The 144,179-nt window shown below is 41.3% G+C and overlaps 1 protein-coding gene across 1 annotated transcript; it reads right to left on the reverse strand.

The window, feature by feature from the left end:
- Positions 1 to 10,470: 10,470 nt before the first annotated feature.
- On the reverse strand, positions 10,471 to 109,801 carry FOXJ3 (forkhead box J3). The gene is made up of 12 exons (XM_081085585.1): positions 109,743 to 109,801; positions 86,799 to 87,123; positions 72,643 to 72,717; positions 51,255 to 51,338; positions 39,138 to 39,239; positions 34,142 to 34,270; positions 30,234 to 30,408; positions 26,662 to 27,126; positions 23,556 to 23,657; positions 22,978 to 23,169; positions 15,978 to 16,085; positions 10,471 to 13,401 (listed from the first exon to the last, which is right to left on the reverse strand). Exons 1-12 carry the CDS (start codon positions 109,784 to 109,786, stop codon positions 13,286 to 13,288), a joined length of 1,917 nt encoding a protein of 638 aa, XP_080941711.1. The 5' UTR covers positions 109,787 to 109,801; the 3' UTR covers positions 10,471 to 13,285.
- Positions 109,802 to 144,179: the final 34,378 nt, after the last annotated feature.

Raw genomic sequence — 144,179 nt, forward strand, 5'->3', positions numbered from 1 at the left:
TGCACGAAATTCGTGCACATTAAAAAGGGAATTAATTAAAGGAAATATTTTAATATTGCTATTTGCCCTTTCTCTATAATAGAAGTGTCTGAGATGAAAGAAAATTAGTAAAATGTATATGGAAATCTTCCTCCTGTCAGAGTCTGGGGCACGCCATGGGACCCAGAGTCAAGTCCCCACCCACCCACATGCACCTCGAAATTGCGTGAGACCCAGACCCGGCTGGCCCCACTCCCATTGGACAAAATCCAGACCCAGCTGGCCCCAACCCCGTCTAGCCCCACCAGGTAGGGGGCGCAGCCTCAGGTCCCCTGTCAAGCCCCACCAGGTGGGGGGCACAGCCTCAGGGCCCCCGTCAAGCCCCATGGGGGGGTGCAGCTCAGGTCCCTGCTGATAGCTTGTTACAGGAACCCCCGCCTCCACTGTGGATGCAGCCATCTTGTGAGGGCATGACAGAGTGAGGGTCAATTTGCATATTACCTCTTTATTCTATAGGATGAGCTCCTTCCCTCTCCCTCCCAATTCCCTTTCCCCCTGATTCCCCAACCTCCTCCCCCATCCTGCTGTTTCTACCTGCTGACCATCCCCCATGTTGCCCTCCCATTCTGCTCCACCTCCCCCAACTAGCCCAGCCTAACCTCTCCAGCCTGGCCTTTCCTGAGCATGCTTCCCTGCTGTGGAACACGCTGTTCCGTCTGCCTGGAAGATTTTTCCTTTCTTGTTCCCAGGTGAACTCCTACTCAAACTATAAGGCCCAGGTCAAATAATCCCCATTGCATCCTCAGCCAAACTACCTCTCTCTGTCCCCATAGGACCAAGTACATTACCCTACAGGGGATCTTGCTGAGTGAGAGTACCTGGCTATGTGTGTCTGCCCCTGTAGACTCTGACCCCCATGAAGACTAGTATAGTGTGTGTTCATTGTGTTCTATTGGGAGCAGGGCCCCAGGACAGGGAGGAAGGGAGGTCCTGGGAGCTCCATGGCTCTTATCTACAAACAAACCTGTCCAGAAGCCAGAAAGGGGCCCTGAGCGGGGGCTGGGGGGGGGGGGGCGGAAATCCCTGGGTGTGGAGAGTCAATATTGAAGGAGGAATTGGAGGGGGCATATCCTGACCAGAAGGGAACTACAAAGGGATAGGAAACACCTGTTCTAACTGCCTTCCTAGGTCCCTCTCAGAGCTAAACTGGCCTTCCTCCCCGTTCTGGTGTGTGTGTGTGTGTGTGTGTGTGTGTGTGCACCCATGTGGTGGCTGGTGCTAGCTGAGAGCTGGTGGGAATGAGCCCTGGGGGAGCCAGAGGTAGAGACCATCAGGGTTGTGGATGGAATTTAGGTTGAAGGTGAGGCTAGAGATACGCCTACAGGTAGCATTTACTTCCATTGGGATGGAGGTAAACACCAGGCACAGACCAGGAGTGCAGCTGAGGGTGCTGCTGGGGCTGGGGGTGGGGTGGGTGGGGTTGAGCAGGTGAAAGCTGGGTTAGATCAGCCTGAGGTTACAGGTTAGGGAAGATGTCGTAGCAATGGGTGATAGGAGTTCAAGTTAGGATTCAAGTCCAGGTGTGGGTTAGGGTCAGGTTTGGGATGACGCGGAGGTTGGGGTGGCGAAGTGTCAGGGTTAGGTTTGGAATCAGGGAGGTGGTCAGGATTGGGTTGCCGTGGGGATAATAATGAACATGGAGCTTTGGGTTTAGGCTAGGTCCGTGGTCCGGTTGAGGCTGAGCTGTGTGCAGATGAAGTGGGCAGTGTGGTTGGGTTGAGTGTATGGTGAGGGTTGGATCTGGGGCTAAGTGTGGGCTCGAGCAGAGTTGGGACTGGGTTTTGCATGAAGGGCGGGGCTGAAGGAGCCTGTTCCTGGCTGGCTTGATTTGTCTGTCTTGCCCCTCCTAAGGCGGCAGGTTGTGGATACAAGCAGGGGCTTTGGTGTCTGAAGCCTCTTCTTCCCCAGTGCCTGGCCAGGGCTGACCTGGAGCAAGGCAGGGGTGGAGTGGGTGCCACGGGAATCCACACCGTGGGAAAGAGGAAGTAGCACCTGGGCCTCAGCCCTTTGGGGCCCACCCTACCCAACCCCAGCCCTGACTTCCACCAGGGAAACGGGAACAACTCCCCTTCCCTTGCTCCCTAAACCCCGGCCTGGCCTGTGCCCAGGTGTGAATTCAGGCCCTCTCCCTCCTCCTCTGCAATGAAGCTGCTAGGCACTAGACTTGGGGTCCTCCAGTACCCCAGGCTTCCTGCCCCTTTCCCCTTCCCCCTCCCACCACCCCTCTCTCCCAACCCTTCCCCCCCCCCCCCCCACACACACCTGAATTCTGAGGCATTGGTCCCCAGCACTCCCCCACCCACCTTCATTCCCTATTGGTAGCAGGTGGGTCTGTGTCATTTGGGCTTCCCACATCCAAGGCCACCTCTTCTGGCAAACTCTTACTCCTCCATAGCCTTCTGGCTGTGCTACCCCTGCCACCTGCCTCCCCATCCTGCTGCCGGAACCTTCAGGAGAAACCTGGATTCCAGGCCCTTCATGATCAGGCCCCTGCTCATCCTCAACCAGGACTCCCAGGAGGGAGCCAGGAAGAAGAGCCGAGACCGGGGGTGCAGGGAAGGGGGGCAGTTCTTTTGGAGCCAGGCAGCCCTGGGTTCGAGTCCAGCTTCATCAATGAACAGCTGTGTGACCTTTCCACGCTTCAGTTTCTGCATCTGAAAAATGGAGCAGTAACAACTCAGTGTGGACTTCAGATTGTCCAGAAAACCTTCCTCACTGAGGCCCAGAGAAAGGCTAGGAAACCATGGTTTTCCCCAGTGCGCACACGGAGGGGCCCTGCACAGTCGCGTTGGGGGAACAGGGCACCCAGCCAGCAGGAGGGTAAACGTGGACACCAGCATGGGACTGCCTTCGCCGAGGGGGAGGCACAACTTTCAGACTCATTGCCTGGGGCGCTTGGTGGCAGCTGAGGTCTCAAAGCTGTGAATCCAGAACAGAAGCGATTTCTCACAAACGTCACAGAAAAGCTTCCCCTCAGCCCACACCCCCGGCACGGTCTCCAGGGCCCAGCTCCCAGCGTTAGGGAAGGGGAAGAGGAGAGGAGTAGCACTGGTCAGTGATGCCCACGACACAGGAGGGAACCCGGCCTCTGCGTAGGGTGCCAATGTCACGCAGAAAGCAAGCGGCTGAGTTAGAATCGGAAGCCTCTGGCATGGGCCCGGCTGGGGTGCAGGGCTCCCCCACCTCCCGGGGCCCTGGGGTGAGCGGGCTCTTTCCCCTGACGCTCCCAGGACAGTTGGGGAGTGGACCGAGGGTGTGTCCCGTTGTTTGCTCGGCAGTGTCATCTCACGTGGCCTGGCCGGGACGAAGCTGTGGGGAGCTCCATTTGCCATCTGCTCCCCACCTCCCCACCCCATCCTGCTCTGGGCATTGGCCAGAGACAACCTCCCACACCTGGAGGCTGGCAGGGAAGGAAAGAGACACAGCTGAGCTCCCGCCACGCGCCCCAGAGCCCATAGAGAGCAGTGGTTCTCAACCTTGGCTGCACATTAGAATCACCTGGGAATCTTTTCAGAAATCAGGATTTTAAAAAGATTCCCGTGATTCTAATGTGCAGCCAAGGTTGAGAACCACTGCTCTAGAGCAGGGGTTGGCAAATCGCGGCTCCTGAGCCACATGCGGCTCTTTGACCCCTTCAGTGTGGCTCTTCCACAAAATACTGACTTCTGCGCATGGGCCACGAAGTTTCAATCGCACTGTACATGCGTGCCCGCATGTGGTATTTTGTGGAAGAGCCACACTGAAGGGGCCAAAGAGCTGCATGCGGCTCTCGAGCCACAGTTTGCCAACCACGGCTCTAGAGGAAGGAGGGTAGATCATGGGCAGAGTCCATGGGGCTCCATGGGGAGTTTGCTGGGAGCCAAGAGAGGGTCCCTCTGCAGCCAGTTTCAAGAACGTTTGATAGATGAGGTGGGGGTAGCGTTTGAACTGGTCCTCAAATGATGGGAAGATTTGGATCCACAGAGACGGGCCTGTAGGGCCAAGGCCTGGCCGCAGGAAGCACAGAGGAAGGGAGGCTGGGCGGGCTGAAGAAGAGAGTGTGCCAAGAGGTGCTGTGGTGAGTGACAGAGAGCAGCTTTGCATGCCAGGCTCAGGTGTTTGCCCCTAACCAGGGGCAGCAGGAAGCCATGGGACTTTCAGAGCAGGGAGATGGGGCGAAGGGCTGTGATTTAGAAAGAGCACCACCCACGTGGTGTGGAGAGTGACTGTGTGTGTATGGCTGCTGCCCAGGGAGAGGGGGTGCTCTGCCCCTGACAGTGCACTGGGAGGGGGCGATTGGAAGGATGGTGTGCAAGAGAATCAGCTGGTCTTAGCAACAGGGCAGCAGGTGGCAGGTGGGAGAAAAGGAGGGAGGCGGACAGAGCCGGAAGACCAGTCCTTGGGGCCTAAGCAGTGCGGGGCCCTGGCTGCGGTCTGGCTGACCGCTGACCCCCTCATGGAGGCTCTCATCAGCACTTTGACATAAGGCATCTCATCCCACCTACAAATGAGGAAGCAGAGGCTCCAGAGGGCAATGTCTTGCCCAGATGAAATTCTAGGTCAATGGTTCTCAACCTTCTGGCCCTTTACATACAGTTCCTCATGTTGTGACCCAACCATAAAATTATTTTCGTTGCTACTTCATAACTGTAATGTTGCCACTGTTATGAATCGTAATGTAAATATTTGATATGCAGGATGGTCTTAGGCGACCCCTGTGAAAGGGTCGTTCGACCGCCAAAGGGATCGCGACCCACAGGTTGAGAACCGCTGCTGGGTTCTTCTGACTGCAGTCTGTGTTCTTTCAGTGCCTCGTGTATTATTCTGGCCTTTGGGGCCTGCAGGGCACATGCTCACCCACAGGCCGGCAGCTCACAATGGACCAGCTGCTGGCCTGGCCGAGGAGTTTGGGTGGACAGAGTAGGAGCTGCCTGGGGGTTAGGAGCCGTTGTAGATAGATCAGTATCCAGCTCAAAGGGCTACAGTGGCGGGGACAGAAGCAAGGCAGGGATGTGGTGGAAAAGGAGCATGCATCTGTACGGTTCTCACTCGCAGGGCCTAACCCTGACCGCGCCTAGAAACCCAGCTCTATCCCAGCAAGTGTCTCAGGAGCCTGGGCCCCTGGGAGGTCGGAATGGCGAATAGGAGCAGAGGGGAGGAGGAAGCCTGGGTTTAAGTGAGGAGTCATCTTGCTCCCTTGGGCAGCATACTTGTCTCCTGTGTGTAGCTTATGAACACACAGATACACGAAAGCACACAGCCACATACCAGACACAGACACATGATCGCACAAGCACACACATGCAAGGACTCACACATATGTACACCATGCCTCATGGACACAATCAGACAGTCACACAACCACGGGCAGTGACCCTGACTTACAAAGACACACCAGTCACAGCGCATGCACTCACTCTCACACGGAACCCGAGGGCTGTTCCCAGGAGGCCTCCGCCTGTGAGCGTCACTCAGGCAGGGCAGGGTGGGAAGTGTCCTCACGTGTCTTTATTGCCATTGTCTGGAAGAGGAAGTTGTCTCTTCAGCCTCGTGGGAGCGGCGTTGTGAGGGGTGCCATTCACCCACAGTGACGTCAGCTCAGGCCCGTGCTGGGGTAGGGTGGGGTGGATGGGCTGTGGTAACTGGCCCTGAGGGAGGTCAAGGGCAGCCGGGGAGTGTTGTAGAAGAAGGGGTATGCCTCAGTAGGTCGGCGGGAGGCAGACCTGGGTGCCTGCCCTCTTGGCAACCTCTCAATGGCTGTCACCTTGGGCCAATGACTTTACCTCTTTGAATGGTAACGGCCAGCAGTAAAGGGCAAATAATAACACCCGTCTCACAGGACAGTTAAGAGTGCTGAGATAATGACCGTGCAGAGGGCCTGGCCAGTAGCGGCAACAGTCACAATGTGGGTGATGGCTGCAGGAGTCAGTGTGCGTGTGTGGGACGCCAAGGCCCGCTGAGGCTGAGGCTGAGTCCGAGTCCGAGTCCGAGTCCGAGTCCGAGTCCGAGTCCGAGTCCGAGTCCGAGGCTGAGGCCGAGGCCGAGGCCGAGGCCGAGTCCGAGGCTGAGTCCGAGGCTGAGGCTGAGTCCGAGGCTGAGGCTAAGGCTGAGGCTGAGGCTGAGGCTGAGGCTGAGTCCGAGGCTGAGGCTGAGGCTGAGGCTGAGTCCGAGGCCGAGGCTGAGGCTGAGGCTGAGGCTGAGTCCGAGGCTGAGTCCGAGGCTGAGTCCGAGGCTGAGGCTGAGGCTGAGTCCGAGGCTGAGGCTGAGGCTGAGGCTGAGGCTGAGTCCGAGGCTGAGGCTGAGTCCGAGGCTGAGGCTGAGGCTGAGGCTGAGTCCGAGTCCGAGTCCGAGGCCGAGGCTGAGTCCGAGGCTGAGGCTGAGGCTGAGGCTGAGGTTGAGGCTGAGTCCGAGGCTGAGTCCGAGGCTGAGGCTGAGGCTGAGTCCGAGGCTGAGTCCGAGGCTGAGGCTGAGGCTGAGGCTGAGTCCGAGGCTGAGGCTGAGGCTGAGTCCGAGGCTGAGGCAGGGCTGGGAGGGCAAGGGTAAGCAAGGCCAGTCCCAGAATCAACTGGTGCCAGAACAGCAGCACCTCCGGAGACTCAGAATTTGGGGTTGATGTGGGGTGACCTTCCCCACCCTAATCTTGCAGTCGGGGGGCAGTGGGCATCAGGGCAGTGGGCTGGGCAGCAGGCTCAGACTTAGCTCTGAAGCGGGCCCCACCAATATGTTTATTGCTGAGATCAGAGGGGCTCCTTGGAGCTCTCCAGCAAGCTCTGATCCGTAAGAAGATTCTGAGGGCTGGCCACTGCGGTCCCTACCACCCAACCCCTGCTGCAGAGAGAGGGAGCATGGCCCCAAGGATAAAGGAAACAGGAAAGGTACACAGCTGGCCCAGCAGCTCTTCGCCCTCTGGTGGCCTCCAGTGCTCACTGCAGTCTCATTGCTTTGGTCAAGGCAGCGATTTTCAACCTTTTTCATCTCACAACACATATAAACTAATTATTAAAGTCCTGTGACTCACTGCCGGGAACCAATTCCAGCATGTCATAATTTCAAGAGTTTCATCAAAAGGTTGATGAGACTTGGGGAATCAACAGGGTTGAGTCACACATGTAGTGACCTGTTGGGAATGGCTAAAGGCATTTCCCCAGACCTGAATAGGAAACTGATTGTGGTTGCCAGACAGTTAAAGGGCATCTTAATCTACATGTTATTGCCTCCTACTGGCCAAACACCTGAACAGCCGGAGGCTATTCCCCAAACTGACAATGCTTCTGTACCCTTTGAAACCTTACCCTTTGAAGTGTATTATCTCCACCTTGCCTTAGGACACATTGTGTTAATAAAAGCAAGGGTCCAGGACAAGGAGGGAGTCTTCAGTTCCATTAGCTGAAGGTCCTCTGATCGCCAGTGCCTTTCAAAATTATATCTCGTCTCCGGATTCTTTATTAGTTTCTGGATTCCTATATCATCTACGCACAGCGCCTTCTCCAGATTCCTGAACCCTTCTTGATGCTGGGACAAGAACCCCAGCAACACACCAAAAATATATTTTTTTGAAGATCTGACAAAAAACAGGTATAATTTTGATTCACTCACACCAGATGGCTATTGCTGTGTTGGCTGTTGTCATTTTTTTTTGACAATGTAAAGGAAAAGAGGTCAGTGCCCCTTAAGTCAGGTATTGCATACTTTAAAAATTCTTGCAGCACAGGTTGAAAATCGCTGGTCTAAGGCCCTACTTTGGCCCAGTAGCTGAGGTAATAGCGCCAAGGAACTGCCAACATAGCGTGGAGAATAGTGTAGACACTGATGCTGGAAGGCCAGGGTGTGAAATCCCCGTTCTACTGCTGCTACTGTTACTTCTACCACTTACGAGCGGGGTGACCCTGGGCAAGTGACTTCATCTCTTTGTAGCTCAGACTCCTCATTTGCAAAACGAGGTTGATAATAATAGTATCTACTACACAGTTGTTTTGATGAGTAAATGTGATCATCCACATGAAGGGCTTGGAATATGTAAATTAAGTAACAAGTAATAAACGGTAGTGAGCTGTCCTTTTCTGTACTCCTGGGCTCAGCATGGCTGAGGGGCGCTGCTTGAGTTGGGAGTCAGAAACAGCCCTGATCTGGGGCTGAACTGAATTCTGGCCCTGGTGCAGCCACTTATCAAGTTTGCGCTTTGCATGTTGACTGGTCACACGCCACATGGAAGGAGAGACCCGGGAGGTAAGTTAAAAAGCACTCCTGAAAATTCTTTAGGAAGCACCATGTTGGGGATAAACCTGCCATGTTTCAAAGCCCGGCATGGCCAGTTTTTCTAATTCTTGGTTATAGTCTGTCTTTCAAGGAGCTGGCTTGCATGCAAGGGTGGTGCACAGAGCACGTGTACCTTTGCTCACTGCACATACTCAGTGGTGAGGTGCTCAACAGAAAGGTACATGCAAGCAGTACCTGTTAGGGTCTCAGGTTCAAATCTCCCTTCTCACATTCGCTGAGGGGAACATGTTCATCACAGGCCGGTACTCACTAAAACATTACTTAAGATTTCCATTCTCTCTCTGTTTGGCCAAGTGTGTGTAACTGAAGTTGTGTGCTTTAAGTGAATGCATTCAGGACGCAGCTGCATTGAGACTTGCCTCCCTGAAGTGTTTCCTCTTCTGTAAAATTGGGTAATAACAGTATACTACAGTGTCAGGTTCTTGTGTACATCAAGTACGACACTGTGTGTAAGAACTTTAAATGCTTTTCAGGTAAATGACGTCTCCACTCCTCCCCTTCCCTCAGTGTCCCCCTAATTGGCTGTCTGACTTTGAGCTAGTCATTCCTTCTCTGGGTCTCAAGACTCTTAGCAGCAAAATGTGGGGGTTGTATTAGATGGTTTCCAGAGCCCTTTCTAGCTTGAAACTTTCAAGATAGTCTTGTGATTCTAAGGCATTTAGATAGCAGTCAACCTAAATGCTGAGGTTTACATGGTTTTTCCAGGGCTGCTTTATCAAAGTGGTAAGGATTCATCTAAATATAGCAGCCCTTCGCACACTGTCACATGCTAAAGCCTTGAGAATGAAACATGCATCTTCATGATCGGTCAGTCCACAGCGGCCACATTTACCTATGCCCTTACAGTCCTTCAGACGCACTGCTCATGACCACGATTCACCTGCGATGGGAGAACACAGGGCTCCCTCCTGCAAGAGACACACACTGGGCAGGGAGGCACTCTCCCTGGCTTTGGGAAAATTCCATTTTGGAGGGAAGCAGGGGAAAGGCCCCTGTATGTAAAATTGCAGTAGATAACTTTCCTGGCAGCATTGTCTGGGTTCCGTTAGAAGTAACACGCAGCCTTGGGCAGGATCATGGGTTGGCGGGAAGCACTCACTGTGAGACAGACAGCAGCTTCAAGTCCACTGCCACCGTGTGAGTCTCCCCACTGCTTAGCCTATTTCCACATTGATCAGGGGATTTGGATCCCACTTCTCATGGGATTTCTGTGATGGTTGTTTACTAGCAATCCATCACTTCTCCCGCTTCAACCCCTTGCCCCCACCCACCCTGCTCATCTAGCTTCCATGCCTGGCTCAGAGCAGCGGGATTCGTGGGAACACCTTCTCCCTTTTGTCTGGAACCCTTTGAAGATTCAACTTAAATTGCCCGTGTCCACACTGAGGCTCTCCTAAACCACTGCCCCAGCCCTGCATGGCCTGAGTCCTCATCACCAAAGCCTTGCCTTGCCAGGGCATACCTCCAGAGTAATCTTCCTTGGGTTGGCATTTGCTACCTGAATGGGTCTGTATCCCCTAAAGACAGAATGGTCTCATCTCTGAATTTCTCATGGGAAGGTCTGGTGTAGTATGTGCTCCACTTTCAACCTTTGGAAATAACTCGCTGGAAAGGCTGTGCTGGGGGCAAGACTGAGGACGAGGGGAAGACTAGGGATGCGGAGTGACCTTGGATGTAACAGGACGGTGTAAAAGAAAATGACAATGGAGTCAAATGACCTGGATTCAAACCTCAACCCTGCCGCTTTCCAACAAAGAATCTGGGTAAGCCACCAGACCACTGAGTGTCCCCCACACGATAGGGTGAGGATAACAGTATCTACTTAGCACAGCACCTGGCACATACTAGTACTTTTTTATGTCCCAGGTGCTGCTCCAAATATTTAAATGTGTTAAATTAATTTCACTACAACTCTAGGAGGCATTATTCTCTTTTATAGGCACTGTAAATGAGGAATATGAAGACAGTGAAGGTCAGAGAAATTAAATAACTTCCTCAAGTTCACAGAGCAAGTGAGATGTTCAGTAAATGGCAGCAATGACTGTTCTGAGGCAGCAATACATGGGACAGAGTCTCCGAGACACCAATTATGGACTGAGGGGTTTCTGCATCTGGACTAGCTCCAACCTTATCCCCGTAATTGTAGCAAATTACATAGACGAGTCAGTGTTATAGAGTTAACATTATATATTTATTTTAAGTGCCATTCATGCATATCAATTCTGGCAGCAACAATTCTAATGACACTTGGGATATTTCTTTACAGCACTAAACAGTTACAAAGAATGGGGTGCCGTTCATCATACGGGCAAAATATGAAATCGTGCAATAGCAAAACTGTAGAAACATTAAAACACTGACTGTCCAACAGCAGTACAGAGAGCAGATTGTGTTTGCACAAAAAGCCAATGCATTTTCATCACATATATACAATATAGATATGTACACATCACCCTCTGAATGAACAATATCAAAATACTCTATTCCATTTGAAATAATCCCGATTGATTCCCTCCCACTTCAAAGGACATCTGAGAGACACATATTTACAAGTACACACATGAATACATTTACATTTCAAGAACTACCACAAATGCCAGTCGGATTATTCTCCTGGACAGAGTACTCCCATTTGATTATATGCATTTATTATTCTTTCCCCCAAAAGTCTTCAGTCAATTTAAGCCCAAGACAGAACTTACTCTGAATTAATAACTACCAACTGAAATGGCCACTAGAGGGATGCTCTGCACCTCACCAGGTAGCCCTGCAAGGCCTGGAGCTCGCTGAGGCCTGTCCTGGGCTCCCAGGTTACTGAATCACAAGAGTGGGATGGGTCTGGATGGAGGCTCTGCCTCCAGTGCCATTCTTGGTAAGTTTAAATTCTTATAAAAATATTGATCACTGCAAATCAGACTGCCAAATAGGAAATTAGCTTCACACGATTTGAAAAAAATCTTCATTAGTGGTTTCTACTCAAATCATTCAATATAAGAGACTGCATTCCAATACCCAAATTGTTTAAAGTGCATTTTGATCCCCAAGCAATTAGAAGTTTCAAAACAGTCATTTTGGTATCTAGAAAACAGTGACTTGAACAGACTATTTAAAATCTCTCACACACACCCTTTTATCAAGCGTTTACTCTGCAGGCTGCTATCTCATCTTGCCTCAGATCTATCTAAGAGGGGCCTGTTGGCTGCCTTGCCAGAATCCTCTGATTTCCACTAATCCAAGGGGCTAGAACTGAGCTTCCTTTTTCATGCCAAGTAGGGTCCAAAAAACAGGAACATAAAGGCCTTCCTTTCTCCCCAACCTCACCAGCCTTTACCATGGCTGGCTTCCCAGTGATTCACTCAAGGCAACACTCCATAAAAAAACATACACACACACACACAAAACCCCATACTTTGTTCAAATACTCTCACATACACACATATAGAAACAAAAATGTATGTTCAGTTCAAGTAGAGATTACTCATCACAGAATCACTAAGCTAATTAAAGTGATTTAAGCATGGCTGACAGAGATTATAGATGTTAAAAAGCAACCAGTGAGCAGTTATTACTCCTTGATTTGATGGAACACATTTTCCCATTAGAACTGAAAGAAATTCTGCATTTTTTGGTCTAAGGAACCAATCAAAACCTATTCATTTTTAAAAATCTCATTTCTTTTAGAAAACTAAGACAATCCATGCAAAGTAATTGTGATATATGAATCAAAACAATAAACAAACAACAACTAAGAAAAACCGCTAAGAGGCAGGTTGCATTTCAAAGACAGTATCCAAATGCCATGCAACCTCAGAAACACAGGACAGCAGACACAGCAGGCCACTAACAATAAGTGTCTCTCCATCCTCCTGTCAGTGTTTCCTAAATGGAAAGAGTGAATGGGAACACTTGCTTTATAAACAATGCCCTGCCGTTTGTTGCCCAAATGAATGGATTCAAATTCTAGAAAGAATCCTATTTAGCTAATAAGTTTCAATCAGCAGGAATGCTAAGACAGAGAAATATACCCACATGGTATGAGGAGTGATGGTCACAAGAATAACACAATCTCTCTGATTGTCTTATCTGTAAACCCTTATCAAGAAAAATATTTCTGTGCTTTCAGATACCCCATTTCTCCTTAATAAATCCAATTAGAGCTGAGCATTCACAGAAGGTAGCAATAAATATTAAAATAACACTTTTGAATAATAAATAAGTGGAGATAGCGATCTGTTTAAAGAGCCAAGCAATGACCAGCTTCTAATCAATCAAATAAATTTTAGAGCTATTATAATGCAGACTTAGGAAAACAGACACTGACAAGGTACAACATAAACTCTACAATCCCCAAGCATCAAAACAAATTTGGTCAGTTCTCAACGTGCCCCTCTGGACTGTCAGAGTATCAAACTCTGGGTTTTTTACTTACTGGGCAGAACTCAATACCCACATTTCTGAAAAGATTAAATAAAGGGAACTGGGCTTTAAAAAAACTTATTTCCTTTCAGTTGCCCACATCAGTTAAAAGCATCCTGCAGAAAATAGCCTAACAAGGAATAAAAACTCACAGTAACTTTCTTTTCAAGATCTAATAATCCAATTAGAAAAATTGAAGCCTTTCAGTAAATTTTGTACATATATTTACACATATGTATCTATAAACTGCTTGCAGCAAAACAGGCTCTGTCTGAAAAATCAGTCTGGCACTTGTGGTCAACATCAAATTGACACAAATATGCAAAAGCTGTTTAAATCACACAACAGTTAGGAGCTACACAGGAGAGCTGGCAGGAGACAAACATGTAGTACTTGTTTGGGTCAGATAAAAGCAAAGTTATCCAGCTAAAATCTTTTTGATTGTCTTCAAAAGAAATTTTTATAACATTGGTAAAGTGATTAGCAACTTTGTTTTCTCAACTGGATTCTTTTAAACCTTTCCCTTCACTGCACAAAAAGGTGACGCTGGGGTGCGGTCTTGCAGAAACAAGCTCTACACAATTGAATCCCAATCAAAGTCATCCTGGATGTCATCTGGAGGCAGAGAGCGCCGCATCTGAAAGGCTTGGGAAGGCATCATGTGCTGCTGGTTCATAGCTCCGTGGTGGCCTGGAAGGAAGCAGGCAAGGTCAGCAGTGACACAGTACTGAAGAAAGGAAGAAGTAAGCGAAAACCTACCGAGCACTTCCCATATGCCAGGTGCTCAGACACATTATCTCACTAAAACACCCAGAAGCCTTCTACGAGGTGTCTCTTATAATTCCATTTTATAGATAAAAGAGACTGGGTTTAGGAGAATGAGCAAGTCACCCAAAGTCATACAACTAGTGAGGAGAAGAAACAGGATCTGAACTCAGTTCACTTGACTCCAAAACCAACACTCTTCCCATCACACCGGGCTGCAGCAGGAAGGCATGAAAGGAATGGTGAGTGCTCAGTGACACAGCCACTTCCCTCACGGTCTGTTCTGGTCTGGTAAGTTTCAGTAAGAGGAGCTGGCTCACTTGGGAATGGTAAATAGGAGAATAATGTCAGCACACCACCGAAGTCACACTGTGTCCGTGTATTTCCTCAGCAAGTTAACTTTTGTGCCACCAAGTAACAGCAGGCGAACACAGAGGGCACGGCACGCACACGGCTGGGTGCGGCGAGCCCGGAGGGCACCGCGGATACACATGCCCATTCTCCCCAGGCCCCTCCTCTTGGATCCGTGTGGCCATGCACTATCTGTGCTCCCCAATTTGGTGCATTCTGCCTTTATCTCCACAGCTTTGACAAACCGCCTTCCAAACCAGATTCTTTCTTTAAAAATAATTTTTATTTATTTGTAGAATTTATTCTTTTACTAGGAGTTAAACATGTTCTTTAACTGTTGTGGAATTTTTTAAAATATATTTTTTATTGACTTCAGAGAAGAAGGGAGAGGGAGAGAGAGAGAAACATCAATGATGAGAGAGAATCATTGACTGGCTGCCTCCTGCACACCCTCTACTGGAATCGACCCCATAGCCTGGTATGTGCCTTTGACCAGAATCGAACCCCTCAGTCCCCAGGCCAACACTCTAACCACTGAGACAAATCAGCTAGGGCTGTTGTGGAATTTGTACCGATTATAGTTTTTGTTAGTATTCTGAATACAAAGTTTCAAGAAATCTGCTGCTAATCTTATTTTTCTCTTAAGCCCTGTAACTTTTAATGTACAATTTCATAAAATGCTAAAGTTTTCAGTATATCACAGGAGAGCAGAAATGCCTGTATTTATTTATTTTTAATGTATAAATTTCTTACTATCTGCCAGGTACTAATGTAAGTGATTTACATACAATCCTCATTTAATTCTCTTAACAAGGCTAGGAGTTAGGTAGTGTTATTAGCCCCCTTTTACAGATAGGGAAGCTGAGAGAGGAGAGTTAGGCAGCTATCAAGTGTCAAAGCACCAGGGACTCAAACCCTGGGGATCTAGCTCCAGAGTCTTAACTACCTTGTCTTACCACCTACAAGTTACTGGTGAGCACTGAGGACAGGGAACACATGTCACTTAGTCCCAATTCCTCCTTCACTGTTGCCTGGCACACAGTCCTTTTGGGGTTTGAAACCCACTCCTCCACATTACCATTTATCTTTTCCTCAAGTAGTCTAAGTAAAGGGGTGTGTGGCATATAAGAAAAATCATGAACTCTGAATCCAGACATCAAAGCTTGAGTCTTGGTTTGGCCATTTGCCAAACTGGTGGCTCTAGGCAAGGTATTTCCCCTTCTGAGCTTCCATTTCTCCATCTAGATAATTCTTAAGACCCTTTCTACCTCTAAAATTGTGCCTCTACTGCCCTGCTAAACATAACATCCTACATTCAGGAACTTAGGGGAAAAAATTTATGGACTAGTAACTTCCGAAACTTACGTCCTCTGTAAGGTACTTCCCTGGAAACTACAGCTGGAGGAACTTCAAATGAATATAGTTCAGAATGAATATATAGGAGGTAATCAAAGTAGGTTCTTAAAACTTGAAGTCTATCAAAGTCAAATAGCTTCAAAGAGACTTAACACATTTCGTACCGCTCAGGAGTTCTCTCGTGTTTCGCGCGCCATCTGTTAGGGACCGCTCACGAGTGTTCTCGTTTTTCACGCCCATGGAAAAAGGAGCGAATCTAGATACTTATGTAAATTATGTTTGGTCCCTCTTCATAGAGGAAAATGTTTTACACAGTACCATACGTTAAAAAAGTACTAGGAACTTTGTTTAATTGTTTTTGTAAACAAAAATGTTATAATTATTGAAAAACAACACCTAAAGTGCATTATGATGATTTAAATAACGTGCAGTTTGCCCAAAAACGTGCGGTCCCTGGCGTATGTCTTAAGAGATTATTCTATGCGGTATGCAATGAGTTAAGACACCAGGACACACTTTATGCCCCAACCTCTTAGAGAGACAGGACAATACTAGAATCATAGATAGCATCATGGGCTAAACGAGACTTCAGGTCATATGGTCCAAACACCGAACGACACCTAAATCCTTTCACCAGCACTGGAGCCAAGTAGCTCTCCAGATTTGTGCACCCCGCCCACTTTAGCACAGAGTTCATTCCCTCTAAAGGCAGCCTCACTCACTGTTAGGACAGGCTCAAGCTTTTCAATATTAAATTATGAGTACTAATTGCAATACACCGCATCCCAAAGTACCTGTAATCGTTGTTCCTGGAGTGCTGAGTGCCTGTGGGATATGAGGATAACCAGGAGGTGGCATCACTGAAGGAGGGAGATTTTGCCTGGAGTCTATGTACAAATTTCCTAATCAGATTTTAAAAAAGAAAAAAAAATATTACCGTAAGTAAAACAAATCAAGCATTAAAATTTTAATAGAACTGCTACCTAAAACTAAATTAAGCTGGTAAGGTGAGGAAGAAAAGGGAAGAAAAACTTACTCCTTTCAGATGCTAAACCTGCTAGGGTGGTGCTGGCTTTTTTAACACAATGCCAGGGCTGGGTGTGAGTCCACTGGTACTAATTCTGGCACTACATCTAATTCTCTGTAGCTTGTAGACAAGTTATACTTATTATTGTTGTTACATACCTCATTACAGTACAAAGGCATTTTCATCACTTCATCTTAGCGTCCCACTAAGCCCACACGAGGGTAAGTGGAGACAGGAATTATCTCCATTTTATGGATGAGGCAACTGAGGCTCAGAAAGGCTAAGCTGACTTGCCCAAAGACACATCAGTCTGGCAAGGCTGGGCTAGAATCCAGTTCTCCTGACTCACGGGCTCTTTCCATGAATAGTTGTCTCTATATTGCCCCGATTTTCTCACCCTCAAAACAGACCTATGGGTGCCCTCGCTGCTTAACAAAGTTACTGGAGGCACAAAGTTACAGGAAAGATTTGCACAAAGTAGAAGAGCTATAACAGGCAAACATGATTAAAAATGTATTATTTAGGTGTGTGGAGATGGGAAACATAGACCTCATTTAAGTGGCATTTCAGAAGGTTCTTACTATATTGTTTTTGACAGGAACTATCAAGTATAATAGCTCTAAAATGTCAATTATGTTGCATCCTAATGCAAAATAGAAAGGGAGGGGAACAACGTCATGTGCCCTCCCCCATTAACTCCTGGGGAAGAAAACCATACACTGCTCACATTGTGCAGAGCATCTGGAATTCCGGAAAAGCAGTTTCCCCACTGTATTCTAGTGTTTCACACAAATTACATGTGTATTCTAGCAATGCTGTGGTCAACTAGAAAAGAGCAACCATTTCCCAGAGGAAACTAAAAGGGAAAGAAAAATTTTCCTTTTGTATTCAAGGTAGGGCACACTATTTGGCCACTCACAAGTATTTGCCTGCCCCTGGAAAGTCAGACTGACCAAGCTTGAGGTGGTAGCCTCAGAGATAATATAATCCAGTCCTATCTCTGTTCTTGTGGATGAGGAAATGAGCCCAGAGAAAAATGACAGAACCAGGAACAGAACACAAGACTTGACTTCTAGCCATTCCCTCCTAAGATGACATGCTTTTTTTATAGTAAAGTTTAGAGTCAGAACTGAGCTCTCTCACCAATTTGAACATGCTGAAGATTTAGGAATAAAAAAGAGGAGAAAGTTATACTATATTGCAGCTCTAGTAAATTCTTATGGGGGGTTGGGGGGCTGATCAGTCTTCACATGCATGGCTGGTACACCTTCTAAAGGATGCACCAGGCTGCAAGGCTAAGGGGCCAAAGCACTCTGAATAATACAGTCACTCATTTACCAATGACTTAGCCTCTGTCCTGAAAAATCTCACCTCTCTTTTACTCTTCCTTAGGAGCTCAAATCACAATCAACACAGAAATTCTGATTTTTATTTTTAAGATCAATCTATTTTTATATTTCATTTTTACATTTCTTTTTTGGCTTAGTAGTTCTTACCTTAAAATGGGAATGATGGTGGGAATTAAGAGAGGAATTATGGCAATAAACAAGGATTATGGAATAGATAGATACCCACATTAAACAAATAGACTTAACTTGCTGAAATTAATACATTCCTAACACTTTAACTTTCAGAGAGAAATTTTCATTACTCCTCATATTCCCCATGTTCTCATTACAGTGTGAACAACTTCCTAAGCAAGAAATTAACTTCCAATGCAGTTTCCAAAAATTTGAGATCCTTTAACATTTAGAATGTAGTTATGAGAATTTAAAAAAATCTAATCACACAATATATTTATTTATTGAAAGCAGACATCTGTTGAATGACCAGTCATTCTAGAAATATTATGTGCCAGGCCCTGCTTTAGCTACTAAAGATACAGAAATGAAAAAACAAACTCCGCCTTTTTGGAGCTTATTCTTGGTGGAGGTGGAGAGGGAGGCAAACAAAGTTAAATTAAATAGTATGCTACAGAGAAAAATAAAGCAGGGAAGAGTGGACATGGATTGATGAACAGGAGCTGTCATTTAAATAGGATGGTCAGGGAAGACATCAATTAAGTAGGTACTCTTTGAGAAGAAACGTGAATAACATGAGGACATGACTCAGGGGTCTACTGGGGCAAGACCACTCCAGACAGATCAAAGAGCAAGTACAAAGGCCCTGAGAGTATGTTCAAAGAACAGCAGGGAGTCTAGTGAGGGTGGGGAGGTGAGAGTAATGGGGAACCAGATTTTGTAGGGCGATGCAAGCTATAGTAAAGACTTTGTTTTTTACTGAAGAAAAAGAAAATGTATACCAATGGAAGGTTTTGAGCAGAGAAGTTAAGTGATCAGATTTCTCTGTCTGATAAAATCCCACTTATCCTGCGAAGTCCAGCTTAAATATACCTTCTTCTATAAAGCTTTTCTATCTGCCAAAGACAGTTAAGCAAGCCCCTCTGTCATTCCCACTGCCCTATGGTAGAAGTATAGTCCTCATCATACTGTTTTTATTATTATTTATTTATTTTTATTTTATTATTAATATATCTTTATTGATTTCTGAGAGGAAGGGAGAGGGAAAGAGAGATAGAAACATCAATGATGAGAGTGAATCACTGATTGACTGCCTCCTACACAACTCCTACTGGGGATCAAGCCCGCAACCCAGGCATGTGCCCTTGACCAGAATTGAAACTGGAACCCTTCAGTCCACAGGCTGATGCCAAACCAACTACGACTGAGCCAAACCAACTACGACAGTTTTTTTTTTGTTTTTTTTTTTAATAAACCTGTCTCACCTATCAGGCTGGGAGCTCCTTGAGATTAAGGCCTATTTTAAAGTCACTTCTTTATTCATAGTGCCCAATAGATAGGTACAGGAAATTATAAATAAACTAGTGGCCCGGTGCACAGAATTTGTGCACGGGGGCGGGGGATTTCCCTCAGCCCAGCCTGTACCCTCTCCAATCGGGGACCCTCTGGACAGACATCCTTCTCGAAATCTGGGACAGCTGGCTCCTAACCGCTCACCTGCCTGTCTGTCTGATTGCCCCTAACTGCCTCTGCCTGTCTGCCTGATTGCCCCTAACTGCCCCCCCTGCTGGCCTGATCTCACCCCCAACTGCTTTCCCCTGCTGATCTGATCTCACCCCCAAATGTCCTCCCCTGCCAGCCTGGTTGCCCCCAACTGCCCTCCCCTGCTGGCCTGATCTCGCCTACCAACTGCTCTCCCCTGCCGGCATCATCGCCCCTAACTGCCTCTGCCTGCCTCATTGCCCCCAACTGCCCTCCCCTGCCGGCCTGATCTCGCCCCCAACTGCCCTCTCTGCCTCGGCCCCCACCACCATGGCTTTGTCTGGAAGGAAGTTGGACATCCAGAAGATGGCCAGTCAACCCGGTTTAATTAGCATATTACCCTTTTATTAGTATAGATAGATTATATAGGATAGGATTGCTTAAATGGGGGGGGGGAGAGCCTTTTTCAGCAGAAGGAGATGCTCTTGGCAGACAAAATTACATAATCCCTATATCTGGACTGATAGCCACCCACATGCACTATACTGCCAATCCGATCTTTAAGAAATTGAACCGCTTTCTTACACCTTACACCAAACAGCTTTTGCCCTTAAAACCCCTCCTCAGCCCCCATCTTAGGTTCTGCCTTTGCAGTTCACCCAGATTAGGTTCTGGGTGGTTGGTTTATATGCCAGTGTCAAAAGCTCCGCCTCCTAGGCAGCCATTGGCTCCTCGCACTTCACCCAGATTTGGTTCTGATTGGTTGGTTTCTATGCCAGTCAGCATCTCCAGGCCTATCTCTGGGCCTGATCAGAGAGGCAGGGCTGATCAGCAGCCCCCGCAGAGGCCCAGAGAGAAACAGAGGCGCTGTTGCTGGTAAAGCCCGGAGAGAAAGAGAGAGGCAATGGCTGATCAACAGCTGCCACGGAGGCTGCGGATCAGACCTTGCCTCTCTCCAGGCCTGATCTGCAGCCCTCTCGACTGCAGGACTGACATCCGTTCGGTCAAGCCTTTGGTCATTACGGACCCTCGGTTTTCATATATTAGGATATTAGCAAATGAATTCAATACCATATTAGAGGATTATATACTATGACTAAGAGAGATTTATTCCTGGAATGCAAGGAGATTCAACATATGAAAATTAATATAATACACCACATTAATAGAAGGGAAAAAACCACATGATCATCCCAATTGATGCAGCAAAAGTATTTGACAAAAGTCAATACCCTTTCAAGAATAAAGTAGGAATTGAAGGAAACTACTTAAACATTATAAAAGCTACATATAAAAATCCCATAATGAATATCATATTCAATGGTGAAAGACTGAAAGCTTTTCCTCTAAGATCAGGAACAAGCAATGATCTACTTCTGGGTATATATCCAAAAGAAATGAAAGCAGGGTCTCTTTTTTTTTTTAATACATATTTTTTTTATTTCAGAGAGGAAGAGAGAGGGAGGCAGAGAGAGAAACATCAATGATGAGAGAGAATTATTGATTGGCTGCCTTCTGCATGCCCCACACTGGGGACCAAGACTACAACCCAGGCATGTGCCCTGACAGGAATCAAACTGTGACCTCCTGGTTCATAGGTCAACAACACTCAACCACTGAGCCACGCCAGCTGGGCTGAAAGCAGCGTCTTAAAGAGATATTCGTAGACCCATGTATTATCCACAATATCTAACACATGAGAGCAACCCAAACTGTTCAATGACAAATGAATAGATAAGCAAAATGTGGTAGATACATACAATGGAATATTACCTAGCCCTAAAAACGAATAAGTCAGTCACAAAAAGACAAATACTATATGGTTCCACTCATATAAGGTACTACTTAGTCAAAAATCAGAGGCAGAAAATAGAATGGTAGTTGCCAGAGGTTTGGCAGAGGATAGAACAGGGGAAATGGTGGGGATATTGTTTAATGAGTATAGAGCAATGGTCAGCAAACTCATTAGTCAACAGAGCCAAATATCAACAGTACAACGATTGAAATTTCTTTTGAGAGCCAAATTTTTTAAACTTAAACTATATAGGTAGGTACACTGTTATTAACTTAATTAGGGTACTCATAAGGTTTAGGAATAGCCACACTCAAGGGGCCAAAGAGCTGCATGTGGCTCGCGAGCCGCAGTTTGCCAACTATGGGTATAGAGGGTTTATAAGATGAAAAGAGTTTTGAAAAATGAGTTGTGGTGATGGTTGCATAACATTATGAATGTATTTAATATCAATACACTATATATACTTAAGGATGATTAGGATGGTGAATTTTACGTTGTGTGTATTTTACTACAATAAAACATTTTTAGCCCTACCCGATTTGGCTCAGTGGATAGAGTATCAGCCCACAGACTGAAGGGTCGCGGGTTCGATTCCGTTCAAGGGCATATACCTCGGTTGCAGCTTCACCCTGCTCAGGGCACATGTGGCAGGCAACCAATCGATGTGTCTCTCTCACATCAATGTCTCTGTCTCTCCCCATCCTTTCCACTCTCTCTAAAAATCAATGGAAAAATATCCTCAGGTGAGAATTAACAATATATATATAATTTTAAGAATATTAGGAAGATATATACATATTAAAAAAAAAAAAGACAAAAGGGGGGGGGGGACTAAAGAGTTATCAAAAAATGAAGTTTGTGCCTGGCACATAGAGGACACTCCATAAAGAATAAAGGTTAAAAAGGAAGAAAGTGAGATGAAAAATACAGTGCACAAATTTTGAGTCCAGAGTGAAACATCAATGGCACTACATACCATTTTGTCTACTCTTAAAGCAAACTTTCAAGTTTAATTTTCTTCAACATTCTTAGAAGATATATAAAAGTAAGATTTTCATTGCAAGAATATACAAATTTAAGTTGATCTATCTTCATAACTATATTCTTATAAAATGTACATATCTTGCCCCAGCTGGTTTGGCTCAGTGGATAGAGCGTTGGCCTGTGGACCAAAAGGTCCTGTGTTCGATTCCAGTCAAGGGCACATACCTGTGTTGCGGGCTTGATCCCCTGTAGGGGACATGCAAGAGGCAGCTGATCAATGATTCTCTCTCATCATTGATATTTCTATCTCTCCCTCTCCCTTCCTCTCTGAAATAAATAAAAAATATATTTTTAAAAAATGTACATATCTTGAAGACATTTTAATTCTTGTTTGACAAATTAAAAGATCACAAAGGAATGTACATTGTAAACAATAATCATATAAATCTTGACCAAAAAATAATTTATCTTAGTTTTTCTAAGCTATACCTTAAATACATAATTTGATTTCATTCACTTCTTAGAAATTAAAAGATATAAATGGATCACCGTCACCATTAACAATGTAACATGTTGCCTCAGTCACTAAATTTCATATGAATGAGAAAAAGAAAATCCAAAGAAAGATAAACATCACATGATCTCACTCATTTGTGGAATATAATGAACAAAAATAGATCCAGGGACATAGAAGCATTGAACAGACTGTCAAACCTCAGAGGGAAGGCAGGAGAGGGTGGGAGGGGGGAAGGGTAAGAGATCAACCAAGGACTTGTATGCATGCATATAAGCATAACCAATGGACATAGACAGTAGGAAGGTAAGGGCATGTGCTGGGGAGTGGGAGCAGCTGGGGAGAGGTCAATGGGAGGAAAAGGAGACATATGTAATACTTTAAACAATAAAGAATTTAAATTTTAAAAAAAGGAGATGAAGTTTAAAAAATAAATAAAAAGAGAAAATCAAGAAGATAACGAAACCCATACCTGTTCCAATGTGTTGGGAGGGTTTTGTTGGATGCATGGCACCATGACAGACATTTTGCTGAACATTACTCTGTGAGTGGATAAGGCCAGTTTGTGTAAAGAATTGATTAAGAGAAGAACAGAGATCAGCAAATTGAACCTGATCCAAAGACCAGTTCTTGAGATCTGCCTGTCTCATACTCTCCATCAAACCTATGAGAAAAACATTGGAAATAAAGTTAGTACAGTTCTGTAAATATTGCAAGGAAAATAGCAAGACAATTTTTTTTCAGCCCTCAAAATTTCCACTGATAGTGATTTTCCCATGCAATGAAGAATGACATTATAAAATTATTCAAAGTCTGATTCTTTTAGATGTGGCCAAATTGTTTTCAGAACTCTTATCTGTGACCCTCTATTTCAACTGGCCAAAAGACAATTATAAATTTTACAAAGTGTTGTTTATAAGCATACTACCAACAGAAAATAAATAAAACACTATGTAAGGAGATATTTATTTATATTATAAAGAAACTTATAATCTACTAGAGAAAACAGGATGTTTATTTGGTTATATGTCAAAAAGAACTAACACTCACCTTGGAACTGTGAAAGGTCTACATCTGACCAATTAACACTGCTAGCAATTCGACAGCTTTCTTTTAGCATATCAAGTGTGGCATACCAATCATTTGAAACACCTATAAAAATAATATTAACAATATTATGAATCTTGGATAGTGAAAGTTTGAAGTATATGGTAAGGGGAGACAATGAGTTGACCTTATTCCTGACATTGGCAGATCGATATCCAGTTTTACAAACAAATTACATCATGTATTGGGGCAATCTGCTCTGTGAGACAGGTAGGAAGGCTATCATTTCTCTCCATTTTACAAATGGAAACAAAAAACTGAAACCAGAGTGGTCAAGGTCACTATAATAAATCGAAGACTTGAACCCAGGGCTTATAAGCTCTAGAAAGCAACCCATGATGGCATTTGAAAACTGTCAATCTTGGTAACTGCTCTTTACATTTGTACAGTACAAATGATGACCAGGCAAGACAAGTCATACAAATAAGTATTTCCCCCAATATAAAGTTCATTTTCCTGTCTTGTTGTGACCTTCAGAGGTACGTTCTTTATAACTTAAAGGCAGGTACACATTTAGAAGCAATGTGCAGTTCAACTTAAAAAGCACTGACTAAGGGAGGTAAATTAGATTGTACAGCAAGAGATGTTTCTTACAAAGCAACCTTAAGAGTGAGAAATCCCTCAACACAGTTCTCCTGTCAAGGTAGCAAATTCTGTGCTTGCTGTCCAAATTACCCTGTTTTCAGGATCACCCCTGGATAGAAGAACGAACGAATAAAAAGAAATTTTTGCTACTTCACAGATAACTGTATCAACTACTGGCTACTTGTTTACAAAATTCTGCCAATTATGGATTAATAAAATAAACAATGAACCAGAGACAACATGACCCTACCCTCAGGCAACTCATAAGTCAGAAAGAAATTTGTTGGGGGGGGGGGGATTAAATTAATGCCTCAAGTGAGCCACAAACATTCAAGTCTATCCGACTTTCAGATCCTATAATAAATGCTGACTTGGCAACACAAAATAAAGCAATCTCTGCAGAGAGAGTGGCTGAGCAAACCCCTACCCACTCAGTAAATGTTTATTTTAATCCTTTTAGAATAACTGGTATTACAGGCTCTGAACTCTGATGAGCCAGGATATAAATTCCAGATCCACTACTTATTAGCAGTATGATCTTGAGCAAATTGATTAACTTCTTTGACTTACACTTCTCCTATCGAATGTGGTAATCTACCCTTGTTTTAAGAGAATATGAGATAATGTATCTAACTTGCCTTGCACATAACAAGCATTCAAACAACTAAGTTCCCTCCATTCCTTCCCTGTAAAAGACAACGTGCTTATTATTCCCATCTTATAAATGAGAAATTTATAATTCAAAGAGACTATTATCACAGCCACAATCTTTCCTAGCTCACAAGGTAGAAGTCTATTTTCATCCTCTGGTAAGCTACCACTGGGATAACAGGCCATTAAGGGCACATCATAGGTTGCTTTCAGCTATAATTGTACTTTTTTCTCCCCTGGCAATCATTAGACTTAAAGATCTCAAAATAACTTCAAGATGTTTTATAAGATAGACTATCAAAGCAGGAACTATACCCAATTTTCAATTTTATTCTAGATTTTATTCTACTTAGAATTAGTAATAGAAAACAAAATAAATTGTTAAAGGAAACTCACTAAATTCCAAATACTCTGGTATGCATTTTTTACCTTATATCATTTAACACCCCTCAAAAAACATATTATTTTTCCACACTGTAAATAACAAGACGGTTTTAGAAAAATTTAAGATATAAAGCAAAATCAGAATATAAGAGACCATATGCACTACCCAGCTCATTTCCCTGACAATAGTTTAACTGCCTGAAACAATGGTCAATTTTTAATTGGTGAATAAGAACTACACTGTCTAGCACTTAGCAATTGTCCCGCCAGGATAAAAAAATCTCATCAGTGATATGATTGGTAATTGAACAACCAGGCAAGACAAGAGAAGGACTGTACTTTGCACAACTCCCAGGGCCCCATTCACCTTATAGTCTATATCTGTGGCACCCCTTGGAGTTCTTCAGTGCAAAGACTGCTTGGTCTATAAGCAATGTCATGTCAGTTAAGCATCTCACCAGAAACCATCAAGACTATCTGAAAAGTAACGAATTTTCAAAAACATCAGGATATGAAAAATGCTTTCTTCCTTTGCAAAATACCATTTCAAAATGAGCTACCCGGCAGGAATTAAGCAAAGGAAGAAATAGTGGAGATATTCACTGAATACTTAAATATAAGGACTAGGCATTTCTTATTTGTATTCTCAATATGATGCTTATAACAACACTGTATGGCAGTGTACTTTATTTTTATAGATGAGAAAACATGACTAAAAGAAGTTAAGAAATGCACCTGAAGTCCTAAGAGTCATAATGAGGATTCAAATCTATGTATGTTCTCTCTTCTGTATCACTGAATCCTAAGAGATTGCAGACTGTGCATTCCATTCTTCTTTCAAATACAGCTGACCCTTGAACAACACAGGTTTAAACTGTGTGGGTCTGCTCACATGCTGATTATTTTCAATAAACATACGATCGATAGTATTTTCAATCCCTAGTTGGGAATCTGCAGTCATGGAGAGCCAACTGTATATACTGTTCTACACCATTTTATATAAGGGACTTAAGCATCCATGGATTGTGGTATACCAAGGGGGTCCTGGAACCAACCCCCTAGGCAGACTGAGGGATGATTGGGAAGTCAAAAGTCATACACATATTTTCAACTGGTTAAAGCTCCTAACCCTTGCACTGTTAAAGGGTCAATTATACTCACAAAAACACTTATTTTCCAAAAGAACAAGAGATAAAACCATGAAACCTGCAAGAGTTGCTGAATTTGTCTATATTGCCACAATACATTTTAATCAAGAAAATCTCCAGTTCAATCTATGGACTAAATGAGTTACAAATACAGGATTAGAGCAAGGAAACACAGAAGGAGACAGATGAAGAGAGAGTTGGTCGTAAATACAGGTAAGTCCCAGATAACAAAGAACAGATCTTAATTCACAATTAGCCAGAGTCAGGAGACAAAAACTTACCAGAATTACAGGATACTTGTTGTGGGGTTGGGGGTGCCTGATGTGTTAACGTCTGATGCTGATGGTTCGAATGATGCTGCATGTGTTGATGTGGAGAGGGGTGTTGGGGATGAGGGGACTGGAGCTGGCTGTGTTGTTGTGGAGAAGGGTGCTGGGGATGAGGGGACTGGAGCTGGCTGTGTTGTTGTGGGTGCGATGCTGGATGCTGGGGACGCTGCGGATGCTGTGGTAAACCATGTGGTCGATGGGGTGGATGTGGAGACGGCTGTGTGTGTATCTGGGGGTGGGACAGCGAGACCTGTGCAACCGAATTACTGCCTGTGGTATTGAGGCCACTGCCATGACTGTTGGAAAGGTTGCTTTGGTTGCCGTGTGGGTGAGAGCTCACTGTACTGCTAGGAGAGTGCTGATAGGAACACGAAGTATGGGACTGCTGGGAAGATTCAGAAGGGATGTTCATCAAACCTAAAAAGTCAGAAAAAGCAAGCTCACTTATGGTCAGATTGTAGTTATATTTTAGAACAAAGGTTTGCAACATTAGAGAGCAAAGGCATAAGTTGTCAAAAGGCAACTATGTTTCATTTTAACACATGTTGATGGTTTTGAAAGCCAATAAAAAGCCCCTTGGTGGGAGAAAAAGATGTGTTGATAGAACATCCACCATCCACTGGGCTCTATAACTGAGAATAGTAAGAAACATCATTCCTTGCCCTTGAGTAGCTTATGCTCTAGTTACCATGCTCTAGTTATTTATGCTCTTCTACTAGAGCAGTGGCTCTCAACCTTCCTAATGCCGCGACCCTTTCATACAGCTCCTCATGTGTGGTGACCCCCAACCATAAACTTATTTCCGTTGCTACTTCATAACTGTAATTTTGCTACTGTTATGAATCGTCATGTAAATATCTGATATGCAGGATGTATTTAGGCAACCCCTGTGAAAGGGCCGTTCGACCCCCAAGGGGCTCGCGACCCACAGGTTGAGAACCGCTGTACTAGCGTCTAGTAGAAGAGAAACACTTCAAGAGATTATGTCCATGTCTAGTCCGTGTGGCTCAGTGATTGAGTGTTGACCCATGAACCAGGAGAACATTCCGGATCAGGGAACATGCCCAGGTTTAGGCCCGATAGGGGGCATGCAAGAGGCAGGCAATTGAAGATTTTCTCTCATCACTGATGTTTCTATCTCTTTTTCCCCTCTCCCACTTCCTCGCTCTAGAATCAATCAAAACATAATTTTTAAAATAAGCGATTATGTCCAATAACATTAGTGGGGATACAGGAACTTTGTTTCTTGCCTATTCAGGTAGAAAGGAGCTGGAGATATAGAGAAGTCTTCCCTGAAAAGGCGGTATCTGAGCTGAGTCTTAAAAGACAAATAAAGACTAAGCAAAACAAAACAGCCATCTCCATTATTCTTTTTGATTACTTTTATGGAACATTCTTGAGACACAGTTTAGGGGTTAAGACTACATATTTTATAGCACCAGAAAGTAAAGTCTCTGCACTGCACTTGGAAACTCTGGGAAGTTATTAACCGTTCCAACTCACAATTACCTCAACTATAAATGGCATGGTAATAGCATCTACTTCATAGAGTTGTGAGGATAAAATGCCATAATGCAAGTGCAGGCTGCAGGTTGAGCTCAGTAAATGCTAGCTTTTATGATGATGATAATGCCAGAAGTGCCTAATGTTAAACAAAATGTATGTTTGGTATGCAAGTGGACACACATTTTAATAAATCTATTGCAAGTATGGCTAATACCATGTCTTGCTGAACCAAACACAAAAAAAAGTTACTAAATTTAAAATAGAATACTGCAACATAGTGTCAGTCAATAAAAGCTTTTTAAGCAAAATAAAAGTATTCTCACTTACTTTTTACAAAATAAAAGTATTCATACTTAATAGTCAATAGTATTAATGGTAAAATTGTATTAGAGTACATGGTAAGATAATCTTAAAACTTAGTACATTAAGGTTTTAGAGGTACAAGAGTTAAAGTTCTTGCCTTGGCCTGGAAAACTGTCATTTATATGGAATCTATAGCATTACAGTAAAATGAAAGAAAGCAGTGATTTCATTATCTATGTCCATAAAGGCCTAGCATTTTAAGTGACAATCCAGATATGATCCATACCAACATTTTCAATCCCAAATTATTTTTAAATCAAATGAAACAAAGTATCTTTCAAAAGCCCAATATGTAAAACTGATAAATGTAAAGTTTCCTTTTTTGAGGTCAGGGAAGGTCTCCCTCTTCATCTGCACACTTTAACTCCCCAAGACCTTCACAAAAGCCAAGGACTCCAAAGAGAACAATTTAAAAACCAATCATGTAACCTAGTCTTACTTGTTTTACATATAGGGATGCTGAGTTCTAGAGAGGTGGCATTAAGTCAGTTGACTTTATGGTAGAACCAGGACTAGAACCCAGAATTCCTATCAATGCTCTTTTGTTTGTTTGATTGAAATAGCATTATGGGCTTCAGAAACCTTCACCATTGTTATTTCAAAGTTAGTAATTTTCTATTATGACCACCAAGGTCGGGTCTGCTTAGCAAAATCTTACATTAGTTCTTTTTGTACTTTTATAGATAGAGAATATAAGACAAAATTTAAAAGAATACACAATTCTTCCTTTAGCCAGAAAAACAAATTTCCTATACAAGCTATTGATATTCATTGATATATGTAATACTTGTATATAACATTAACTTTCGCCATAATATCTGACAATCACATGTATTAAAATGTAAACTCTATAGAGATCGGGATTTTTGTCTAAAGGATTTTGTTCACTGCTGTAAATAGGTAAAATCTCTGAGTTATAAATAATCTGTCAAATAAACTAGGAAATATTTCTACAGTAGAGTTCCCAACAATGTGTGACTAGTGTCAACGTCTGACTAGTGTTCTTTGGGGAAAAGACAATGTGTCATCTTGATCCTATCACATGACTGACTAAAATTAAACCAGCAACTAAAGGCAGAGTAACACATAATAGCAGCTTTTAGTTGATATAATACTGAATCTCAACCAAAATCACTTTTGGCGTTTAAATCTGATTTAAATATGTTGTATAAAACAAGGACCCAGAGCATAACACTAAGCAATGTGTTGACTTGTAAGTGCCATACGTGAAAGTACAAATTTGGTGCTAATACTTATCTTTTTGCTAATACCAGTCAGAACAGAAAGGCAAGGCACATCTACTCTGTGGTACAACATTTACCACTAAAATGATTCCCATGGCAGACATCACTAATTAGCCATGGTAGTCTTTCCCAGATGGCACAGATGTAGTACCAGATTCAACAGAGCTCTAGGACACCACTAGATCAAGTGAAGTAGGCAGGCAAAATGAAATTTATCTGCCATTCTTGTGCTACGATATAAATATACACAGAGCATAGTAAAGGCACAAAGAGCATTCAATCCTGATCATGATGATAATGTTCTAAGATCAAGGAAATATAACAGCTGCTATGTGAAAACAATTCTTAAGAGAACATTTTATAATAAAAATTTACTTTACAAAAAGTATTAAAAAAAAACAAAAAACTCACCTTGCTGACTAAGTGACTGCTCAAAAACTGACTTATAAAGGCTCCGAAATGAGGCACTGAGATCTTCAAAATTATATTCTGAGAAATGTAGTTGTTTGTCTCGTTCTGGAAGGTTGTACTGTGGCTGCTGCTGGGGAGTTAATGACTGAGAGACTGGTTCTGGATGATTTGTCACCTATCATTAAAAGAGAATACTACTAATTTAGTAGCTCTATATCAGAATTGATTTGTTATGTAAAATACATCACTGAAAATATTAAAAGTTTTCAGAATCCAAAGGAAATATTTATTTCCCCATCTGTGGCTTTTCCATCCTCTGTTTAAGTTGGGGGTGTACATGAAGTACAGACCACAAAATTGTTAACCTGGATCTTGAAGAACCATAGGTATTTAATCCAACCTCCATATTTCACAGAAGAGGAGAAAGTTCAAAGAAGATAAATGACTTTCTCAATACAAGTATGTGATGAACTAATAAGCCTGGACAGTTTCTGTAGCATCTTCATTTGATTTCTATAAAAATAATTTCATCTCAAACACTATATTATGAAACTACTAACATTTCTTATTCATTTATTCAATTAATCTTTAAACATTTACATTCAAATACTATGAGTACTTTGATCAGTTTTTGTGGCACTGCCCAAAACAGCAAGAAACTTTAACACATCTAAGTCATCATTTCTAGGGAAAAGTTTTTTATTAAATGAAATGAAACTGAGGGGAAATGAAAAATGAAGGATAAATGACAAAGGAGATTCTGAGAAAAACAAAATACAGCTTGTGGCAAAGGTAGATTTACAGTTGTTCGTATGGAAAATAATACAATAATCTATTCTCTCTATATAAAACCCTAATATGCAAATAGACCAAATGGGGGAACTAAACAACTTGTTGCTATGACATGTGCTGACCACCAGAGAGTGCGCGCAGAACATGGCAGGCGTCAGCAAACCGCGGTACATGGTGGGAACCGGCAAAGGTGGGATGGTGGAGCAGGTGAGCAGGGGCACCAGACCAAGGCAGGGCTCTGGTCGCTGTCATCAGGGCAAACCTCTGGTGGCTACTGAAAATTCTTTGCTCCAGTGCACCAGTCCCGCCTGGTGCGAGCACCTGCTGCCAACGCCAGAGCCACTGCTCGTACCCACTGCTGGCTCCCGATGCCGGCCCAGATTGCCCCCCAGGGCTTCTCCACTTCCCCCTGCTCCTAAGGGTAATCGGGGCAGCAGCCACCACTCGCACCTGCTGCTGGCATCAGCCCCAATAGCTGCGCTCCATCAGTGGATGCAAGCGGGCCGGCGCCATCAGCGCGTGTCAGCGGCAGGAGCAGGGCTACCGGCAGACACGGGACAGGGGGCTGCGGCGGGAGGGGCCAGACAGGGGCGTGGAGGATGGGCCGAGACTGCCCCTGTGCCCCCCGCAGCCTTGCAGCCCACAGTTCCTTTCAAGGTGCACGAATTCATGTACTGGGCCCCTAGTTAATAAATAATAATACAAGTATAAACTGTCTCGTATATTCACAACTATAAACCTACTTTTGCCCCAACCTGTATGTAGATCAAGGGCTTGCGCTATGCAAGAGGTTGAAAAAGCACCAGAAACATGTACAAAATAAAAATTATCTTTGAAGGTAGCACAACTAGAAAAGAAAAAGAAAAAAGATCAGCTGCATCTCTTAAAGACTATATCAAGGAGTGGTAAACCACCATTTATTTAGTGAACAATGTGATTATCCTGAAACAGGGGATGATGACTGGTCTTATGAGGAGCAAATTCTCATCAACCATCCTATCTTGCCGGAGGCAGCTATGGGGGCAGTTTCTTGTCGACCTTGCCATCTTGCAGCAAGTTGCTGAGACAGTTTCTCATCTGTCTCCCTGTTTCCAGTGAGACAGGGGACTTTCCACTTTATTCCTGTAGGGCATAGCTACAAGTTATACAACTGCTTAGCTGCAGTACAAAATTTGTTCTTCCACTTATAGTGACCCACCATATATGTAGTCTGTCATCTGGCTCCTCTAATTAGGGGTTGTCCAATGGGATGTGACACCATACTGATGCAGCTTATACTGTCTGTATGAAGAATGAAACTGTCTCAACGCATCTGGGATCTCTATGTCCTTATAAGCTCAATCTATGGATATGTGATAACTCAACCAGCAGCTGACAATGTACTGTTGTTTAAGGAGTGCTTGATAACCAGCTTGATATCTTGTTGTTAAATGAAAAAAAGCCGTCTACAATGTCTTTCTTTTAACAGAGAAGTTAATCCTTCTTAGGCGTACTGTTATAACAGACATGTCTGTTCTTACTTCTCTCTTAGTTCTACAAATGTTTTTAACTTTTTTCCTTATTATATTTTTTGATATAATATAGGCACTCTGTGCTCTTTAATTTCTTTTGGTTTCAAGATTTTTTATATTTAAATTATTTTCAAAGCTACTTAAAATCATTAAATCTTTGCACAGTTTGCTTCAATACTATTCAAATAGTCCTTTAATATCATGACTTTCTCATTACTGAGTGTTTTAATTCACCTCTTGATCAGCTATAAAAAAAAATTTTTTTCTTCTTCAGTAAGAGCACATGAAAGGATAGAATGTTTTGTAAGCTCTCTATGTCTTTCTTTTAGCGTCACATATGAATGAGAATTTGGCTGGACATTAATATTTATAATCCCAAACCTATTAACTAAAATTCTGCATAAAGTATTCCATTATCTTCTGGCATTTAGTATTAGGAAAAGAAGTATGATTTGTGTTTCTTTGAATGTACCCTATTTCTGTTCTCACAGAGTATTTATATGAATGATTACTTCTGAAATTTTAAAATCTGTCATGATGTGTTAAGGTTATAGGCTTTTTTCCCCATTAACTTTTCCAAGAACTCAGAAGCCCTTTTAATCTCTGTTTCTTCTAAAGATTGCTTCTGTACCAACTATTCTAGTATCTTCTTCAGGGATACTTATAATTCTCAGTTCTCCATATCTATTCTCTTCTTTCACATAACTATTCTTTCTCTATCTGCTTCTTCTGCATTATGGGAGAATACTATTTTAATTCCCCTTTTCCCCAGAGCATTGATAACAGTTTTACAGAATCACGTTTCTTTTTACCTACATTCAATAGAATTTTAATTCTGCTCTGAGTTGTTTTCCTTGTGTTATTTTCTTACTTCAGTCACCACCCCCATCCCCATTTTACATCTTTGTCCTGTATAAGTTTTTACGTATTTACTCATACTCATGAGTGATCTGGTACCATCAAATTTATACCAAGAAAGTGTGGTGGATGGCTCTTAGACTCTGTTCTGTCTACTGGTGAGGATAGTTGCCAGATGATTAGAAAAGAAGTATCAGATAACTCAAGGGCCATGTACTCATATAATAGGTAACCAAATCAGCACAGGAGCAAGAACACTCACACAGGTCCCTTAATTGCATAGCTTTGTTTTCCAGACAAAAATTGAAATACAAGACTGGTTACGAATTTGGTGCCAGGTTCATTCTAACCTTTGAGGTTTATAGAATCCTCTTCTCAAATCTGCAGCTGTAAAATAAGGTGATATACACAAACATCCTCTAGGCTTTTACCAAGGACTCAAATATAGCTATGCTAGACTGAGGTATAATCTTTCTTCTATTCCAACTGCTCATCACTTGGACATAGAACACATAAACCAAAATATGTAACATAGTACACAATCATATACTTGTATCTAACTTGGTAAAATACAAGTACCCAATTAAAACACTATCAAGGTAGAAATCTGCTCGACTTATCTAAGCTAATGAATTGATCAGTGAAAAATATACATCTTCATTTTTTATTAGCATTTCAATTACGTTTGGTTTAGTGTTAAGCATTAAATGAGTACTCAACGAAGAATTTAACTTCATCAAGACTTACCGGTGTATAACTATGCACACTTCCAACACTATTCAAATTAACAGATGCCAAACTCTGGTCTGAGAGACTGTTGTTAAGGCTACTGCGTGGACTATCACTACCATCCTGATCAGTGTTGTACAATGTTACCTAGATTGCAAAGAAAAGCAACATTTGAGTAAGTAGTTCCTACTATAAAGAGTACTTTTTAAGCAACTCTACAAAAGTACAACTAGCTGGAATATGGAATAAAAATAAAATGTTAGTGGTCTTTTCTTTGGTGCCTACCTACCCCAATTCCATGCCCTTCACTGCTAACTCTATGCTCACTATGAAATAATTTACTCTCAAACTATAGGACATATACTATCCAGAGATACATAAATTCAATTTACTATCAGGTACAATTAGTTCATCAACTTTTGGTAAGGGGATTACAGTAGACTTTAAATATTCCTACAATGCATAAATTTATTTTTATTCAAGCTTTAGCAAAACTCCTGTTCTCTATCATAATTTTAGGCATCAAAAAAAGAACACAAAAAATAGAATTTAAAAAAATCAGATATCAGTGTTTATAATACTGAAAATTGGACACTCTACTATCTAACACATTTGTAAAATCATAGGTATATAATCTAATATTTTAAAGTAATAATAATAATATGCTAATATATAGTGGGCAAAAGTAGGTTTATAGTTGTCCATATGGAAAATTATACAATAATTAATAAGTAATAATACAAGAATAAACTGTTTCATATACTCAGAACTGTAAACCTACTATTTCCCACCCTGTATATATGCATTAGACATTGTTAACATTGTTATCACACTGTTAACAATGGTTAACTAGTAGGAGCTGGGTATTCCTGAAGACTTTATCACAGATAGTATGTATTTTTACAATGTTCAAGTTTGTTAATAATAAGCATAATTTTTAACTAGAAATAAACAAAAAAGATTTTAAAAGTAACCTAACTATTCTTCCTTCAAGGTTCTATTCAGATGCCACTACTAACTTTCCTTTCTATGGTCTCACTTCTGTGGGAAAAATTAATACACTGGCTTTACAGTCTCACTAATTTTTATCATTTTTTTTATCTATTACTAGACTGTTAGCTCCTTGAGTCACCAATAAGTAATCATACACAATATAGTGCTTTCTGCTCAGTATACAATTATAAATATTTGCTGAATTTAATACCCAATTGGGCTATACTTTCTGTCTGTGCAAAAAGCAGTCATGCTCAATGCTCACAAACATTTGCCAAAAAAGGCTGAATATGTTGAAAACTACTAGGCGTATATGCTTCTACACTTAAGGCAAAACGAAACTGTCCCATATTCAAATTCATATCAGTAGGGAACAATTATGTGTCTAGAAACTAATAAAGAAGAAGAGTACAGTAGTCCCCCCTTAACCAGTTTCAGTAACCCACAATCAACCACAGCCCAAAAATATTAAATGGAGAATTCCAGAAGTAAACAATTCATGAGTTTTAAATTGCGCATTGTTGTGAGTAGCATGATGAAACCTTGAGCTGTCCTGCTCTGTCCCATCTGGGAGGTGAATCATCCCTTTGTCCAACATACCCACATGGTGCATACAGTACAGTAGGACATTTTGAGAGATCACATTTCTATAACTCTATTCCAGTATCCTATATAATAAAAGGCTAAGATACAAATAGACCTAACAGCGGAACAACTGAACAACTGGTCACTATGACGTGCGCTGACCACCAGGGGATGCGCGGAACATGGCTGGCGTCAGCTGCGGCGTGATGGTGGAGCAGGTGAGTGGGAGCACCAGACCAAAGTGGGGCACTGGTCACTGTCATAGATGCGAGCCTCTGGTGGATACTGAAAATTCTTTGCTCCCACGCGCAGGGGTCCCGCCTGGCACTCACACCCACTGCCAGCACCAGCCCCGATCACCCCTCAGGGTTTCTCTACCTCCCTCTGTTCCTGAGGGGTGATTGGGCCGGCCACGCTTGTACCCGTTGCCGGTGCACGGCGCCAGTCCCATCACTGGGCACTGTCAGCTGGTGCGAGTAGCAGCTGCTGCCCCAATCACCCCTGTGGACTTCTCCACCTCCCCCTGCTCCTAAGGGGCGACTGGGGCAGCAGCTGCCACTCGCACCCAATGACAGTGCCAGCCCCGCTCACACCTGCTGTTGGCGCCGGCCCCAATTGCTCCATGCCTGCCCCAATCCAATCGCTCTGCACCGTCAGTGGGTGCGAGCAGGGCCGGGGACAGCGCCATCAGCACATATGAGCAGCGGGAAAGGGTCTGCCAGCAGACAGAGGATTGGGGGCTGCGGTGTGAGGGGCCGAATGGGGGCGCAGAGGATGGGCTGAGACCACCCGTGCCCACCATAGCCTCGTGGCCCACAGTTCCTTTCAAGGTGCATCAATTCATGCACTGGGCCCCTAGTTTTAAATAAAAATCCGAAGTGTGTGGCAGTGAAGAATACCCAGTAGTTAAAAGGCACTGCCTTGATTTGTGCTCCTTTGAAGTTACCTAGTTTTTTTTTTCCTCTGATTTTCTAAAAATATTTTTTTATTGATTTCAGAGAGGAAAGGAGAGGGAGAGAGAGAGAGAGAGAAACATCAACGAAGGAAGAGAATCACTGATCAGCTGCCTCCCACATGCCCCCTACTGGGGACCTGGGCATGCGCCCTGACTAGGAATCAAACCATGATCTCCTGCTTCTTAGGTCCACGCCCAACCACTGAGCAATGCCAGCGGGCTCAGTTATTATTTCATTTTAGCTCTATAGTTTCCTCTTCATGGTTCCATACTGATTGCAATTCTCTAATAAATTTTCTGTAATTCATCTATATTCTTGGACATATTAGTTATTTAAAAATCATTACCTAGATCACTTGTGGATGTTTACATTGTTCCCCCCTCTCTTGGTATTGAATTATTTGGTCCTTTATCCTGAAGTGTCTAGAAATTTTGATTGAAGGTGAGACCTTACTTATGAAAACTTGCAAAAGCTAGGGTGATGTCATCTTACAAAAAGATTTTTTTTTTTGGCAAGTAGAAGAAGAATAGCATACCATCCTAATAACAAATTTGAGCCTGGTCTATTTTGATTTGCTCTTACTCATAGAACATAACCCTTCTGAAGTATCAACTTGGAAGCCTGGGTGTTTACGATGGCCCACTCCATTTTAAAGGTCCACAAACTATAATTTTTGTCTACCCTTTCTCTCTAAGGTTGCTGAATTCTGGTTAGTGAAAAAATCTATTTGTCTGAGCCCAAGCACATGCAGGTTAGGAGTTAGCAAATGCCTTAAGTGGATGTTGCTTGCAAAAACATTAGCTTACTTCTGAGATTTCTCAGGATCTTAGCCTCAAACCCTGACTGTTTGGTAGCCCCAAACTTGTTTTTCTCTCCCTAGCTCAATGACTGCTCTAGGCTGCTTTCTATTTAGCCTCTATGTCATACACTGAGAATTGGGAAATGTCTCAAGGGAAAATTTGCAGGACTAATCTCAATGTGTTTCCTTTTTTTCTGGAATCCTGGATGATGAAGTCTTGGTTGTTTTGTTCTCCAATGCCTCCCCCCTCTTTTTGGTGGGGGTGGTATTTTATATAGACAGGCAGAACTGATTATAGTTATTTATAGAGACAGGTTAGACTGATTATAGTTATTCCATCATATCTGGAAGCCAAAGTCCAAAAACTGCAGCTCCTTTGATTCCCATATTTAGTCATGAAGACCTAGAATTACTATTTCCTAATTGTTTCCTAGTAGCCACAACTATCTATGTTTAGGCCTCACTATCTCCTACTTGGACTACTGCAAAGACCAGTATTGGATATTTCTGATTCCAACCCATCTGCTTTACCAGAAATTCTCAAGTCTAGCTGGGTACCATTAGGGATGATTTTTGAAAGTACAGTTTCCTGGGCCCTATCCACAAGGATAGTAATTTATTTGATAGGCATATAATGGAATCTGGGAATCCCATCCTCCCCGCCCCACCCCCACACACCTCTCCTAAGTGATTCTGATGAAATTATTCCATAGATTGATATTTGGGGAAAAATCATTACTTTACATCTCATCTGCTAGTTTCCTTTCTAAGTTGGAAATCTGATTAGTCTCTCTGATTATATAATGTCTTCTGTTTATTCATCTTTCTACAAATAAAAATTCCTATGTATACTAAATTAGTGCGATGTGTACATGTACTATATGTGTTTATGCATGTCATGAGTGAGTGGAAGAGTGAGAGACAGAGATAAAGAAAGAACAAGTGCAGCACCAGAGAGAAGATGGTGATAGCAAGACTAAAAGAATATGAGCATGAGTGTGAGAAATGTATGGCTTCAAGGTGCTTATGGTCTAATAAGGGAGGAAACAGATGCACACATATGACTGAGTTACTTCATGAACCTCCAGAGCCTATTCAGGGTTTTGAGATACAAGATTTAATAATTACCTTGTAAAGAAGAGACATCTGTATCCCACTACGTAGCTAATGAGTTGGCACAAAGTTTTTACTCTTTGTTTCAAAAAAAAAAGGAAAAAGAAAAATGCAGCAAACTACCACATACTATTTTCTGGGTATGTTAGTAAACTCAAACATCTTAAAACAGGTTGATCACCATTCCAATGAACTTTATGAGTTTGTCTAAATTATTTATTTTGATTTGTTGACTCTCTGGGAATTTGACAATCTTTTTTACATATATTTAGAGGGGTAGTCAATGATTTTGAAACAAATTGACACAATAAAATGTTGACTCAAAAATTCTACCAATGAGAACTGGCAGTATCAAGAATTTCATATAGAACTTCCCAATAAGCATCTTCCAATTTCTCCAGAGAAATATTTTCTTCTCACTGTAGAAGAACACTGTAGATTCAGCTTTCAAGCTGACAAATTTATATCATCTTTAAATTCAACCATATAAAATTCTATTGTTATTATAAAGGCAAATTAAATGTATTACTCAATGACATTTCAAAAGTGGTTTTTAAAATGTAATTACTTTGTTAGTCACAGTGTTGATTGCCAGAGTTGGAGAGGCACTTCCCGAAATAATACACTCCATTCCCAAAGAATCTGAATCTATGCTATATGGAGTTGAGGCCTAAAATACAAGAACAAAATAAATAATTATTAGCTTATATATCCAGCAACTTTAATACAATTTGAAGGTATGTCATCAAATTCTCCAGCATTCAGTTTTGTACTTTCTGAAAATTAACTTAAACAACTAAGCAACAATGGAAAGACAAGAGTAGAAGAAACATGGACATCCAAATTATCTTGTGGAACAGAGATGGTTATCCATCTGATCCACTATCAGCTTGGACTTTTACCTGAGAGAAATAAAACCTCTCTGGTTTAAGCCTCTCCGGGTTTTTTTCTTCCTTTGTTAGTGCAATCGAACAATATCCTAAATATCGCAACTTCATATACACTGTTTATGAAACCAGGATGAATGTGAAAATCAATATAGATGGTTTTCTACATTTAAAATTTTGGATATTGTGACAACTCCTCTCTCCCTCCCCGCCCCCTCTAATTCCTCTCTCCCTCCACCCCTCTCTATCTCTCCTTTTCTCTCTCACTTCTCTCCCTTCTCCTTCTCCCTCCATTCCCCTCCCCTCTCTCTTTCTCTCTCTCAATAGACAGTTTTTACTGCTTTGGTGAGCCCTCAAGAGTTTTCAACTTCAATGCTGAAAGTTAAAGAAGGACAGATATTAACAATTTGTGGCTATGATGTTAGTTCTATGCACATTCCCTCTCTGGCAAAAAAATATCTGTCCCACACATGACCCAATCAAACATTTATTTTTAAAATATATTGGATGAGAAAGAGCAACTTCACTGAGACACATTTCTAAGATTAATCTACTCATCACTTAATTCCTCAGCATAAATTTTTTTCATCTGATAATCTACAAAGGTAGGGAACAGGCTTCTTGAATGAAATGAGAAAGGGAAAGACAAAGGTTACCCTAGAACAGCCGTGGGCAACCGAAATGAATAAAACTAAAAAAAAAAAAAAAAAGACCGTACCCTTTTATGTAATGATGTTTACTTTGAATTTATATTAGCTCACACAAACACTCCATCCATGCTTTTGTTCCGGCCCTCCGGTCCAGTTTAAGAACCCATTGTGGCCCTCGAGTCAAAAAGTTTGCCCACCCCTGCCATAGAAGGTAGAATCTAGCACTTACTACTAGTAGGTGCTGGGTACACATTGAGAGTGAGATGAAAATTGAAAAGGGCTTCAAAAATACCAGTAGAAGAACTACAAATATGCCTCAATTTTGGTGCCAGCCAACTTAGCTATACCTAAATTAACGTAACATTACTTTAGAAAGTTACAAATCTCATGTTCCTCTACATCAACTGAATTATCGCAGTCCAGACTACTGTTTCACTATTTAATTCTCACTAATCCCTACTGGTAGGAGGAAACAAACCTATGTTGTGTGATTTCGTGCAAACTGCTCAACCTTTACATATTTATTAAGACTGGTTTTGTAGCTCAACATGTGCTATATCTTGGTGAATGTCTGTGTGTACTTGAAAAAAAAATAGGTATTTTATAGTTGTTTGGTATAGTGTTCTCTAATATCAATTAGACCAAGGCATTTGATAATGTATTCCAATGTTCTTTAATTTTTTTAAATTGATTTTAGAAAGAGGAAGGGAAAGGGAGAGAGCTATAGAAATATCAATGAGAGAGAATCATCGATCAGCTGTCTTCTGCACGCCCCCTACTGGGGGATCAAGCTGGCAACCTGGGCAATTGCCTGGACCAGGATTCAAACCATTATGACCTCCTGGTTCATGGGACACTGAGTCACAGCCACCTACTCATTTTTATTTATCAGCTTTGCTTCATGTATTTTGAAGCTCAGTTGTTAGTCACATTCCCATTTACAATTGCTATGTCTTTATCAATAATTCCTTTATCAAATGTTTTTAAATTTCTGATATACTGTCTTAAAAAGTCTGTTTTAGCCCTGACCGGTTTGGCTTAGTGGATAGAGCATCGGCCTGTGGACTCAAGGGTCCCGGGTTCAATTCCGGTCAAGGGCACGTACCTTGGTTGCAAGCACATCCCCAGTGGGGAGTGTGCAGGAGGCAGCTGATCGATGTTTCTCTCTCATCGATGTTTCTAACTCTCTATCCCTCTCCCTTCCTCTCTGTAAAAAATCAATAAAATATGTATATTTTTTTAAAAAAGTCTGTTTTATATAACATTAACCCATTGTACGCCATAAGCGTCTGTAGACGCAAGCGGCAGACCTCCCCCACCCACCACACACATCTATAAAAAAGAAATGTTTTCCCTAAGTGGCAGCCCTGACCAACTTTAAAATCATTTTTCGTGAGAATTTTCAACGAAAAATATTCAAGAACACCCGAATTGTGAGTAATGTATTTATTTTTATAATATTCATTGCAAATTGATTTTTTAAATTAAATCAAAATATCTTGGTGTGTGGGGATGGTTTCCGTTTTGGACACATAGTAGTTAAATGGTTAATATAGTCACTGCACCCTTATGCTTACTATTTGTATGGCATATATTTTTCCATGCATTACTTTCAACTCATCTGTATCTGAAGTCATGACTCTTATAGGCCGCATTTAGCTGAGTCTGCTTTTTTAGCATCTTTAACAATCTCTGCCGTTTACTGTCATGTTTAGACCATTAGCACTTATGTAATTGTTGGTACTGTTAGATTTGGATCTAAATTGTTTTCTTTTTCACCTCTATGTTTTTAGTTCCTTTCTTCCACCCTTTTAGATTTAGATATATTTTAGTATTCTAATTTATCTATTTGCTTTTTAGGTATACCTCAAACTAGGTATTAAAGAATGTGCTCAATCTGAAAAAGAGCATCTACAGAAGCCCCACAGCTTATGTCATACTTAGGGGTGAGAGACTAAACCAGGGGTCCTCAAACTTTTTAAACAGGGGGCCAGTTCACTGTCCCTCAGACCGTTGGAGGGCCGGACTATAGTTTAAAAAAAAAACTATGAACAAATTCCTATGCACACTGCACATATCTTATTTTGAAGTAAAAAAACAAAAAAACAAAAACAAAAGAAAAACATGGGAACAGCCCTAACCGGTTTGGCTCAATGGATAGAGCATCAGCCTGCAGACTGAAAGGTCCCAGGTTCGATTCCCGTCAAGGGCATGTACCTTGGTTGCGGGCACATCGCCAGTAGGGGGTGTGCAGGAGGCAGCTGGTCGATGTTTCTCTCTCATGGATGTTTCTAATTCTCTATCCCTCTCCCTTCCTCTCTGCACAAAATCAATAAAATATATAAAAATATTTTTTAAAAAATGGGAACAAATACAATATTTGTATTTGCATGTGGCCCGCGGGCCCGTAGTTTGAGGACCTCTGGCACTAAACACTTTTCCCTTATGAATGAAAAAAAGGCAAGGATGCCCACTTCACCACTCCTATTCAACACTGTACTGGAGAGTCTAGTCACTGTGGGAAGACACAGGGGAGAGGAAAGTGAGGGACAGAAAAACTATCTATTTGTAGGTGACAACTGTTTATATAGAAACTCCCAAGGCATCTTCAAAACAACTACTAGAATTAAGTGATTACAGAATACAAGGTTAATATAAAAAAATCAATTACATTTTTATATACTAGCAGCAGGCATTTCGAAAAGTATTTTTTAAAAAAGTATATAGCATCCAAAAACAAAATATTCAGGATTAAGTCTAATGGAAACATCCAAGTTCTCTACACTGAAAACTAAAAACATTCCTCAGAGGAATTATAGACCTCATGAATGGAGAGATAGTATGTATATGTTTTCATAGCTTGGAATAATCAATACTGCTAAGATATCAATTCTCCCCAGATCAGGACTGCCTGGGATAAGAATGGAAAAAGACATAAATTACTAAAGGACATGAGAAAAGTTGGGGAATGATGGAAATGTTCATTTGACAATGGTAATAATTTCACATATCAAAACTCCTCAAATTATAAGCTTTAAATATTCAATTAACTGTACATAAACTATCTCTAAGTATTGTTTAAAAAAAAGAAAACTAAATCCTACCCATTCATAAAAATAAAAATGACCTCTTATGGAAAGAAAACTTCCTGGTCTACATCTCTAATTTAATAGGATTTCTCTTAACTTGAAAATTCCCAGAAAATTCTATTTACACATATCTCTTGGAGGCAACATGTAGTGCCTCCCACATAATGTACACCCAGTACATGTTTGCCAATTTGAAATAAATGCTTTTTCCACTCTGCGAGTTCTAAGAGTAGAATGTAGTTTGCGCCCTGACTGGTTTGGCTCAGTGGATAGAGCGCTGGCCTGCAGACTCAGGGGTCCCAGGTTCGATTCCAGCCAAGGGCATGTACCTTGGTTGCGGGCACATACCCAGTGGGGAGTGTGCAGGAGGCAGCTTATCGATGTTTCTCTCTCATCGATGTTTCTAACTCTCTATCCCTCTCCCTTCCTCTCTGTGAAAAATCAATAAAAATATATTTAAAAAAAAAAAAAAGAATGTAGTTTGCATTTCTTCCTTTGCTCACTTATACCTTTAACACTCACTCAGACTCAGCCTCAGAGAAGGAAAGCACACAGTGGGGCATCATTTAATCCACAAAAAAACACTTTGAATAATAATGGAAAAAACTGAGACACAAATAGCACAAAGACAATAATCTCAAACATACAGCAAGATGCAAAGTATTCTGCCTAGAAGAATATTCTCTTTTCTATTTATCCATCCATCCTCCCATTATCTTCCTGATTAAACTTGTAATCATCTTTGAACTATAACACACACTAAAAGAAAAAATGTGTGTCCTCCCATCTTTGTTCCAATAAAAGCTGGAAAATTGGAGATTATGTGTTCTTTACAGGGTCAATATGTTTACGATAGTAAGTTTATATAGCCATCTGGCCTTTACCTCCTCAAATAACGCCTACACAATGTGTTAGAAGATTTAAGCAAAACTGTCCAGGGCAATTTCCCCTTGCTCTCCCTGCTTCTACCCCACACAGCATCTAAAGTAATCTCGTTAAAATGTAAATCACATTATGTCACTACTTTGCTTATGTCCCTCCAATGGCTTTCCACCTCCCTCAAAATAAAGCCCCAAGTCCTTTAATATGGCATAAAAGGCCCTACACAATCTTCCTCCTGCTCCTACTGCTTGCTTCTCTAATGTCAAGTCCTATTACTCTTCCCTCCTCACACATACTAGTCCAATGGTCGGCAAACTGCGGCTCGCAAGCCACATGCGGCTCGTTGGCCCCTTGAGTGTGGCTCTCCCACAAAATACTGACTTCTGCGCATGGGCCACGAAGTTTCAATCGCACTGTATATGTGCGCCCGCACGTGGTATTTTGTGGAAGAGCCACACTCAAGGGGCCAACGAGCCGCATGTGGCTCGCGAGCCGCGGTTTGCCAACCACTGTATTATTCACAGTGGCCTCTTGTCTTCATGCCAAGTATGTTTCTCCCTCAGAGCCTTTGTACTTGTGAAATTTCAGAAGAGAGATTCCAGACCTATATAGCTAGCAATCCACTCATATTTACATATAAAGAAACTATGGCCAGAAAAATTAAACATCTAAGTTATAACAAATAACTTTAAAACTAGGTCTCCTAATTTTCAGGCTATAAGTATTTCCCCTAAATCTTATACTTAAAATAAAAGTGATACCTCATGACTTTGTAACATGACTTGGTTTTGCTCATAATTTTACTATGCTCTTAAACTTACAGAGGCACTTCAGATAATTAAATGCAGATAAAATATAATACAATGTAAAGGGTTTTAAAAATAACTTCCTTTTCCTTTTCCAGCCAGATGATCAGAAATTTTACATTTCTAACAGGTGCATTATTTCCTACTTACAATTCTTTCAAAACACTTTACCTGTGCTAAGCATACAACAGAAACAGGAGACTTTGCAACCCATAGCAACAGCTACAGACAGCCCTTAAAACTATTTCCTTAACAGTAATAAATTTGTCCACTTAGTTATTTTAAAATTTGAATGAGGCCGAAACCGGTTTGGCTCAGTGGATAGAGCGTCGGCCTGCGGACTGAAGGGTCCCAGGTTCGATTCCGGTCAGGGGCATGTACCTGGGTTGCGGGCACATCCCCATTGGGGGATGTGCAGGAGGCAGCTGATCGATGTTTCTCTCTCATCGATGTTTCTAACTCTCTATCTCTCTCCCTTCCTCTCTGTAAAAAATCAATAAAATATATTTAAAAAAAAAAATTGAATGAGGCACTTAGTCAAACACTAAGCAGTGACCAGGAAGAAAAGTCTTTGAATTACAAGAAATTACATATTCTAAAAGACGCACCTTCTAATTTAAGAAGAACAGATATGCCCATACACACCTTGAAAAGACAAAAAGATGTTTGTTTTTTAAAGGATTTCCTATGTTTGGGGTGGGGGTGGGATCCAATTTAATAACTAAGCCAAAGGCTATGAAAATGTAGAAGTCTGTGAATATAAAAAAACAAGGGTACACACAGATCTGATAACACACATACACACTCCACCAATAGAAAAAGCAAGGCATATAGCAAACACTGTCAGAACACAACTATCTTCCCTCTAGTTTCATTTCTACACTCTGAAGGCTGTTTACTATAAACATTTGTAACTCTCTGCCTAATGGCTTTTTTTTTCAGTTGGGGAGCATGCTTTGGCTTTGTGGAGGACAGGCCAGAAGTGTAAAAAAGCTAATGTCATTAGCAGCATCACTCACTCAATGAGGGGGAAGAGATGATAAATAAATATACCAGCTCATTGCCCCACAGTTCTAAGCCGCCTCCCAGAGTTCCCAGGGGGATTGAGCTCCAAGTGCTCACAATAGTAATTGACTTGATAATTGCCCCACTTTCCTAGGATCAACCCTCAAACTACCTGTGATCAAGCCTTATCTACCTCTGGGGGAACTCAAATCATGACAGTTATCTTTTCCTTTCTCAAAAGAAATGTCTCCTGGGATAGGCATGAAATCTTCCTTTAACACAATACTTTCAAACTTTTTGGTAGCAGGACCTCTTTAAACTAAAAAGTTATTGAGGATCCCAAATAGCTTTTGCTTATGTGAGCTATACCTATTGATATTTACCTATTAGAAATTAAAATTGACACAAAATGTATTCATTTAAAATGATTAATAAATGCATTGCATGTTAACATAAATATTGTTTTGTATGAAAAATATGGCCTCCAAAACAAAAACAGAGTTTTTTTAAAAAAATTGCTTTAATAACTGGCTTACTGGAAAACCATTAGATTCTCATATCTGCCTCAGCATCCAATCTATAACAAAATCATAGGTCATGTAATCTCTGGAAAAATTAATGAGTAAAAAAGGCAAGGAACATCTTAGTATTAATGTGAACATAGTTTTGACCTTGTGGATCCCCCTAAAAGGGCCTCACACACTGAGAACCACTACTTTAGCGTAACAGGTTCCTATAGGTCAATGGTTCTCAACCTGTGGGTCGCGACCCCTCAGGGGTTGCCTAAGACCATCGGAAAACACATATATAATTACATATTATTTTTGTGATTAATCACTATGCTTTAATTATGTTCAATTTGTAAGAATGAAAATACATCCTGCATATCAGATATTTACATTACAATTCATAACAGTAGCAAAATTATAGTTATGAAGTAGCAACGAAAATAATTTTATGGTTGGGGGTCACCATAACATGAGGAACTGTATTAATGGGTCGCGGCATTAGGAAGGTTGAAAACCGCTGCTATAGGCAATGAATAACATTGCACAATAGCCAAGACACATGATTAAGTTTTAAAAGGGGGGAAGGGGCAATCAAAGAATGAACGAAGAGTATGTTTTTATGGTTATCAACATGCACTAATGTGGTGCTCATTCTCTCAAAGCCTTTCTTCTATTCTTGACACCAGTTCCCTTGGAATAGTATAACTGCTTGCCAATCTTAAAACAAAACGAAACAAAACACTCATAGGCAATATCAAGCTAATTTTGCTTTTTTACTATCCTAAGCAGCTTCCAGTAGATGGGTTACTTTTTAACCACTAATCTAGTCTTCCACACATAAGTTCAGCTTACTCTTTCACACTGTCAATCACCCTCATTATCTGCCATTTCTGTTCATTTATGAATACTTATTATTATTCAATAGAGGCCCGATGCACAAAATTCATGCCAGAGTAGGCCTTCCTTCCCCCAGCTACCGGCACTGGGCTTCCCTCCGGCACCCAGGACCCGGGCTTCCCTTGAAGCTCTAGCTTCGTCCTTCCAGACATCCGGTCTAATTAGCATATTACACTTTTATTACTATAGATAACAATGACATTTATTATTATTCATTAATAAATACTTAATAAATATCATTTACTCATTAATAAATAATCAATATATCTTCTGGTTGAACTGAACAGACAAGGCCAAATTAAAAAGCAAAATGCAGAAGGTCAAGCTTTCAGTCAAGATGGAAGAGTAGATACTGGTAAATGGGATACTCACATCCTCTCACAAGCACATCTAAATTACCCTTAAAACTACAGAGCAACCATCATTCAGAACTGCCTGAAATCTAGCTCTAGATCCTTATAACTAAGGATATAAAAAAGAAGTCACACCAAGACTGGTAGGAAAGGGAGTGGACTGACAATTCTTGGGGGGAAAGGGGTGTGGGGGTGCAGGAAGAGACTGGACAAAAATCGTACACCTATGGATGAGGACAGTGGGAGGGGTCAGGGCAGAGGATGGGGTGAAAACTGGGTGGAGGAGCGCTATGGGGGGAGGGAGGGAGAGGAACAACTGTAATAATCTGAACAATAAAGATTTAATTAAAAAAAAAAAAAAAAAAGACTGGTAGGAAAAGCCCTGGCCAGATAGCTCAATTGGTTAGAGCAGCGGTTCTCAACCTGTGGGTGGCGACCCCTTTGGAGGTCGAACGACCCTTTCACAGGGGTCGCCTAAGACCATCGGAAAACACATATATAATTACATATTGTTTTTGTGAGTAATCACTATGCTTTAATTATGTTCAATTTGTAACAATGAAATTGGGGGTCACCACAACATGAGGAACTGTATTAAAGGGTCGCGGCATTAGGAAGGTTGAGAACCACTGGGTTAGAGCATCGTCCCCATATGCCAATGTTGTGGGTTCAATACCCCAATAAGGGCACATACAAGACTGAACCAATGAACTCATAAATAAGTGGAACATTAAATCAATGTTTCTCTTTCTCACTGGCCCCCCTTCCTCTCTCTAAAATCAATTTTTAAAAATGACAAAATAATAAATAAAAAAAAAGACTTGTAGGAGGCATGGAGATGTGAAACAGGCTGGTCCCACACCAACATGTGGTTGCAGAGGTCCGCCCCTCCCCTCAAGGAGGTCACAGTTTGAGTTTTGGGCTTGATCTCCGGTGGGGGGCCTGCAGGAGGCTACCAATCGATGATTCTCTCTCATCATTGATGTTTCTCTCTCTCTCCCTTCCTCCCTCTGAAAACGATTTTTTAAGAAACATTACAAAATGTATTGTCTTTCTTGAACTCTATGTTACAGCCATATTAACCTGTCGGTTCCTTTAAATTTTGTGAACACTTTTTAACCACTAGTTTTCCACACATAAGTTCAGCTTACTCTTTCACACTGTCAATCACCCTCATTACCTGCCATTTCTATTCATTTAACAGGTCTTCACTTAGATATCTGTTCTTCAAGGAAACTTTTCCTGAGTTGCCTAGACTAAATTTTACTTCTCTGCTATATGGTCCCACAGTTCTCAAGACCCTTATCTTCAGGGTAACCACATTATCTATCATCTAAATACCATTTTGAGAATGAATGGGGAACTATTAATAACATTGAGGAACATTGTCACTCTACCATATCAGTTTATCTTTCCTGCTTAAGTGAAAGCTTCATAAGGAGAGTATGGGTCTGTCTCTGTTCTCTAACACAGCTCTATGCTTACAAAGTAAGAAGTGTGCTCTCACTCACTGTCTCTCAATGAATGGCATGACTTATTCAAATTAACATGAAAAAGGGAAAGCTCAAACAGACAAAATGAACTACCCAATCCTGATACTTTTCCATCTCTATATCATATCTTTACCAAGGCCTTTTATTTTATGCTTCACTACTCACCCCACCCCCCATCAGAAAAACTTCATGAGAGCAGAGAATGTCTTTCTTAATTGCTGTTGCTCCAGCACCCAGAATTGTACCTGCTCATGGCACTCAATACTAAATACTAAATGTTGTTCTACCTTGCCCTGCCTGACTTGATCTGAAAGTCAAACCACATAACCCATGAAACCTTCCCAGATAGTCCCAGTAAAACAGTCTCTCCTTCCTCTGCACACAATGATATTTTATGTCTTTCTTATAATACTTTCCATACATACTTTACCCTTGTGCTATAATTGTGTCTTTATCATATCTCATTTTTCTTAGTATACCCCACAGCACCCAAGCATAATGCCTGACACAGTATCTACAGAACAAATATCTGTCAAATTAAATTGGTAAAATTACAGTACTACAGACAATTCCAGGTATATGTTTTGAAACCTGATACCACGCTAATTTTCTAGAGAACTTTCTCATTTATGTACACATTCCTAGCCCAGGCCATTACCGTTTTACCAACTAGACTACTGCAACTCCATCTACTCAGCATTGAGGGAGTTTAGAACAAGCTACTGTAGAATGTGCCAATTTAGTTTGTGAATTATTTTGAGCTGAAGGCAATAAAGACCCAGCAGAGTCAGCAAAAGCTTTTTATATCCTCCTAACTGCCTAAAGGAAATTAGAAAGGTGGCCTGTACCAGTAAGAGAATTATTACCAAAGATAACTTTATATCTAAGAGGCTTATCTGCATGGCACAGCAAACATCTATTTACCAAACATTTGCTCTTCCCACCTTCCTGTGAATTGCTTTTCTCCCTTTTGAAGACCCCTATCTCTATCCCTCTCCTTAGCCTCAATTGCCTGGCTGCTTGTGGTGCTCCCATATGTACTGGTACATACCTAATTAAACTGTCTCCTAGTAATTCTGTCTTTTATTACAGGGGTTTAGAACAAATTTATTTGACCAAATGTTTACTGTTTCTTTCATCTTATCATATTCCCTTTGACCTGATTGATTCTGCAACCATTTACTGATACCTATTGTAAACTGTAAAAATCACTAACACTGGAGACATATATTTCCTCTGTTCTTAGGGGATCACAGCCTAACAAAGGAAACAAATACAGAAACAATATCTACAAAGTGTGAGAAATCCTATAAAAGAACATTGGAAAAATTCTACAAGAATGTGAATGAGGAAATGAGGAAAAGCTTCATAATGTACTTAACATTTGAAATGGGTCTTTAAGAACAGTAGGGTAAAATATGTATGTATATGTGTGTGTGAGAGAGAGAGAAAGCGCTGAAATGCTAGAAAATGTACAGTGAGAAAGCTGAAAGGTAAAGTTAATGTCTGGTGACAGTCTAAGTGTTTACTAAAAATAAGTTACAATAAACAACTTAGAATACCAACTAGCGCTCCTTTTTCTCCAAATCTTGGAGATAAAATTAATCTTGCAAATTAATTTTTGAGCATGAATTTACAAGTAAGAATTATCTTACAAATAACACATATACTTAACAGATTTTGTGTATAAAATAATTATTACATAGTTGGAAGAAGGAAAAAGCATTTGAAAGATAATCAGGAAAATTCAATTTAATTAGACTGTATGCAGTGAAAAAGAATAGTTTTGTTAACTAAAACCAACCCTCAATGTTGCACATGCCAGAGGAAAGAGTCTAAAATTAAAACTCAAGAAACCTGGATTTGAGTCTCAGATAACAGTTGTGCCCTAATTACAAAAACAACCAACACACCTTTTACTTAATTCCTAAACTGCCCATCTCACCTGAGTTAAGATCAAATAAAACAATGAATTTGAAAGTGATTTGAAAAAATACAAAATGCTATACAGATTAAGTATTATCTTCATTACAGTTATACTTGCTGTATTGAAAATGAACCTTGAAAATCTATATTTCTGACATAATGACACAAACTAAATAAAGAGCTTATACCCGTTCTACAGATCGTGCTCTCTTCTTTGGCCGAGTAGGCAGCGCATCTTCCTTCGGATTGGTGTCTATTGCCCAATAGGACCCCTAAAGTAAAGAAATAAATTATATTAACAATATATCCCAGCAACTCTATAACATTAAAATGGATTGTTACAATCCTATGCTCCAAAAGCAAACATTTTGCAAATACAACATAAGTAACATGAGAGCCCAGTCAACAGGGCTCAGTGGTTAAGCATAGACCTATGAACCAAGAGGTCACAGTTCAATTCCTAGTCAGGGCACATGCCTGGGTTGTGGGCTTGAATCTGATCCCCAATGTGAGGCATGCAGAAGGCAGCTGATCAATGATTCTCTCTTATCATTGATGTTTCTCTCTCTCTCCCTTCCTCTCTGAAATTATATATATATATATATATGTATATGTATGACGCAGTGCACAAAATTTGTGCACTGGGGTGGGGGGTGTCCCCTCAGCCCAGCTGCACCCTCTCCAATCTGGGACCCCTCAGGGGATATCCGATTGCCAGTTTAGGCCCGATCCCTGTGTGTGGGATCGGGCCTAAACCAGCAGTTGGACATCTCTCTCACAATCCGGGACTGCTGGCTCTCAACCATTCGCCTGCCTGCCTGATTGCCCCTAACCGCTTCTGCCTGCCAGCCTGATCACCCCCTAAGCACTCCCATGCCAGCCTGATCGACACCTAACTGCTCCCCTGCTGGCCCGATCACCAGCAACTGCCCCCCCGCCGGCCCGATCACCCCCAACTGCCCTCCCCTGCCGGCTTGGTTGCCCCTAACTGCCCTTCCTTCCCTGCAGGCCTGGTCCCCCCCAACTGCCCTCCCCTGCAGGCCTGGTCCCCCCCAACTGCCCTCCCCTGCAGGCCTGGTCCCCCCCAACTGCCCTCCCCTGCAGGCCTGGTCGCCTCTAACTGTCCTCCCCTGCAGGCCTGGTCACCCCCCAAATGCCCTCCCCTGCTGGCCATCTTTGCAGGCCTGGTCACCCCCCAAATGCCCTCCCCTGCTGGCCATCTTTTGACCACATAGGGACAGCCGTCTTGTGCAAGGGCATGACAATTTCCATATTACCTCTTTATTATATAGGATTTTTAAAGTAGCATAAGAGAAACACTAATTTAGAACTGAGAAAAGTAAAGTTCATATGGGAAAAAAAGTTCATTTATAACTTAAGAAGCCAAGTTCAAGAACTTCTGCCATAGCCAAATAAAAAGAGATGATCAACTGAACACATTTAAAAATATATGCTAATTCTTAATTGAACACACGATAATTACAACAGCATATGACATTCAAGTTTAATAGAATTTTATGTATAAAGATACTTTCATGGGACTTCATAAGTCTATAATACTGCATTATGAAAACCTTGCTGAATGACTAAGTGGATGAGAATAGCACTCATTTTTTTTTTTTTTTTTTTTTTGTCCTTAGAAATATATCAACTCAGTATTTCTTTGGTTTGGAAAAATTAATCTAGGATATAATCAACTCAATTTAACCATCATAATTAGAGTCTAGAGTGTTGCTGTCTCTATGTTCACCTTCTGATTCTACTGAAAATAGTAAACCATTTTCCTGTCAATTTTCTTTTTAAATCCTCACCCAAGGATTATTTTTCCCACTGATTTTTTTTTTTAAAGAGAGTGCAACATCGATATAAGAGAGGCATGACTAGTTGCTTCCTTGACTGGGGCCAAGCATTGAACCTGCAACCCACGTACATGCCCTTGATCAGGAATCAAACGCGAGGCACTACTAAGCTACATCGACGAAGGCTCAATTTTTCATTTATCATTATGAACAGGGAAAAAAAAAAAAAAAGCAAAAAAAACCTTAAGATGTCATACTTTGGACAACACAATAAAAAAACTGAAGAACAGCCCTAACCGGTTTGGCTTGGTGGATAGAGCATCGGCCTGCGGACTGAAGAGTCCCAGGTTCAATTCCGGTCAAAGGCACGTACCTTGGTTGCGGGCATATCCCCAGTAGGGGGTGTGCAGGAGGCAGCTGAACGATGTTTCTCTCTCATCCATGTTTCTAACTCTCTATCTCTCTCCCTTCCTCTCTGTAAAAAAATCAATAAAATATATTTTAAAAAAAGAAAACTGAAGAACAATAGTGGTGATTTCATTACTATATCATTCAATCATTCTTTTGTATTCTTGTTATTTTAGTATTTGAGCATGATGGGGAAAAACTGATGGGTATTCATGAAATAATTCTTAAGATAATGAAATCTTTTCAAGATTTAGGAAAAATAAGATCACTAAAATACCATATTGCATGTTAGATTTATAAATGAATCACATATGGTAATTGCAAGATAGAATAAGTTTTATTCTAGTTTTTTTTTTAATATTAAATTTTCTATTTGCTCTTCAGAAAACATCTAAGAAAGAATGTAAGGCATAAAATAATCACCTTTACAAATGAGAACTGCTCAAAATTGATACTCAAAAACTAAATTGGACCCTGATGGTACACTGAGGATTAAATATCATACACATGAAATATTCCCTCCAAAGTTTGACACATATTGTTTTGTATTAATCTTATTCTTTCTCATCTCCTACAATTTCTATCAAAGAGCAAGCATACAAATATTTGGCAAATCTGAAATTTTTAAATATAACAACTTTTATTTAATTATTGAAGAGAGTTGTGCCTACAAAAAGATAAATAATTTGGGTAATTCTAAAGATTTATTCTTTCATTTAACATTTGCTAAATTTCTACTTTGCACAAGAAAAGGCAAGTAAAAATAACAATAGCTAAAATATTTTTAGAGAAACATATTATCAAAAATAAAATGTAAGAACAAGCTGTATCAGAATATAACCTAATCATCGAACCCAACCTGGGGAAATGACACATGCTTAATCATCCAAACTGGCTAAACTTCTCAAACTTTGGGCAGATACCAGAAAGGTAACAACCCTTCTCTTAATGACAGTTCATGTATGTGCTAGTCACAATGCTCAATCTGAAGTGTAGTGAAAGAGACAGAAAAGATATCTGCACAGTTAAGTCTCACCATTTTCATGTCTTTGTTCAAAATTCACTTTCTCAAAGAATGTACCTTACTTATTCTTTTGAAAATTGCAATCCACACCTCAATCTACTTTATCTACCCTTTTATATAGTGTTTATAATTGTCTCACATTCTACATAATTTATGTATTTATTTTGTCTACTGACATCCTCCCATAAGGCTGTAAGTCTTTGAAGGCATGAATTTTTTTCCTGTTCTGTTTCCTGATGCATTTCAAATGTCTAGAATAGTGACTAACACATAACAGGAAAGTAAGTTATCACCATAAAGTGCTAAGATAAGTGAACTGAATCTGCAAGGATGATCACGCTCAGATCTGATAGAAAACAGAGGGGAATAAAAACAATTTTAGGCAGGAGAAAATAGCTCGTACTCAATAAGCATTTTTAACCATTTGCCTGCCGTAAGTCTGTAGATCAACTTTAAAATCATTTTTCGTGAGAATTTTCAACGGAAAATATTCAAGAACACCCGAATTGTGAGTAATATATTTATTTTTGTAATATTCATTGCAAATTGATTTTTTAAATTCAAAATATCATGGCATGTGGGAATAGTTTTCGTTTTGGACGTGTGGCAGTTAACTGGTTAATATTCATGGACTCCCAGGAAGTCTGTGGACAGGATTAAGGGGCTCCATTAACTTGGGTAATAAGAAAATGCATTTCTTTCCATTATGAAGGTAAGAGCAAACCACAGTTTAGCAATACCTAAAAAAGTTTGTTTACTATCACATTTTATCTCAAAATGTCGCTCTACTACTCATTACTTATTTTCACTTTTACTTAGTTACCATCTTAAATTTTGTTCAATTTTATAATTTAATGTTACCAAGGAAGCACAGATTACTGTATCACAAACTTGTTAACAGTATTTTCATAATAATTTTAATGTAGCTGCTTCTCCTTTTAATCCTGTATGTTCCGGTTTACACGTTTAAAAAAATAGTATTATTCTGAGGAGTTTCACAGGCTTCAACAGAAGTGCCAAATGGAGTCATGACATAAACAAGTGTAGAGATTCTGGTGCTCAAGTCATAGGCATATGAGAGAGAATAAGACATTAAGAAAACTGTTTAGGAGAGAAAGAGAGAGAAACTAAGATGGCGGCATAGGTAAACACCTGAAATTGCTGCCTCGCACAAACACTTCAAAAATACAACTAAAAGACAAAACGGACATCACCCAGAACCACAGGAAGGCTGGCTGAGTGGAAATTCTACAACCAGAAGGAAAAAGAAAAGCACACTGAGACTCAGAGGAGGTGCGGAAGTAAAGTGCAGAGGTACGGAGGCGCGCGCGGAAAGGGCTGGCAACTGAGGATACGGTTGTCTTTTTCAATCAGGAGGGAGACAAGCTCCTGACTGCTCTGAACTCCAGTTCCGGGCAAGTCTCTGGAGACCCAGACCCATACAGGAAAAAACTGGAATATCTGGCATCGGGTGGAACTCCAGGGCGGCTTTCTCTCAGAGGTGCTTGCAGCGGCTACCAGGGGACACTGAGAGTGGGGCCTCTTAGGGCAGGGCTGAGGATCAGCCATAGCTGTTTGCTCCACCCTGTTGATTCCCTGAGACCCCACCCCACCCAAGCTGTGCGCAGAGGCTTTTGCATATGAATGCCCTGGCCCTCTGCAATCTAAAATTACCTAACAAACTGCAGCTGGGCCAGACAGACACAGAACTTCCAAGAGAAGGCCCAAGGCCCCACAGCAGCTTGCACTGCTTCACAGCTGGGCCTCATCTGGGCACCTCCAAACCCCAAATAAAGAGGAATCTGCAGATCTCTCCATAGCTCCTGCTGGGTAGCCTCAGGGAGAGGCTAAATTAGCACCTCCTTAGATCCAAGAGCCAGTGTACCCAGTGGTCAGAGTGGGACCATCCAGATTACAACTCCTCAGATCCATAAGGGACACACTCATGGGGAAGACTCAGTGAGCACCAAAGCCCCACTGAAGCAAGTCTTGCCCCAGAAGGGTGTCTCCAGCACAGAAATTCTCCCACTGTAGACAGAGCTGATTCTCATAGCCAATTGGCCTGGAGGTCAATTCCTCCCAGTGATAACTACAACAATCAAGGCATAACTACAACAAGACTGTGCACACAGCCCACGAAGGGGTGCACCAAGAGTGTCCACCTCAGGTAATTGGGGATGCTGAGCCACTGGGCCCTATAGGACACCTAGCACACAGAGCCACTCTACCAACACAGGAAAGCAGCCAAAATGCGGAGACAAAGAAACAGGTCACAAATGACAGAAATGGAGGAAAGCAAACTACTGGATATAGAGTTCAAAACCACGGTTATAAGGTTTTTCAAGAATTTTCTAGAAACCGCAGATAAATTTAGTGAGACCCTTGAGGATATGAAAAAGGACCAACTAGAAATTAAGCATACACTGACTGAAATAAAGAATAATATACAGAGATCCAACAGCAGACTAGAGGATCGCAAGAATCAAGTCAACGATTTGAAATACGAAGAAGCAAAAAACACCCAACCAGGAAAGCAAAAAAAAAAGAATCCAAAAATATGAAGATAGTGTAAGGAGCCTCTGGGACAACTTCAAGCATACCAACATCCGAATTATGGGGGTGCCAGAAGAAGAGAGAGAGCAAGATATTGAAAACCTATTTGAAGAAATCATGACAGAAAACTTCCCCTACCTGGTGAAAGAAATAGACTTCCAAGTCCAGGAAGTGCAGAGAACCCCAAACAAAAGGAATCCAAAGAGGACCACACCAAGACACATCATAATTAAAATGCCAAGAGCAAAAGACAAAGAGAGAATCTTAAAAGCAACAAGAGAAAAACAGTTAGTTACCTACAAGGGAGTACCCATACGACTGTCAGCTGATTTCTCAACAGAAACTATGCAGGCCAGAAGGGAGTGGCAAGAAATATTCAAAGTGATGAATACCAAGAACCTACAACCAAGATTACTTTACCCAGCAAAGCTATCATTCAGAATTGAAGGTCAGATAAAGAGCTTCACAGATAAGAAAAAGCTAAAGGAGTTCATCACCACCAAACCAGTATTATATGAAATGCTGAAAGGTATCCTTTAAGAAGAAGAAGAGCCGAAACCAGTTTGGCTCAGTGGATAGAGCGTCGGCCTGCGGACTGAAAGGTGCCAGGTTCGATTCCGGTCAAGGGCATGTACCTGGGTTGCGGACACATCCCCAGTGGGAGATGTGCAGGAGGCAGCTGATCGATGTTTCTCTCTTATCGATGTTTCTAACTATCTCTCTCCCTTCCTCTCTGGGAAAAATCAATAAAATATATTTAAAAAGAAGAAGAAGAAGGAGAAGAAGGAGAAGAAGGAGAAGAAGGAGGAGGAGGAGGAGAAGAAGAAGGAGGAGGAGGAGGAGGAGGAGGAGGAGGAGGAGGAGGAGGAGGAGGAGAAGAAGAAGAAGAAGAAGGTAAAGATAAAAATTATGAACAACAGATACATATCTATCAACAAGTGGATCTAAAAATCAAGTGAATAAAAAATATGATGAACAGAATAAACTGGTGAATATAATAGAATCAGGGGGATAGAAAGGGAGTGGACTGACAATTCTTGGGGGAAAGGCAGTGGTGGGTGCAGGAAGAGACTGGACAAAAATCATACACCTATGGATGAGGACAGTGCGGGGGGTGGGGGGTAAGGACAGACGGTGGGGTGGGAACCGGGTGGAGGGGAGCTATGGGGGGAAAAAGAGGAACAACTGTAATAATCTGAACAATAAAGATTTAAAAAAATAAAATAATAAAAAAAAGAAAACTGGGAAAAAAAAGAAAAACTGTTTATCTAAGTTAAAAAAAAAAAGGACCTAAAGAGAATTTAAAAATTCCATTTTTGCTTTACTTAAATGTTATTTCCTTCAATTAGGTGGCATACTGATTCTAAGTTTTCTTATAATTAATTCATAAATCCCGAAAATTCATTAGAAATGTATTATTGATACCAAATAACCCAAATTTCAAATCTTAAGAGCCTTTATAGCCCTTATTTTTTAACTTCTTTACAAGCTATCACAGCTAGGCAGCAGTGAAAGAAGTTGTGCTAATACACTATTTATAATCATTTTTATGTACAACCTTTACATAATGAAGAGTGTGCCAACAACTTTTAAGAAATCTTGATCTCTGAACCTAGTATATCATATGAAAATTTGTTTATAAATAGACTTCCTCACTAGACCAGAAGTTTTAATGTCAGTGATATCTTATTTATCCTTGTATCTCCACAACCAAGCTTAGTACCTAATATAAAGTTGTAACAATAAATGTTTGCTAAACTTAATTCTAATGAATGTCATATTTGACGATGCACTCAAGTTATTAAAATAATTTAAAATATTAAAATATTCATAACATCCAGAGCTATGGGGCCTATAGATACTATAGCTCTACTTTTTTTTTTTTAGTATAAACCCCACATTTTATTCCTTAAGTTAAAAGGAATAAAGGACAGAAAGACATCCTGTGGTTCATGGCTTAGAAAATTTAATATTAAGATGGCAGTATGCCCCAAATTGATCTATAGATTCAATACAATTCCTATCAAATCCCAGTCAGCTTATTTGTAGGAATGGCAGGGTGATCCTAAAATACACATGTATTTGACCTAGAATAGTCAAAACAATCTTGAAAAAGAACAAACGTATCCTGATTTTAAAACGTACTACAAAGTAACAGTAATTTGAAGTAAGAGTATAAAAACAAGCCTGTATATTTTGGGTCAATTGATTTTCCACAGGCTACCAAGATAATACAAATGAGAAAAGAATAGTCCTTTGAGTAAATGGTACTGGGAAAGCTGGATATCCACATGCCAAAGAATGAAATTGAGCCCCCTCACACCACACATTAAAATTAACTGAAAATGGATCAAAGTCCTAAATGTAAGGACTAAAACTCTTAGAAGAAAAATACGTGTAAATCTTTATGACCTTGGGTTAGGCAATGGTTCTTAGATATGACACCAAAAACACAAGCAACCAAAAGAAAATTGATAAGTGCATCAACACTTAAAAACCTTTGTCAATAGACACTCTCAAGAAAGTGAAAATAAAACTCACACAATGGGAGAAAAATTATCAATTCATAGATGTGATAAGGAACAGCTATACAACTCCCTAATAAAAAGACAACCTGATTAAAAAATGGACAAAGGATATGAATAGACATTTTTCCAAAGGAGATCTGTGAATGGCCAGTAAGCACATCAGGGCAAAGCAAATCAAAATTGTAATATAATGAGATACCACTTCAAACCCACTGGGACAGCTATAATGAAAAAGACAAAATAAAAAGTCTTGACAAAAATGTGAAAAACTGGAAGCCTCATAATTGTGAGAATGTAAAATGGTTCTGCCACTTTGGAAAACAGTTTGGCAGTTCCTTAAAAGATTAAACATATGACCCAGCAATTCCACTCTTAGAGAAATGAAAACATATCCAAGAGACAATATGTCCATACAAGACATATATACACAAATGATCATAGTAGCATTTTTCATAATAGCCCAAGTGAAAACAACACAAAATGGCCCATCAACTGATGAACAGATATAATTGTTACATATTCATATAATGGCCATTTCATTCAGTCGTACTCCTACATGCTATAACACAGGTGACTCTGAAAACTTTATACTAAATGAAAGAAGCCAGACACAAAAGACCATATATCATTATGATTTCATTTATATAAAATATCCAAAATAGGCAGTCCATAGAGATGGAAAATAAATTAGTAGTTGCCAGAAGCCTGAGGGGTGGAGGGTGGCTGTTAAGTACAGAGTTCTTTCTGAAGTGAAAATGTCCTAGAATTAGATACTGGTTATGACTGCACAATTCTGAAAATATACTGAATTATATACTTTTAAATGGTAAATGTTATGGTATGTAAATTTTATCTCAATAACAATACTCTCTTAAGAAAAAACAGGAATCAAGAAGCTCTAACCTAATGCAGTAGTAGGCCCAACACAGTTAAAAGTCACTTGTCACAACGCAAAATCAGTGGGTACTGTCCAGAAAGAACTCAGGTCTCCTGATTTCTGGTTGTTTCCTGGCTTTACTTTGGACCGTATCAGTTTTTTATAAAAGTTCTCTTTAGTCATTAATGTCACAAAAAATCAAGCAATTCACCTACTTGAAGAATAAGAATTCCAAAGATACTCTCAGATTCAAAATATGTGAGTTAATGTTAAATTCTTGATCCCTGCCTTCCTGATCAAAAGAAAAGGTCTGAGTAAAAAGAAGCCAAATGACAATTTCTAGAACACCTAAGACCAGTCTTAATTTAAAACAGCAAGAGAATTAATGTACAATTAGAAATGTTTCTTTAAGAAAAAAACAACTACTACTTAGTTAACTAGGAAACATCATTCTTGTGATAAACATTAAGTAAGCATCTACTACTTATATGAGATATTATGAACATGTCAAAGACCCAATCCTTGTCAAGAAAAAACTCAGGAATGAGTGGAATAGATCAAAATACAGGTAGTACAGCTCAGCTGGTGTGGCTCAGTGATTGTAGCCCCAAACTAAAAATAATCCAAATGTCCACCAACAGATAAATATAAAAAAGATTGTGCATGAGTCTGGCTGTGTGGTTCAGTGGTTGAGCATCAAACCCATGAACCAAGAGGTCAATGGTTGGATTCCAGGTCAGGGCTCAATGCCCAGTAGGGGGCATGCAGGAGGCAGCAGATTGATGTTTCTCTCTCATCGATGTTTCTCTCTTCCTCTAAAATTAATTAAAAATATATTTTAAAAGATAAAAATAAAAATACAGGCAATATATCATTCAGGAGCATTAGCAGTGGTATGCTCAAAGAGTTATAGTAATAAAAAGAAAAGAGGTAAAAACAGGGAGAAAGAAAAGGTGAGAGGGGAGAAAAAAGGAAGGCTATCTCTTTTCAGAGTAATGCTGACCTTTGAGCTGGGTGGGTATTAAAGGATGAGTAAGATGGAAAGAAAGACTATTTTAGATACAATGAAGAATATGGGCAAAAAGATGAAAATATAAAACTGCATCATAAATGCAAGATAAATAGTGCAATATAGCTTGAATATAAAGTTTAGAGGTAAGAAGCTTTAGAGGTAAGAAGTTGAAAATGGTGTTTTTACCTGTGTACCAGGCAACAATGCAGAAAATGGAGCAAAGACAAGCAGAGGTTAAAGAAAGGAGACCAGTTGGAGGTGACAAAATAATCCAAGTTATTTATCATTAAATAATTTTTTTTAAAACTCATTTCTTATAATTACTTTGTTTTCACATAAAAACTCAGGATCTCAAAACATCAATGATATTAGATCAGGACAGTATCTTCTAATTATAAAAACCCAGTGAATCAGTGGCTCACTGTTTTGTATCTTATATCCAGGAGCTAGCTGGGGATAACAGACACCCCAATGTTCCAGCATCAAAGCAATTGGTTGAACACATCTCACCAATTATCTCTGAACATACACAGAAAAGATGAAATGGAAATTCTAGACTTAAATCATTCAATGATTGGAAAAAAGTTCACCAGATGTGCTTAACAACAAGTAGGACAGTCAAAGAGCCAGAGACCTTAAAGATAGATCAGTAAAAATTATTCAATTTCAGGAACAAAAGAAAAAGGGGGGAAATTAGTAAAGAAAGCCTCAATGACCTGTGAAACAAGGTCAAAGAGTCTATCATATTTTAATTGGATACTAAAAGGAAAGAAGAGAAAATGGGTCCATTGTTCTTAAAAAATAATAATGACTAAAAATATCCCAGATTCGGATGAAACCTCTTGTTACTGATCCTAAAAGAAGTCCCAAACAGAAAATATACAAGAAAATTAGAGATACGTCAAACTGTTTAAATCTAAATTTAAAGAGAAAATTCTTGATAGTTGCCAAAGAAGGGATTGAGTCTGGAGAGGGCACATTGCGTACAGGGGAATAAAAATATGACAGGTGACTTTTTACCAGAAATAGCGGAGGCCAAGGAAAAATCTTCAAAGTTCTGAGAGGTGGAGAAAACCCTGCAAACTCTTAAAGATTCCATATCCAAAAAATGTATTGTGAGGACAAAATAAAGACCTTTCCAGATAAACAAAAGTCTACACAATATGTTGCCTCAAGACCTGTACTACAAAAAATGCCAAAGGATACAGTAAGGCTAAAGGGGAAAGATATCAGAGTGAAACCTGGATTTACAGAAAAGGACATCAGGGAAGGTAAATAATTAGGAAAATATTTTCTTCAACATAATTTCCTTAAAACACTATGAACTGTTTAAAGCAAACAAAATAAATCCTAAGGTGGGATTTATGGTGTAAGTAAAAGTACAAGATATGACAACAGCACAAAGAAAGGGATGGGTAGATAAATGGAATTATACTGTTCTAAGGATATTTCAGGAAATAGATGGGAAGAAGAAACTAGTAAGTGGTATGAAGTGAAAGGTGGTATAACATTACCTCTAAACAGACTTTGATAAGTTAGTAGTTAAGCTACTAACTTGTTAGTACTATTAAGCTCTACAATGACTACTTAAAAATTAATAAAGGGAACATAGCTAAGAAGTCACTAGATGAAATAAAATAGACTATCTATATACTATTTGATTAATCCCAAAGAGTGCAAAAATGAAGCCACACAGGAACAAAAATTAAAATAGCAATCATACTAATAATCATAATAAATATAGACTAAGCACTCCAATTAGATTGTAGATTATTAGACTGAATTTAAAAAGCAAGAACCAATGGCTACATGCTGTTTATAAGAGACACACTTTAAATACAAAGTAATTTATAGACTAAAAGAAAAATACTAGAAAAAAATGTCATGAAGTTGCTAAGAAAGGTGTAGTGGCTATATTAATATCAGACAAAGAAAGCTTCAAGACAGTATTTTAAGTAATTAAGAATATTTTATAAAGATTAAAGTACAATTCAACAGGAAGATTAAACATACTACCATTAATATTAATCTGAAATGGATCACAGACCTACCGTAAATGTAAAATAAAACTATAAAAACCTACAAAAGAGAACAAAGGAGAAAATCTTTATGACTTTGGTTGATTTCCCAGACAGGACACAAAAGTCACTAATCACTAAATTAATATTTTCAAAATTCAAAATGTCTACTCTTTTTAAGGCACTATTATGGAAACAAAAAAGTCTGAAAAATATTTACACAATATAAATCCAAGAAAGGACATATCCAGAATATATTTTTAAAAACCTCTTAGAACTCAGTACTGATGACAACCAAATTTTAAAAAGAATAGCAAAGACTTCAAAAGAACCTTCAGAAGAGAAGATATACAAATGACCAATAAGCCCAAGAAAAACGCTCAACATCAATGGTCATCAGGAAAATTCACAATAAAACCGTAACAAAATACCACTTCATACCCACTAAAATGACTTAACTGAAAAAGACAGGTAATACCAACTATTGGCCAGGATGTGGAGCAACTGGAACTCTCACACACTGCTAACGGGAATGTAAGATACACAACCACATTGGGGAAAGGTTTGGCAATTACTTAAAATCTTCCATCTACGAAAGCAACTGTTCTATTACTCAAGAGAAATGAAAACACATGCCCATAGAAAACTTGTACAAAAATTTCCTAGTAACTTGTTTATAACAGTCCAAAACTGAAAATAATCCTCATGTCCACCAACAGATAAACCAGATAAAAAAGACTGTGCTATAGCCTGGCCGGTGTGGCTCAGTGGTTGAATGTCGACCCATGAACCAAGAGGTCATGAGTTCAATTCCCGGTCAGGGTACATGACTGGGTGTGGGCTCAAACCCCTGTAGGAGGTGTGCAAAAGGCAGCTGATTGATATTTCTTTCTCTTCGATGATTCTATCTATCCCTCTCCTTTCCTCTCTCCCTAAAAAAAAATCAATAAAAACTTATATTTTTAAAAAAGATTGTGGTATATACATACTTAGTAATAATAAGAAACAAACATATCTAATAGCAACACAGACATTAAACTGAGTGAAGCAAGCCAGACATAAATAGAGCATATACCAAATGATTCCCACTTAGGTGAGGAGTTCAATAATGTGAGGTTTATGCGAACTAATCTATGGATAAATCTAAGAACTTAAATAAATATCACTATCTAAAGATGGGGCCTGTCTATATAACTGTTTGAAGGATTGAAACAATGCATGTAAAATACCTAATCTATAAAGTAATATATAATGTAAACATTATTATTAATTCATATCAACAATTCTGGTACAACAAGCTAATGTCCTCCTAAAGAAAAAGACTACAATGTTTTGATTTGTAAAATCCCAAAGAAAAATCACAACTAGAATTGTATAGCTTTGAACACATATTCAAAATATGAATCAACAGCAATCTTCAACATATCCTAAAGCAATGATTAATTCTAGAGGAGAAAAACGTGGCACCCAATTAAAAACTAGGCAGCATTCTTAAATTACAAAATATTTTCACTTCAAATAAAGTACATTTTAATTATTCCAATAATTTATTTCTGATAGAAGTTTTGTCAACACAAAATATTCTGCTCTATCACACACTAATGTGACTTTTAACAGCCCCCAGATTAAAAATAGCCTAGTAAAAATGCTATTATCTGATTAAATACAAGTAAACCCAAGAAGCTAATACTAACTTCATATTGCTATGGAAAGCAGTCCCTATCATAAACAGCCTATCATTCCAAATGGCTAAATCTATAAATTTTATGTTTTAACTAACCTACTGCTCAGTGGTAAAGTGAATCATTACAGACTATTCTCTGCGCTTCCTTAGCTCTCAATGCACACCACTTCAGAAGCCTCAAACATAGTGTTTGGTGCCTTTTGTCCTGACTTCTTTGGTTTCATATCATGTCTCAATGTTGTTGTTATTTTTACTTTCCCAGTTTAGATTTGGCAATCCAGTTCTTAAGTTTTGGGGGGTTTTTTACCCTCTACCATGTTAGGATGCTGCTCCTGGTAAAATGCCCATAGGTCCAAGGCACAGCATTTGCATGCACCATAGATTGAGTGAACATATTTCCCAGTTTCAGTCTTGGTTTATAACTGTTGCCTAAGCATAATTAAGGATAACAACCCTTTTTATTCCCAGAAGTTTCTAGTTTAAACAGAAGGTTAATAGTCACTCTATTCATACCACAAAAATAGTCTTCGAACAGTAAAATATGAAGTACTTAAAAGCCAAGCAGTTTGGCTGGCTAATACAATGAATGCATGGACAAAAGCTATTCCAATGCCAGTTCAGGTCCCCAGAACATTCTTAGTTTTTATTACTTCTAAATATATTGATTATCAAATTAAGCTAAGTGTGCTCAAGAGAGATCATTAGGAAATTGACTCTTAATCAATGGATTAAAAACATGTAATTAACATATTAATTATAGTATAGTAAATGGTTCCTCTAAATGTTAAAAATAGTATGTTCTAATAAGCAATAGTTGGCCATATCTTGTTTTTATTTTTTTTAATATATTTTTATTGATTTCAGAGAGAGAGAAAGGGATAGAGAGAAACATCAGATGAGAGAGAAACATCAATTGGATGCCTCCTGCACGCCCTCTACTGGGGATTGAGCCCACAACCCGAGCATGTGCCCTGACAGGGAATCAATCCACTGACCTCTTGGTTCATAGGTCAACGCTGAACCACTGAACCACACCGGCCAGATCTTTATCTTGTTTTTAAATCATCAATGCCTTAACAGGATCCTTTCCAAAATTATTATTTTTAAATTGGAAATAAATAATGTTTTACTATATCGCAATTGATTTCTAAGAGTTCACCTATATTTAGTGTAACTCACAAAGCAATTCAGTATGACCATTATGTTATTAGTTTAGGCTAATTCAACATTTTCTTGTACTATCTCACTATATGTCAAGTTAATTACTGAGTCTAAGCTTAGAAGAAAAGGACTTGATAGTCAAATGAACTTATGACTGACAACAACCCCCATGTTCTTCAAATGGTCATTACTGTGGTATACCAATATAATGGAATATATGAAATAGAATGGCTTCTGATACTCAAAATATGGCTGAATTTCAAATGCATTACGCTAAGTAAAAGCAGCCAGACTCAAGAGGCCACCCACTGTCTGAGTCCCATTTATATGAACTCTAAAAAAGGCAAAATTATAGTTGCCAGGGTCTGGGGGTGGGGAAAGGGGCTATCTACCAAAGGACAATACTGTTCTATATTCTGATCATGGTTAGTTACATTGCATGGATTGTTAAAACTACTAGAATTATACACCAAAGAGTGAATTTTACCATATATACTTTTTTTTAAAAATTAACTTTGGGGCAAAACATTTTTTAAAAGTTTAGATCTGGAAAAGAAAAAGTGGCCGATCACAGAATGTTATCTCTCTTCATCAGGAAGAGAACAGAGAATCCGCACATGGGAATAACAGGCAGCTGTAACTAAACTGGTTTGCCTAACAGTGTATACCATCAGGGTTCTAGGTTGGCACTTATTTCTGTTTCTGCAGTGTTCTCTTTGCATCAGACCCTCATCTAACACAATCTTTCAAACCCTCTCTGAATGCTTCTTCTTATTCTCGACTTTCTAACTTTGGTTTGTCTAATGGACTGTCTCACATTCATAATCAACCTTTGCCTTAATATGCATTCACTGGCACCAATCCTTTCTTCACTCTTGGATCTCATGTTAGTATTTATCTCAATTCCCTTAATTCCTGATTCTATCTCAACTTTGTTCTCACCGGTCCCTCAGCTAAACTTGAGTATGTCTTCTTCCCAGCCTTCAATTGGGGTTCTTACCTACCATAAGTTAAAAACCATAAATGTTAGTAATTTCAACTATCCTTTAAGTGTTTCAGAAATGGCAAATTAACACCTCCCTTGGGATCCCCACCAATGTTTTTCTTCACTCCGATAAATATGATGTCCTTATTTCTGTCCAACCAAACTCTTGCTTATCTTTAAATTCTACTTAATGTTTGGCTTTATACAAAGACACAGATAAGAGGCCAACTTATTTCTCACAAAAATCATGCTCTTAATTTGACTAGTATTAAAATTACACATTTATCTTCCTTCTTCAAGGTACATACCTATTATTCCTGCAAAACTGCTCATCACTTAATGTTATATATTATGTTCCCTCAAACCTTTCCAATTTTTCTATATCTTTTCACAAATAAAGTGACCAAAACAGGATAGCAACAAATAATAGTCAATTTACAAATAAATACAATGCAATACTAACTTGACAAAAAAAAAAAAATACACTTTGAAAAAGAGATCAGTCAATTATGGTCCCTTATACTATGAGATAGGAGAGGAATAGAAAAAAAAATCACTATCTCAGAACTTCCAATAGGTAATTCTCTAGCGGTGACTTTGTTGTTTCCTTACAAACCAAGAGACCCCAAACTTCACAGCCACTAAGTTTTACAACCTTCCCAAACCCAGGCCAAAAATTTTATCCACCCCATCCCCTAAAAACAGGGGGAAAAAGCTTTTTACTATGAATTCACTATAGTTATCTCTCCCAGGACAAGCAGTTGCCTTCAGTGTCCTAAACTTCTTAGTTATCAATTTTATTACAGCCCATTGCTGCTAATTAATTGTTGAAACCATTTCCTACAACCCTTTATTTCCTTTAAAGTCAGAGTATCATTTTTATGAGGTAAGAGAGAACAAGATTGAGAAAAGATTCAGTGGAAAGCAAAGAAAGAGAACTCTATATTTTTAAACTAAATTTAGCTGATAGTATTTGTTTTTCAGTAATATGAGCAAAATATTTACCTTTCTTTAAGGTTAAAGTAACAGACATGTGAGTTGCATAAAGACTGTTAAAAAAAAAAAAAGACAAAAATACAGAAAGTAAAACTAATGAGAAAAGAGGAGACAAAAGAGAGGAATAAAGAAATGGATAGACTGCAGTATGAAGAAACAGGGTTGGAATCAAGGAAAGAGAAAATAGAAATCTGTCCTCCAAAAAGCAGCAATTATCAATGCAAAATATAATTTCATTTTGTTTGTGTTCTTTTTAAAGAAAACAATAATGTGGCTGTTTGTAAATGGATTGCAGAACTTTTATGACAACAGCTTCTAGGAAATGAAGGATTGAATCAAAAATAAATGGCCATATAAAAATATCTGTAATTCAACAATATTCTTCAAGCTTAGGCTAGCCTTCATACCGCTCTGGTAATACTTGGAACAGGAAGCTATACCATAAAAAGATGAGAAAGAAAATGCTGTATAAGCTACTTCTACCTCTCTCTCTTGGACCCATCTGGGTCATAGTAGCAGCTAGCAAAATCCTAAGGGGTCAAAGTCCACCCCATACCCAAAGATCAAAACTACTCCCACCCCACCTTGGCTCAATGGTTTTCTCCCACTGTGGTGAGGGTGGTTTTGGAAAAGCTCCTCAAATGCCAGGAAACACTGTAATACAAAAAGAAAAAACAATTCATAAGTACCCAAACTTAACTAACATTTTGGCCTCCCTCTCAAGGAAGATTGGCACAGTGGAAAAAGCACCAGTCTAGGAATCAAGAAACCAAATGTATTCTGCTTGTTCAGCATTCATTCTAAGACATTTGCTATACTCCAGGTGCAGAATGTAAGCCAGAAGCTGCTGATGGTCATCTCTGCTACTAAATGGGCTGAAATGCAGCCACCAGAAAAGCTAAGGGATGTAAAGAGACATGCCTGGTGAGAAAATTTAAGAACCAGACTCCAGTTCTTACTGCAGATATTTTCTCTCTTAAGTTGGTCTGTAATGGGCTTCTGTGACTTGCAAGTAAGTCTGGCCAATACACTTGGGTTCTATTTCTACACTGAACCTGGGTAAGTCATTCCTAATTTATTTGCTTTAGTTTTCTCTTATTTAAAATGGGCTAGATCTGAGGTTTTCAAAACTTTTTTTAAGCAATGGAACTTTTTTAAAATAAAATTTTATTTTTATATCAAAAATTAAAATGAATGTATCTTATGAGATTACATTTATTTCTGACCAAAATCAGTAAGGACAATGGATATTAAACTCTCACCTTGAGAGTGAAAATTAAAATGACTCTTTTAGTTTAAATGTACTTTACGATATTTACAATTATGACCAAAACCAATGAGAACAATAATGTGTTTTGATAAAAACAAGTTTAATATTAGAGACTAATGGTAAAAATCGAAAGCTTTTATTTACCTCTCAGGATTCAATTTACTTCCGTATTTTGTTTTGGTTGCACATCAGTAAGACAATCTTGATTCAAAAAGAATAGTTGTAAAGAGTAATATATGTCTTTCTACATCTCCCTTAACCCCATGGTATTAGTTGACTAAGGTGGAGAAAAGCTTTTAAGTTCTGCACAAAAGAAAACCTGACAGCAGGTTTTTAAAAAAAAAACAAAAACAGATCTCCAATTGGTTGAAATTTAGTACATAATGGAGGAGATGAAAAGAGTTAACCAAAGAACATACATGCATATATGCATAACCCATGGACACAGACAATAGCGTGGAGAAGGCCTGGGGTGGGGCGGGGGCTGGTGGAAGGGGATAAAGAAGCAGGAAATGGGTGACATCTGTAATACTGTCAACAATAAATAGCCCTGGCTGGAGTGGCTCAGTTGGTGGGGCGTTGTACTTTACACCAAAACGTTGCAGGTTCAACTACCAATCAGGGCATATGCCTAAGGTGCTGGCTCAATCCCCAGTAGGGGGTGTGCAGGAGGCAGCCAATCGATGTTTTGCTCACATTGATGTTTCTCTCTCTCCCCCTCCCTTCCTCTCAAAAAAAAAAAAATCAATAAAAAAAAAACATTTTAAAAATAAATAAATAAATAAATTTAGTACATAATATAGTTTTCATGTGTGGGTTTTTTAAAATGACTTAATCCTCTTTTAAAAATTAAATCTAAGCCACATGTTTACAGAATCTAATTAGTTGCTTTATAGAACTCTAATAAAATAGGTAATTCCTAAACTCTTAAGAACCCTTTCTGTCAGATTCATATATACTCACTGTCCATAGAAAATTGCAATGAAGTAAATATAAAAATTTGTAATTCCTTTTTTATAATAAGCCTGCTTTAAAGGATAGAAAAATTTTACCAATTCCTAGTCTCAACCCTAGAGAGTTATGAACACAGGCAAATAATAAACTAGGTCAAATAAGAAAACTATTATAATAACCTATTCAATCTTATTAAGAACCAACTTAATGGGCAAATCATAGTAGGTGCTATAAAACATTAGTTTTTTAAGAGTGCCTGCTTTCAATAGAAATTAATAACTCTCCATCTCTAACCTTAAGAAATTAGCCATCTAGCAAAGGATACGATATATTCATTCTCTTCAGTGCCACCAGCCACTGCACAAGTAACTGGGGCTAACAAGTAAACTATATACATACCTGAGAGGCCTAGTGCACAGATTTGTGCACCAGTGGGGTCCCTTGACCTTGCCAGTGGGGATCAGGCCGAAACCGGCTCTCTGACACCCCCAAGGGGTCCCATTGTGAGAGGGCACAGGCCAGGCCAAGGGACCCCAACGGCGCACAATCAGGGCTGGGGAGGGACCGCAGGAGGGCTCCAGGGCATGTCCAGCCTGTCTCGCCCAGTCCCGATCAGCCGGACCCCAGCAGGAAGCTAACCTACCAGTTGGAGTGCCTGCCCCCTGGTGGTCAGTGCACGTCATAGCAGTTGCTCTAACGGTCAAACAATTGCAGGGACAATTAGCATCTTAGACTTTTATATATATAGATGATCCCTACCCTCATAATTTAGACTTTAACCTAAGGACAGTAGATAACCAATTAAGATTTTAAACAAAGAGTACATATGATTAGGTTAACTTTTTTTTTTTTTTAAAGATCGCTGGCTACTATGTGAAAGTTGCTATAAATCAGAAATAAGTAAGTCCATGAAGAGAAAAACTAGTTAGGAACTGTTACAATGATGACAAAGTAACAGGAATTCAAAAGAGGGAACAACAAATTCATTTGTTGTGTGTGGGTGTGGGGGGGTGTTAGCCTCAGAGAAGTAATGTTGAAGCTCAATCTTAAAAGACAAAGAGTAGGCCAGACAAGTAGAGAAAGGGGACTTTGCGCATTAAGAGAAGACCATTTGATGGCCCTAGCTAGTTTGGCTCAGTGGATAGAGCGTCGGCCTGTGGACTAGAGAGTCCCGGATTCGATTCCAATCAAGGGCACATGCTCAGGTTGCGGGCTTGATCCCTAGTAGGGGGCGTGCAGGAGGCAGCCAATCAACGATTCTCTCTCATCATTGATGTTTCTATCTATATCTCCCACTCCCTTCCTCTCTGAAATCAATAAAAATATTTTTTATAAAAAGAAGACCATTTGAAAAGCATGTTTGAGAAACCAAGTAATTCCTTACCGTGGGTCTTGAATGGGGTGAAGCATAGCTAGAAAGGCAGATCAAGAAAAATATAGTAAAGGATATTTTATAAAAGAAGTATCTACAGAACACTGGGGAGTACTTTTAAGCAGGGTGATAATATGACCAGGCTTTCATTTTAGAAAATTTTTTCCAGAGACACTTAGCTTAAAGAAGATAAGAAGTGCAAACATCCAAACAAGAATGCATGCTTGCTAACAGATACACTGCCTCAAAGTCCTAATCTAATAATTTATCATGACAACCAAATAGGGTCCAAGCAAATACTGAGCTTAGAAATCAAGCAACTAGTACCAAGTTCAGGCCACACTGCAGTTGACAAGGCTATTGAAACAAACAAGTCTCTGTAGATAAAATACTAAAAATGTAATAACGGTGGCAGGAGATAAATGGAATGAAGAGGAAAAAACAGCAACTAAGAAAAGAAGGAAATTAACAGAAAAAACTTCAGGGTAAAAATTACTTCCAGTTCTCAATTACATACAAATCCACCTCTTGTATGTAATACTTAATAAAGTGTGGTTCCTAACAAGCAATTCAAAAACCAAATTTAATACATACACTTAAGAAAATAACCAAACAAAAACTAGATTAGAAACAGCAAACTATAACAGAGGACCAGCTCTATACTAGCTAGTTGCCCACTGTTTAAAAAGAAAGTTCTCCCTGCCGCTGGTCCTTAAAGCATACCAACTAAAATGGGGATACGGCGGGCAGGATAGGGGCGGGGTAGGTGGGAGTGGGCTGAAGGAGGACTTGCTATTTTCACAAATAGTCCTGATCAATGAACCGGAATGCTCTCGTTCCAATTATTTTTCTTGATTTTAACAGATATATCTTAGGTACAAACATGACAATAGATATAATGAAGAATCCAATTATTTTAAGAAAACAAATCCTACCTTTCCAGGGTCATCCTTGGATCGAGGCACTTTAAGGAAACACTTGTTCAGAGACAGATTATGTCGTATGGAATTCTAAAATTAAAGAAGAAAAACCATACAGTCACTGGAATCCAAAAACAAAACAAAAAACTTTAAAAAACAAAGTCAGAAATCTAAATATCTCTGTGCACTGGGATACAATTACAAATAGAGTAAGCTTTTTAAATGAGCTTCAAATTTAAACCTTTTTGATTTTCAAATTATGAATGCTACAAAGGAAAGCAGTTATTGAAAGTTTCTGGTGAATGTTACAAAATTCCAAATAATGGACGATATGTCCCATTTTAAATGTTTATTAAGAACTTTTAATGATGCAGGGAGATGCCTATGATTAATATTAAGTATTAAATGCTAAATATAAAATTATATACATATTATGACTTTGTGATTAATTCATTCATTCTTGGAAACAAGTCAAAATGCAAAATGTTAATAGCTTTTTTACATAGAATTATATGTGATGATTATTTTCCTCTTTTCTGCAGTTCAAATGATCTATAAAGCACATGTATTATCACTTTTTAATGAGTTAAAAATTCAAAACAAATAATTCCACTGCTCCATTACAAGAGCATATAGGCACCAATCAGGTTCTCACTGCAATCTATAAGAAAGAAAAACAGAAAGAAGACACTAACTACAAAGGGCTAGCAAGAACATCTAGGTTTCTCAATGTCGCAGGAAAAAAATAACCACCTTAGCCCTAGCTGGTTTGGCTCAGTGAATAGAGCGTCGGCCTGCGGACTGAAAGGTCTCAGGTTCGATTCTGGTCAAGGACACAAGCCAGGGTTGCGGGCTCAACCCCCCAGTGGGGTTGGTGCAGGAGGCAGCCAATCAATGATTCTATCTCATCATTGGTGTTTCTATCTCTCCCTCCCTCTCCCTTCCTCTCTAAAATCAATACAAAAACAAACAACACAATAACCACCTTAGATGGCAGGAAAATGCACTTGGAAAAAATCTGTGAAAGAAGAAATCTTTCATTAATAAGTAGGACTATGTCACAATTTTTAAAGAAAATATCCAAAGGCCATTTCTTCTTAATGAAATTCTCCAAACCTATCTTATTACCAAAACATCAATTCAAAACTTATGAATGGGAGTCCCCTTCTGCTTGGGAAGTAGATAGCTACCAAGAATGATGACCTCTCCCAAACAATGAGAAAACAATGGGTTAGTTCACTCCCTCCCCAAATCACACCTATCTGAACAGCCTTAGAAAGCTGAGGTTGCAAGGCAGCCCAGAAAATGAAATTCCTGAGAGGGATAAGCCCATTCAGTGAGAACGGGGACAAACTGTCTCACCTTTTGGCAGAGCCTGGGAGAAAGAGGTGACCACCATCTAAGAAATTAGCTAAAAGTTGAAAGTCGGAGCATGAGCTAATTTGTCAGTTTAAAGCAGGGCTGGGGAACCTTTTTTCTGCCAAGGGCCATTTGAATATTTATAGCATCATTCACTTAATATAATTCATTTAATATAAATTTATGTTGCTATGAAAAAAAGCTCCTAGACTTACTGAATTTTGAATCCTGCCTGTGGTAGCCTTGGCAGGGCCAGACCAAATGACTTCACAGGCCGGAGGTTCCCCACCCCTGGCAACAAGGTTCCCAGACACAAGAGAAGCTCCCATTCACTTTCAAGCTCTTCTCCATGCACCGTCACCATATGCTCACAAGAAAGACTGGGGAGGGGGGAGGGGGGGCAGGGGGGGCGGTTAGGAAAAGAGACCAAAGAAAGTCTCCTTTACTGCACAAAGTAGGAGACAAAGCCCCACCTCCTTCTATAGGTATTACAAAGCAAAAAACTTAAGGTAGGGGCAGCAAAATCTCTCACTCATAAGACTCTGGCAAAGACTGCTTCTAAGGAAGAATGGGGGGAAAAAAACTTCTGCCTGTAGGGAGGGATAGGAAACCCCTTCCCAGGACATAGGCAAAGATCTACTGCTGATGGGAGAAGAGTAGAAGCAAAATCCTTTTACCTCTGGGACAGTGCAAAAATACCTTAGCTGAGGGAGGGGCAGAAAATTATCCCAAAAGCAATTACAGATAGAAGGCTAGTCTGGCTGAAGGAAAGAAACACTAAAAAAGCCACACTCCCAAGTCCAAGGGCCTGAGTAAGACTGAAGCTGAATTAAAACATCAGGTAAAACCCCAACCCTACCAGTGAGTAATAAGCAGAAACAATCTGATAGAGAAGAGGTAGAAGTGTCTCTCAACCCTACCTGTAGCAAGATGGACAGAGACAACTAAAATCTAAAAAGAAAGCAGGAAAACTGAGAAAAGCCTACAAGCACCTAAGCCAGTGATGGCGAACCTTTTGAGCTCGGTGTGTCAGCATTTTGAAAAACCCTAACTTAACTCTGGTGCCGTGTCACATATAGAAATTTTTTGATATTTGCAACCATAGTAAAACAAAGATGTATATTTTTGATATTTATTTTATATATTTAAATGCCATTTAACAAAGAAAAGTCAACCAAAAAAATGAGTTTGCGTGTCACCTCTGACACGCGTGTCATAGGTTCGCCATCACTGACCTAAGCCCTCCATTCCTAGCCCAAAGTAATAGGAGCCTACTGCTGGAGAAATGTAAAGTCTGCAGTATACTGAGAACAAAGATATAAACAACAAAACCCATATCCAGTGCAAGTACTGATTGATTCAACTCCCCACAAAAATGACATGGGACGAAAGATGCTTGTCCATTTATAAACAGTATTTATAATACTATTTATCTCAGTCTCCTTCCTACACATCTATCTGGCACTCAATCAAAAATTTTAAGAGATAGAAAAGCATGGGGGGGGAAAACCATTGTCAAGAGATAAGAAACAAAATCCAATTGAAAGATGACTCAGGTGTTAGAACTATCAGATAAGAACTTTAAAATAACTATAACTAATATGTTAAAACTAGAGGCCTGGTGCACAAATTCGTGCACAGGTAGGGTCCAACCAGCCAGGGGGAGGGGCCAAGGGCGGTTGGCCAGCCAGCCCCATCCCGTGGTCGAACTCCCAGTAGAGGGGACAATTTGCATATTAGCTTTTTATTATATAGAATACCAAGTAGAAAAAAGTGGTAACTTGCATAAAGAGATGGGGAATTTCAACAGAGTTGCGGAAACTATAAGAAAAGAGTCAAATGTGAATGAAAGATAGAACACATGATCAAAGATCAAGAATTCCCAGATGGACTCATCAGTAGACTGGACACAACTATGGAGAGGTTCAGATATCTTGAGGATCAATCAATAGAAATCATATAAACTGACACACACAACATCATCATCATTATCATCATCCAAGACAGGGGTGGGCAAACTTTTTGACTCAAGGGCCACAATGGGTTCTTAAACTGGACGGAGGGCCGGAACAAAAGCATGGATGGAGTGTTTGTATGAACTAATATAAATTCAAAGTAAACATCATTACATAAAAGGGTACGGTCTTTTTATTCAATAGTTTTATTCCTTTCAAACGGGCGGATCCGGCCCGCGGGCCGTAGTTTGCCCACGGCTGATCCAAGACTATGGAACAATACAAGTAATCTGAGTCCCAGAAGGAGAGAAAAGAAAGCAATGAGGCAAAAAAAAATTTGAAGTAACAGTCAAGAATTTTCGAAAAATAACACAAGACATCAAATCACAGATGAAAAGAATTTCAGAGAACACCAAGCAGAATAAAAAATCCACACACTTATGTTCATTAATCAAAATGCTGAAAATCAAACTGAAAAGAGTACATTGAAGGCAGCAAGAGTAAAAAAGATTACATACAGAAAAATAAAGATAAGGATTATAGCAAGTGTCTCAAAAACTATGCAAGATAGAAGACAGAATGACATTTTTAAAATACTAAAATTTTTAAAACTGTCAATTTTATACCCAGTGAAAATACTTCCCCAAAATTAAAGCAAAACAAAGACTTCCAGACACACAAAAGCTGAAATAATTAATTGCCAGTTGGCTGGCAATTTTATAAGGAAGTTCTTTAGGAAGAAGTATGATACCAAGTGGAAACTTGTATCTACAAAAAAATAAAGAGTTCCAGAAATTGTAAAAAAGGAGGCAAATTTTAAAAAACACTTTTTCTTATTTATGCCTTTAAAAGATAACTGTTAACATAATTTATTATGGGGTTTACAAAATGTACAAGTAAAATGGATGCTATTGTAGCACAAAGGATGGGTCAGAGGAATTAAAATTATTCTATAATAAAAAGCTACTATGGCTAATTAGACCGAACAGCAGAACAACCAAACAGCAGAACGACCATCCAGACAACCATCTAGACGACCTTCCGGACGAAGCCGGGGCTGCGAGAGCCAGCCGAGGCAGCTGGGGCTGCGAGGGCCGAGCCTCTTGCACAAATTACATGCATCGGGCCTCTAGTAAAATTTATAAAGTTCTTCCACTATACAAAAAATGCTATATTTGAAGGTAGAATGTGATAAGCTGAAGATGGGTCTGGAAAACCCTAAAGCAATCATTAGCAAAATTTAGTTAGAGGTATAACAAATAAAATAATAACGGAGATAAATTGGAATCATATACTCAATCCAAATTGAAAAGACAATAAAAAGAAAGAGCTAATTAAACAAACTGAAGTGCATCGATCTACCTTAAAAGTTCAAGAAGGGGGTAGGGGTGAGGTGGAAATGAGATGGTCAGAAGAAATCAAGACAGTGTATTTTCTAAATGGTCTCAGGGAAAGAACACATCTCTAAAAAACTGAAATACTGTAAGTCTTTAAGGCTCTGCCCTATGTCCTTTTTTCATTTCTACATTTGCTACCTAGGCAATCTCATCAATAATCATGGCTTCAATGACCACCTATGACACTTAAATCTATCTAAATCTCCAAACTAGAACTTTCTCCCAAGTTCCTAAGATATTTTCAAACATCTACTAGACCAGTGGTCGGCAAACTCATTAGTCAACAGAGTCAAATATCAACAGTACAACGACCGAAATTTCTTTTGAGAGCCAAATTTTTAAAACTTAAACTATATAGGTAGGTACATTGTTATTAACTTAATTAGGGTACTCCTAAGGCTTAGGAAGAGCCACACTCAAGGGGCCAAAGAGCCGAATGTGGATCGCAAGCCGCAATTTGCCGACCACAGTACTAGACATCTCCAGAAACACCTCAAATTCAACATGTTTAAAACTAAACCAATCTTTATTTCCAGTGTGATCATCTTCCCGTTTTCCCTTTTCACTGAAAGAGTTATTCACATACAAGTTTCAATCAGAAACCTCTAAGACATCCTTAACATCCTTCTTCCTTCTCACAATATATAACAAATCTGTCACCAAATCTTATTAAACCTACCTTTGATCTACCTATTGTATTCCATCTCTTCTGTTACTATCCCAGTCCAGGCACCAGTCTCACCAAATGTAGTACAACAGCTACCTAAGTGGTGCCCATCCTCCACTTCCCTCTTTTTGCCCTTCCTTCACCATTCTCCACCTTGCAGGCAATTATCTCTTCACAAAGTAAATCTGATGTTACCCTTTCACTTAAAACCTTTCAACAATTTTCCATTGCACTTAGGATAAAATCCAAAATCCTTAACAAAGCCTCCAAAGGCTCTTCATCATCTGACCCTACCTTACTGTCTATACTTATCCCCTCCAACGTTCTCTCATCTCTAGGCTTTCCATTTGTTGCTCCCTCTGCAAAGATTGCCCGCAGTCTTACTCCATCCCTTCATCTGATTGAGTCTACTTAACTTTCAATCTGTTCATGGTTTAAACAAAACTTCTTTAGGGAAATCCTTTCTGAATTTCAGATAGTATTGCATTAGGTCTCACTGAAGTTGTAACCCAGAAATCTAAATTTTGAGAACACTATACGAGATTTTTATTTTAAACTTGAGTTTAAATTGGTACCTCCAATTCAAATCAACAACTATATTCCTACCTGCATTTCTCTTCTTATACTGTAAGAGGCCTGGTTTCCCAAAACATCAATACATGTACTCATTTGTTCTACACTACCAAGTACATAAAATAGTTTCAGAATTTCTCCCAACTTCTTTTCTTAGAGTTATTGGAGATACAGACTGACTCTAGCAAAATATCACTATAAATCTACTAACTAAAGTTCATGATTTCTTGGCAATTCCTTTAATTCTTAGTATAAATCCTATGAAGGTATATAGTCAGGAAGCTCTTTCCAAAAGTGTCTTGAATTTTTTTCTTGTGATTTACATACCCATTTGATATGATGTAAGGCTTATTTGTGTCTGCTTATATTTAGTTTTAAGGTATCCTTTTCCCATCCTTTTTTTTCCTATTTACGTGTGTGTGTGTGTTTTCTTAATCCTCACCCGAGGGTATTTTTTCCATTGATTTTTAGAGAGAGCAGAAAGGAGTGAGAGAACCAGAGAGAGAGAAACATCAACGTGAGAAAGATACATCAACTGGTTGCCTCCCACACTCGCACCAACCTGGACTGGGGATTGACCCTGCAACTTGACAGCCCTTGAATGGAATCCAACCTGCAACCTTCAGTCTGCAGGCCCACGCTCTAACCACTGAGAAAAACTGGCTAGGGCACTTTTGGGTAAAACACATGGTTCCACACTCAAAACTATGTAAAAAGGTATACTTGAAATCTTAATCCCTTCTATCTCAGTTTCATCCATTCTCTAGAGCAGTGGTTCTCAACCTGTGGGTTGCGACCCCTTTGGGGGTTGAACAACCCTTTCACAGGGGTTGCCTAAGACCATTGGAAAACACATACATAATTACATATTGTTTTTGTGATTAATCACTATGCTTTAATTATGTTCAATTTGTAACAATGAAAATATATCCTGCATATCAGATATTTACATTACGATTCATAACAATAGCAAAATTACAGTTATGAAGTAGCAACGAAAATAATTTTATGGTTGGGGGTCACCACAACATGAGGAACTATATTAATGGGTCGCAGCATTAGGAAGGTTGAGAACCACTGCTCTATAGGTAACTATCCTATCCTATCTAATAAAAGAGAAACATGGTAATTAACCGTAACTTCGCTACCCTTCCCATGGGCTAATCAGCGAGATATGCAAATTAACTGCCAACCAAGATGGCGGCCGGCAGCCAGGCAGCTGAAGCAAACAGGAGGCTTGCTTGCTCCAGCGACCGAGGAAGCCAAGGTTCCCCGCCTGCCGCTGCCGGCCTCTGAGCTTGCACTCTAAGAAACAATGTTGCAATTATAGAACCTAAACAAACCCCAGAAACCTGATTTCAGCCAGCCGGCCTCAGAGCTGGAGTTGAAACAGTGTTTCAATTATAGAACCCAAACAAACCCAGATCAGCAGCCGAGGTCTCAGAGCTGGAGCCGAGCCTCAGAGCTAAAGCCGGCTCTCAGCTCCAGTGACAGCCATAGAAGGTAAATAAATCCCAGAATAAAAAAGAAAATAGAAATAAAAGAGAGGTTGGGAGCTTCAGTCACCCGCCAGCCTGAAAACGGCCCTCAGCCCCTCACCCAGACTGGCCAGGCACCCCAGTGGAGACCCCCACCCTGAAGGGTCTGTGACCAGCTGCAAACAGCCATCATCCCCTCATCCAGGCGGGCCAGGCACCCAAGCGGGACCCCCACCCTGATCCAGGACACCCTTCAGGGCAAACCAGCCAGCCCCCACCCGTGAACCAGGCCTCTATCCTATATAGTAAAAGGGTAACATGCCTCCCAGCACCGGGATCAGTGGAGCTGCGAGGCCTCCCAGCACTGGGATCAGTGAAGCCGCGAGGCCTCCTGGCCCCTGGAGCAGTGTGACAGGGGCAGCGCCCAAACCCCGATCGCCCTGCGGCTGTGTGTGTGACAGGGGGTGGCGCCTCAACCTCCCCATCGACCCTGCCTTGAGTGTGACAGGGGGCGGTGCCCCAACCCCCCAATCGGCCCTACCCTGAGCATGACTGGGGTGGCATCGCAACCTCCCGATCCGCCCTACTCTGTGCATGACAGGGGGTGGCGCCCCAACTCCCCAATCAGCCCTGCTCTGAGCCCGACCTGGGGCTGCACCTAGGGATTGGGCCTGCCCTCTACCACCTGGGAGCGGGCCTAAGCCAGCAGGTCGTTTTATCCCGAGGGGTCCCAGCTGTGAGAGGGCACAAGTGGGGCTGAGGGACACCCCCACTGCCAGTGCACAAATTTTTGTGCACTGGGCCTCTAGTCATACATAATAAAAGCCTAATATGCAAATCGACCAAACCATGGAATGACTGGTGGAATGACCAATCACTATGATGCGCACTGACCACCAGGGGGTAGACACTCAACACAGGAGCTGTCCCAGCCCCCAGGCCAGCCAAGGCATATGCCAGTGGCCTCTCCCCCCACCCCCCATCACCCCACCAGTCGCCTCCCACAGAGGGATGCAACAGGCGGCAGCAGCAGGGGACGGGGCTGGCAAGTGGGTTGCACCAGGCCGGCCAAGGCAGGTGCCAGCAGGGGCCCCCTCAAATGCCCTGCTGGTTGCCCCACAGATCAGCCCTGATTGCAGGCCAGGCCTTGGGACCCTACTCATGCAAGAATTTTGTGCACCGGGCCTCTAGTGTTTGTTTCTCATTTATCATTCTTGTTTCTTTTTTTATAACAATAAACAAATACATATTTTTATTTTTCCCGCACATAAAAAATAGCATAATACACCCTCACATACACATAACACTCTTGTATTTTTCTTTTTATTACCCTATTAGGGGCCCGGTGCACGAAATTCGTGCACTGGGTGTATGTGTGGGGGGGGGGGTGTCCCTCAGCCCAGCCTGCCCCCTCTCACATACTGGGAGACCTCAGGCGTTGACCCCCATCACCCTCCAATCACAGGATCGGCCCCTTGCCCAGGCCTGACGCCTCTGACAGAGGCGTCAGGCCTGGGCAGGGGACCCTCATTTCCCCCCATCACTGGTTCTGCCCCCAGCCCAGGCCTGATGCCTCTGGCCCAGGAATCATGCCTGGGAAGGGGACCCCCATCTCCCTCTGATCGCTTGCTCCACCCCCCGCCCAAGCCTGACGCCTCTGACCCAGGCTTCAGGCCTGGGCAAGGGGACCATCATATCCCCCCAATCCCCAGCTCAGCCCCCTGCCCAGGCCTGATGCCTCGGCCAGAGGAGTTGACCCTCATCACCCTCCGATCACCAATCACCGGATCGGCCCCTTGACCAGGCCTGAGGCCTCTGGCAGAGGTGTCAGGCCTGGGCAGGGGATCCCCAGCTCCCCGCGGTTGCAGGCTCCGCCCCTGCCCAGGCCTAACGCCTCTGGCCTAGGCGTCTGGCTCGGGCAGCGGGAACCCGCAGCTGCAGCGGCCCCGCGATCGTGGGCTCCGCTTTAGGCCCAGGCAAGGGACCCCTAGCTCCCGGGACTGCCAGCTTCGACCGTGTCCAGCTCCCATCACTGGCTCCACCCCTACTTCCTGCTATCACTGCCAGGGCGACAAAGGTGCCTGATTCTCCGATCATGGCTGGGGGGCAGGGCAAAGGCGGCCCCAGGGCCGCCTTTTCCCTGCCCCCCAGCTCTTAGCTCCCCCCTGGGTTTCAGATCACTGTCAGTGGCAGGGGGCTTCTTCCTGCTTTCCCTTTCACCTCCCTGCATTGTGCCTACATATGCAAATTTACCGCCATCTTGTTGGCAGTTAACTGCCAATCTTAGTTGGCAGTTAACTGCCAATCTTAGTTGGCAGTTAATTTGCATATAGCCCTGATTAGCCAATGAAAAGGGTATCGTCGTACGCCAATTACCATTTTTCTCTTTTATTAGTGTAGATTAGTGTAGATACTCCAGTAACATAATAGGTTAATTTTCTTTAGTAAGGTGAATAGCACCAAAACTTAAATTCCTTTGCATATAGTTCAGATTATAAAATCATTTAATCATGGAAAATTCAGAGAATGTTTTTTAGACTCTTATGAGTAATTTCCCTTCAATGGCCTGACAGAAAATGAAAGGGAGTTTTACCTAAATATTAAAATTCTATTTCAATCCTTTTGCGTGACCATGAGCACATTTCCTCCTCTGGGTGACTTCAGTTGGCTCTACATTTCTGGAAAGATGATTGACAGCTACTTTAGGATCATTCTTAGCTTACTTCAACCAATACAAACTAAATGATTTCCCACTTTCCCCTAACCCATCTCCTCCATAACTAAAGAAGATACAGTGAGTAGCAGATTGTAGGAGTGTGCTAAACAATCTAAGGACAAAGAACAGAAAGTAAAACCTGAAAAAAGAGATAGGACCTGAACAAAGGAGGAAGAAAACAAGTTTCCATTTGTCTACCTTTGAAATGCTCAAAATACTTTAATGTTTACAAAAATAAATTTAAAACTGATCATGGAAAGTTCTAGGCACCTAAAATTGGGTGGAAGAAACTTTTCTTAAAAAATACATTTTTATTGATTTTAGAGGAGAAAGAAAGAGATAGAAACATCGATGAGAAACATCAACATGGATCAGCTGCCTCCTGCATAAACCCCCTACTGGGGGTCAAGCCTGCAACCCAGCCCTGATAGGGAATCAAACCTGTGACCTTTTGGTACATGGGTCAACGCTCAACCACTAAACCACACCAGCCAGGCTGGAAGAAACTTTTTAAAAGAATAATTATGAAACACATATCTCTGAAAATATTAAAGGTCTACCTAAAGCAACAGAATGGACAAAATAATCTCTCTAGTGTATCTTTTAGTTCTAAAAGCAACATCAGCCCTATCCGGTTTGGCTCAGTGGATAGAGTGTTGGCCTGCGGACTTAGGGGTCCCAGGTTCCACTCCGGTCAAGGGCATGTACCTTGGTTGTGGGCACATCCCCAGTCGGGGGTATGCAGGAGGCAGCTGATCGATGTTTCTCTCTCATTGATGTTTCTAACTCTGACCCTCTCCCTTCCTTTCTGTAAAAAATCAATAAATTAAAAAAAAAAAAAAAAGCAACATCATCCTTCTCCATCCACTCCCATTTCTCCTCTTTTAACCTTCTTTTCGTCATTGTATCTAAATCATGCATGTACCAACTGAAATTGTATCACTACTTCTAACCCAGTTTCATACCATGATTTGGGCTGAGCAGAACCAAAAATTCAGTAGACTGGATTTGGCTATCTCAGGTGGACTTACACTTCAGCAGAAGCTGAGGTAAGACAGGTAAATGAGATATATAACCGAACTTGATGTACTACTCGAGGCCTGGTGCACAGATTCATGCACCACTGGGGTCCTCGGGCCTGACATGTGGGGATCGGGCTGAAACTGGCTTTCCGACATCCCCCAAGGGGTCCTGGATTATAGGAGGGCACAGGCCAGGCCAAGGGACCCCACTGGTGCACGATCCGGGTGGCGGAGGGACAGCAGGAGGGCTCCAGGGCATGTCCAGCCCATCTCACCCAGTCCCAATCAGCCAGACCCCAGCAGTAAGCTAACCTACCAGTGGTCAGTACACATCATAGCAAGTGGTCGAACGGTCAGACACTTAGCATATTAGGCTTTTATTATATAGGACAGGATTACCTACCAAATTTGGATCAAGCTCTCCGGCTCGGCATTTACGAACTCATGGGATTGATACCTTCTGGCTCCATCCCAACTCTTCTGTTCTCTACTAAGAACCCCTACAATTGTTTCCTGGAAGCTATTAAAAAGACCTCCCCAGCACTAGCTGGTTTTGCTCAGTGGATAGAGCGTCAGTCTGCGAACTGAAAGGTCCCAGGTTCGATTCCAGTCAAGGGCACATGCCTGGGTTGTGGGCTTGATCCCCAGTGGGGGACTTGCAGGAGGCAGCCGATCCATGATTCTCTCTCATCATGGATGTTTCTATCTCTCTCTCCCTCTTCCTTCCTCTCTGAAATCAATAAAAACATATTTAAAAAATAAAATAAAAGCCCTGACCGGTTTGGCTCAGTGGATAGAGCGTCGGCCTGCGGACTGAAGGGTCCCAGGTTCGATTCCGGTCAGGGCATGTACCTTGGTTGTGGGCACTTCCCCAGTAGGGGGTGTTCAAGAGGCAGCTGATCGATGTTTCTCAACGATGTTTCTAACTCTCTATCCGTCTCCCTTCCTCTCTGTAAAAAATCAATAAAATATATTTTTTTAAAAAATAAATAAAATAAAAAATAAAAAGACCTCCCCAAATCATAGTCTTCTTCAAAATATAGTTAAATTCCATTTCCTCAATAGTTTTCTAATGTCTCTCCCTTCCTAGTACTCTCATAGCACTTAAGCTTTGTGCCACTCAATTCATAACCTCATCATACTTCCCATAAGCTCTTCTAAATTCTCACAGCAATTATCAACTACACCCTTTATTTAATACTTTCATTGGGTGTTTTTATGGCTTACACACAGTAGGTGTGCTCAATTATTCAACTCTTTAAAGCACAGCATTCTACATTTCTCAATTTGCCCTAGCGGGTTTGGCTCAGTGGATAGAGGACCGGCCTGTGGACCAAAGGGTCCTGGGTTCGATTCCATTCAAGGGCACATACCTTGGTTGTGGCTCCTCCCCAGCCCAGGCCCTGGTCATGAGGCAACCAATCAAAGTGTTTCTCTCATACATATGTTTCTGTCTTTCCCTCTCTCTTCCACTCCCTCTAAAAGATAAATGGAAAAGGCGCCAACCTGTAAGAGCTATGAATGGCCAAAGCTGTAACAATTTGAGCAACAATGACAGTACAAATAATAAAATATCCATCAAAGCATAATATTACAAATGATTAAATAAATAAGTAAATACAAGGGAAAGAAAAGGCAACACTTCCTCACAGAAGAATCCCAATTAATAAGTGTATAAGGAATAAAGAAAAAAAGAAAATCACCACTAAAAAACAAAAACTGCTATAGATATGATCCACCAATAAATGCTAAAATTAATGAGCAATAGTTTAAGAAAAAACAGGATACTTGAATGCCCTCAAAATATTTCCCCAAAACATCTTATAATTTACAAAGTAAGAAACAGTAATTTTATAGTTGAGAAACCTGGCACATACCACGTTAACCAAAGAATCAAGGTTAACATTACCAGCAATAAGACATGGTGACATCAAGTACCCCTGATACCATATACAAACAAGGACACATCACCTTTGCATTATTCTGCCCCAAAATACATTATCTCACTCTAATTATGAGAAAACATCAGACAATTCCAAACTGAGAATTACTGTCCAAAGTACCTGATAAGTAAGTACTCTTCAAAAGTGTCAAAGGTCGTAAAAACAAGAAAAGATTGATGAACTGTTACAAATTGGAGGAGACAAAGGAGACATAACAACTAAATGAAATGTGGGATCCTGGAACATAAAAGAACGTTAGTGGAAAAACTAATAAAATGTGAATAAACTCTGTTTACTTAGTAGTTAAAAGTACTGTTTTAGTCAAAAGTATTGTACCAATATTAATTTCTTAGTTTTGATCACTGTACTGTGGTTATAAAAGATATTAATATAGAGTGTGAAGGACATATGGAAACCCTTTGTAATAATTATGTAACTCTTCTATAAATCTAAAATTCTTTCAAAATAAAAATATTTTGAAAAATCTTGGATGATAAAAACAGTACTAATTGCAATGCTACATTAATTTTTTTTATATGTATATTTTATTGATTTTTTACAGAGAGGAAGGGAGAGAGATAGAGAGTTAGAAACATCGATGAGAGAGAAACATCGATCAGCTGCCTCCTGCACATCTCCTACTGGGGATGTGCCCGCAACCCAGGTACATGCCCTTGACCAGAATCGAACCTGGGACCCTTCAGTCCGCAGGCCGATGCTCTATCCACTGAGCTAAACCGGTTTCGGCAATGCTACATTATTTTATTTTACCTTAGGCTCACTGTCAACTTACCCGAACTATATTGTTTTCCAGTGAATGCTACATTATCTCTGCTCTTATTTTATGCTGAGTCAGTAATATAATAAAGCTATAACAAACCAATATTCTACCAAAAAGATATTCACTAACTAAAAACACTTAATGTCCTTTGATACCCTAAAAATGACTAGTAATTAGAATTTCATCTTCAAATATAAGCCTACACAGAGCTTTATCTTAAAGAGAAGCCAATATTATTATTGCTTATAGCATAAAAATATAAATTTAAAAAAATCCTTACCTTCCAACCACTGCCAGCCTCTCTATAATATGGGAAGTTATCACAAATCCACTGGTAAATCTCACTTAGGGTCATTTTCTTTTTGGGTGAGCTATTAATGGCAAATGTAATGAGGCTGGCATAACTGTAAGGAGGTTTCCCATCTTTGTGCTGTTGGACTTCTTCCTGGTCCAGAGTTGTATTTGGGTCAAGGAGCGCATTCTTCTTGGAAATTCCTGTTCCATGTGCATTTTGTGTTGCATCAGATTTTTGAATGGCTGCTCTCATGGTGAGCTGTGGTAACCAGTCCATAGATGTTAGGCTGCTCTCCAATTCAGATGTCATCCTGAAGGTAAATAGACTCCTTAGTCAGTATCAAGGAAAGAACCCCTGCTTCTCAAAATATCCAATATTCACAAATCTAGGAGTTCCAAAGTGAGGGAAAGCCTGAGTTAAATCTGGAGGGAAAAGATTGAATATGTTAATAACCAAACCAAATATTTAAGAGATCAACATTTCCAATCTTTTTTCTTACTTTTATCCTCTTCAAAACACAACAAATTTGATTTTAAAATGTTTAAGATACAGCACAATATGTAAACACAGAGTGATTCTGATGCCATCCTTTACTCACCAACAATAAGGGCCCTTTAAAAACTGTACATTTGGTATTTCTTTTACACAAATTTTAAGGAAGTCATACAAACAAAGTAGAAGCAAGAGGTCAGAAAAGTACCTAAGAAATAGGCTCAGGAATTTGCACAGAGAAAATAAGGTAGAGCTGAGCAGGTAAAAGATAAAAAGAGTAAAGAAGGGTAGACAGGAATATCAAAGAGACAGACTAGCTGGGGGCGTTGACAGTAAAGAAGAATGCAAACTCAAGGACAATGATGAACAGGAGAAAAGGAGGATAGACAGGACCAGGCAGTATCTTTTAAAATGAACAAATCAAGGAACAAGTTTAAGAAAACTAACTGAAGATCTGGGAACATTAAATATAAGACATTAAATCATATAAATGGACAGCAAGAAAAGCAGCATTAAAAGCTCAAGAATAGGTTTAATCTAAACATCCAGTGATCTGGATTCTGTAATGTATTTCACTCCAAAGCTGAAAATTTTAGATCATTATAATCCAAAGAAAGAAAAAAGAAAAACAAAATCTGACAGGTTAACACATTCTGGAGAGGAAGCTCTTCTAGGAATTAAAAGTACAGGGGGGAAAAAAGCATGACACTTCACAATGGAATTGCTAACTTTCAGCAGAACGTACCAACTTTTCTATCCTGGGATCAAAGAAGCAAGAATAGTGACTCTGACTATAAAGTAAAGAAGAATGAAAAGCTTCTAAATTATATCAAAATATCGGGGAAAAAGAGAACAAAGTAAGAAACTTAAAGTGCCTCATTGAAAAGAAAAAAATGTGTGGCTAAGTCCATCCCAAGTGATTGCAGATAAAAAGCAACGGGGTATGCACTTAGGATCTGAACTTCTGGGAGAACTGATAAAGAATACAGGCTCTTGAGTCAGGCAGACTAGAGTTCAAGTACTGATTCTACCAGTTACTTGCTATGGGACCATGAAAATGCTAATATTTCTAAACTCCAGCTTTCTCATCTATAAAATGAAAAAATAGTAGCTACAGTTAAAATATTACTTTGAGAATGAAACATGGTAACATAAGCACCAAAGAAACATTCAATAAGTGCTAGCTATTATAGGAGTATCTTGGGAGGGTACTAATGCCCTATAAAGTAACCAGGATTAAGCACTAGCTATTATAAACAACCATGAGGATTATATCTGCATTGCCAGTAGAATCCTATTATATACTAGAGGCCTAGTGCACAAAATTCATGCACAGGTACGGTCCCTAGGTCTGGCCTATGATCAGAGCCAATCTTCCCCAGCTGCTGGCAGTCGGCCCCATCCCCTGCCGCAAACACGAATCACTCTCTGTGTGTGGGGCCCCACTCACTCACACCCGCCTTGGCCTGGCGCCACCCGCATCCTCCACCACCCACCCCTGGTTTCCCATTCCCCATCGGCCAATCGGAGACTGCCGGCAGGCGGGGAGGGACCAAGAGGTTGGCCAGCAGGACCCAATCGGGCAATTGGGACTGCAAGAAACTCCTGCATTGAGCTTCTGCCCCCTGGTAGTCAGTGGACATCATAGCAACCGGTCAACTGACTGCCTCCTGGTGATCAGTGCACGTCAAACCCAGCAGTTGAGCAGCCTTAGCATATCATTAGCATATTATGTTTTGATTGGTTGAACTGACGACTGAACACTTAGCATATTAGGCTTTTATTATATAGGACTAGAGGCCCAGTGCACAGAAATTTGTGCACTCGGGGGGGAGGGGTTCCCTCAGCCCGGCCTGTGCCCTCTCGCAGTCTGGGACCCCTCGGGAGATAACGACCTGCTGGCTTAGGCCTGCTCCTGGGTGGCAGAGGGCAGGCCCAATCCCTAGGTGCAGCCCCAGGTCGGGCTCAGAGCAGGGCCGATTGGGGAGTTGGGGCGCCACACCCTGTCATGCACAGAGCAAGGCGGATCGGGAGGTTGCGATGCCACCCTCAGTCACACTCAGGGTAGGGCCGATTGGGGGGGGTTGGGGCGCCGCCCCGTCACACTCAAGGCAGGGTCGATGGGGAGGTTGCAGCGCCACCCCTTGTCATGTACAGAGCAGGGCCAATCAGGGGGTTGGGGCACTGCCCCCCGTCACCCACAGAGCAGGGCCGATCAGGGGGTTGGAGCGCCACCACTCTCACACTCAGGGCAGGGCCAATGGGGAGGTTATGGCTCTACCCCATCACACACAGAGCCGGGCCCGTGGGGCGGGGGGGATTGGGGCGCCTCACCCTGTCACACACAGAGCAGGGCCGATCAGGGGGTTGGGGTGCTGCACCCTGTCACACACAGAGCCGCAGGGCAATCAGGGGGTTGGGGAGCTCCCCCCTATCAGGCACAGAGCAGGGCTGATCAGGTGGTTGGGGCGCCTTCCCCTGTCACGAACAGAGCAGGGCGGATAGGGAGATTGTGGCCCCGCCCCCTGTCACACACAGAGCCGCAGGGCGATCAGGGGGTTTGGGTGCTGCCCCCTGTCACACTGATTCCGGTGCCGGGAGGCCTCACGGCTCCGCTGATCCCGGTGCTGGGAGGTATGTTACCCTTTTACTACATAGGATAGAGGCCTGGTACATGGGTGGGGCCGGCTGGTTTGCCCTGAAGGGTGTCCTGGATCAGGGTGGGGGTCCCCACTGGGGTGCCTGGCCAGCCTGGGTGAGGGGAAGATGGCTGTTTGCAGCTGGTCACACATCCTTCAGGGTGGGGGTCCCCACTGGGGTGCCTGGCCAGCCTGGGTGAGGGGCTGAGGGCTGTTTTCAGGCTGGCAGGTGACGGAAGCTCCCAACCACTTTTTTTCTTTTTTTTTCTTTTTTATTCTGGGCCAGCTTTAGCTTTGAGGCTTGGCTCCAGCTCTTAGGCCTCCGCTGCTTAAAGTGGTTTCTGGCCTTTGTTTACAATGTTGCGATCCTGCTGGCTGAAGCCCGGCAGGTTTCTAGGGTTTTGTTTAGCTTCTATATTTGTTACATAGTTGCTTAGAGTTGCAGGTCAGAGGCCGGCAAGGCAGGTGGGGAACGTTGCAGTCCTCCGTCACTGAAGCAAGCAAGCCTCATGTTCAGTTTAAGCTGCCTGGCTGCCGGTCGCCATCTTGGCTGGCAGTTAATTTGCATATCACCCTGATTAGCCAATGGGAAGGGTAGCGGTTGTACGCTAATTACCATGTTTCTCTTTTATTAGATAGGATATGTAAGGGCTATGCTACAGTAAGATTTTATACACACTCACACAAACACACACACACACACACACACACACGAAGTATCATTAAATTCCTGCCATCTAAGAACACAAAGGCCAATCAGGAAGGTCAAACACAAGAAAGAGCTAATTTTTTAAATATATTTTTATTGATATCAGAGAGGGAGAAGGAGAGAGTGAAACATCAGTGATGAAAGAGAATCACTGATCAGCTGGTTGTCTCCTGCACGCCCCACACTGGGGACCGAGCCTGCAACTCGGGCATGTGCCCTTGACTGGAATCAAATCCGAGACCCTTCAGTCCACAGGCTGATGCTCTATCCACTGAGCCAAACCAGCTAGGGCTAAAACAATTTTTAAAAAAGAGTACAAAGCTGAGCTCTTTGTGCTGCAATGATTCAGAAAAGGGAGGGGACAACAATGACTGAAGCCTTAAGAGGTAGAGAAGGAAGAAGTTGAGCTAAAACTTGAAGTTAAGATCTAAATAGGCTGGAAAGATGATGCCTAATTATCAAAGACATCATGAGGAAGAATTATTCCATTGTTGTGCTTATTTTCATCAGTTTTGCTAGTGTAGATCTGAAGTTCACTACAAAATCTCCTTTAAATCTAGACTCTGAAAAACTTGGGCTTCTGTTTGTAGTTCATTAAATTTTATATATTTTTGGTGGGGAAGTAAAAAAGTGCCTCCATTGTTGATGCTTAGGCTAGTCACAAAAAATGGCCATTAGATTTGCCCAGATCAGTAACTTTAGAAAAAAAACCTCTTAGTGGAATAGACATGACAGAAGTCCACTTGTATAAAAGAACAGATGGTAGTAAATTTTAAAAGAGCATGAGAGGTTATGAAAATCTGGTTAAGAAATGTCAGGCCTTCATTACCTCCTCATTCCAAAATCTTCCTAGCTGGCCTCCTAGATAATGATTTCTCAACACTCCTCCCTGCTAGTCATCTCCAGAGTTATGCATATACTCCAAGAGAAATTTGTCAGTATTGTTTTTCATGTTACCGTGCCAAAAAACTTTCAATTGTTCTTTCTCCTATTATACATTCCAAATTGGCAGGAGGGGGAATAGGGACCTCAACTCTTCATTTTCAACTATCACGCTGTTTTATATGTATAACTAGAAGCCCGATGCACATAATTCATGCATGAGGAGGGTCCCTAGGCCTGGCCGGAGATCAGGGCCGATCTGTGGGGTGACTGGCAGGGCAATCGGGGGCCCCTGCTGGCACCCACCTTGGCTGGCCTGGGGTCCGTGGGCTGGAGGCAGCTCCTTTGGTGAGCGTCTGCCCCCTGGTGGTCAGTGCGCGTCATAGCGGCCGGTTGTTCCACCAGTTATTCCACCATTCGGTTGATTTGCCTATTAGGCATTTATTATACTAGAGGCCTGATACACGAAATTCATGCATGGGAGGGGGGTTTCCCTCAGCCCAGCCTGCACCCTCTCCAATCTGGGGCCCCTCGGGGAATATCCAACTGCCAGTTTCAGGCCTAAACCAGCAGTCGGACATCCTTCTCACAATCCAGGACTGCTGGCTTGTAACCGCTTGCCTGCCTGATTGCCCCCTAACCACTCCCCTGCTGGCCCAATCGCCCCCAACTGCCCTCCCCTGCCAACCTGATCATCCCCAACTGCCCTCCCCTGCCAACCTGGTTGCACCCAACTGCCCTCCCCTTCAGGCCTGGTTGCCCCCAACTGCCCTCCCCTGCCAGCCTGATCACCCACAACTGCCCTCCCCTGTTGGCCATCTTGTGGCAGCCATCTTGTGATGACGGGGGGTGGCCATCTTGTGACAACGTCACGCGACGCCACCTAGGCTTTTATTATGTAGGATAGGAGGATTGCATCATAGGCTTAAGCTTTCTACCCTCACTCCCTCTTCCTGCACCCTCCTCATTAAAGATAGTAACCATTCACTAGTTCAGTGATGGCAAACCTATGACACACGTGTCAGAGGTGACACGCAAACTCATTTTTTTGGTTGACTTTTCTTTGTTAAATGGCATTTAAATATATAAAATAAATATCAAAAATATAAGTCTTTGTTTTACTATGGTTGCAAATATTAAAAAATTTCTATATGTGACATGGCACCAAAGTTAAGTTAGGGTTTTTCAAAATGTTGACACACTGAGATCAAAAGGTTTGCCATCACTGCACTAGTTCTTCATATACTATTTAGCACTATATAGGTACATGTTATCTAAAATATATTTATTTTTTAAATATATTTTTATTGATTTCAGGCAGAAAGGATAAGGGAGAGAGAGATAGAAAAGAAACATCAAGAATAAGAGAGAATCATTGATCGGCTGCCTCCTGCACACCTCCTACTGGGGATAAAGCCTGCAACCTTGACATGTGCCCTGACTGGGAATCAAACAATGACCTCCTGGTTCATAGGCCAATGCTCAACCACTGACCCACACCAGCCGAGCTCTGAAAAATATTTAGATAAGGAATAAAAGTATTCCTTTCTAAAATGCTATTTTCCTCTTATTCTGCCTAGCTGGCTTTTATTTTTCCTTCAAGACTAATCCCCAAACATTTCCCCCTCCAGAAAAATCTGGTCAATTCACTCTTCCCATCCTTTACCTCCTAAATTGACCTAGATCCTGCTCCCATAGAATATAAATACCTCTATCACAGGGCTTATAAAGAATTATAATTATCTTTACCTATCTTTCTCCCATGAGACCATAAACTCCTTGGAAGATACGCTCTTATTCTTTTCTTTCTCCTCAATGCCTACTAACATAGTAGGTAAAAGATCAAAAATGGTTAAGTGATTAAAATAGTGACTATCCAATGAACATGGGGTGTGCTCCTCCCCAAATAAGTGAGACCTTGCACATTTAAAAGCTAAAAGGAAGAGGTGAAAGAAAAGAGGACTCAACAGCATGAAGTAAGGATAAGCATAGGATCTAAATCCTTTATGAATTGAAAAAAAAAAGTATAACTCAGGACACAGATTGACAAATAGCAAGTATTATACAGGAACATAGTTCTACTTAAATAGCAGAGAAAAATAAAAAGATGGAGACAAAAAGATAACGTTACTTGTGGGAGAAAGCAAACTTATATTCAAAGTTCTTAAATCTATGATGGTATCTGTTGCTTAAAAGAAGTTCCATGAGGAATTTTTTCTGCTTAAAATGAAAAGGTAAAAGAGCATCAAGATATAAGAACTCAACATTAAGTCATTACACAGGGAGAGGAGAGAGGGTTCTAATTCCACTCTGTGAAACACTGTCTCTGATATGACCCCAAATATGCTTTTTAGCAAATACTTTAGCACATTGCTTGGCCTCTCTCAGCAACTTCCCTGACTCACAAGGAGTAGCCACGGCTTATTATTAAGGATGTTTTCAAACATAGGGAAATGGGTAGATATTGTTAGCTCCCTAGATGGAGTTAAGAGAAAGACATCAAGGAAAATAAAAGAAATAAGAATAATAAAGGTAATGAAGTTGTTGACCTAGATGTTCCTGAATCCTCACACTCAATTCCAGATATCTTAAGGCTTGGCAACATGTGAGAAATTGAGCTGAGAACTCAAAGGAAATCCTTGTAATTAGCACAGCAGGAATTCTGGTCACATGCATTTCAGGAGATTTATACATACTTTTAATATATACATATTTTTATACAATATATATAACTTTTATTACAGCATCTCAGCACTCAAGGCAACTAGAAGCAAGGTATGTGGCAAAGGCTACTAATTGCCTAATCTGTTTTTAAAAACACCTAATATCTGTTTTTACCTCTTTCTCAGGAATACCACCTCAATTTTATTACAGATGGTATTGCGCCTTCTGCCCTTCCTGCTTTCCGAAATGTGGACACAAAAGTTGTTGCTCCGCCCTAACCATTTTGGCTCAGTGGATAGAGCATCGGCCTGCGGACTGAAAGGTCCCAGGTTCGATTCTAGTCAAGGGCATGTACCTTGGATGCAGGCATATCCCCAGAGGGGGGTGTACAGGAGGCAGCTGTTCAATGTTTCTCTCTCATCGATGTTTCTAATTCTCTATCCCTCGCCTTTCCTCTCTGTAAAAAATCAATAAAATATATATTTTTTTAAAAATCAAAAGTTGTTGCTCCAACAGTTACCTTGGATTATAAGGTGACATTTGAGAATGGAAGCCACACACTGAGGATTTGGAAGCAGAGATAAGGAATCTTGGTCCCTGGTTTTTGTGTGAAGCAATTATGAAGCTGTCATCCTAGCCCTGAAGTACCTACCGTCTAGACCAGTGGTTCTCAACCTTCTGGCCCTTTAAATACAGTTCCTCATGTTGTGACCCAACCATAAAATTATTTTTGTTGTTACTTCATAACTGTAATGTAAATATCTGATATGCAGGATGGTTTTAGGTGACCCCTGTGAAAGGGTCGATCGACCGCCAAAGGGGTCACGACCCACAGGTTGAGAACCGCTGGTCTAGACTTTTTATATGGTGAGGTACTATAAATCTCTATCAGTGGATGAATGCAATTCCTAACAAACATGAAATTGGGCACATGCAAGTGGGGTGATACAAGTAATAGAACCTCATATACGATATTCTCTTAAGGGAAGAGTGGATAAGGCAAACATTAAGAATTCTGATAGCACAGGTTAGAAAGCTGGAGACACTTATTAAACAGTGATGAAGAATTTGATCAAACTGTCATCCATAGAGGCTGGCAAGCAAACCATATGCCAACCAAGACTACAGCAAGAAGAGAAATGTAGGGAAAATTTAGAATGTTGGCATGTGTTAGCTCCTTGCCACTTAAAGTCCAAGAGAGAAATAAACTTCAATTAGAGTTGCAAGCAGAGATAGAGAAAATGCCAAGTGAGGTACTCCCTGCCTATAGTCTGCAATTTAAGCTAAGAGTCCTATTATTTGAAGCCTTGCATGGTTGAAAAAACATCAACTGCTTCTGAAGTAGCAAACTAAAGTAACTGAGTACTAGCTGCAAAACTGCAGACTTAGCAGTAGAGAAGACTGGTACTTTGCCACACAAAAGCAATGTTTTAAGGGTGTTTGTCTTTCCACCCAAAACTATTGTTTCAAATAGCCTCACAGAGCCATCATTCCCTCAGGAGCTAAAAGAGGCCAATGAACTTGGATGGAGACAATAAATTCATTATCCCCCACTAACTTGTAACTGAAATTTAGCATGTCCTTTAATTATGAAAGTAGACACCAAATCACTAACAGTACCATTAACAGTACCTGTGATTTTGCCATCAATAAAAATCACAAAAATATTTATATCAAATGACAAATGTCACAGAAGCTCAAATTTTTATTTAAACTCATCAACTACTTCAGAATTATAAATGCATTAGACTTGCCCCTAGATCGTTTTTATTTCATGTGTTACTTTAAGGCAGCAAGTGGGGAACATCCATGTGTGGGCCATATAATGCCTACGAAATCATTTGGTCTGGCCTTACGAAGGCATTAGGGGTGAGTTAATTAAATGTCTGACCAAATATAGCAGGCTAATTTTTAAGTGGATAATTTTGTATGATCCAAGAATGATGTTATAAATATCCAAATGGCCCTTGGAAGAAAAAAAGGTTCCCCACCGCTAAAGAAACATCTAGCCCAGCCAGTATGCCTCAGTGGTTCAATTCCCAGTCAGGGCAGATGCCCAGGTTGCAGGCTCAATTCCCTATAGGGGGTATACAGGAGGCAGCTGATCAATGTTTCTCTCTCATTGGTGTTTCTATCTCTCTATCCCCCTCCTTTCCTCTCTCTCTCTCACTAAAAAAAAAAAAAAAAAAATTATAAAAACGTTTTTAAAAAATTTAAAGGCATATCTATTTCTATGTTACCAAGTTAATATTTTGCTAGCCATATTTCAATATAAATTATTTTCCTTTGTAATCTTAAATATTGTTTTATGAATTTTGAGACACTATTCTGAGAAGAGTCCACAGGTTTCACCAGACTGTTGAAGAGGTACCAAAACAGGGTTAGAAATCCCTAGGATAAGCAGAGCACAAAGCAAAGGGTCTTCACATTATGTTTGGGCAGGTCCTTTGGCTCAAAAAAGCCAAAAGTCTAGAAACTAAGTTTTTAAAGATAACTGTATGGAGGGGTGGGAAAGACAAAGAATCTAGACTGCAAAAGCCTCTTAAGTTTATAAAATAATACCCATCAACAAGCTCATAAACAAGAACTAAGCTATAAAAGCTATACATTTCCCAGAAAGGGCATTTTCACCAATACCTATCTCAGATGTAGCCCTGGAGGATACTGCATAAGGTAAACCTTTTAGAAGACACAGGGAACAATGAAGGCCACACCAAAGAGCAGAATCAAGGAGCTTTTTACACTGTCAGGAAGTCTCTGCCACTCCTACCCCGTAGGATTTTATAATCGATATGGACTAGTGACTTACTGAGTGTTTCCTATTACCACCTTTTCTATGTTTACTACTGTTATCCTATTCCTTCTCCACCACTATATACTAGGTATGTAAAGTGCAGGCTCGGTTTGCAGGTCTTTGAACAAGCAGCCACTCTGGGATCTAATGAAAGGGACTGCATCCAGAGAGCCTGACTTTTCAGCTAGATATAATAACTGGGTTATCTCTTTTTGGAAAAAGAACGAGTTCTATATATAAGAAGAGTACATGTGGATATTTGGGCACCCAAAGGGGCAGACAGATAAGGTGAACACCTAAAAATAAATGAAAAAAATCTATTACAGATTGACTTTACATTTTGTAACCATGTGATGTAAAAAAAAAATTTTTTTTAATGTATAAAGTAATAATTTAAGCTATTTTAAGAAAAAGTAGTTGATGTTACTTTTTTCAAAATTAGTTACCAGTGCAAATGCAAACTGGTGCAGCCACTGTGGAAAACAGTACGGAGTTTCCTCAAAAAACTAAAAGTGGAACTCCCATTTGACCCAGTGATCCCACTTCTAGGAATATATCCCAAGAAACTAAAAACACCAATCAGAAAGGATATATGCACCCCTATGTTCATAGCAGCACAATTTATAATAGCTAAGATTTGGAAACAGCCTAAGTGCCCATCAGCAGATGAGTGGATTAAAAAACTGTGGTGCATCTACACAATGGAATACTACACTGGTTAAAAAGGAAGGACTCCTACATTTGCAACAGCATGGATGGACCTGGAGAGCATTATGCTAAGCGCAATAAGTCAGTCAGAGAAAGATAAATATCACATGATCCCACTCATTTGTGGAATATATTGAACAACATAAACTGTGAACAAATACAAATCCAGAGACAGAGAAGCATTGATCAGACCGTCAAATCTCAGAGGGAAGGTAAGGGAAGGTGGGGGTAAGGAGGAGAGATCAACCAAAGGACTTGTATGCATGCATATAAGCATAACCAATGGACACAGACATCAGGGGGGGGCGAGGGGGGGGTAGGATAAGGACACATATGTAATACCTTAATCAATATAGAAAAAAAAATAGTTTTCATACACCAGCCTAATCAAAGTTCATATTTATCTTTTAATTTCAACAAATAACACAGTTGATCTCTGCTCCATTTAGAAGAAAAAGAGACAATCTACAAAGGTATGAATAACTGTCTGGGCCTTTAAACGTCCTGAGTAATGACCTTTTTAAAAGAGAAACTGAAAAAATTCCTCAATGCAGTTAAAATTCAGATGGAAAAATCACAATTTAAAATAAGGACTCCAATATCCAAATAATAGAAGATCATTCTTCAAAACTCAACTTTCACAACTTTTCTTTTGCCCAATAAATATTCACAATTTACACAAAATTGGGAGGGGGGGGCGTTTAGTGAGAAAACTTCATCTTTAAACGCAATTGTGATTTCAGATCTACACTAATAAACTAGAAAAATGCAAACTGACCATACCTTCATGACGCCCACCAGCCAATCAGGAGTATGCAAATTAACCCAACAAAGATGGTGGGTTAATTTGCATATGCAGGCACAGAGCGGCTAGGGGCAGGGTGGCCGCTTGCGCGCATGCCGGCACCAAGCAGCCTGGGTCCCGGGGACGGGTGTCCTCAGGACCCAGGCTGCTCTGAGCCTGTAGGCCCACATGTAGGCCCAGAGCGGCCTGGCCACTCAGGGCCTACGCACACAGGCACCGAGCACCCAGGGGTGGGGCAAGAACACCCTCCACGTCACCGTGGTGGGCCTGTGGGCAGTGCGCATGTACCAAGAGGCGGGGGGGGGGGGGGTGGGGGGGGCCAGGGGGGGGGCACGGCAGCGTGGGGAGCACCAGGAATTCTGGGAATTGTCGTTCTGGTGGCAGTCCCTGGACCAGAAGCAGAAGCCCAGAGCGCGGGGAGCACCAGGAATGCTGGGAATCGTAGTTCTGGTGGCGGACGCGTTGTGGGATCTCCTAGACCAGCCGTGGGCAAACTACGGCCCGCGGGCCGAATACGGCCCGTTTGAAAGGAATAAAACTAACAAAACAAAAAAAAAGACCGTACCCTTTTATGCAATGATGTTTACTTTGAATTTATATTAGTTCACACAAACACTCCATCTATGCTTTTGTTCTGGCCCTCTGGTCCAGTTTAAGAACCCATTGTGGCCCTCGAGTCAAAAAGTTTGCCCACCCCTGTCCTAGACACTACAGCAAAGTGAGCCTGGAGCAAGATACTGTTGTGCGTGGGGGATGGAGGGAGAGCAAAGGTGAGAGACATAAGTAAAGTCAGAGTGTAGAGGAAAAATTAAAAGGAAGATATCCTGTAACTTCTAGGAAATCTCCACCAATGGAGCAAAGAAAAAAAAAAGACCTCTACTATTGTGTGAGCACAAAACCAAACTGGGTTGGGGTCTCAGACAATTCGCTCACATGATTGCAAAGATAGACAGAAACTCCCCGATTGGAGAGGGCTCCCCTGAGGGCTCCCAGATTGGAGAGGGTGCAGGTCGGGCTGAGGGACCACGCCCCCCCCCCCCCCCCCTATGCACAAATCTTCGTGCACAGGCCCCTGGTTTATCATAAAATCAGAGATAAAGAACTTCATTAGCTCATTTTTTTAAATTCCTGTTATTACTTATTTTGGAGACTAATAACATTCTTTAAGATCCCCAAGGGAAGAAAAGTTCACAACTTATTCAAATCTGTTGTAAGATTTGTAATTCACTGTAGTTGTTTTTATTTTTTGTTTTTAATTTAAAAAAGTTTCAGCAGGCTAATCTAAACCTCCCTTGCTATCGAAAAGAAAATTTCTTTAAATTCTATCTTAGCAAATGAAAGCTGGTCAGAGTTCTCTTCATAATGATGCTTCATATGTTTTATAGTATTAACATCATTTGGGCTCTTTGTTCTCAAAGTTTAAAGACTAGAACTTCTTCAACCCAATATGATTCAAGAATCATAATATACCTATTGCTCTTCTCTAGATTCTTTCCAAATTATTCCACAACTATGTAATCTTAGATTCACAAAACTGTAGTCTAAATTCATACAAGCCATACTCATAGTTAGAACTCCATTCAGGATACAAAATTAGGGATCATATGGTCAAAAGATATTTTCATACTATATGTGTTATTCTCAGCTTTAAAATATTTTACTCTACAATTTAGGGAGGGGAAATAAGTATTTGGGGGCATTAACCACGAAACTACTAGTATATCCTGTCATTAAATACATACTATATTTTGCATTTAAACCTCACTCTACCTACTGAAATCTGTTTCCAAGTAGCTGGAAAGACTGATGAATACCAGTCCCCCTTTGACACAAGAACACTCAAAGCCATCTTTGCAGCTGTTACTTAAAAACCTAGATGGAGTCTGCTATTAATATTTCTTATACTTAGTTTAAATATCTATCTATATAAAAGCCTAAGCAACCACCGCAACCGAACAGATGACCAAACAGGTTGCGGGAGGCAACCAGGCCGGCAGGGGGGTTAGTGAGGGGCGACCAAACGACTGAGCAGCAAGCTGAGTGGGGTGACCCAGCCTGCAGGGGGGTTAGTGAGGGGCGAACAAACAACCGAGCAGCAGGCTGCGTTGGGAGAGCAGGCCAGCAGGGGGGTTAGTGAGGGGCAACCACACTCGTGCATGCACGATACATATAAAGCTCTCGCTGGTGCGAATTGCACGCATGTGTTTCCATCTGTCATTGTCGATCTTGAATGTGGTTGACATTTCTATTATAGAGAAAGGGCAAATAGGGATATTAAAATATTTCTAATTAATTTGCTTTCAATGTGCACAAATTTGTGCACTGGGCCACTAGTGTCAAGTATATCTCAATAAAGCGTTTCTAAAAAAAGAAACAAAATATTTGCGGTTTGGTATTAGTCAGCCAAGACATAAAAAGAAAAAGCCCTTAAAGAAAAAATTGGTAAGTTGGATATTATCAAAACTGAAAACTGCTCTAGTAAAAAATTTGCATCCCAAATATCTAAAGAACTCTTATAATGCAATAATAAGAAGACAAAGTACCAAGTTTTAAAATGTGCAAACAATATGAAGAGACATACAAGTAGCCTATAAACAAATGAAAACATGTTCAGCATAATTAGTCAATAAGGAAATGCAAATTAAAACCACAATGAGAGACCACTTCATACTTATTAGAATGTCTAAAAATCAATTTGAAAAGCAATAATAATCTTTCTTCATGAATTTGGTTTAAGCCACATTGCTTTCTTCTTGATGTCAAAACAAAAAGAACTACATTTCTACTGTAAGGTAAAGCATGAATGATTAACCCCATTTTATTATGGCTTCCACTCCTGTTTTCCTCTCATTATCCTATGTGGGCTTCTCTTCTTGATATTCTATTTCTTGATCTACAGACCTACTTTTAAATATATTAAGAAGCACTATTTTTTTCTTGGCTTCTACTTACCCAAATAGTCTCATCTTTTCCATAACCTCCATGAATTGTACTTTTCTACTAGTATATTGCTAATATGTCACTTTTCAAACTCCATAAATATGTGACCAGGTAGGGAGCAAGAACATTAACGTAACTGAGAAAGTGAGTTCCTATGCTTAAAATCTCTATCCAGCACCATAGATCTTCAACAGAGACCTGTCCATGGCACCTATCCTTCAGGATCTCAAGTATGAACTAGAACAAAGCAGAATAATCTTTTGCTTTCCTTTTTATGTTGTTGTTGTTGCTTTTATGAGAATCTTGAGTACTAGTGAGCACTTAAGTATTCAATATGCATCTGTCAAACTGAATAAAATTAAAGCAGGAGTTCATTTCAAATCCACAGGATACTGTTTTGCTTTGAAGGTTGAAATCAAGTCTCAAATTCATTACCCACATGACTATAAGAAAAGGGTTTTGAACTCTAAAAATGCCCTCTCTTAAAATTGAATACTTCTAACCCAACACTGGACACATGCTGTTTGTATCAGATACTTTGAGTAGTGTTTTGCCTAGTTTACCATGTCCTTTCTCAGTGGTCTCCATCCCTAGGGTCCTGAAAGTTGTATTTATACCATGCCTGCACTATTACTATAACAAATTAAAGGATTTTTTTTATGTCATATCTACTTTAATTTTTAAAACTCTATTTTAAAAGACTCTTTCAGAGCAATTTTAGGTTCACAGCAACATTGGGCAGAAAGTACAGATGTTTTCCCATATACTACATGCTCCCTGCCCCTACACACGCACAGCTTCCCACATGATCAACTCCCCACCCAGAATGGTATGTTTGCTACAAGTGACGAACCACCACTGCACATCATTGTCACTCACAGCCCATAGTTTAATTAGGTTCACTCTTGGTGGTGTACATTCTACAGGCTTGGACAAACTTATCGACCATTATGATATCATACAGAGTATTTTCACTGCTCTAAAAGCAAATTAAAGGATTTAAACCAGGGTTGATACCTGACCCAAGTTGTTCACCTGAATTTTCTCCCTCAGGAATTTAGAATTAGGACTGAACTGTTTGGGCTGATCTTCTGAATGAAGAAACTATAAACTTGAGAGTTATTATATGGCCATATGCCAGAAGTTGGTTTGTAGAGCCCTGGCCGGTGTGCTAAATGGTTAGTGTGCTGGACCACCGACCACCCAGCACCGGAAGGTCGCAGGTTCGATTCCCGGTCAAGAGCACATACCTGGGTTACCGGTTCAATCCCCAGCCCCAGTTGGGGCCCATGCAGGGGCCTAACCAGTCAATGCTTCTTTCTTTCTTTCCTTCCGTCTGTCCTTCCTTCCTTCCTTCCTTCCTTCCTTCCTTCCTTCCTTCCTTCCTTCTTTCCTTCTTTCTTCCTTCCTTCCTTCCTTCCTTCCTTCCTTCCTTCCTTCCTTCCTTTCTTCCTTTCTTCTTCCTTTCTTCCTTTCTTCCTTTCTTCCTTTCTTCCTTCCTTCCTTCCTTCCTTCCTCTCTTTCTCTCTTTCTCTCTTTCTCTCTCTCTCTCTCTCTCTCTCTCTCTCTCTCTCTCTCTCTCTCTCTCTCTCTCTCCCCTCCCCCCCTCCTTTTCTCCCTCCCTCTCTTCCACACTCTGTAAAAATTAATGGGGAAAAAATACCCAGGTGAGGATTAACAAACAAAAAAAAAGAAAGCTGGTTTATAAAAATGAAGAAATAAGTTACATTCGGTGAGAAGCAACAGAGATGCAAGTATACTGCCTAGGTTCCTAAGAACTTAAGTTCTGTTCCCTCAAGAGATCCAGCTATCCCTGGGTTCTGTGAAATACCCCAATATTCTCCAAACAAATTTTTTGTTTTTCTTTTTCATTTGATATATTTAGTGCTGATTTCCTTTACTTGCAACCAAACAAACTTGACTAAAATCAGCTTACTAAATCAAATCATGTAACTTTTTTATTTTTCATATTTTATACTATGTGCACCATTGATAGGCAGAGATTTTATATTTGATTCTTCTTTTACTTTGCCCATATATTCAGTGATGATTTTTATTCCCTATTACATGATAGCATTTTCCCTACATATATGAATTCATGACAAATGTAATTTCTCCACCACATCCCCATAATAAAACTACCTTTCATAACAAGATTTTTTTAAATCTTATACATGTATTTCAAAATTAAGCTACTAGTTTTATATTATTTATTCCAGTTTCCTGCATTGATCTTTCCTTTTGCACTTATTTTTTTATGGTATGATCAATTAAGTGGAATATTTTATGGTATCCCTCATTTAAGAAAAAGCCTCAAATTATAACAAATACTGATAACTAAGAGGCAAAATTTAGTAATTAGGAGCATGGGCACTAAAATAAGATCTATGTATAAATCTCAATTCTGTCCCTTAATATAATGCATGTCCTTGGGTTGCTTAACTTTATCTCAGTTTCCTAGTTTGTGAAACGAGAATAATAATTCTACCGACCTTATAGAGTTGTTGGTGGGATTTAATTAATATACTTTAAAATGCTTAAATAATGCCTGGTCTAGAAGTAAGAGCACTTTAAATGCTATCAAGGCCAATATTTAGCAACAAAAGTAACTTTTATAATGTCCTTCAGTCAATGGTACTCTTCAATACCTGATGTTCAGAAATGGAAGCCCTAAGGCATTAGATGAAAGATTAAACTACATTTAGAGTGAGCTAGACCAGCAGTATCCAATAGAACATTCTGCAATTACAGAAATGTCTGTGTGCTATTCAATAAGATAGTCACTAGCATATGTGGCTACTACGCACCTAAAATGTGGCTAGTGTGACTGAGGAACTGATTTAAACTTGTATTCACTTTTAATTAATTTAAATTTAAGTAGATGCACGAGGCTAGTGGCTACCGTATTAGACAGCAAAACTTTAGAAGATAAGCCAGAAAAGTTCAAAGTACATTTTAGAAAAAGTTTCTATAGTGGCCAAAATTAAGAGACTTTCTCATTAACCTTCATTTAATCGGAACATGCCAAAACTAAATATGAGAACAGATTTTATCAACTCCAAAAAGTTTGATAAAAATGATAAAAGATAGCAATGACAATGTAAAAGCTATTTCTGTTCCTGTGTGGGGCAGACATAAGAGAATAAAATTATAAAAATAAACATATAATATTAAATGTCAGCAACATCCTTAGCCTGAAGGCCAGTTACAAACCTGGACATTACTGATACTCGAGAATCTAAGAATTTAGGGGAAAAGAAAAAATAGAAAAAAGGGGGAAAAGAAATCCTCTTCTCACATGTTCTTGAGTTGAAGCAAAGAATATAAAATCTGTCCTCTTTTATTCTAAAAATGATGATTCTTTTTGCTTTCTACTATTGCAAACTGGTAAAGAGAAAAAATATGCTAGATGCCTTATGTACATACTTAGTCCCATGAATCCTAACAGACCAGTCAGGTAAGCATTAACAATCCTCTAACAGCAAAATTAGTAAAAGTGGAGTAACTTGTCCAAGATCATATGCGTAATATGTGACAGAGATATGAACCTGTATCTATCTGGTTCTAAGGCTATATACCAGAGCTGCCTTATTAATACCAAACCCTGCTACTAGAAACAAGGCAAGAAGCCTTAAAACAAATCTACCCTCTTCTGGTTGTTCTAAATTGCAGGGTCATCAGTATCAACAGGAGGAAACAGATGAACAGGAAATTCATCTAGGACACTAATATAACACATGAGCTTCTCTGGCGCTAAAATATCCATGTTCCCTAGCCTATTCTAAACAGATACACTGGGTTAATAATAAAAGGCATCTTTAAAGAAGAAGCATAACAAAAAAGAAAAAAAAATGAGGGTGAAAATAGAAAAAGATAACAAGAAGAAGAAATCTCGTGGGGGGGGGGGGGGTTGTATGTCACCAGAAACTACTTAAAGTGCTACTGATATGCCAGTATCCCAGGCTACATACACATATGAACCATAAAATAAATCCTCTAATACATGTTAGCCAGTTTAGAAATACAGAAAAGGCCCCATTTTAACAAGTCCCCAAAGTCATCAAATTTTACTTTGCTTTGATCAAACCAAATTATGAAAAATAGTCTATTGCTATAATATGTGAAAGAAGTATGTTATAAACATACTAGAGGCCTGATGCACAAAATTCGTGCAAGAGTAGGCCTTCCTTACCCCAGCTGCCGGCACCTGCTTCCCTCTGGCACCCAGGAGACCTGGGCTTCCCTTGCAGCCCTGGCATCCCAGAAGGATGTCCGGTCTAATTAGCATATTACACTTTTATTATTATAGATATGTGTATACTTGCCTAAATAAAGCAAACGTTCAAGGAAAGCTTTTGGTTGTTTTTGTTTTTGTTTTTTAAGTAAGCTTTTGCTCTTACTGAATCTGTACTTTGAAATAAAAACACAGGTATACCTCAGGATTCAAACCTATCTTATGCAAACTCAGGAACCAAACAGATTCTGCTAAATTTTTTAAGAGTCTACTGTTTGATAGAAACTGTATCCATCATTATCTGAACTCTCACTCTTGTTCTCCAAAACTCAGGAAATGAATAGCTATAGATGATCCAGTATTCACTATCCAAACATTATTTAAACTCAGGATATGAATGTAGTTGATTCTAATTAAAAGGCCTACTTGTGAATCCTATATAAATTTTAATATAATTTCACATCCTATATAATAAAAGGCTAATATGCAAATTGTCCTGTCGACTGGGAGTTCAACCAGGAGTTTGACTAGGGGGCGGGCCCAGCCCCATCAGCCCCAATCAGAGCGGGCCAGCCAGACCCAACCTGTGCACGAATTCATGCACCAGACCTCTAGTGATTTATAAAATTAGGGCTTTTTTTGGCATCATACAAGTATTCTGCATAAACACTAGCAGCAAAATAGATCTGAGAAAATATCTTTTTGTACTATATTTCTTAGTAGTTTGATGGAACAAGTTATTAAGTTATTCCCCCTAGCTCCCTTTACTTCACTTAGCACAATACCCTCTAGGTCAACCCATCCATGCTGTCGAAAATGGTAAAATTTCATTCTTTTTTATATCTGAGTAATATTCCATTGTATATCTTTTAATCATAAAATACAATAATGTAATTTTAAAAATAATCCTAACACAGTCAAATTAAACAAGGATCCAATATCATTCATAGCAAACAATATTTAATTTGTTTACCCTAAATATCTAAAGGAGAGAGAAGAATTTTAATCCATTAACTAACTAGCCTCTCCTACCCAACAAATATTTTTAATATTTTTTAATCCTCACTCAAGGATCTTTTCCCATTGTTTTTAGATAGAGTAGAAGGGGATAGGAGATAGGAGGAAGGGGGGCGGGGGGAGGGGGAGAGAGGGAGAGAGGGAGAGAGGGAGAGAGGGAGAGAGGGAGAGAGGGAGAGAGAGAGAGAGAGAGAGAGAGAGAGAGAGAGAGAGAGAGAGAGAGGTTGAGATTAGTTGCCTCCCACATGACCCCCACAGGGCTGGGAACAAACCTGAAACCCAGGTGCATGCCCTTGACCAGGAATCAAACCCACAACCCGCAACCGGCCAGGGCCCCCAACAAATCTTTTAAATGTCACACATTTTCGTTCCACCTCCTATCTTCACTTACACATAATTGTCTATTCCCATTCTTACCTATGCCTACAAACCCCTACCTGCCTACCAATTTCCTCTTTCTCAGCCACATATTCAGTTCTTCTCCACCAACTCAGATGTTTTTTGTTTTAAGGCTAGCCACTTCCTAGATATAGCAGCAGTATATATAGGAGACTTATGAGTTCTGGCTCTATTTCTAGAAAGATGTTTCTGGTTTGAGGAAGACTCTCTGGAAAGGTAGACTAAAATTGATTGTGGTTTTAAACAATCCAGTGTCCCCCCATCACTACCGGAAACTAGTCATTCTTTTCTTCTTTTTCATATATCAAACCAACGCTGGCTTCCAGTTAGAAAACCCAATGACAAACAATGGTTTTCTCTGGTTCATAAATGGACTTTATAAAATATTACAGAAATAAAAGATGTATGTATTTAATTTTTATTTTTTTAATCCTCACCCAAGGATATTTTCCCATTGATTTTTAGAGAGAGTGGAAGGCAGAGGGAAAGACCGCGATATATTGATGTGAGAGAAATACATCGATTGGTTGCCTTCTGCACACGCTCAGATCAAGGCTCGGGCAAGGGAGGAGCCTGCAACCAAGGTACGTGCCCTTGACCGGAATCCAACACAGGAACCCCTGGTCCACAGTCCGACACTCTATCCACTGAGCCAAACTGGCTAGGGCTGAAAATAAGCCAACTCAGATGTCATGGAGCTTCTCAGTTTATTAATTAAATACTAGTGCATTTATAACTATATCGACAAAAAATTTTAATTCTAGAATATTGTGCAAAGAATTACAGTGAGCAAATTATAAATAACTCATGGTATCTCTTCTTTTTCGTCATCCCTTCCAATTCTATAATTCTATCAAGCAAAAAAGTTAGATATATATTATTCCTCACCCAATTTCATATAAGCTTAACCTAAACATAAATATTCAAATAAAGGGATTTAAAATCTGTCAGTGACTTTAATATATGTTTGTTTCAGCATATCCCACAACTAAAATATCTGTAGGGAAGTCTAATCAGTGGAAGATCAAAGTCTGTAAAATATCCTGATATGACCATATCCAAAGTCTTAAATAGTCCCAAAAAAGGGTAAAATGACTCTTCCCACCATACTCATTAAAAACCGTTAAGTCAAATCAGTTCTATAGCAGCTTTGGAAATTTTAAAAAAGATAATACTCTTTTTAAAAAGTTCTTTTCAGAATTACACAGGTATCCCTTGTTTGGTAGCATGGGGGGAAGGAGGAAAGGTGGCAGGGGTTAACAAAGTAGAAAAGCAACCCTCCATCTGTTTCCATTATAAGCTGGAAGATGCATTCTCAGGGAAAGATATACCATTATGCCATGGAGTAAAGTTTTTTACTAAGGTAAAAGAATAGCCAGCCTTGGTCTGTTGAAAACTCAAGTGTGTAAACACTACGAAGGCAACTTCATTTTTCTTTTGTGGAATTCTAGACAACCAGAATTTCTTTCCAGCCTAAGGATTCCTTGGCTTCACATTCATGGCTCTAACAATTTTGTATCCTTCCTCTCTCTCCTCTGCCCTCCAAAGCTAGGCAATTTTAGTTCTCTTCACCACTCTGTTCCAGCCACAGTGACTTCCAACATACAAGACAAGTAAGTCTCCTGCCTTGGCACTTCCTGAATTCCCTCTTCCTGGAATGCACATCTTCCATATATCCAAGATACGACTCATTCCATCTCTCTTTCAGGACTTCATTCAAATGTCACTTTTCAGCAAAGCTTTCCATAGCTACCCTATCTTAAACAAAGAAAAAAACAACAACAAAAACAACAACAACAAAACTGTATTTCCTATTCCTCTTCTCTATTTTATTTTCGCCTTAACCCTGTCACTAACATATACTTCTTATTTATCTTGCTCATTAATTGTCCCTTCACCAGAATGTGAGCACCATGATTATAGGATTTTTTATCTGGTATGTTCACTTCTGTAGCCCAACATTTAGAATAGTGCCTGACAAAATATTAGGTGCTCAACATGCTGAATGAATAAATGGAATGCAATACTACACGTAACTGGTAAGTGTTGCCATCAACACTTCATATTCCAGTCTGAAAAATTTCAATGAACAGACTAGATTTAGGTTGTCTTATCAATCTGTACTATGGGAACTGCAGCAACCCCTTGGGGATAAATGTGAGGACAGAAAATGGTAACCTAAGCAAGCAGAAAAGTCCTACATTTATCTGTTTTATTCATTGGATTTCACATAAATTTAACTTGTAAAGGATTTGGCAACTTCAAAAAATCTAAAACCACTGGATTGTATATAACTTAATTCCTAAGTTCTATTTTACATTAGGTAACATGTTTACCTAGGTAACATGTTTACATCCTCCTTTAGAAAGAGGTTAAAATTAAAATTAGCATCTAATCTCATTTAATAATCTTCTACAAAGGCAACCAATATTTACTCTGTATTTTCCAATTCAAACAAGAGATTAGTTTTTTAAAAAAGAAATAACAAAGTATAAAATTATGTTATTTCATGTATAAGAACATATGTAAATTCACCAAGTAGAACTTAAAAGAGCCAAATCCCATTACCACAAATATTGCTGTAAGTAAAAATATCTCCCAAGTAAAATGTTACATGCTCCAATAAAGAAAAAGAGGAGCACTCACCTTAATGAAGTTACAGATGGACAAGCCTGTCCATACAAACCCATCTGGCCACAAAGAGAATCTGAAAAATAGAGAAGAGTTATTTATCAGATGCTCCAAAGTAAATGAAACTATAAATCATGTTACAATTCTAATTAAAACACTCTGAAAACTCATAAAATTTAAGAAATTGTTATGCTTATGTTATACAGAGTGTGTTCAAACTGTTTAGTAGAATCCTAGGGGTTCCAAGAGATGCCTAAAGGCTACCAAAAAGTTGAGCATGCAGACTCTCATTCCCACATAATTGTCCCCCACCCATCTACTCTTCAATCTAAGCAGTATTGGCTTTATATCCTGGACTTCACTAAGACTTCACTGAAATAATTCCATTGCTTAACACGTTAAGCGCCCAGCCCGTTTTGTCTTCCGGACAGAAAGTATAGCGTCAGTCACTGATGACTGATTAGGCCAGTGGTCGGCAAACTCATTAGTCAACAGAGCCAAATATCAACAGTACAACGATTGAAATTTCTTTTGAGAGCCAAATTTTTTAAACTTAAACTATATAAGTTGGTACACTGTTATTAACTTAATTAGGATACTCCTAAACTGGGCCTTTGCTAAAAACGTCCTCAATCTGATTGAGGTACGTTCGCTGAGGTCGACCCCTTCCAACTCTCCCATCCACACTCGTCTTGTATACTTGTTTCCTCTATCTCCTTTCCGAAAACCGACTTCTGCGCATGAGCCACGAAGTTTCGATCGCACTGTACATGCGCGCCCACACATGGTATTTTGTGGAAGAGCCACACTCAAGGGGCCAAAGAGCCGCATGTGGCTCGCGAGCCACGGTTTGCCGACCACTGGACTAGGCGCTTAATGTGTTTAAAAAAAAAAAAAGTGAAGAACAGCACTGAAACAGAAAGACCATTGAATAAGAGAGTTCTAGGGCCAAATTCTAACTGTGGCACTATGAGACCTTGAAGAATTCATATAAAACCTCACTGAATCTCAGTTACTTCATCTGTAACTTGGCAATAATACCACCTATATAACTTTATTTGTTCATCAGGAATAAATTGCAGGTTTGATGTAAGAATTAAATAAATTGATGAACAAATGTGAAATTGTCTATTAGCACTAATACTGGGCACAAGGATGATTCACAAATGTCTACAGGTAACATGAATGAGAGAAGCTGGAATAAGTATGTGTATACATATGCATACATTACACAACTGATGAAGATTATGAGCAACTAAAAAAAACATGTTCACTCTGAAGAAATCATCTGCTATTCCTAGTTTTGGAAAATTGTTACTAAACAAGATTGCAAGCCCGGTATTGTAAGGTCTTCTAATTTTTCTCAAGAGAAATAAGATATCCAAATTTTTATTTTAAATCTCCTGATTTTTATTTTCTAAATGCTATGTGGACCAAACAAACATTGGATTTTGTCCCAAGTTTATAACCTTTGATTTAGAGGCTTACTGAATTCCCTGCATACAACTGTCCCTGCATGCCCTGAAGAGAGACAGACATTTCTATTTCTGCCAGAGTAACAGAATAGATACCTTGATCAACATGCCATTGAAAATAACAAACACTGGATAAAATATTTTTAAACCTTTAAAATAACAAACATTGGATAAAATAAGGCATGATCAAGACCAAAGACTAAGTAAGAAAGGAAAATTAGAAAAGTATGTAGAGAAAAGAAACCAGCTTTTATTCACCTTCAGGGCATTTTGCCAAACCCTGTGAATATCAAGCTTGCAATTCCAAAGCCTATCGGGGCCCAAGGTACAGAGGCAAAGGCAAAGTCCAGGTGTTAACCAAGGGAAGTGCAAGGAAAATTGCTTCTTACCCTTGGCATTGAGTGCTGGGGAAGGGATGGGGGCCAGGATTGCATTCAACAGTATTTCCCCTGATATGCACAATAAGCTGACTCTCACCTAATTATGATTTAAAAAGCTTTATATTCAGAATTCTGTTTAGGGTAGTTCTACATTGGTAGTGTCCCCCACCCAATCTTGATAGACGCAAATGCAAATCCTCTGAAGGAATCTGCCTTTGATCTCGGCCTGGAAGAATTCCCACAAATAAGGTCCCAAAGGTAACAAATTCAAACTCAAAAATCACAAAACTCAGAACTGAGTCACTCAGAGTAAGGTACAGCTGAAACATCAGTTGGAACAACCAACACCTCAAAGACTTAGATATGGGAATTACTATACTTTTCTCTACCGTTTTACTTATGGGTGATTTATTCACTCCGGTGTTTCAATTGCCTGCATGCATATGAACCTCAAATCTGTACCTCTGGCAGTTATAAATCTCCTGATCTCCAAACAAATATCTAACATGCCCAACTAGAAATCCCAAATTTAACATGTCCCAAACTGAATTCATTATCTTTCTATAAAATATTTCCTAACGTGACAAAATGGCTTTCATTTCCTTTGTTAGAGTAGCACACTTCTTTTCAAATCGTGATTTCTATGAGGAATGACTGACTTCTCTTAAATACTCTTGGGCGCTTAACCCAATCCTCAAAGAGGTAAATAACTTAGTGACTCGAGATAACTCCAGAACCTACATCCAGGACTCTGTTAAGGCAGTAATCTGGGTGTGCCTGCTCTGTTGAGTCTAACAATCTCGACATCAGATGGATTGTACCATGGTCTATATTGGGTTCTGTTGGGTAGGAATGAGAGAATGTGGAAAGTTAGACTATTTGGCTTTTAAAACTAAGCCACATTCTACAATATTCTATGATATCACCCTTATCAGAAGCAAAGGTAATTCCTCCAAAAGTTACCATATGACCTGGCAATTCTATTCCTAGGCACCTGTATATCTGTGTCTGTGTGTGTGTGTGTGTGTGTGTGTGTGTGCGCGCGCGCGCGCGCACGTGTATCCCCAAAAGAATTTAAACATGTTCACAAAAAAACTGCATAGTGTTCATAACACCATTATCCGTAACAGCCAAAAAGTAGAAATTAATCAAACATTCATCATTTGATAAATGGATAAATAAGCTGTGGCATATCTACACAATATCCATAATATACAATGGAATATTATTCAGCCATAAAAAGGAATGAAGCCTAGCCCAGCCGGCGCGGCTCAGTGGTTGAGCATTGACCTATGAACAGGAGGTCACAGTTCGATTCCTAGTCAGGGCACATGCCCCGGTTACAGTCTCGATCCCCAGGGTGGGGTGTGCAGGAGGCAGTCAATCAATGATTCTCTCTCATCATTGATGTTTCTATCTCTCTCTCCCTCTTCCTCTCTGAAATCAATAAAAAATATATATTTTTTGAATGAAGCCCATTACAACACTGATGAACCTTGAGAGCCTATGCTAAATGAAAGAAGTCATACACAAAAGGCCACATATTGTATGATTCCATTTATACAAAATATTCAGAATAGGCAAATCCTAGAGATGGAAAGTAGATTAGTGATTGCCAGCAGATGATGGAAGAGGTAGGTGGGATGGCGGGGGAAAGAGTGACTACTAATAGGTTTCTTTTGGGCATGATGAAAATATTCTGGATTTTGATAATGGTGATAGCTGTACAACCTTGCAAATAAAAACTTTTAGCATAAAACTATCAACTGTACACTTTAAAATGGTGAAGTTTATGGTATGTGAATTTTTATCTCAATAAAAAACCAACTGTACAAACAGTAATATTTCACTTATCATTTGTTGGTTCTTGTTTTATTTCTCAGTCAACTCAGAATTCAGGCAAGAGAAAGGGATCTGTCTTATATATTGAGTCCCCCACATCAATACCTTTAGGACCCCCAATTATTTATTTTATTTTTTTAATATATATTTTATTGATTTTTTACAGAGAGGAAGGGAGAGGGATAGAGAGTTAGAAACATCGATGAGAGAGAAACATCGATCAGCTGCCTCCTGCACACTCCCTTACTGGGTATGTGCCCGCAACCAAGGTACTTGCCCTTGACCGGAATCGAACCTGGGACCCTTGAGTCCGCAGGCCAACGCTCTATCCACTGAGCCAAACCGGTTAGGGCAGAACCTCCAATTAGTTACCATTCACTACCAACTCTAGTTCCTAAATATCTTTCTAATGTGTTCTAGTCTCAATGTCTTTGTTTCTCTATTTTCTTCATTTTAATCTACATTGCTGCTGCTAAATGGTGTCCTGAACCCCAGGCTAGCTAACTAAAATAACAAACATATGCCAATCTTGTTCTCCCTACCGAGGCAAATGATTAGCAACATGGAAATCTCACTAGAAAAGGCTAAGGTTCATGATGAAGTCAGAAAAATCGCAGTGTCCTCCAAATTACAAGCTTACATCTCTGGAGCAAACTACAGTTAAACAATTATATTAACTCATTCAATTACATCCATAATTTATACAGTTTAAGCTGGTGCCAACAACACCTAGTAGCTTTTTCTCCAAATCTTTTGAATATGAACATACAAGAAAGTTTATGTTGATCAATGACACAACCAGAATTAGTAAAACCAGTCATTCACTGATGGGTATGCTCTAATAGAATTTAATGTATTATATCCCACCAACAACAGAATATGGAATTTCTTTTAATATAAGCAGTCTTCAAGTGTATATTAAACTGAGTCACACATTATCACATTTAGGAAGTAGATATTTAACAGACTAAGTTGTATAATAATGCATTGTTTGGGGGCAGGAGGTGAAATGGGGCTAAGTATTTTGAAAAAGTTCACAAGTAATTCTTATGAACTCTTCTCTCTCCCATCCACAGATATAATGCTTTATTGTCTACAAAGAACTTAAAGCATTCATTACTTGAGTCAAGACCTAGATTAGAATCCCAATTGTGACCATGAGTATATTGTTAATTTATCTAAGGCTTCATTTCCTCCTCTATACAAAAGGAAAAATTCATGCCTCACTGTGACAGTAGCTTGAATGAAAGCACCAGCCTAACACCAGACAAAAGAATTAAGTCTGTTTAAAGTAAATGCTATAGCACTAGAGATCAAAAGACTATTACTTCTTTTTTAAGTTCTGAACTCAGCCCTATCTTTCAAAAGACATAAAAGTATAAAATTCACTAGCATCCATGAAGGAATAAACCCTCTGATTCAGATTACTTGACTGAGCATTGTGAATTGTTAATAATCATAGGTAAATATTAAAGCAGTCATGGAAATAACCTGTGTTAATCAGCCTGAACAGGAGAAATCCACCCGAGGAAGGAGTAAAGGGAAAAGAATCCTGCTCCATGAGTAGCAATCAGCTGTTCATCTCAGCTCCACTAGCTAAACCTGAAAGCAGGGGTGTAGCATGAGCTAAGTGAGATCTCATAGTCATATGCTCTCAGAAAGCAATTAAAATCATGTGAGAATGATCAAAATTCACCATAGGAATAGTATTAAAGGAAGAGAGGCCAAATTTAAGAGATAATTAAGAGAAAAGGAACTAGTTTAAAAAGAACTTGAGAAAAATCATACTGGAAATAACAAGAGATTTAATGGGAAGAAAGGTAATAGTGTTACACATAGATCATAAATTGAGATGATAATAATGGCCTTTAATAGAAGATCATTAATACTGAAGGGTGGTTTTGTGGACTAGTAAGATCAAAAGTTAGACTTCAGGGGGATTAAGAATTAGGAGCAAGAGGGAAATTAAAGTTTAGCTAAAGATGTATAGGATGAAAATAAATGGAAAGGGCAATAAGGTCAAACAGAGCGGAGAGAATAGTTTAAGTAATCAGGAAAGGTGAAGAATATGTTACAACTTTCATCACACTGTATCCCGTTTGATTCTTCATTGCTTTTTTCACCATCTGATAGGACTTCTGTTAACTGTTTCTCCCCAACTAGAATGCAAGCTCCACACCAAGCAGGAACTTTTATTTATTTTGTTCTCTGTTATATCCCCCAAACCTGGCATATAGTCAGCAGTCTATTTGTTCAATGAACGAACAAACCATGTTTCTCAAGAGTGGAAAGAGAGTAAATTAAAAATAAGAAAAACTAAGGTCTGACTGAAAACTCACCAGGTCTTTTTAATAGTCTTTGTATCTATTACTTTTCTCCGCCTCTGAGCAAATAACATAGGACTAATTAGCAGTTAAAAAGGCAAGTTAGATATCCAGAATATATAAAGAACTCTTACATCACAATAATATTAAAAGACAACCCCATTAAAAAAAACAAAACAACAACAGCCCCTAAACGGTTTGGCTCAGTGGATAGAGCATGGCCTGCAGACTCAAGGTCCCCAGGTTCAATTCCGGTCAAGCGCATGTACCTTGATTGCGGGCACATATACCCAGTAGGGAGTGTGCAGGAGGCAGCTGATCGATGTTTCTCTCTCATCGATGTTTCTAACTCTCTATCCCTCTCCCTTCCTCTTTGTAAAAAATCAATGAAATATATTTTTTTAAAAAAAAAACAGGTAAAGATTTGAAGATATAGCTCAAGGATAGAGCATTTGACTGAAAAAAAAATGGGCAAAAATTTGAACAGACATTTCTCCAAAGAAGATATGCAAATGTCCATTAAGTACATGAAAAGATGTTCAACATCATTAGTCACTAGGCAAATGCAAATAAAGAACACAAATGAGATACCACTTCATATCCACTAGGAAGGCTATAATCAAAAAGACAGACAATAACAAGAGTTGCAAAGATGTGGAGAAACTGAAACTCTCAAACATTGCTAGTGAAAATGTAAAATAATGCTACCACTGGGGAAAACAATTTGGTAGTTTGTAAAACAGTTACCATATGGCATAGCCATTCTACTCCTAGGATATATACCCCCCAAAACGAAAACATACATCCACAGAAAAATCTGTACACAAATATTCATAGCAGCATCTACACTAATAAAAGAGAAACATGGTAATTGGCGTATGACCGCTACCCTTTTCATTGGCTAATCAGCGAGATATGCAAATTAACTGTCAGCCAAGATGGCGGCCGGCAGCCAGGCAGCTTGAAACTAACATGAGGCTTACTTGCCTCAGTGACGGAGGAAACCAACGTTCCCCACCTGCCGCTGCAGGCCTCTGAGTCTGCAGTTTAAGAAACTGTAACAAATACCACCAGACTTCAGCCAGCAGGACTGCAACATTGTAAGCAAAGGCCAGAAACCTACTTTCAGCTTCGGAGGCCTAAGAGCTGGAGCCAAGCCTCAAAGCTAAAGCTGGCCCAGAATAAAAAAAGAAAAAAGAAAAAAAGGAGCAGTTGGGAGCTTCAGTCACCCCCAGCCTGAAAACAGCCCTCAGCCCCTCACCCAGGCTGGCCAGGCACCCCAGTGGGGACCCCCACCCTGATCCAGGACACCCTTCAGGGCAAACCAGCCGGCCCCACCCATGCACCAGGCCTCTACCCTATATAGTAAAAGGGTAATATGCCTCCCAGCACCGGGATCAGTGGAGCCATGAGTCCTCCCGGCACCGGGATCAGCGTGACAGGGGGCAGCGCCCAAGCCCCTGATCGCCCTGCGGCTCTGTGTGTGACAGGGGGCGGGGCCACAACCTCCCTATCCACCCTGCTCTGTTCGTGACAGGGTGCGGCGCCCCAACCCCCTGATCAGCCCTGCTCTGTGCCTGATAGGGGGAGCTCCCCAACCCGCCCCCCACGGGCCCTGCTCTGTGTGTGACGGGGTAGAGCCATAACCTCCCCATCGGCCCTGCCCTGAGTGTGAGAGTGGCGGCGCCCCAACCCCTGATGGGCCCTGCTCTGTGCATGACAGGGTACAGAGCCCCAACCCCCTGATTGGCCCTGCTCTGTGCATGACAGGGGGTGGCGCCGCAACCTCCCCATCGACACTGCCTTGAGTGTGACAGGGGACGGTGCCCCAACCCCCGAATCGGCCCTACCCTGATCATGACTGAGGGTGGCATCACAACCTCCCAATTGCCCTGCTCTGTGCATGACAGGGGGTGGCGCCCCAACTCCCCAATCGGCCCTGCTCTGAGCCCAACCAGGGGCTGCACCTAGGGATTGGGCCTGCCCTCTGCCACCCGGGAGCAGGCCTAAGCCAGCAGGGCGTTATCTGCCGAGGGGTCCCAGATTGCGAGAGGGCACAGGCCGGGCTGAGGGACCCCCCCCCCTTTCCCCTCCCCCCCCCCCCGAGTGCACAAATTTTTGTGCACCAGGCCTCTAGTTAAATAATAAGAGCAAAAAAGTGGAAACACTTCAAATGCCCATTAACAGATGAAGAGATAAATGGGATATTTTGCAATAAAATGGAATGATATATACTACATGTATGATGCTTGAAATATGCTAAGTGAAAAAAAAAAGAAAGAAATATGCTAAGTGAAAGAAGCCAGTCACAAGAGTACATATTACCTGATTCCATTTATATTAAACTAGAGGCCCGGTGTACAAAATTCATGCACTCGGGGGGGGGGGGGTAATCTCTCAGCCAGGCCTGTGCCTTCTTGCAGTCCAGAAGCCCTCGGGGGATGTCTGACTGCAGTGGCATCTGACTGCTGTGGCGTCTGGCTAAGAGGCACTCCCCCTGTGGGAGCGCACTGACCAACAGGGGGCAGCTCCTGCGTTGAGCATCTGCCTACTGGTGGTCAGTGCACGTCATATCGACCGGTCATTCCACCGTTCGGTTGATTTGCTTATTAGCCTTTTATTATATAAGATGTCCAAAATAGGCAAATTTATATAAGTAGTTAGGCTGTGGATTAGTAGTTAGATTAAACTAGATTAGTAGTTTATTGGGGCTTGGGAAGGGGAGAGAGGTAAAGAGCACTGACTGCTAATGAGTGTAGAGCTTTTTTCAAAGGGAGAGAAAATGTTCTAAAATTAGAGTACAGTGATGGTTACACAACCCTATGAATATACTAAAAACATTAAATTTTACACTTTAAATAGGTGAATTGTATGGTATGTGAGTATCTCAGTAAAGCTGTTTGTTTCTTTAAGAGCAAGTTTAGAACCATCACACACCAATGTTCTCATTCTGTTCCTGCTTCTTCCCTCACTAATGTCAGAGGAGCCACCCCCATCTTCCAAACTGGAACAGAAAGGGAGGAGTAAAAGTAATAGTTTCACCAGTAAGCGACTCTACTATGGCAACTATTTTCAAATCTATAACCCCATGAACCAATAGTGGTTCAGGAAAGTTTGTTTTCTGGTGGGCTCCATTATTTCCAAACCATACTGCGTATTACATAAAGATGTCCAATGAAGATACACTTATGGCTCTTTTTTTTTTTTTTTTTTAAGTTTGCCCAGCCAGTGTGGCTCAGTGGTTGAGCACAGGCCCATGAACCAGGAGAGCATGGTTAGATTCCCCATCAGGGCACATGCCCAGGTTGCAGACTGGATCCCCAGAAGGGGCGTGCAGGAGGCAGCCAATGAATGATTCTCTCATTGATATTTCTATCTCTCCCCCACACACACACTTCCTCTCTGAAATCAATAAAAGTATATTTTTAAAAATAAAAGTTTTATACACCTGTACACATCCTGAAAAAAATTCTATAGGAAACCATCCTACCACTACCTACAAATCAATAACTTAGGTATATTTTTTCCTAAAATAAGACCAGGGCCAGGACTTCTTATCTATATATATATAAAACCCTAATATGCAAATAGACCGAATGGCAGAACCAAACAACCAGTCGCTATGATGTGCGCTGACGACCAGGGGGTGCATACAGAACATGGTGGACGTCAGCTGCAGCAGGATGGTGGAGCAGGTGAACGAGGGCACCAGACCAAGGCAGGGCGCTGGTTGCTGTCATTGGGGCGAAACTCTGGTGGTTAATTGAAAATTCTTTGCTCCCGCGCACCGCAGTCCTACCCGGCACTCACACCCATTGCCCTGTTAGGGTCAGTTTGCATATTACCCTTTACTATATAGGATAGAGGCCTGGTGCATGGGTGGGGGCCGGCTGGTTTGCCCTTGAAGGGTGTCCCGGATCAGGGTGGGAGTTCCGCTTGGGTGCCTGGCCAGCCTGGGTGATGGGCTGATGGCTGTTTGCAGCTGGTCACACCCCCTTCAGGGTGGGGGTCCCCACTGGGGTGCCTGGCCAGTCTGGATAAGGGGCTGATGGCTGTTTTCAGGCTGGCCACACCCCCTTTAGGGTTGGGGGGTCCCCACTAGGGTGCCTAGCCAGTCTGGGTGAGGGGCTGAGGGCCGTTTTCAGGCTGGCCAGCGACTGGAGCTCCCAGCCTCTCCTTTTTTACATTTTTTTTAAATTCAGGGATTTATTTACCTTCTATAATTGAAACTTTGTTGCTGTCACTGGAGCTGAAAGCCGGCTCCTGCTTGCTCCCAGCTCTGAGGCCACGGCCTGCTGAAAGCAGGTATATGGGGTTTGTTTAACTTCTATAATTGAAACTTTGTTGCTTTCGGAGCTCAGAGCCGGGCCGCGGCAGGCGGGGAACCTTGGCTTCCTCCATCACTGGAGCAAGCAAGCCTCCTGCTCGCTTCAGCTGCGTGGCTGCCGACCGCCATCTTGGTTGGCAGTTAATTTGCATATCACCCTGATTAGCCAATGGGAAGCGTAGCAAAGGTACGGTCAATTACCCTTTTTGTCTTTTATTAGATAGGACTAGGGGCCCAGTGCACGAATTCGTGCACCTTGAAAGGAACTGTGGGCTGTGAGGCTGTGATGGATACAAGGGCGGATCTCGGCCCATACTCCACGCCCCTACCCGGCCCCTCCTGCCATGGCTCCTGGTCCCCTGTCTGCTAGCAACCCTGCTCCTGCCACTGCCATTCCCATGTGCTGATGACACCGGCCCTACTTGTACCCGCTGACAGCGCAAAGCAATTGGGGCCAGCGCCATCAGTGGGTGTGAGTGGAGGCTGCTGCCCCAATTGCCCTTCAGTAACAGGGGGAGGTGGAGAAGCCCTGAGGGGTGATCGGAGCCGGCAGCCACCACTTGTACCCGCTGATGGTGCCGAGTGATTGGGGCCAGCTCTGGGCACTGGCAGTGAGTGTGAGCAGTGGCTCTGGCACCGGAAGTGGGTGCAAAGTGAGGCTGGCGCTGGCAGCCGGAGCAAAGAATTTTCAGTAACCACCAGAGGCTTGCCCCGATGACAGCGACCAATGCCCCGCCTTGGTCTGATGCCCCCACTCACCTGCTCCACCATCCCACTGTGGCTGACGCCCACCATGTTCTGTGTTCTGCCACCTGGTGCAGACCCCCACCATGTTCCATGCACTCCCCCTGGTGGTCAGTGCACATCAAAGCGACCAGTTATTCGGTTGTTCTGCTGTTCGGTCTATTTGCATATTAGCCTTTTATTATATAGGATAGGTAGTGGCTGCCTGAAGTGCTACACTGACAAGGTCATGTCTAAAATGTCTAAATACAACCAGCAATTACTAGTTTGCACATGGTGATGGGGAAGTGGCAACATGTGAACCATGTATCTGTCATCTGTTTTAGACTACTGAATGGGCTTTTTTAAAGGAGGCTTTTAGGTAAGAGAAGAGACTCAGACCTAGATTACTCACCCTTAACTGGCAGAAGCTCTGGCTGACACTGGGAAGGTAGTAGACAGTAAGAAGAGCCCACTGGCATATGTACCAGGAGTACTGACGCTTCCCAGTATTATACAGAAAAATAAGACAAGATTTCTACTCCCAAAATGTCCATAATCTTGAGAAATGAAAATTCTACACAATAATATAAACTTGGTAAAAGAAAAACGGATGTTTGTGCCTTGAAGAGTTCCAGTTTAACTCAAAGGGGGAGCTAACAGAACCAATGAGTAACAAGACAAAAACAGTTTAGTTTGCATTGATTCAAAAGAATCCCTGATCAGGACATGATTAAAGTAATGCATAAAGAACTTTCAACTGGCAGCTTTGGGGAGGGGGAAGGGGGCGCGACTATATAATAAAGCCTGACCGGGAAGGTAAATAATCTGCTTCATGTTCTTTCTGTCTCTACCATGGTGCCAGGTACATGTCAAACCTTTCTATCTCCCACAATGCCTAACACATTTTGTGCATGATAAATATTTCAAAATGTTTGCCTGCCCATCGACCTATGAACTAGGAGGTTAAGGTTCGATTCCTGGTACATGCCAGGGTTTCAGCCTGCTTCCCCAGTAGGAATTATGTAGGAAGCAGCCGATCAATGATTCTCTCTCCTCATTGGTGTTTCTATCTATCGCTCCCTCTCCTTTCCTCTCTGAAATCAGTAAAAATATGTTTTAAAAAAAATGTTTGCTGAACTGCTGTAAAGGAAGGAAAACTCATATACATAAAAGAACAGTAAAGAAACTTGGTACAAAGACATGAAGGGTCAAAGAAGTAGAAGTAAAATTATGCAAAAAGTAAGGGTGGTCTGTGTTATGTTAAAAGAGACAAGAAACATAACCAAATATAATAGGTAGACCTTGTCTGGAAATTGATTAAATCAAAACCAGCAGCTGCCCTGGCTGGCTTGGCTCAATGGACAGAGCGTCGGCCTACAGACTGAAGGGTACTGGATTCAATTCTGATCAAGGGCACATGCCCGGGTTGCGGGCTCGATCCCCAGTAGCAGGCATGCAGGAGGCAGCCGATCGATGATGCTATCTCATCACTGTTGTTTCTATCTCTCTCTCCCTCTTTTCCTCTCTGGAATCAACAAAAAATAGGTTATGTTATAAAAAACAAAAGAACATGCCTCCTCTTAAAAAAAAAAATAGAATACTTAAGCAAAAGCCAGTTGAGACGTTTTGGCAAATAGCTTAATAATGGTTGACTCTGATGGATCTATAGCAAATCACTATATTTTATCTACTTTTGAGTATACTCAGCAATACAGTAGGACTTTTGATATTACTTTGTTACTTGGTCAAATCCAGCATTGTACAATTAACTCTTTTTCTTTTCTTTCTCAGATTTCAGGAAGCTTAAGAATGACTGGTACTTCTGAGAAAACAGCCTGGACTCAATCAGAAGAAAACCAGCATTCATTTATTAGCTCTACTAATAGGAAATCTCTCTGAATCTACTCAAAGAACTTCTTGTAAATTAATATGAGAAATGATTATGAGCCAAGAAAGTGACTCAGCTACTAATAAGAAACAAAATACAATCTCAGGATTCATTAGAAGAATAGAATCCAGATCCAAGGAAGGTATACAGTCCCATGTACTCTTCACTGCTTAGCTCACAAATGGAGTATTGTGTTCTGTTTGGAGCACCTCATTTTAAGAACACTTACAAGCTAGAATGATTACAGGGAGGGATATCCTATCTAATAAAAGAGTAACATGCTAATTGACCATCACTCACTGGGTACTGGGCACATGTCAATTAACATGCTAATTGATCATGGCCGCCACAAGATGGTCGGCAGGGGAGGGCAGTTGTGGGCGATCAGGCCTGCAGGGGAGGGCAGTTGGGAGGGACTCAGGCCTGCAGAGGAGGGCAGTTGGGAGCGATCAGGCCTGCAAGGGAGGGCAGTTGGGGGGGACTCAGGCCTGCAGAAGAGGGCAGTTGGGGGTGACCAGGCCTGCAGGGGAGGGCAGTTGGGAGGGACCAGCCCTGCAGGGGAGGGCAGTTAGGGGCAACCAGGCCTTCAGGGGAGGACAGTTAGGGGTGACCAGGCCAGCAGGGGAGGGCAGTTAGGGGCAATCGGGCTAGCAGGGGAGCAGTTAGACATTTATCAGGCTGGCAGGGGAGTGGTTAGGGGCAACCAGGCAGGCAGGCAGGCGAGTGGTTGGAAGCCAGCAGTCCTGGATTGTGAAAGGGTTGTCCGACTGCCCATTTAGGCCCGATCCGGTGGGATCGGGCCTAAATGGGCAGTCAGACATCCCTCGAGGGGTCCCAGATTGGAGAGGGTGCAGGTTGGGCTGAAGGATCCCCACCACCCCCACAGTGCATGAATGTCGTGCACCAGGCCTCTAGTAGAGGATAAAACACAAAAAAGACACTAGTCTCCATCCTAGAATAGTCAACACAGGTTAATTAATAACACTCCCAAAGCAAATCTGATATAAATTTGAATGCACAGGTTATCTGCCTCAATAAGAAATGCTCCTTACATAAGGAAATTCTTTAGATCAAGGATTTTTCAGTATTTTGCAGTCAGAGAAATAACTATGAAGCCATCAGCTCCTCTTAAAGCCATCTATCCACACCACTAAATGCATTGTTCTTCAAACAAGCTGTCATTCTGCCTTTCTAGTTAAAAACTAGAAAGCAAGATATTCCAAGATATTCATATGCCAAGTATCTCTCTGTGATGTCTCTCCCAAACTAAAAGATAGTGTTTTTGCCGACAGGGACTCTGTCTTTTTACTTTATCCCTGGCATCTATTACAGTGCCCAGGACACAGCAGGTGATGAATCAATGAACAAATTAGGGAGAGAAATTAATGAGTCCTATGTCACTGGATGAAAACAGTACCTTAAAGAAGCACTAACTATTTGGTTTTTCTTATTAGAAACCTGATAAGGAAATGGAAGCATGAGTAGATCCCAAACCTAGTTTTCATTATAAAGCAGTATGCTATTTATAGGTTATTTACTGATAAGTAACTACTGTATGTAAACTTAAGGTCTTGGTTGCTTCTGGGGGACTAAAATTAATTTCTTCAATCAGCTGAGCTAAATTACTAAATTATAATGCAAAGAAAAACCCAAAGCACTTAATACGCCCACAACTAAATCCATAAGATCATAATCAAATAATTTATCAAACTTATTTATTAACTGCCCAGAAGGCAAAATACTTTGATAGCACCACGTGTGAGACTGCTCTTCAAATGTGCTATCATTTATACTTTTCCAAATTCTCATTTGAACCATAAAAATCATACATTTGTTTTTCTGACAATAAAAAAGATATATGCTCATTGTAGATATCTTAGAATATATTAACAGGCTCAAGGGAGACAATAAAAACCATCCATTGTGATGTTTTCTTTCCCAGTCTTTTTCTCTATGTAGTTATAACTTCTTTATATACTGTCACTAGGGGCCCAGTGCATAAAATTCGTGCACTGGGGTGGGAGGGTTCCCCTCAGAGCAGCCTGCCCCCTCTCACAGACTGGGAGCCCTCAAGGGATGTCCTATTGACTGCTTAAGCCCGTTCCCATCGGGAACAGGCCTAAGCCACACTCTGGCCTCCCTCTGAGGGAGGTGACTGGGTTGATCAGGGGAAGGCACCAGCTCCATCACCCCGCTGCTGCAGCCACTGCCAGCCACCACAGCCGCTAAGGTGTTTTCATCAACACAGACTCCAGTCCCTTCACCATGAAAAAATGACAACTTTCTTTAGGCATTTTCAAGATGTGTCTTTCATAGGATATGACATTTTTCTTTTTCTTTTTTTAATCCTCCCCTGAGGATATGTTTCCATTGATTTTTAGAGAGTGTGGAAGAGAGGGAGAGACAGAGAGAAACATCAATGTGAGAGGGACACTTTGATTGGTTGCCTCCTGCATGAGCCCTGACCTGGGCCCCGGCCAGGGAGGAGCCTGCAACCTACGTACATGCCCTTGATCATAATCGAACCTGGACTCTGTGGTCAGCAGGCCGAGGCTCTATCCACTGAGCCAAACCAGCTAGGGCAGGATATGACATTTCTTAGCCCCTCCAGCAGCGGACCTTTGTTTTTTTCCTCCAGGTATGTGGTGGAAAAACCCTAGATCACCTTCTTGGATTCTTATAACCCAAGGTACCAAGAACACTGTAAGTGGCGGCACACAGGGGGCTTAACCAATGAGCGGTCAGAAAAGGTGTTTACACTCGAACTGGTTTAGCTCAGTGGATAGAGTATTGGCCTGCAGACTGAAGGGTCCCAGGTTTGATTTCTGTTAAGGGCATGTACCTTGGTTGGGGGCACAACCCCAGTGGGGAGTGTGCAGGAGGCAGCTGATTGATGTTTCTCGCTCATCGATGTTTCCAACTGTCTATCCCCTCTTCTCCTTAAAAAAACAATAAAATATATTTTTTTTAAAAAGAAAAGGTGTTTCCTCTGCAGCTCATGTGCAGAGGGCCCCCTGCATTGTGTCTACTGGGCTAGGGGCATGTCCCTGCTGCTAGGGGGCGGGGGGGCACCCCCTCGAGGCCGGCAGCCAGCCCCGCGTTGTGGGCGCCAGGCTGGGGGGCGTGGACCCAGGCCGCCGCTTGGCACCGGTGCCCGCACAAGCGGCCACGGGGCAGGAACATCCGCTTAGCTCCTACACCAGGGGTGGGCAAACTTTTTGACTCGAGGACCACAATGGGTTCTTAAACTGGACCGGAGGGCCGGAACAAAAGCATGGATGGAGTGTTTGTGTGAACTAATATAAATTCAAAGTAAACATCATTACATAAAAGGGTACGGTCTTTTTTTTTTTTTTTTAGTTTTATTCATTTCAAACGGGCCGGATCCGGCCCACAGGCCGTAGTTTGCCCACGGCTGGCCTACACCCATAGGCCCGGAGTGGCCAGGGGCGTTCTGGGACCCCGGCCGCTCAGGGCCTACACATGGGCCTACAGGCTAGGAGTTGCTTGGGTCCCAAGGATGTTCCCGGGACCCAGGCCACTTGGGGCCTATGTATGCAAATTAACCTGCCATCTTTGTCAGGTTAATTTGCATACTCACTCCTGATTGGCTGGTGGGCATAGCAGAGGGGCGGTCAATTTATATGTTTCTCTTTTATTATATAGGGCTAAAGGCCCAGTGCACAAATCCGTGCACCAGTGGGTTCCCTTGGCCTGCCCTGCGGGATCAGGCCAAAACTGGCTCTCTGACATCCCTTGAGGGGTCCTGGATTGCGAGAGGGTGCAGGCCAGGCCAAGGGACCCCACCAGTGCACAATCAGGGCCAGGAAGGGATGCAGGATGGCTAGCCAGGGAAGACCTGCGGGAGGGCTCCTGGGCATGTCCGGCCCAATCGGCTGAACCCCAGCAGCAAGCTAACCTACGGGTCAGAGCATCTGTCCCCTGGTGGTCAGTGCACATCATAGTGAACAGTTGAGCAGCCTTAGCATATCATTAGCATATTACACTTTGATTGAACGGACTGGACACTTAGCATATTAGGTTTTTATTATATAGGATTCATCCTACCTGCTGAGCAAGAGACAATACCCTATAGCACTAACCCAGGCACCCTCATGTTCTAGGTACAATTTCTCAATGTCTAAATTTTATCGGTGTATACTTCCATAAAAAAGACCAAACCTGCTATTTAGTAATCCTTACATTTGAATAATACTTCCCTTCTGATTCCAACTCCTCCTTACATCTAGAATTCTCCAAAGAATGCAGGCTCAAGTAAAAATGCATCCAGTGACTGAAAATTGACCCAAATTTAATAAGGGAATAAGTTGCTCCCAATAGTTTTATGTCCCCAAGTCTGATATTACCACAGACAAGAGTTGTTCCAACGAGCCCAGGTCCTTTGGGGTCCATAATCTTTCATTTATACTTCAAAAATATAGTCTTTATAAAAACTTTGTCAGTTTCCTACTAAAGCGTAGACTAGAAACAGAATGCAGGATCTGGGTTCCTGTCTCTGCTCTACTACTATATTGACTCTGTGACACTAAGTCTTAGCTTGTATCTTCTCCATTTGTCAATAGGAATATTACTTGCCCTATCTATAATACAGGGCTGTTGTGAGTCTCCAAAATACATCAGATCAGATATAATGTTTTTTCAAAAAGTATTATTCAAATGTAAGGTGGAAATCTTTCCAAAACACACATGCTCTATAATCTATACTAATAAAAGGGAAACATGCTAATTAGACCAGATGTCTTCTGGACATTATTCCGGATGTCCTTCTTGAGAAAGCTGGGAGCCGGGGCGAAGCCAGCTGGGGTGCCAGGTGCCTGTGGGCAGCTGGGGTGAGGACAGCCAGGGTCCCGAGTGCCGGAGAGAAGCTGGTGCTGGCAGCCGGGGTAAGGGAGGCATACTCTTGCATGAATTTTCATGCATTGGGCCTCTAGTAACATTATAAAATCCTAGAGGCCTGGTGCACGAAACTCCTACATGGATAGGGTCCCTAGGCCTGGCCAGCAATCAGGGCTGATCTGTGGGGCGATCAGGGAGGTGGGGGGGGAGGGGCCCACTCGCACCTGCCTTGGCTGGCCTAGGGCCTGCAGGCTGGGGGCAGCTCCTGCATTGAGCGTCTGCCCCCGGTGGTCAGTGCGCATCATAGTGACCGGTCGTTCTGCAGTTCGGTCGATTTGCATATTAGGCTTTTATTATATAGGATGGCTTCCCCTGATAGGCAAATATGCTATTTTTAATGGTAATTACTATATATGGTGCAATAATACCATTAATACCTCCTTACACAAAGTAGACAGGTAAAACATGTCATAGACACACAGACCCATCCTTAGCAGCAAAAGCTGATGCCATATATTGTTTATCTCCTGTCACAACAGTCTGCTGTATCTTCGTTCAGAAAAGTAAATCTGGCCCTGACTGGTTTGGCTCAGTGGAGAGAGTGTTGGTCTACGGACTCAAAGGTCCCAGGTTCGATTCTAGTCAAGGGCATGTACCTTGGTTGCGGGCACATCCCCAGTGGGGAGTGTGCAGGAGGCAGCTGATCGATGGTTCTCTCTCATCGATGTTTCTAACTCTCTATCCTTCTCCCTTCCTCTCTGTAAAAAATCAATAAAATATATTAAAAAAAAAAAAAGTAAATCTGCTCCTGACTACAGCATATTTAGCTGTTGTATCAGCAATAAATTTCCCAAAGTTCTATAGCCAAGCCACAGAAACTTTTTAGTTAAGTTTAATAATTTAATAAGCACCCATGTAACCATCAGCCAAAATCTATGATCTTAATAATAACATAGTTCTACCATAGTAAACTCACTTCCCAATCCCATCTTTCTGTAAGCAAACATAATTTGAAATTATTATTAAGTTCTAGAAGTCTTCCCAATTCCTCACACAAATCTGTTTCAACACACAGTAAGACCAGGTCTTAACCTTAGGAAAAAAGTTGATTCCAACTTCCAAAATGCTATATAATAAAAGCCTAATATGCAAATCCACCAAACAGCAGAACAACCAGCGGAACTACTGGTCGCTATATGCACACTGACCACTAGGGGCAGACGCTCAACACAGGAGCTGCCCCCAGCCCGCAGGCCCCAGGCCAGCAAGGCGGGTGCCAGCCGGGGGCCCCCAATCGCCCCGCCGGTCATCCCGCAGAGGGAAGCAACCGGTGGTGGCAGCGGGGGACGGAGCCAGTGAGCAGGCAACGCCAGGCTGGCCAAGGCAGGTGCCAGTGGGGGACCCCTGATCACCCCACCGATGGCCCTGATCACTGGCCAGGCCTAGGGACCCTACCCGTGCACTGGGCCTCTAATCTTTAATAAGGTCACATCAGCACCATACCCTAGCAATCAATCAGGTGAATCTTATTTCCTTGATACCACTGGATGGTACTCTGTCTAGGTAAAATTTAGTCACAGCTTTCAGTTTTATATTCCAGGTGAAATCTTAATGAAAAGATAGTTTACTAAGTAAAGTATCCTTCAGACACAGGGTCATATTGGAATAATCAGTCAACTCGTCAATGGAATCGATGACCCTCCCTACATATGATTTGAAGATAATGAAAAAATAGTCAATACTATGATTTCAATGTTTGTATCCCCCACCCAAGTTCATGTGTTAAAATTCTAACCCCCAAACATAAAGGTATTAGGAAGTGAGGTCTTTGGGAGGGGGTTAGGTCATCAGGGTAGAGCCTTCATGAGTGCAATTAGTGTCTTACAAAAAGAGGCTCCAGAGGGATCCCGTGTCCCTTCTATCATGTGAAAGCACAGCAAGAAAATGCCAGCTATGAACCAAGAAGAGGGCACTACCCAAAATATCATGCTGGCACCTTTTCTTTGACTTTCCAGTCTCCAAAACTATGAACAATAAATTCCTGTTATTTATAAGCTATCCAGTCTGTGGTATTTTGTTCAGCAGCACAAAGGGACTAAGACATCCAACATGTTGAATTTCTAGAGACTCTGTCTAAAAACTCCCACTCAGGGGCTTTCCCCATCCCCAAACTGTTAGCATTCAACTTGGAAAAGAGTTCTCTAAGACTGTTTTAACAACAGTTCCACTTCTTGCGTTACATAAGTTTGAGTCCATTACAGACTGCTTCACCTGCTGATGATGAGAAATAAGTCAAATAGTGTAATTAATTTAGGTCTGAATATGCCAAATTAAATCACTTTAGATTTCTGGTAAAATTCTTAGAACAACCAGAGTGGTTTAGTACTTACCAGAAACTAGGCCTATTAATGTGTCGAAGAGTTCTTATTGAATATGGTCCTAATTACCTTACATTCATAATTATCCTGTATTTGTTACAATACATTATGAGTCTCATGTACTGTTTCATGCTTTGTCTCAATTCTATAGGAAATAACCAGTTTAAAAGACATTGCATTCTCAGGTTACCAATTGATATGTCAAGTAGAATAGTAGCCAAAGGTACCTAACTACAAAAGGTTACTTAAAATAACTACAATGCCACTGTTATAAATATAAATACATCTGGTTACATATAACAAAGCTATTTCCATATCCCAACAGATGGCCCATAGTAATGCTTTGCTGATCTGGTTATAACAAATTCTATTAAATCCAAAACCCTGTATAGCAGATGCCTTTTCCAATTTCAGTATAAGTCAATCTCTTTAACGAAAACACTGTGCTTTGGTTCTTGCTATTTGTACACTAAAACCCAGTTATGCCAATTAAGATGGTCAAATTTTTTGACAGTTGTTAAAAAATATCACTGTGGTGTTTTCTGAGTTTGGGGGTAGAGGAAGTTAAAGAGTACCTCCATCTAGGACTGAAAGGCTGACTGTTCAAAGTGAAAAACAAAAATTCACAGTTAAAGGAAGGCTGAGGAGAGGTAAAGCGAGTTTTAGCTATCTCAAGCCAAGGTTTCTGAATAGTAGCAATGTGAAAAGCTAAGTGACTAACACAGCCGACAGTGAAAAACACTGAAAATAATGCAATTTCTGAGTTGAGAGGCTATTAGGAGGGACAACAAAAAAAAAAAGTACCTGACTGCCTAAACAACATGTACACTGTACTGTTAGGTTCCTATTTAAAAGAAATGTGGATGCAATGTCAACTTAATTTTGCTGTTGGCTTCCCCAACTATATTCAAAATCCAATCTTCATATTCCAGTCATGCCTTAATTTGAAATATCACCCTCTATTAATTCACAACACAGTAAACAGTAAATAGCCATTAAATTCTGAAAACAAACTGCAGTGGTTCAAACTTTGGCTCTTTCCAGTCCTAGCTCTATTCCCTTAAGCAAGTTACTTAACCACTCTGTGCGTATTTCCTCTTCTGCGGGGAGCCACTCACTGCCAATACTATCATGCGAGTGCACCAAGGAACACGGGAAGGCCGATGGACCTTGGGTATTAGCAGGGATAACACCAAGCACCATTGTTCGTCTTGAGATAGCGGTGGCTTGAAGCAATTTCCTGACCTAATAGCCTCAAAATAAATGTTTACTGCACCTTACTGATCTTTATTGACCTTAGAGACAGTCTGTCTGCTACCTGTTTGCCGTTCTTTACTGAGAGCAAGATGTGTATCTAAAACTGAATAAAAAGCGGGTAAGGCCAGGTTTCAGTGTGCCTCTCCGAGAGAGGTCTCCACCTGGCCCCCCCACCCCTTAATAATTCATATTTCCTGTCTAGTGTTTTCATTTGTGCATCGGCCCCTTCTTCAGATCCTGAGCCCTAGCCATGCCAGTCCCGGCACTCTTATATAAAATTTTGATAATAAAATCTACCAGGGGGGCCGGCTACAAGGGGTCAATGGAGGAAAAAAGGAGACATGTAATATTTTCAACAATAAAGATTTAATTTAAAGAAATAACATAAATTTTAAAATATACCTTTTAGAGTTGTTATGATTATATGAGTAATAAATGTAAGGTACTTAGAACATTTTTGGGCCCATAGTAAGGCCTCAAAAAATGTTAGCTACTATTATTATCACAACCCTTATCATCACATTAATCTACACTAAATTTCTGGGGAGAAAAAAGGGCAGAAATATTTAATGACATCTAAATCACAGAGCAAACAAGTGATAGAATCTGGGGTTTTTTTCTAAATCTCGTCATTTTAAGTCCTGAAGATTAAACATTAAAACTTACTGATTCCCTAAGTAAGGGGATTTTCCAGTCCCTCTAATTCTCTAGGAATTCACATGGGGATCCTTAAGTTAAAACAGCAGCATACAGTAGTGGAAATAGCAATGGACATGGACTAAGATGACCTAATTGTTCCATCACTGACAACTGCAATCTTCTTTTTTTATTGAGTTCAGAGAAGAAGGGAAACGGAGACAGAGAGAGAAACATTAATGATGAGAATTAGAAACATCAATGATGAGAGTCATTCATTGGCTGCCTCCTGCATGCCCCCACCTGGGGATCGAGCTCGCAACCGGGCATGTGCCCTGACTGGGAATCGAACCATGACCTCCTGCTTTGCTTCATAGGTTGATGCTCAACCACTGAACCACAAGTGTGCAAACTTGGGCAAGTCAACGAATCTAAACTTCAAATTGTTCATCTTAAAAAATGCTGTGTCTATCAGGGCTGTTATGGAATCAAATGAGATAATGTATGAAAACAAAACATGTAAACCATAAACACACTATATAAATGTTCAAGGGCCATATCATACTCATCTTTGTATCTCCAATACCTAGTAGAATGCATAGCAGAGGTTATGACCTAAGAGAAAAGCCATGGGAGGAGTGGAATTGGCAGGATGAGGATTAAGACAAAGATAGGGAAGGGTGTTTTTTTGTGTGGTTTTTTTTTTTTAAAAAAAGTAAAAAACCCAAATGTCCATCAAGGGATGGAAGAATGAATAGATAAAAGGTATACTAGCCATACATGATACCAGCCATACATGACTATTACTTACCAACAAAAATGAGATACTAATATAAACTACAAGATGGATAACCTTTGAAACATTATGCTTTTGGAAAAGAAGCTAGACACAAGACTATATATTGTATGATCCATTTATTTGAAACTAGGAGCCCACCGCGATACAAAATCCCGCAGCGTCGCCCACTCCCTCTCCGGCCCTTGAAGCAGCCATGGTCACTGCTGATCAGAACCTCCCCCAGCACAGGCGCGAACGCAGAGGCCCCTGCCACCCCACCCCCGACGCTGCGCGCACAGCCTCCTCCTGTCCGGTCAACCCGTTACAGAGTCCCGGTTAATTAGCATTCTCTATTTTATATATATGGATGTCCGGAATAGACAAAACTATGGAGATGGTAAGTACATTAGTGGTTGCGGGGGGGGGGGAGGAGTGACTGCTAACAGGTACAAATGTTCTTTTTTGGAATAATGAAATATCTAAAGATTTGGTGATGGCTGCACAACTCAGTAAATATGTACACTAAAAACCATTGAATTGTATACTTTAAATGGATCAATTGTGTAGTATGTGAATTATATCTCAATAATACTTCTAAAAATTTGTTTGAGAGAACCATGAAAGTATAAAAATCACTGACTTTAGAACACAAGTTTTTTCTTTTTTTTAATATGTTTTTATTGACTTCAGAGAGGGAGACAGAAACATCAATGAGAGAATCATTGATCGGCTACCTCCTGCATGCCCCCTACTGGGGACTGAGCCCACCACATGTGCCCTTCACTAAAATCAAACCCAGGACCCTTCAGTTCCCAGGCCGACACTCTATCCACTGAGCCAAACTAGCTAGGGCCACAAGTTTTCCTTTTTAAATGAATAAAAAGGCAAGTTTTCTGATATTTGATTAGCTCTGACATGTGGACAAGAATGAAGACTGGAGGAAGCAGTAGGAGAAAATGCTACAAATTACACCAGACCATAATGTCGCTACAAATCCTCTATGGAAAACAAATCTGGCATCTGTTCTTATCCTTCCTTTCAAAATTCTCTCTAAGGTTACAAATTACCTCCTGGTCCTAGTCTTACTAGTAGTTCAGTAATCTTTTCATCGTGATCATTGTTTCTGAACTTGGAGTACACTTGATACTGTCAACCACACTACCATCCATCCCTATCCTTGGCTTCTGTAGCAGATGTACCTCTTGGTTCTTCTCAGAATGCTTTACCTATTAGCCTATAATGTCTCCCAAAGTTCCAAATCTCAAAGCTCTTTCAACATCATACTACTGACCTCCCAATACACAATCTATACTGCATCTCTATAGGGATGCAATACAGACACTTCTACTCTAGTCAGCTCTTGATTATCTTCACTAAGCCTGGAAAGCTGTGGTGTGGCTCAACCAAAATAACTAATTCCTATGCTATTTCTATAGGACTTTGCAATGTGATATACGTTTTTTTATTCTGAACAAATGTTCTCCTAATTGTTTTGCTTAGATCAATACTAAACTAAGTGTGCATTTCCAGAGCCAAACCAGCAGGGAGAGAAGGCTATCAGGAGTGGCAGGAGCACTAGCGTGCTATTGAAAACTTGACTGAACACAATCTAGTGTTGCCCATAACCAACTTTAGCTCATTTTCCTGAACAGGGACACTTTCCTATTTTCTTCACTATTATCAGCCATCCTCCCAGCACCCTGGGCTCGACTTTAATGTTTTATTTGCTCTCTTACCTTTGTCCACATTCAGTCATCAATGAGTTCAAATTAATTTTTACTCACACAAATGTCTTCTTATATATTCTATACTTTCTTAGGACAGTTTAATTTATAATTAAATGTATAAGCTCAACAGTATAATTTATAATTAAATGCATAAGTTCAAAAGCCAGACTGCCTGGGTTCAAATCCTAGTTGGCTCTGCTGCTTCCTCTGTTGGAGTTTGGGCAAGTCACTTAATCTCTCTGTAACCCAGTTTCTCCATAGGAATAAGAAGACCTTATTATGAAGATTTAATGAGGTAAATACTACATGTAAAGAACTTAGAACAATGCCCAGCATACTGTAAGTACTCAATAAATGCTAACTATTATTTTATACCCATAATCACTATCTTACGTCAGATCCTTGTCATCTCATTCCTAAAATTCTCCAAGAGCATTCTAGGTAGTCTCCCAGCAGAACACTAGCTAAGACAAAAACCTCCCTCAGAAACAATATGCAGTAACTCCCATTTGACCCAGTGATCCCACTTCTAGGAATATATCCCAAGAAACTAGAAACACCAATCAGAAAGGATATATGCACCCCTATGTTCATAGCAGCACAATTTATAATAGCTAAGATTTGGAAACACCCTCAGTGCCCATCAGCAGATGAGTGGATTAAAAAACAGTGGTGCATCTACACAATGGAATACTACACTGCGGTAAAAAAGAAGTTCTTACCATTTGCAACAGCATGGATGGAACTGGAGAGCATTATGCTAAGTGAAATAAGCCAGTCAAAGAAAGATAAATACCACATGATCTCACTCATTTATGGAATATAATGAACAACATAAACTGATAAACAAAAACAGATCCAGAGACAGAGAAGCATGGATCAGACAGCCTAACCTCAGAGGGAAGGTAGGAGAGGGTGGGGGTAAGGGGAAGAGATCAACCAAAGGACTATATGCAAGCATATAGGCCTAACCAATGGACACAGACAACACGGAGGTGAGGGCATGGCAGTGGGGAATGGAGGGTAATGTGGGGATAAGGACACATATGTAATAACTTAATAAAGAAAATTTAAAAATTAAAAAAGAAAAAAAGAAACAATATGCATCATCTTACTCCCACTCTTTAAAACCCATTGCAATACCACATCAAACCAAACCCTGTATCATTGACACATTCTTCACCAATACCAATCCTAAACTCATTTACTATTACTCACCAATACACATTCTCCATGCCAAAGTGCTTGGTATCTTTGTATGTTGCCACTTCTCTGTCTGCAAATACCAGTCACTCTCCTAGAATACATCTCTTCCCCTTTGAAATTTCTGTTTTTCAACTATCACTTATACCTTTGACTTTGGTTGCACTATTATTCCAAAAGTTTGTTACTTGGTAATTACAAATAATGGACCTTATTAGTGTTGTTTCCCTAACAGAAGTTGAAATGTTTGAAGAGACTACATATTTTTATCTCTTGTGTCTCCTTCATACAGGCTACTTCACACACAGTACAGGATTTTGCAGGACACAAATGCTGACTGACTTACTAAAACAATATGCCTCAGAATGTATCACAACATTCTCTATTTTCCACTGTCCCGCCCATATTTAGCATGATGAAAGCAGATGGAATCTGTATTTAAATATTTTTTTTACAAAGGAGAATATACCAGATAAAAGGAAAAGAATATATACTCAAAGATAATGCACAATGCAAAAAAAAAAACAAAACAAACCAAAAAAAGGTGAGAAGGCTGGCCATTTTGGAATCTAAAAAATGACTTCAAAATATTAAGACTTTTTATTTTATCTGAACTAATGAACCAAAGAGTCAAAATAAACATGTCCTGACCCCATCCAAAAAATACTTTAAAAAGGCATGACAAAGTCCTAATATCTTCAGCAGCATAAAACCAAGAGGAAAATTCACTTCAACTCCGAGACACAAAATAAAACAGTAAGTCTCAGGTTTATCTAAAAAACAACAACAACAACAACAACAAAACTTTAAAATGCAATCACATCTCTATATGCCACCAAACGTAAAAATGGAGAGGAGTTACAACTTCTCTATAAATATCTGCTAAGGCCTGGGTGGAATAAAAGGCTCACTTCACTGCGACTGTGGCCCGTTCCCTATTAAGAGGGCAATCTGTGGTCACAAAAGCGGTAAATACAGAAAGATGGAAACCTTCACCTGGAAGAGACAGGAAGGAAAGAAGCTACTCAAAACACGTTTCAAAACCAGTTTCCAAAAACACGGCGCCCTGACACCCAACAGACAGGGGGAAGTCAAATGCCAGAGTCCCCAGTAGACCAGCGACTCGGTGAAACTATCTGGCGCTGCCTTGCAAGTCAAGAACCACGCATACAGCTTCCGTGACCGACACACACGCTTGTCTCAATGGGAAACGCAGAAGGGGGTAAAAAATTAAATAAATGCCCGGAAAAGACAAAACTGATGACCACTCACTCCACGGCCGGCCCAACACAGCTCATTCAGGAATCCAACTAGGAACAAGAGACGCAGATTGCACAACGCAGAAAAGAGACTCCTTCGCCAGCCATACACACAAGTAGAGAAAACTACACGCCCCGATGCGCGCACAGCGTGTTCTCCCTTCAGGACCAAGCGGGAGAGGAAGAGCCAGACGAGCAGAGAGAGAGGAGGAAAGATGTCAATGAAACGGAGCCCCGCTGGCCCTGCCGGCCTCGATTTCGAGCACAACTCCCGCCTCCTCCACCTCACGAGCTAGGCCTCAGCAAGGAACACTGACCCTAACACCTTCCACGCCGCCAGGAGGAAATCACAGAGGAAAAACCACCCCGTTAACCTCCCTCCTCACCAGCTGCAAAAATGGAGGGGGGTGGGGGGGGGAGGGAACACCCTACCACGTGGGCAGGATGCAACACACACAGGACAGCAACACGTCCGCATGGAACTGCTGCCTCCGTCCTAAGGCCGGCAAAGGACGCGGCGACAGGATGGGTGGGAACGCGGGCCCCTCGCGCGGGCCTCCTCACCCCAAAGGGCAGCCCAGAGGCGGGGGGGACGGCCCGCCTCGCCCGCGGAAAAGCGCCCGCCAGCTTGAAGGGGAGAGGCTGCCTCGCGCCCGGGTAGGGAGCCAGCCCAGGCCAGGGGCAGGTCCTCGGTCCCGGCGCCCCCGGGAACCCCGTCAGGCTCCCCCGAGCCCCGCCTGGGGGAGGGGCGGGCGGGGCGGGAGTCACGGAGGCGCAGAGCCGCCGCTTCCCGGCTGAGGGGCAGCAGCAGCTGAGAAGCGCCGCGGGGGAGGGAGGGACCCGGCCCTCGCCGACCGCCGAGGCCCTAGCTCCGAGCGGGGCGCCCTGCTCCGCCCGCCGCCCGCCCCGCAGCGCGTCCGCGGCTGAGAGAAGGGAGAGGGCGTCTCGCGGAGGGCAGCCCCAGCCTCCGTCCCGAGAGATGCCCCAGCCCCGCCTCCTCGCCCGCCGCCCCGGCTCGGCCGCCTCGGCGGCGGGCGCTCACCTCAGGCTGCGCAGGCCGGGACGGCCCGGCCGAGCCCCCGGCCGCTGCGTGCGTCTTCGCCCCCGGGAAAGGTCCCAACGGCGCCTGGTGTGAGCGGCCGAGGCCCCAAGCAGCGCCCAGAGCGGTGGCGGCAGCGGGAGCAGCCAACATCCGGGGCCGCGCACCCGGAACTACTTCCCGACCCGTTTCCCCTCTCCCGCCCCCGCCTCCACCCCCCCGCCTCCGCCTCCCGCGACGTCGCTGCGCCACCGACCCGGCGTCGGCGGCGTCACGGCTCCTCCGCGGTCGTGGCGGCGGCGACGCGCGGGATCCCTCCGCTGGGACAAGTAGTGCCCTGAGGCTCCGGGAGCCCGGCCTCTGCGCCGCGGCCGTGGTGGCGCCGCCCGCGCCTCGGAGCCGCTCCGGGCCGTGCGCCTCGGAGCGGCGACTGGGGCGTGCGGGCGGCCGAGGCGACTCTAGTTGAGGACAGCAAGGACCTGCGGCCTGGGACCCTGCCCAGGGATTCCAAGGGCCCCATGACCCCAGGCAATGGCGCCTCGTGACCTGCCCCCACCCCTACCCCCCAGTTTCGCCACTTCATCGGGATAGAGACCGTAGCCTCCCCGGGAAACCGGACCCCTCTTGCTCCTTGGCGCTCCGCGGATTCCAAAGGCACCTTGGCGCTTCAGGACGCCCTGCCTTTCAGAGCTTAACCGGGCGGGGGTCCAGGCCCGGCTTCTGCAAACATTGGACACCTGCTATTCGCCGAGGCCTTGTCCATGCCTGGCCCTGGTTTCCTTCCCCAGAGCAGGCGGGACTCGCGGGGCCTCTGGTTCTAAAGCAGCTGCCCAGGTTCCGGCCCCTGCCATCCACCGGTGGAGTGCTGAGAAGGGTATGCGGGCGCCTGTCAACTTTGGAATTGCCTTATACGTCAGTCCTCACTGATTCTTAAGCTATTAGCACCGGTCATCTGCCCTGTGATTTCACACTTTATGACATTCAGACGTATTTGCTGATGCTTTATTCGCGTTAGGTCATACTTTTGAACTCACAGTAGGTGCTCAATTTTTGGATACTCAGATTTTGTTAGATGGATACTAGGTTGATTGGATGATAGGAAAAGGAAAGCCTGAGCCAATTAGCCCTGGGAACTTTGACGTAGTCTCCGGTAGTTAAAGAGCTGACTAAACCAATTGCTTCAGCAAACATTGAACACCTGGTAATTCATCATTTCTAGGCCCTGGGTATTCAAAGTACTGCTGTATTCCTTTCTATATAAGACTAGCAAAATTCTGAAGATAAAAATATCCTTTCACTCATTCATCCAACACAGTGGTTCTCAACCTTCCTAATGCCGCGACCCTTTAATACAGTTCCTCATGTTGTGGTGACCCCCAACCATAAAATTATTTTCGTTGCTATTTCATAACTGTCATTTTGCTACTGTTATGAGTCATCATGTAAATATCTGATATGCAGGATGTATTTTCATTGTTGTAAATTGAACATAATGAAAGCGTAGTGATTAATCACAAAAACAATATATATGTGTTTTCTGATGGTCTTAGGCGACCCCTGGGAAAGGGTCGTTCGACCCCCAAGGGGTCGCGACCCACAGGTTGAGAACCACTGATCCAACAGACATTTGCCCATCACTACTAAGGTTGTCATGCACTCCTTTAGTGCTTGGGATGTGTCAGTGAACAGAAAGAGGGAGGGGAATACCTTTCCCTCTTGGAGCTATCATTTAGTATGGAGAGAAGGATAATAAAGATGACAAGGAAGTTATTTGGTAGTATAGACTGTGTTCAGTGCTATGGGAAAAATAGACCTGGCAGGGTAAGGGGTATGAAGAAAACTGGAGAGGGTGTGGATATTTCTTTTAACATCTACCATTTATTTATCAATAATAAATGTACTTGTTCAGCAAACACTTCAGCCCGGACCATGTGTTGGGTGCCAAAATTCTGATCTGGTGGACTCCCCAGTTAGGGGAGACCACAGGCCGGGTGTTTTTACCTGTCTTCTCATTCAGTGCCTTCACCAAGCCCCTGAGATAGAACTCCTATGCTCATCTTTGCAGCTGATGAAATTGAGGCTCAGAAGCGTTGAAATTTTTTTAAAAATATATTTTATTGATTTTTTTACAGAGAGGAAGGGAGAGGAATAGAGAGTTAGAAACATCGATAAGAGAGAAACATCGATCAGCTGCCTCCTGCACACTCCCTACTGGGGATGTGCCCGCAACCAAGGTACATGCCTTCGACCGGAATCGAACCTGGGACCCTTCAGTCCGCAGGCTGATGCTCAATCCACTAAGCCAAACCAGTTAGGGCAAAGCATTGAAATTTTGAGCCAGGATTCAAACGCAATGTCTTCCAAATCTATCTCTCTTTCCAGCTTCATCTCAACTGAGCTCTCGTATTTTTGTTTCACCTCGCCTTTTACAAGTAAATTCATGCATCAGTCTAGGTCTAGGACCAGGTGAATAGCCTTAGGCCTGCACTGGGACAAAAGGGTGGGAGAAAGGAAAATATTTAGTGGAGAGGGGAGTATGTGGAGCAAAGTAATAGGGGTAGCAGAGAAAATTTATGGAAGAGAAATATAGGTAGATTCATAATATTCTAATTCCAGTTTTACAGAATGGAGTTTAGAGCCTTGAGGGATAGCCCAATTCATAAGGTGACTTTAATGAAAAACTTGAAAGAGCTGAGGGAGTGAGCCATGCCATTGTCTGGGAAAGTGTCCTAAGCAGAAGAAACAGCTAGTTTAGTAGGAAGACCCTGAGGCCATGCATTCCTGGGAGTGTTAGAAATAATGGGAAGGCCTGGACAACTAGAGCAGGGTGAGTAAATGAGAGAGGAATGGGAGAGCAGGTCAGAGTGGGGCCATTTTAAGGATGTTGGCTAAAATGGAGCCACTACAGGACGTTCAACAGAGGAGTAATATCTGATTCATGCTTTCAAAAATACCACTCTGGCTACTGTGCCAAGAGTAGACAGTGAGCAGACAATGGTGGAAGCCAAAGACTCCAGTATTTAAATGGTTAATTCTGAACCATTAATTAAGTTCAGGATGATGGCTTGGACCAGGCTGGTAGCAGTGAGTTGGATAAAAAGATAGTCTCTCCACTTTAAGAACTCACAGTCTAACGGGAAGCAAATAGATTAGATAGTTACTATATACTGTGATAAGGAAAATTGTGTCCTGGAGAAGAGGCCATCCTTGCCAGCTTTCTTGAGAGAGGGTAGAAGCTCCCTCTTCTACCAAGTTGCCAAGGGAATTGGAAGTTGCTGGGTTTTTGTTGGGCGTTTAGGTGGATTCTTGCTAGCACAGTTAACACGCGTTCTCTTCCCAGCCCTTCAGTTTTCAAAGCCCGCCATCATCTGAGTTGGGATGTAGGCAGAGTGGTACTAAAAAATACTGTCTGTATCATGTATCTAAGCAGATGGACGAAGCTGAGATTATCCGTATTTATCAGAGGAAGAAACAGGCTGGTCATCACCAGGCTCTAACCTCAGGCTGGGATCAAGGCCAACAAGTCCAAACTAGTAATCTCTCTGAGTCACTTGAGAAGGTTCAGCCAGATGAAGAAGTAAGAGGAGAAAGACTCACGTTTGGACTTCCTTCCAGTCTGGAGATTTGGGGTTCCCATTCATCACCACCTTCTATAAATCTTGGGCAGCTCCTCACCTCCCGCCGGTTTGGGATTCTGAGGTGCTTTTCTAAAACACGTGTCCCTATCTGGAGGAGAACAGGGCTGGATTGCTGCCAGAATGGGGTTGGGGATCAGAAGCCTTTGGGAAGGAAAAAAGCATGAGTCCCAAAGTGTCAGAGTAGAGGAGCACCCCTCCTACCACCCCCAAAAATAGTTGTATGGCGATAGCAGCACAGGGGGATTCTGGGACAGGGTGGGAGGAAAAGCTTAAAGCCCAGATTGGGAAGGCAGACCTGAGTTCAATCTGATGTTCCATAGCTTACTGCTGGTGTGCCTACTGATGTAGTTTCCCTTAGTCTCTGTCTTCTTGCCTATTAAGTGGGAATGATAATCATAGCTACTGGCAAAAGAGATAATATACAAACTGTCATAAAATAAAGGTCCTCAAAGACAGTTATTATTTTTCACAAGGTTGAGTGTAGAAGAGAGTAATTTATAGTCTTAGGAGATGGGAGTAGGCTGGAAGGGAGGGTGTAGGGCAGGAGAGCCTTTAAAAAGAAGATGGTATCTAACTCAGGGGACGGATTCTTAAGAGAAAGAACTTGCTCAAAGCAATGAGATAGAGGTTTTATTGTATTGTGTTGTTTGCAATCTTTTACCAGCCTCCCCTGGATTATAAATTCCCTGAAAGCACTGCCCTGAGCTGGGCTGCAACAGCCCTACAAAAATCTTGATTGGGCACTACCAGTGCATCAGCAGCAGGGTATTCAATGCTTCACGTGACCCACAGCCCCTTAGGCAAATGAGGCCTTACCTGAGCCTTTATTGCAGTGGTTCTCAACCTTGGCTGCACATTAGAATTGACTGGGAATCATGCTGAGGCCCAGAAATTAGGATTTTAAAAAGATTCCCAGGTGATTCTAATGTGCAGCCAAGGTTGAGAACCACTGCTTTATTGTAAGAGGAAAGCAGAAAATTAGGAATGAATTTTATTTTTTATTTATTTTTTTAAAAATATATTTTATTGATTTTTTACAGAGAGGAAGGGAGAGGGAGAGGAATACAGAGTTAGAAACATCGATGAGAGAGAAACATCGATCAGCTGCCTCCTGCACACCCCCCACTGGAGATGCGCCTGCAACCCAGGCACATGCCCCTGACCGGAATCGAACCTGGGACCCCTCAATCCGCAGGCCGAGGCTCTATCCGCTGAGCCAAACCGGTTAGGGCAGGAATGAATTTTAAATGAGCCAAGACCTGCAAGAAGGAGAGAGGAAAACATGAGAAGGCACCTCCTATCATTCCCAGCCCTGGAGGAGCCTTCCAGAGCCCCTGGATATCTTTATATAATACTTTATATTTCATGCATTAGAAGGGAGGCTAGGGGGGAGCTACCCAGAGGCCACTGGGATGCTTTCAGAACCATTAATTGCTATTTAATAAAAAACACCTGGGTGTTGGTCACTTTGCATACTTAAACAGCATTCAATAATCCTCTATCAGACAGCTACTCTATACCAGGCATTGGGCTAAATCCTAGGGAGTCAAAAGGGAATAAATAAATTCTCTACCTTCAATGGGCTCCTAGGCATCTAGAGAGGCAGACATGTAAACAATCTCAATGCAATTTGTAGAGATTTATATTTGTGCCCTGAGAACAGAGGAAAGGCAAAGCTAAACTTTATCAGATTGAATAGGGATGGGGCACCAAAGAAAGTTTCACCCTTTAAGGTAAGGTTAAGTCTGAATAAATGAGTAGACGTTTGTCATGTAAAGACAGAAGCAGGCTGGAAGCAGAGAAAGAAAATCTGGGGCAGAGAAGAACAGTTTATGCAAAGTGACACTGGTTAAGTAGATTCAAAAAAAAGTAGAGGCCATGGAAATTACAGTCTTATAAGTAAGTGATCCTTAAACACTAGTGGCTGGTGAGAATAACTAATCATGAAACTAGACCATATTGTTCTCTATAAACCATCCATAAATTTAGGTCCTGCTCTCCAGGAGCTTGGTGTTAAATTCAGATTTTATCATTAAGGCAAAGTGTGATCCTTCCCAAACACTCTATTGTTTTAATCATTCTCAGTAGAAAGGAGTAGCTTGGAATATTTTTTCCAATGGAAGTCAGTAGCCTAAATTTTTCCCCCTCGTTCTGGCAATGAATTTGCCCTGGTACACTTATACCAAAATAGTGGTCCAGTGCACGAATTTGTGCACATTGAAAGCAAATTAATTAGAAGAAATATTTAATATCCCTATTCGCCCTTTCTCTATAATAGAAATGTCAACCAAATTCACAATCAACAATGACAGATGGAAACACAAGCATGCGATTGGCACCAGTGAGAGCTTTACATGTATTGCATATGCACAAGTCAACTTAGCCTTTTATAGATATAGAATAAACTTGCTTAATTAGACCTGCTTTCTGATTTAGTTCAACTTTTTCCAGCCCAGTGAAGCACCCCAACTTCTCTTTCAGGTAATTGTCAGCAACACAGCAGTAAATATCAACAGGAAGCAGATTATTATTATAGATCACGGAGGGAGAACAAAGGGTAAGATATTTAACTGCAGCAGTGTTTGACTATATTCTGCATAGTGAGAAAACCTGAAGTCATTTTCTTTTTTAAATATATTTTATTGATTTTTTACAGAGAGGAAGGGAGAGGGATAGAGAGCCAGAAACATCGATGAGAGAGAAACATCAATCAGCTGC

This window comes from Myotis nattereri (genome assembly GCF_964212035.1).
Source record: "Myotis nattereri genome assembly, chromosome: 3".
NCBI classification, from domain to species: Eukaryota; Metazoa; Chordata; class Mammalia; order Chiroptera; family Vespertilionidae; genus Myotis; species Myotis nattereri.

Bases quoted from the DNA above. Each gene is read 5' to 3' on its own strand.
- FOXJ3 (XM_081085585.1), bottom strand. From the start codon at position 109,786: ATGGGTTTGTATGGACAGGCTTGTCCATCTGTAACTTCATTAAG. The intron at 16,086-22,977 runs GTATGGGTTTCG...AAATCTGATTAG, and splicing joins CTCCCAACACATTGGAACAG to GAAATTTGTACATAGACTCC. The intron at 13,402-15,977 runs GTACTTTGGGAT...GCTTCCTTCCAG, and splicing joins TCCAGGAACAACGATTACAG to GCCACCACGGAGCTATGAAC.